Genomic DNA, 125,141 nt, shown 5'->3' on the forward strand with positions numbered 1-125,141 from the left:
TTTTTTAACCAATTTTTTTGTCGTATAAAATAAACCTTTTGAGACCAAATTATTTTGTCTCTAAAAGTGTATTTATTAGTGATTTAAAATTGTGGCTAAAAGCTTTGTTTTTTATTTTTCAAAATGATCTTTTAGCGACTATTCTTACGACGATAAAAATTAGCTCATAAATGTTTTTTGCAACAAAATTTTTGCTTTTAGGAATCAAAAAATTTAATCTCCAAAACTCTTATATATTGTTGTGAATAAAAATGACAAACTACCATCTTTAGTTCCAAAAAACCAAAAAAAAAACTATTAAAGAAGGAAACAATCAAGAGTATTTCATTCATTAGTATGATTCAATAGACAATCGGATCTAACTCGGTATGGTTCGTATGATGAGTTCAATTGTTTTTACCAACTCAATTAAAACCAATAAGAAATTTGGGTAGGTTTAGTTTGGTTTTAAATGAGTTTAATTTTTTTCAGTTCTACTTTATAAAGAATAGTTTTTTAGTTTAATGTTAAAATGCTTAAATCATCAAAACTCAAAGTAAGTTTTCACTTCATGTAGTCATCAACCTTTTTAGGTCATGTTTGTTTGGGTAGACATGAGTTTGGGATTGGACTAATAGTTCAATAAAATTATTAATCCGATGTTTGGTTAAACAATTGAAGTAGGGACTAATTATTTTAAACTTGACTATTAGTTAAAATAGGATACATAATCCAACGGATTCGTAATCCTAGGACTATTAGTCATGAGAATGTTAATCCAGTCCGCCCAAACAAACATGGCCTTAGTGTAAGACCACGATTATCCTAGTCATTAAGGTGCTTTTCATATTAAATGTGACATTTGAGTTCAAATTTTCACAATATAGTTTCTCTTTCTAGGACTTCACTATGCAATCACATGAATGATAGAAAGTACCAAGACCCTAAAACAAGTGTTTGATTATCGAAAAGTTTATATACACAAAATTATTAAATTTTAAAAGAAAATTTAAAATGTAGATATCAGAAAGTAGGACCACTTTCGACGAAAATAATTAGCAGACTAGCAAATGAAAATACCTCTAAAAAAACTTGATCATACTGATATATACCTTCTTCATATTATTCTGTACGCCTCTTGTTGAAAACAATTCTATAAATTAGCCAAGAACATATTGTGCTATATAATAATAAATATTAACCTTACTACTTTGATTAACATAAAGCTCAAATCAAATCCATGGCAACCATGACCAAATAAATAAGAATCATCATCAAAACAATGAACAACCTTCATAATTAAAAAGCCAATAAATAAATAAAATTTATTTACGTCTGTATCATTTGTTTCAGACAATCCATTTTTCTTACAAACAAGTGCTGCCTATTCTAATTTACAGTGAGCGATAAAGTCCTTTGTGTAACTTGAAGGAATAAATGACAGAGATTAAAACAGTGACACAGTGCATGAGTCTCTAGCTAAATAATTTGGCATCCAAAGGTTCTTCAAGATTGTTGTGGGATCCTCACATCCTTCACGATTGAGGTTTCTATCCACTATTCCCATGTGATTTGTGGATTACAATGTACCTTCATGTCCATAAAGTAACCTCACTGTGCAAATCATAGACATTTTTCGATATTTTTTTGGGAGGTAAAATTCACTTTAACCCCGTGTTTTACTCAATTTGTGGTTTACCTTTGTGACATTTGAAAGTGAACACATAACATAACTTATTGTTAGCATGTTAACTTGGATAGACTATACGACGGTACACTTTAACCTACAAACCACATGAAAGTTATGCGGCTATTTCTAAATGACAGGGGACAAACAACACGGGGAGAGTAAACCACAGGTAAAGTGAAGTTTTCCCAAACTAATAAATCAATTGGTTGAGGTCTCTATTGCTTTCACATTACAAATTATGTACACTAATGGATTGTCTGGTTTGCAGGTTTTGGATAAGGATCAACCCAACATTTATCCTCCTCAACTGCATTATTCCATCTACTCTTGAAAGTCTGCATTTCAAATACAGACTGTTTCCTCACCTGCACACAAATCATCAATCACTACATGTTCCCCAAAGATGAGATGAGACACAGATGAATTAAAAGGGATGAAGTAAATCATCTATAGTAAAGATAATAGAATTTGTTGATCTTTGGAAATGTTAATAATTGATGTGAGCAAAATTATCAGTTTTTTTAGTATAGTCAGTCATTGTATTAGAGTCTAACGAAGAAGCACGGACAAGCGAAATCATTTGTCTTTAAAAAAAAAGTCCGGTCTATTATAAAAATCACATTTGTCAAATGTGATCAATTATGTGGCTACCAATATCTGATAAATCTAAGTTTCTGCATGGATGATCTGCTTGGCAGATTTTACAAAATGGACGGCTATGATCATTTCAGTGGGGCACAACAGGGCATGCTGTGCTAGGCCACAACTCATCCCAAATCCCAGAAATGGGCCCGGGGGATTCTCAGTTGATACAAAAATAATTAGAGAATGTGAATAATGAGCCACCGACAATAAACCTTGTTTTATGTTTTAAAAAAAAGAGTCGTGACAATGTTTGGGATGTTCTAAAAAGTCAGCTTTTTGGCTAAACAAGCCAAAAAGTCAAAAAACATGTTTGTCATCATGTGGAAAAGCCAAAAAGCCACAAAACTTATAGAACACGTGGGCTTTTTAGATTCTATATAAAAAAGTCAAAAAAGCAAAAAAACTAAAATAAAATAAACCACTGAAAAAAAGCCAAACCCAAACGAGCATCAACTACTTCACATTAGTGATTTAGTGTAGTGAGGGCATGCAAGTTAAAAGAACCAACAGAATCTACAAATTACTCTTGACAGCAGAGACACTTCATTATAGTAATACCAAGAAACTTACTTCAGTTCTAGCATCAACTCTGTGCAAATCCTGCAATTTCAAAGATAATAGGTTCTCAGTTATGGTCTGACAAGAAAAATAGTAAAAGAAAACATGTGTTTAAATCAGATGATAGTGAGTTTAAATCACATGTGTTTAAACTAACATGTGTTCAAATCCAGGAAAATTTATCGAATTTTTTTGACAAATAAGCCCAATTTCAAAAAGTTCACTTGTCTCAACTCAATTAGTTTAAACAATGATATACACAGTCTGCTTGAAACTCACTAACATGTCAAGTACTCAATGGTCAATGCTAGAGTGGGCACATAACAATGACCAATCAATATTCGACGCATCAGTCAGTTTAAATCAGTTTAACAATCATAAATCATGGCATATTTATTGATTGCTTTTGGGACAAATCTTGCCATGAAACTAACAGTATTCTGTCAACTCAATATCCATCCATGGCATTCTATAGGAAAATATCCACGAATTGGACAATTTGTACCTTTTGAAAAATCACTCCTTTTCAATACGTTTTCATTTCTGTTTTCTGTTTTCAGTTTTTGGAAATTTTGTTTTCGAAAACTGGTTTCAAAAAAAAAAAATTATTGAAAAAAAGTTATTAAGAAACACCAAAAATTTGTTTGCACAAAAATGAAAATATGTTGTTTTCGAGCTTTTTCATTGTTTTATTTCTGGAAACACGCAAACAAAAAAAAAAACCACAAAGAAAATGAAAACAAAACCAAACACGCATAACACTGCATCTAATCTGACGATTTTTTTGGTTTGAGATGAATGATTAGGTGCTTTATTAGTTTATTACTCAACCACATGAACAAGAACAAATAGTAGAAAAAAGACAATCCAAAAGTCAATGGTAGAGAGATGCACATGAAAGCAACCTGGTTAGGTGAAATCAATATTAGTTTGAACTAAAATAACAGAAAACTTCCCACCCTTAACAGCAAAATATAATGTTCTTCTTCAGCAGATAAACTATATTAAAAAACAGATTGATTGCTGGTTTTATTTCAGAACCAATAATACATATAGTTGGTTCAGAAAAAATGACAACGCAAAGTGGTTGGGAAGACAGTAAAACTTGTCCAATCAATGGCAAGATGGTGAGATCTACTTCCTTTGATGCTGAAAATGCAAGAAATTCAATGCTCTCTTGAATGGTGGCTAGTAAAAGGTCTCAAGATTAATCTTTTTGATCTTAATGAAATATAAGGAAAAAAACTCAAACCATTACGTGCCTCCAAAAAAGCCTAAATCTTGAAAACCGAACCAAGCCTTAAATCCTATCAAATGGGGTCGGTTACATTAATCTTTCTTTCCCACGCGGCTCTATCAAAAGCCATTTTGTTAGTCAAATTAAGTAGATTCATATCTCTATTTACAACGCTAGCCAACGTTAATCTAAGCCTACCCGGTCTCCTAACACTTTCATCTACCATCACTGCATCTCATCTCTTCATTACTGCCTCTGTTGGTCTCCGTTGAATATGACCAAACCATCTCAATCGATTCTCTCTCAATTTATCTTCTATCGGTGCTACTCTTACCCATTCCCGAATATACTCATTCCTAATTTTGTCTTGTCTAGTCTTGCCACATATATACCTTAGCATCTTTATCTTAGCAACACTCATCTTGTCTACATGTTGTTTCTTGGTTGCCCACCACTCTGTCCCAAACAACATCGATGGTCTAATAGCCGTTCTATAGAACTTACCTTTTAATCTAGTGGATATTCGTTTATCTCATAGTACCTCAGACGCACTTCTCCACTTACACCATCCGGCCTTAATCCTATGGACCACATCCGTATCGATCTCCCCCGCTGTTGTGATAATCGGCCACAAATAACGAAAATGTTCACTCTTAGGCAATTCTTGGTTCTCAATCTTCACTTATCCTCACTTATCCTCTGCTTTCATTGTTAATGTTACTAAATTTACACTTCATGTACTCTGTCTTAGTTCTGTTTATCTGGAATCCTTTAGATTCAAGTGCTTTTCTCCAAATATTCAACTTTGTGTTAACTCCTTTTCTAGTCCCATCCACTAGCACGATATCGTTTACAAAAAGCATACACCATGCACGTCATCTTGAATATTTCTCGTCAACTCATCCATAACTAAAACAAAAAGATAAGAACTTAAGGTAGAGCTTGGTGTAACCCTGCATTGATAGAAAATTCATTTGTCTCTCTAGCAGGTGATCTAATGGTGGTCACCACCCATTTATATATGTCCCTAATCACATCAATGTAACATTTTGTCACCCATTTCTTCTCTAACACCCACCATATTATATCATGAGGCACTCTATCATATGCTTTCTCAAGATCAATAAACACCATATGAATGTCACTTTTCTTTCCTCTGTATTTTTCTATTATTTTTCTCAAAAAATATATCGCTTTCATTGTTGACCTGTCAGGCATAAACTCAAATTGATTCTTTGATATCACTGTTATATCTCACAATCGGCATTCTATCACCCTCTCCCACACTTTCATTATATGACACATTAGCTTGATTCCTTTATAGTTGTTACAATTCTGGACATCTCCTTTATTCTTATAGATTGACACTAAAATACTCTTCCCCCACTCATCTGGCATGTTCCTAGTCAACAAAATTTTGCTAAACCTAATCAACCAAGCAATCCCTTTTTATCCAAACACTTCCAAGCTTCAATAGAGATATCATTAGGTCCTAAAGCCTTATTTGATTTCATCTTCTAGAGTGCAACCTTTACTTCAAAGTTCCTAATCCTGCGATAAAACCTATAATCTTGGTTTATCGTATTACTGGCTATTTCTTCCCCTATTGACGTACCTCCATGTTCCTCATTTAATAGTTTATCAAAACAGTTCTTCCATCTTTTCTTAATCTCTTCATCCTTCACCAATACCTTAGAATACTTACTCTTGATACACTTAACTTGATTAAAATCTCTAATTTTCCTCTCACGTATCTTAGCAAGTTTGTATACTCTCTTTTCTCCCTCCTTACTATCTGGTCTAGTGTATAGGTCATCATAAGCTTTCAACTTAGCCTCTCTCACTACTTTCTTGACCTCCTTATTAGCTAATCTATAGCTCTTAACGTTTTTCTCAGTTCTATCATTCTGTCGCTTTTTAAAGCACTCTTTTTTTGCCTTAACTACTGCTTGAACCTCTTCCCTCCACCACCAAGTTTCCCTAGAGCTGGGTCCCGTTCCTTTCGACTCTCCAAGCACTTTCCTTGAGACTCTCCTCATACAATTGGCCATCTAGCATCATCTTCCAAGTCCGAAGTACCTTCCTTATCCATTCTATTATTAAATATTTCTAGTTTATCCCCTTTTAAGTCCCACCATCTCGTCCTACAACGCCCACCATCATTCCTAGTTTGATATTGCCTTTCAAAACAAAAATCTAGTATCAAAATTCTATGTTGAGAGGCCAGACTCTCTCCAAGAATCACCGTATAATCATTGCATTTTAGGCAGTCCACTTTTCTCACTAAGAAGTAATGTATTTAGCTCTTCACTGACCCATTCTTAAAGGTTATCAAATGCTCTTCCCTCTTCTTATACATAGCATTGGCCACCACCAGGTCAAAAGCCAACACAAAATCTAAGATACTCTCTCTAGCCTCATTTCTATCACCAAAACCGTATCTACTATGCACCCTTTCATAGCCTCGTTTATCTATGCCTACATGGCCATTAAAATCTCCACCTATAACCAAGTTCTCTCCTACGGGTATCTCCTATAAGATCTCATCCATTTGCTCCCAAAAATCCCTCTTAGTCTGATCATCTAATCCTACTTGAGGGGAATAACGTTCACTATATTCCCTCCAATAACTAGTTTAACTAACATAATCCTATCCCATTTCCTAATGACCGCCACTACATTCTCCACAAGACCCTTGGCAATTATGATTCCTACCACATTCCCGCGTCTATCCTTACCATTATAATACAGTTTTAAATCGATATCCTCAATTTCCCTAGCTTTCTCACCCGTCCACTTAGTTTCTTGTACGCAAGCTATACTAACTCTCCTCGTAATCATAACATCTACCAATTTCATCGTCTTACCAGCAAGGTTGTTAAGATCGGGATCCTACTCAGGATTGTTTTGGGGGTCTGTCGGATCGGATCGTAGGATCGGATCGAGGATCGTAAAATCCTACTACAATGATAAAAAAATACAACAATTTTTATATGACTAAGTAATACTATCAATATATATATAGAATTAGTCTCAAAAAATTTGAATTGAAATCCAAATGTTCAAGTGATCAACACATCATTTATACAAAAATATATATATATATATCATATACAATTTACAGAAACAAAAAAAGAAAAGAAAAAAAAATAATAATAAGAGTATATATAATAATAATAATAATAATAATAATAATAATAATAATAATAATAATAAGAGCAAAAAAAAAAACAAAAAAAAAAAACAAAAACAAGCAACGAATTCTGTAACCAACCGTTCTCTGAAACACTCAGCAACCTATAACATGGCCTCGTCTTCCCGTTCAGCTACCCAGAATATGGCCTCTTCGTCCCGTGGTCTGCTCACTCTTTTTCCCGACCTCAACGAGTCAACAAGAGAGATAACTGGTGCGGTGGCCAGTGAACCTCAACCAAGCGCCTCTAGTTTTGCTCCGTTGAACTTTCCGATGCGGTCTGTGGAGCAAAAAATGGCGGTGCAAACTGATATTGAGGCCAATCAGTATACTTTGAAGTCATGCGTGGAAACCATGACTGCGGTCACAAATTTGTCGCACCGGCTGCAGAGCAGGACAAATGAGGTGCAACAGTTAAACTCCCAGCTGGCTCTGCTCCAACGCATGTATAAGGATGCGCGAGCAGAGATAAGTGTGCTAAAGGCAGAAAACAAGGAGCTGAAGCGAAAGGCCACCGTGATGTTCCGATTTGGAGGGCCGCCATATGCTGCAGTGGAGGAGCAGGGAGTAGTGATCATGCCCAGTGGAGTGGGAAACACGGAGGCAACACCGGCAAGGGCCGCCCAAGACGGAGGCAAAAAGAAAAGACTGGCGGCAGAGTAGAGAAGAAAAATCCCGCCTGTGGATGAAGTTGTTGGGGTTTTTTTTTTTTTTTTTTTTTTTTTTTTGGTGTGTAAAAGTGTGATCGGGGTTGTTCCCTGAGATGAATAAAATATGATTGGTTGGTGTTTGGTATTTTTTTTTATTTTTTTTTTTTTTGTAATTATCTTTCTTTTTTGTTTTATCAATGTTTCATTATTATACAATAAAATAAAATAAAATAAAATAAAAGTAGGAATAGAGAAAATATATTATAAGAAAATATATATATATAGATATATATATTAAAATAAAAGAAAAGTGTGAAATAGCGTGGATAGAACCAGCACATGGTTTTGGTTTTAGGATTCATTATTTTAAGATATATATAGATATTAAAATAAAAGAAAAGATGGGTGGTCAATAATAAAATAAAAGAAAGGAAAAGAGGGGGACAAAAGTTGATGGTTAGTTGGATGAAGAGAAAGTTGTCTTCTTCCTTTTTTTTTTTTTTTTGTTTGCCATCTTTTCTGTCTCACGAGGAACATCAGCTTTTGCAGAAAATGAAGAAGCTAATGACCCAGCAGGTCTTGTTATGAACTTCGAAAAAGATTCAAGTCCTCAAGCTGAAGACATCATCAAAGAACAAGGTAAGCTTCTCTACAAGCGCCACAAGAGCACGGCTGTCTCTTGGCTCAGAAACATCTTCCATGACTGTGCTGTTCAGTCATGTGATGCTTTACTACTGCTGGACTCAACAAGAAGGAGCTTATCTGAGAAGGAGACTGACAGGAGCTTTGGACTAAGGAACTTGAGGTACCTTGACACCATCAAAGAAGCTGTGGATAGAGAGTGCGAAGATGGTGATGTTGTGGGTGTTTACTGTGGCTTCGAGGGTTGGTAAGAGGAGGAGGGCGACCGACAATACTAGGGAATACAGCCCTTGGAGCAGCATCTCCGGCAAATCCAGCCTTAACCATTCCAGTTCCATTATTACAGACGAGTTCGACTTCGCCGCCGTTGTTGGTGGAGAGAGATAGACCCATCAAGAAGAGGACTGGCATCGCCACCAACACTACCACCTTTAACAGTGATGGCATGGCCGAAAGTTATATGGGTTGTTGGAAGAGGAGGACTACTAACGTGGGCTACAAAGCAAGACACAGAGAGAGATGAAGCTGGGTGGGTATGTAGAGGTCCGGCGGGCGGCCAAGGCGAGGCTGCCGCCCGCCGGTGAAGCAGAATTACTAACTTCTTAACCTCGCTCTGATACCATGTAAAAATTTATGTATTATTGATTGATTTATGTTGTTATAATCTGTCTATTACAAATGGTTCCTTATATAGATGTAGGTGTAGTGGAGTAGGTGAGGAGTAGGTGAGTGTAGTAGGTGAGTGTGAATTTATGTATTATTGATTGATTTATGTTGTTATAATCTGTCTATTACAAATGGTTCCTTATATAGATGTAGGTGTAGTGGAGTAGGTGAGGAGTAGGTGAGTGTAGTAGGTGAGTGTGTGGTAGGTGATGGTAAGTGTGTGGTAGGTGATGGTAAATTTTAACATTTATACAAATATATATATATATATATATATATCATATACAATTTACAGAAACAAAAAAAGAAAAGAAAAAAAAAATAATAATAAAGAGTATATATAATAATAATAATAATAATAAGAGCAAAAAAAAAAACAAAAACAAGCAACGAATTCAGTATATATATAATATAATAATAATAATAATAATAATAATAATAAGAGCAAAAAAAAACAAAACAAAAAAAACAAAAAAATAAAAACAAACAACGAATTCAGTATATATATATATATATATAATATACAAAATAACGTACCTGGTTCGTGAGAGGAAGATGCGAGGAAGATACAAAATAGAGCTGCGCAGTGAAGAAAGAAAAAGAAGAGAAGATCGAAAAGAGAGGAAGATTCGAAGACGAAGAAGAACAGCGAAGTGAGAGGAAGATGCGAAGAAGAAGAATAGCGTACCTGGTTTGTGGCTGCAAAATCTAAAATTTGATGTTGAATTTCTCTTTCCCCAAGTTGTATTGCCCTAATCGCAGGTCTGCTTCCTTTGTTTCTCTGCCTCTCTCTTTTTTTTGCTTATGATTTTGCTTTCAAGTTGATAAAAAACCCTTCAAATCTGGATCGCATGGAGTCGCGATCCAGATACGATCCCAACGATCCTTTCACGATCCCACCACAATCCTGATCTAGGGTCGATCCAAAGCACGAGTCGAATCGAATGATGTATATTGGATCATAGGATCGTACGATCCTACGATCCGGATCGCAATCTTAACAACCTTGCTTACCAGTTAAGGTTCCTATATTCCAAGCAAGGTTCTGGAAAGCAGTTGCGGTCGCCGTAACGGTGGCGGTGGCGGTGGCGGTGGCGCGGTTGTGGTTGCGGAGTGTAAAGGCCGTAGCGTAACGGTTGCGGTAACCGGAACCATGAATATTTTTATTTTTCGCACAATTTGAAAAAAACTTACCTATATGCATTTTTTTTTCCATGATCATATTTATTGGGTTTAAAATAAATATTGATAATTTTTGTAAATTTTTAGGTATGATCCAATATATTTCATATTTTTAAATCACTATAAACTGAGTTTTTACATTTTATTTTAATAATTAATGACTTCATATTATACAAAAAAAATCAATCAATTACTAACTATTATATATAAAAAAAACAATGACAAAAGTAAAAGAATAAATAAGAGCCTAAATATATATATACATATTTTAACCAAGCCAAATAGATAATGACCACAATTATTATTATTATTATTATTTTCAAACAATATATAGATAGACACACACAAACAAAATGGTTGAGTGATAGCAGCTAAATAGAATAGCATAGGTCTTACAGCTTCAACAAATCAATAACATGTTCTTCATCTTCCCTCATCTCTCTCTCTCTCTCTCTCTCTCTCTCTCTCTATCACTTGCTCCACCGTCTTCTCTTTTTATCTTCCTTTCTCTCTATCCCTCTTCCTCCATTTTTAGCTCTTTTTTTTGTGTGTTTTTTCAAAAGAAGCAGTTCGGAACCGTTACGTAACGGTACGTAACAGGCCGTTACAGCTGTTACAGCACCGTTACGACCGTTACGGCAACCGCTACAACCGACACACTTGTGAATCTCAATCACACTGCAAAAGCGGCCGTAACGGGTGGCGGTAACTACCACAACCGTTACGTAACGGCGTTACGTAACAGTTGCGGCCGCTTTTTAAAACCTTGATTCCAAGTGACTACCTATAGTCTTGGACTAACTTCTTTACCCGCGATCATCCAGAAAAACGCGAAAACCTTTGTCTATTTTTCACCTCACCCAGACGTCGATGCGGCGCCCCTTGCTCACTTTTTGAAACACCAGAAGGCAGGTGCAACGCATCACTTGAGGGGAACGACCTTGCATTTAAACGATTCAAAGAAGGATTCATTGTCATAAGGGATCCGAGCGGCTTTTTTTCATGTTGGCTGTCAGCTACCTAACACACAACCCTCCTCCTTTACCCAGGCTGGGGACCAGCGGAGTTGTTAATAATCCCGGCAGAGTTAGCCTAAATCTTGAAGAACGGAGATTTAAAACACTCACTAGGATGGGACAACTACTGATGCTGGATGAAACAGCCTCAAGATTAGTTAATTGTTTACATTGACTAATGTGATCGACACACAAAACAAAGCCTTATCATGTATGAGGGGTTGGTATTGGTGTCAACCTAAGAAGCACAAACAATTTTGGTGTTCCACTAATGTTTCATTTTGATATCTTAGGAAACAGAAACATTTCGGTCATTTCCTTTCTCATACATAGTTTTCAAGCTGTTAGTCTATCCCAACCCTAGAAATGAGTGCTCATAAAAATATAAGAATTGCATACCTTGTTACCATCTGAAACACCCAGTGTAGGAAGACCCAAATGAACTATAAACTCAGAGTCAACCACACCAATGTTTTTTGTCCGATCACCCTGTAAAAAAATGGTCCAAATGTCATTAGCATCCACAAGAAGATAGTCATACAAAGAAGTTTTAGGATTAGAAAAATTGCCTGTGCACAGTAACCAAGCTGCATATCCAGGCCCCATGCATGGATCAAGTCATTCTGTTGAGGTTCAAAACTCATTAGAAAACAATTACAACAGAGTCAAACAACAGCCATAGCTTGCGAAATAGAAAGTCTAGGAACATAGAAAACACATAGATGGATAGCATTTTACAAGATTTGTTAATGGGGCTCATTTTTGGAAAATCATGTCCATCAATCTATTTTCTATATTTGATCCTGTGTCTAACAAAATCAATCGGGGCACCACAACTCTCCTCATTATTGGCAAAAGGTTTACGTATTTAAGTTATAACAGGAGAGTATTTAAGTTATAACAGGAGAGTAACGTTGTACATAAACATATTTTTTGCCAGATTTTCTTACCACCGACACAAAAGAAGTGAGGACTACATTAATAAATACACATGGGACCATTGCCCTTGTGTCTACTAATAAGAAAATCTAGTAACAAATCCGATTATACATACCAAAAAAGAAATCCCATGTTACCATAATAAGCAAAGTAAGTGAAACTGAAACCTCATGGAAATCCTAAATCATTCTTAGTATTTTAGCTCACTCATTGTCCCAGACAAATATTAACAATTCACACATTATGATCTTGTTATGCACTCACTTCGAAAAAAATACCCTATACCTGGATCATATACCAAGTGCATCGCCAAGCTGCTCTAGAGAATACCGGTGCCATAATTTCCACCCAACTGCAGAAGAAGTTTTGTTAAATTGCATAAGTACATAACTTCTCTTTTCTGGGTGGGTACAATCGATGAGTTTTGTTTCTAAATTTTTTTTTTTTTTTTTTTTTTTTCCTGAAAACAATTAACTTTTTAGGAAACAACAAAAAGTTGTTTTCGCACAATAATGAAAAAGATGAGTGTTTTTGAAAACATTAAAAATGAAAATAAAAAACAAAAATAAAGAAAGCAAAAACACAACCAAACAAAGACAGGGGTTGTGATACTCTACCCCACACATGGAGGAGCTGTGCTGTTATCATCGCACCTTCCACCGCCATTTTTATAGAACCTTCTGTTCAAGACATAGATAAGAAAAGCTAAGATGAATTGAAGTTTCTAAATTTGTAAGTATAATAGCATATTGTTATCTAAATAGAGAATCTCCAATCCCAGTAATATGGGATCCAGTAACCACACAAGACAAAGTAGTAGAACAAGTAATGTCTGCGGGAAGATAAAAAGCAGCAATGAACTCCAGCAGCAGGTGAAAGCCTTGACCAATTTGTTGGACTCTAGAATGTTAGTTAGCTCATAAGAAGCACGGTCCCGGACACGTCACACGTCACGTGGGGACACACTCTGAGTGGCGGTTGGTCACCATGCTTCTGTACCTAGGAAATCTCTTCCAATAACTGATTTCAAAAAAGTGGTCATTGACGATTTGATCTCCAAAATTGTTTATGTTCCATGAACCAGCATTTGCAATGATCAAACATAATATGGTCTGGTATTCTTGAACTGTGACATCTATAGGGTTCTATAGATAACTTGATCCTTTTGGAAAGACAAACTAAGTTTGGTGAAAGAGAATTCCAGAAAAGAGGAGAACAAGCAAAAGGTTGCTGGAAAGTTCTAGAGAGAAGAGGAAGCCAAAATGAAGAAGAAGAAGAAAAAGCTTCAAGGAAGCTCCATTGTTGAAGCATAAGGATGAAGAAACAATGTGCACACACGGTTTGTACACAGATTGAAAATCTATAAATAGATAGGTTGTATGTTTGTTTGAGATAGAGTGGGAGAAAAATATAATCTCCAGGGAGAAACACAACATCTCCAGATAAGGAGATTTCTAAGAGAGTAGAGAGTATAAGAATTAATAGAGAGTTTGCTCTGTTTTGTATAATTTGCTTGTGATTGAATAAAATGAGTGTTTATTCAATTTTATTCCTCTCTTTGTATACCATCACAACCGGTATACACCCCTCTCCTACTACTCAATAGTGGTATCAGAGCTAAAAGAGCCAATTTGGGCCAAAATTTCAAAGAAACCGAGAGTTTTCAAATTTGCCCAGATTTCAAAGGTGTCGAAATCAATATCTGAATATACCAGAGGTTTCGTGTCGACTAGAGGAGTCCAGAACCATTAACCAGAAGAGTCAAGTAGTAGCCGAAGTTCGCTGATAAATGCAACATCCGAAAATGGAAATTTTTCAAAGTTATCAAAATTCAATTTTGAGTATATCGGATTAAAGTACTTGTCGAGGGGATTCCGACGGTATAAAGAACAGCTCAAATGAACTCCGAATGAACCTATACAGCTGTCGAGAAGTTGAGTGCGTACATAGCACTCACCTTCCCCAAAATTCTGAAGCTGCAGAACATTCAAGAGAGGATTCCAACGGTATAAAGAACAGCTCAAATGAACTCCAAATGAACCTATACAGCTGCCGAGAAGTTGAGCACGTACATAGCACTCATCTTCCCCAAAATTCTAAAGTTGCCGAACATTCAAGAGAAATTATTTAGTGCTTCGCGATTGAGTTGCAACCGTTAATCTAAACTGTCCAATCTATTTTGGCTAAATCTAAGCCATCCGAAATCCAATCGCAACGATCCAATAGTGTTTTTCAACTATTTAGAATATTCCGGACACATTTGTATGGTCAGATTTTACAAATTCCATACCTGTAATTTACAAATTTTATTTAAAGATATGAAGTGAAAAAATATTCTTCGAAGCAGGAGTTGAAGAATACAACAAAGAAAATATCACAGATAAGGTGATAGAAGATGTTCCAGATATTGTGGACGAAATAAACAACAAATGGTTGTTTCCAACAACAAAAGACAACAGTTGATTGTTCTACACAATAGAGAACAACATGTGATTATTTCACAAGCACCGAACAACAAGTGGTTGTTCCAAGAGACATACGTCAACAGTTGGTTGACAGTACCGAACAATAGGAGGTTATTCCGAAAGAGAGATAGAAGTCAATAGAGGATTGACTACAAAGACCAGACAAGGAGGTCATCCACAAGCAGATATAAAGTATCGTGTAGAAAATCCAACAAATTGAGTTTGAGGCGAAGTTGGGAAGACAAACTCAATTTGAGTTTGGTGAAGGAGAATTCCAGAGAAGATGAGAATAAGCAAGAGACTACTGGAAAGTTCTAGAGAGAAGAAGAGGAAACCAAAATGAAGAAGAAGATGAAGCTTTAAGGAAGCTCTATTGTTGAAGCTTAAGGATGAAGTAACACTGTGCACACACGGTTTGTGCACGGATTGAAAATCTATAAATAGATAGGTTGTATGTTTGTTTGAGATAGAGTGGGAGAAAAATGTTCTAACAAAGTAGAGAGTACGAGAGTTAACAGAGAATTTGCTCTGTTTTGTATAATTTGTTTGTGATTGAATAAAAAGAGTGTTTATACGATTTTATTCCTCTCTTTGTATACCATCACAACCGGTATACACCCCTCTCCCACTTCTATCAGATCCTTGAAGTGAGTCAAGTATTCTTTCAGTACACTTACAGCTAATTGTCATTATTATTTATAATTCAGATTCCGCCTAATACATCCAGAAACTGTTTTACCCTTGGAGAGTACTATACTGACCTGTGCACTTTGGAATTCATCAACCGTACAGTAATTTGATGATGCACCCTTACTTTTCCAGGACCAAGTGCTGGCTGTGATATTTCAAGTCCTTCCTCTTTGACAATAGAAAGATACCTGCAGAGATATAATATATTTAACATTATGATTCTGAGGTCAAAGAAATTATGTTTATGCTGTTTCAACTGCATTGTGTATAAATATTTCTGTGAACTTAAAAATAAAAAATAAAACCTGTATGACAATTTGCACAAGTTTAGAGAGGACAAAGCTTCATGCTACAAAGTTACACTTGCATAGTATTCTTCATAAAACTGAAAGAGTTTGACATGCATTACTTAAAGTAAATATAAAAAGGGCACTTCGAGTAATTGATAGCCTTGGAAACCCATGTGTAAAATCGTATAAGGCACAAGTTAGGTGAAGGTTTTGCAAGAAATAAAAATTGCAAGGGATACCTTCCTTTATTACATTAATGAATGGTTCTGCACTGTTTTGTGCTTGCTTGATTTAAAAAGAAATATTGAAAAATAGATTTTTTTGTTTCGTCATATACGTCACTTTCTTAGAATTTTAATTTTAGAAACAAACACTATGACATCAAAGCCTAGAAAGTCAGTTCTCAGCTTCTCTTGCTGAATGCTATTTGCACAATGATGATCATTCTTTGCCATTCTTTGACACCAATCTTTGGGCTCTAAATCTTAGCAGAAATTTCTTCTTCTTTTTTTTCAATTTTTCTACTGGCTTTCTTGATGGGAGCAATAAAACAAACCTGAAATCCTGCCCGTAAAGTGAACTTTCAGCTCATAAAAAAGGCCATCAAGAAAGGTAGAAACTGGCAGCAAGCTTCCTAGAAGGATTTCTCCTAAGCACTGCAATGCCCATTTAAGTTATTTCGGACAATTACAATTTACAACACAATAGATGTTCCGATCTTCCATGTACCAATGGCCACCTATGTTACAACTTACATGGACTTAGGTATGAGTATCAAGTGGGAGTGCATGTCCAAGCATTGGGCATTCATAAACCTAAATATTAGGATATTGAGATATATATCTAAAAGTTGGATATGAGAATGGGGACTCATCACAGACACTATATGTATTACACATTGTATAATATTCTTATATATATATAGTCTGTTTCTAGAATCAAGTACTAACCAAGAGGGTTATAGCATTAATATTGTGCAGTTATTGAAAAGTAAGAAGCAAACAGGTACCCATCTCTTACGGGCAAGAAATACACCCCAAGAACTCCTAGCTCTAAGGAGCAAACAGTGATGCCTACAGGCCCCAGGTTTCAAGTCAATATCAATAATTAACTTGATTACATACCCAACTTCATTATTTCATAATATGAATTACTAGATACGAGAACAACCATATTCCAGAGGTCCATTTAACATTTTACAGTTATTTTAAAATTTAATTCTAAAACTAGGGTCTTTTTAAACTTATATTTCCAATCTACGTGAAAGTGTGTTGCAAAACATGTTTTCTAAAAGTGTATGCTTTTAATTCCTTGTTTTGAAGTTACATTTAGAGTAGAAGTCTGTTAATAGTCGAAGTGCAGAGCAAACATGGTTGATAACCATGCTTTATATTAAGACCTTACCAATAACATTTTCCCCTGAATTTGAATAAAATAGGAACCCAAGAGGCGTGGTTAACAAACACCCTTTCAAGAAAACATGTTTTCTAATCATGCTTTCACATAGTTTGAGAAACAAGTTTAAACTGTCTTAATTTTGAAATTTTTCAAAAAGGTAAATAGGCATATTCCATATAAACTGGGTTAATTTCACTTTTATACCTCAAACTATAATCATTTTTTTCTATTTCATCTTTAAATTATGCATTTCATAATTTTAGCTAACATGATCTAGTTGAAGACGGTTCTCCAAATCAATAACCATCAAAACTTAATTTAATGGGCAATTCAAAATTTGAACAACATAAACCATACAATCAAACATTCATTTCTTTTATTCATCATTTGGAAATAAGGGGCAGAGAAGAATATTAGTGTTTGGTTGTAGGGTATAAGTCGTTTAATACAATGTGATTAAGATGATGGGTGTTTATGATTTAAGTCACTATCCAATTTGTAAAATTACTTTTTTGCCCATTAGGTAAGGTTTGGTTTGGACCAACTGTCTCCAAATGGACCATGTGAATTGAACTAAACTAAATAGATCAAATTGATAGTTTAGGGATGAAATAGAAAAAGATGACAAATAGTTTAGGGGATAAAAAATGAAATTAACCCGGGCAAATATTGTCATGTTAGTTTTCATTGGAGTAACAAAGCAGCCAGGGCATCTGTAATTTAACAATAATCACTAAAGAATATAGGGGCCGTTTGTTTCATAGGATTGAGGCATGGGATTGGACTCCCTATTCAATAAATTTACTACTCTATCTTCTGGTTAGAAAATTGAATGCCGGACTAATAGTCAGATAAACATCATTTTCAGAACCATCAGTTTATTGCATTGCAATCCTCTAATCCATAACAAACACCCATAAAGTAATGCTATACAAACAGAATCTATATACAAAAAACTCATACAGAATGCCCTTGGAAGTCAAAATGCCTATCAAATTGGTTCATAATTACAAGAATACAATTGTCGCATCATTCTTTTATCTTAAATTTTGTATAAGAATAAGGGGAAATTACATGAAAGTGGAACTGTCAGAAAATAATTATATATTCATGGAAAAATTAATAATTTTAATCATTAAAATTTGGGATAAATTACAAATACATTCTTGACTTTTGTTTAAAATATGGATTACCCTGTGGTTTGAAAAACTATAAATATCCCTTTATCAGATTTTTTTTTTTTTTTTAAGAGAAACTGCTCTCCTATATAAAATTGCCTGAATTATTAATTAAAATAAATTTCTAACATCATTACAAAAACTGTGAATTGACTTGATTAATAAAAGAGATCATTTGTTATGAAATTAGAAATTTCGAAAGGCGGAATGTAATTTCAGAAGCACATAAGCAAATCTCATAATTTGTAATTTGCGTTAAAATGTATAAAGTTTACCATGTCTTTTTTGGAAAAAGACAACCGACTTGTTATTTTCCCTAAAAATAAATAATGCATGAATATCATTTTCCAAGAATATATATAAAAAAAAAAATAGAAAACTATAAAAATGGAAACTAATTAAATCAGACAAACCTTCCAGGGTCAAAATCATGAACATCAAGGTCCTCATCCCAGAGAAATATATAATCATACTCTGCTACTATATCTGGATGCAAGAATCGCTTGGCAAACCACCTATTAAAAATAAAAATAAAAATAAAAATAAAAATAAAAATAAAAATATCCCATTTAAACATCCACAGATTATTACAGATTATGTATAAACACTCTTGAATTTAATTGCAGAGGAATTAAATAGAATTGAAAGTCTGAATGAGAAATGATTGAGTAGTAGTACGAACCATTTAGTTTGATTGATGGCGGAGACATGTATGACGCGGCTGCTCCACTCTATATCTCGCCATTCATCAACCACACCATCGTAGTGGAATACCATCACACTAAAACCATTTTCCATAAACTGCCAATAAATTCGTTTATTTTAGTAAATTATTTATATTTAAAAACTTTGAAAAAGAAGCAAAAATAATTATGGCTTTGTTTGGGTATAGTTTTCATAAATTATTTTTAGATGAGTTTTTGTTATCAGTAATGCTAGGTATCATGAAAATTTTGTCATGAAAATAATCATGAAAGTTTTGTGACCCTTAGATTACAGTTAGAATAAAACACCACGCACTAATCAAGGTAATCTAAGGATCATAAATTTTTCATGATCATTTTCATGACAAAATTTTCATGATCCCTAATTTTTCCCTTTTGTTATTTTTATTGGATTATTTTTTATTTTTTAAATAAATTAAAATTAGATGTATCAAAAAATATTATAAAAATTTACTAAAATAAACGAAAATTTATCTAAAATATTTTTTCCTTTTTAATGCATCTGTCCAAAGCAAACTTGAAAAGTTTAAAAAAAAAAAAAAAAAAAATGGCTTAATTTAAAATAATAAAAAAATTAAAAAATCACTAAAGATATGACTGTATGTCTAGCTCAGCTACTAACATCCTCCATTATATGGCCCCCCCCAAAAAAAAAACTAACAAATTGACTTTTAAAAAATTTCTAAAGAAAAATTTTGGGAGAATTACCATTCAGGGGTGATTGTGAAAAATGGCAAATTGCACTAACGGTCTTTGTAGTTTGGAATTTGTATCACTTTAGTTTTTAACCTTTTAATTTTGATACATTTAATTTTAGATTTTAAATCTCGTTTCAAATAAAGACAATTGAAGACATTGTTGTTCTATTTTAAGGGCAAAATTATCAATTTAATAAAATATAAATTAGTTTGACAAAAATAAACGTCAAAAAATTATTTTTGAATTTTTAAAAATTAATTCTACCTACCAAAGATAAAATTATATAAAAATGATAAATCTTGTACTTTTTTATTTATTTTTATTTTTTTACTAAATTAATTTTTAGTATATGTTTGGATGATGATTATGTAATTTTTGGTTATTTTTATTGATATTTTTTTTATAGTTATCATATAATAGATAGTTGGTTGTTTTTGTTATTAACAAATATTTTTTTTATAGTTATCATGTAATAAATTGTTATTAGATTTTTAATGTGTAATCGATATGTTTAATATATGAAATATTTTTAGTTTTGAATTTTTTGTTTTAATGAATTGATTTAATAATGACACCATGGTTGTAGTTATGTTTGACTTTTAAAAAAATAGATACTAATTTAACGAAAATAAATATCAAAAAAATTTATTTATATCCTCCTAAAATATAAGATTATATAAAAATGATGTGTTCTTAATTTTTTTTTTCATCAATTCAATTTTTAGTTTTCTTAGAAATTTTTTCTAAAAATAGAATATGAAAACTACTCGTTTGGCAACTGGCTTTTTTAGTCAAAAAGTCAAAAAAAAACTAAAAAAATCAAAAAGTCAACAACTTATACCAAAAATCAAAATTCTCTTTTCTTTCTACTTTTTACACATCTTTTCGTAAAAAATTAAAAAATCATCCCAAACATACTACTTTTTTTAATATCATATTTTAGTCAAAAATCTAAAAAGTTACTAAAAATTCTCAAATGAGTAGAACTTTATAACCAAGAAAGTTATAACATTATTCATTAAACAAAAGGTATTACATTTCGAATAACATACAAGTTAATCAATACTAAATAAGTTGTATAAAGACTTTGCCTTTGAAATAGACTATTTGCAAAGGAAATATCTTTAATTGTTTTTATTTGGAACAAAATTTAAATTTTAAGATCAAATGTATCACAATTTAAAAGTCAGAAATCAAAATGAAACAAATTTCAAACTAGAGACACTGTTAATATAATTAGTCCTTTGAAAAATTATTACATATTCATGATAAAATTTTATCATCTTTCTTTGAGAGGTAATTTGTGGACTAAAAATAAACTAATAAAAAAGTTAATTGTAAAGTAAGTTAGTTCTTTTGGCACATTTTTAACCCTTTTTTGTTTTATTTTTTTAAAGACTTGTGGTTAAAATCAGTTTATCATCTTTCTTTGAGAGTTAATTTATTGACTAAAAATAAAATAATAAAAAAGTTAATTATAAAATAAGTTCGTTCTTTTTGGCATATTTTTAACCGTTTTTTTTTTTCTTGGTTAAAATTAGTTTTTTGACCAAATATATGAAGACCCGTTTGATGTAGTTTCTTGTACTTGAAAGTCCTTTATGTGAAAAGAGTATGTCTAAATGAATTCAACACTTTTTTTATTTTTTATTTTTTATTTTTTTAATAATAAATTCAACACTTTTTTATTTTTTATTTTTTTAATAAAATTAGGTTTAGTGGCCCATCTAACTATCAGGATAGTGAGAAAGTCAAAATCAACATTTAGGATTTGAGACAACTGCGACTTTTTTGTTATAATCAAACTTACTAACTCTTAATAACGTAGCCCTTAAAAAAAGAAACTAACAAATCTACTTTTAAAATATTGTTAAAGAAAATTTTGGGAGAATTACCAGGCAGGGGTAATTTTGAAAAATTATTGCATATTTATGATAAAATTTGTAATTTTAATTATAAATATTTACAATTTTTTGTAATTATTTTTTCTCAATATCACTGTCATAATTTTTAAAAAAATTTAAATTTTTTTGAACTAGACTTGGATTATTCGGAGAACCTAGTTTTATAGAGACATACTGGTTACCTTTTTAACAATTTTGTTCGCTGTTTCTTTCTGCTTTATTCCAGCTGCAATGGCCAATAAATTTGCTGAAGTTGAATTGTTCTGATTGAAAAACATTTCAGAAAAATATGTAAAAAAAAATATTTTTTAAAAAAAAATACAGAATATAAGGTAACAGTAATATAATTGAACTGCATAACATTTGGTCAGTAAGTTACAATCATGCTAGTAAATGATCAATAAACGAAAGAAAGGGAAAAAAAAATCCTCAAATAAACAAAACAATTGTCAATAATTTGTAAAATAAATTTTCTTAAAGTATAAACTTCAAATTACCATAACATCACATGTAGAACATTTAAAAAAAAAATAAAAAACAATTTCAGTATACAAGACTTTAGTCACTATGAAATTTAGGAGCGTGCACAGTTTTTTATATGCGAAGAGGTTATTTCCACATTTTGAACTGATCAACCTTAATATTGTACCAAAGTAAGGGCAACCGTGTCATTTAAGGTGAAACCTCGATAAGAGATATCTTTTTATATTAATATAATATTTTCTATCCATAGTCTTTAAAAAAGAGAATTTTTAACGAGGGAAATGTTTGGCATCTTTTTTTTGGGAGGTTTTATGATTTTTAATTTGATCTTAATTCTTGATATGTGTGTGAGGTCCACTCATATATGTGTAGACCCCATATTATGAGTGGTTGGAATAAGAGTAAGGGTTGGTTTGGGTTGTTCTAAAAAAGTACACTTTTTGACTTATTGACTTATATGGGTTGGATTTGGATTGGATTTGATGTGATGTGTTAGAGAGATAATGTGATTTAAATAAGATGATGTGACTTAAATAAGATAATGACTTTTTGACTTTTTGTATTATTTAGATCATGCCAAACTTGGCCTAAGTGTTGTAGGGAGTCATGTATATACGAGGGTCTCTACCACAATTGTTTTAACAAAGAGTTTGATTTTCCTTCCATATATTAAGGTTATTTTAGGGATAGCCTTCGTTTCCCATGCCAAATTTTTTGAATTTTTGGTTATTTTAGTCAAAAAAATACAAAATAGACTTTTAGTCTAATAAGACAAAATATCACATCCAAAGCATAATTATTTTATTTTTTTCTCTCATAAAACTTTAAAAAGTCAAAAAAAAAACTTATCACAAACGAGACTTTTTAACCCCCAAGTTAAAAAAATTAAAAAGTCAACTCACATCTCAAATGAATCATTTTCTTGCAATGATTTTGGTGTACTTCTATCACAATAAGACATGATGAGTAATATATAATTTAATGATTTGAGTTAAAGAAAAATGATAATAAAACCATTGCAAAGAATCATATTATTATTATCTCTCAATAAGAGAATATTGTTTTGGTTATGCCATTTGACTAAACTTTTATTTTTTATTTTAAATTAGGTTTTGTACCAGATTGGAAGTTGGAAGTTAAAACTTGTACGCTTTTCAAAAAAATGAGACCTTAAGGAATGAGTTGAATTGTCTAATGCTCAGGTGGAAGTTAAAACTTGTACGCTTTTCAAAAAAATAAGACAGTGAAATGGGCTAATGCTCAGGTGGATACTAATGTATTGTTTGGTTGTTGGGAAGAGATTTGAAAAGAAAAAATAAAAAAGTATATGAAATTAGAAAAAATATAAGTATATTTATTCATATTTTATTTATATTTTTTTTTCTTTTTCAAATGAAAAGGTATGTGAAATTATGGTTGTTTTGAGAAGTAGGTTAGTTGACTTTTTGATTTTTTTTATCTTTTCTTTTTTTTGAAAAAATGTATAAAAAAAATATAAAGAGGTAATGTGACTATAAATAGATAAAAATTCAAAAAATAACTTTTTACCTACTTGCCAAAACAAGCCTAAACCCACCCTAGTAGAACATCTAATTAGTATATAATTAACAAAATGGCCATTCCTCAAATTGTCTTTCAAACACCAATAAAAATATATGATATATTCTACCATATAAACGAGGGCAAAGTTTATTTTACCTCCTTGTAGTATGGTCGAATTCCACTTTAACCCCTTGTCTTTTAAAAGTAGTCGCATACCCCCATGTAGTTTTAAATTAAATTACAATATTAACTCTATTAACTTTGGCAATAATAAAAAAGACAATTATACCTCTTGTTTTCTTGCTCTTACTTTTTGTTATTTTTGTGAAAATAAAAAAAAAAATAAAACTTGCTTCAATTAAGGAACTTGATTTTCTCTAATTACTAATTTAATGGCAACTTAAGTTATAATATATTGGTGGATAATATATATATATATATATATATATATTACCATTACTAGGCAAAACATAGTTTGAAAAATGAAATTTGAAAATGAAAAAAAAAAAAAAAAAACGTAATAAACAAATGGTTAAACAATAGAAGAACTCTACAAGCATGGGAGGCAGAGGGTTGGTGAATGAATCTCAAACAAATGCCAAGATTTTTCATTGCGATTTAAAAAAAAAAAAAAAAAAAGGATCGAAATACTCGTTATCATATTATTTTTTCATCACAAAAATAAGATTACATATTACCCAACTTTGTGCATATATAGTGTGTATATCTATGAACTATTTAATAAGTTAAGAATGAGTTTTCTCTTTGAATTTGCAGGAATCACAGATCTGTCGCTTGCGTTGCAGTGGCTAGTATGATGGAGGAGGTGATGGTAGGTCTAGATTTATTATTTTCTTCCGGAGAAATGAAAAAAGGGGTGATTTTGTCTTTTTACCTTGGAAAGTCGACTTTAATTAATTATTTTTCTTCCAAAACTCTCTCCAAATGCGCATGTATGCACATGTAGCACAATTTTTGTTAGTTTGGACAGAAAATGTAACATAAACAATTTAGTCCAAAATCATATGAGGATTAATTGATTATTTTTAAAAGATAGAGGATAAAGTGCAATCGAATTATACCACATGGAAATAAAATGAATTTTGCCCTAAAAGCTAATCACAAGAGAAGAGGATACTACTGTGACAAAACCTTTTTAGTATGCTGAAATTGCTCAATATTTAGACTTTGGTTGTGAGATTTATTGAGATACCCAATCTAAGAAAAAAAATAAAAAAAATAAAAAAATGAGTTGACATACATTCTTTGCAACAGGACCACATAAAGGGCGCATTTCCAAGTTTGAAGTTTGGGCAATAATTCCTTCTGGCAATGCTTCACTTCCAACAGCCCTGCATTGTTTCTAAAATTAAAGCAAAATTAAATTTAAACAAAAAATAGAAAAACATAATATATATGAAAGAGCTTTATTAGCCAGAATACCTTGCATTCACTATTAGATTGTGTATTCTTCTGCCTTGTGTGATTCATTTTTCCTCCAAGTGACATCATTATCTACACAAGCAATTGTCACACACATTCATTTATTTAAATTTTTTTTTATAGATAGGTTCATTTGTTTAATTAAAATGATACATGTTCACGTAGCTATAAAGTTTCCCTCAAATAAGGGATTTTCAAAACATAATATTCTCCCTCACATGCAACTTTATATGTATAGATACAAACAAATATATATATATATAAAGAGAAGCATAATGTAAAGGAGAATACTAGTCTTTCTTAAGGCTACTCTTTAGATTTAGGCTCGGCAATTATATGGTATATGTGTAACATAAAAAATCATTACATACTCTTGAAGAATCATGTGGTATTATCTATGTGATACTTTCGGCTAATAGAAAATCAACCGTAAAGTTTTTGCTACATGATTGGGTTAAATAGTGTCACATATTATCGTGGCATTACTAAATAACTACTCGTGCAACGAGGGACTATATGTACCCAAAAAAGTAATTTTATCAGGATATATCGTGACAATACAACTCCAAACTCCTATTCTAAACTCTAATTTCAATCTTATTTTATTTTATATTATTGTTTAATCTATTTAGTTAACATATTATGTTTAGTTTATGTTTATAGTTTCTGAATTGCATGCCAGTAAGTTTAATTTTTTGGAGTCAATTTTATCATATTATTTGTACTTAATATTTTGTTTCTATTTTGCTAGATTGACATTGAAAACTAAAACAATGAAAAGTTGAAAACTTCCAGTTTTTATTTTTGTGCTAAAATAGTTTTTAGAAATTAAAAAATAACTTCTCATCGTTTACTAAAAAGTGGGTATTCTTGGAAATTTTCTCCAAAAGAATTAGTTCCCCTATGCTTTCTGAAAAATAAAAAGCATAAAACAGAAATTAAAAATACAACCAAACTTGTAGTAGCACCATGTAACCCCATGTGACTTAGACACATAAATCATGGAATCTCTTGTGTGAAGTAAATAATTATAAATAAATAAAAAGTAATTAACCATTCAAGCAACAATTAATAATATTTACTCCGAAATCTTTTGAAAGGATTGCATTGCTAATGAAGTAAGAGCCACAAATCAACAAAGCAATCATCAAGATACTGCAGTGCCCGGATTTACTCTTTAAATCCAACAGTAGAGAAACCTAACAAAGAAAAACAAAATGAGAAACAATAATCATAAATCTTTTATAATAAAATGCGGTCATATTAATTAGCACAAAATGATAATGTCTAATCCTTTTTTTCTATCTTTAATGGGCAAATATTCATGAGAGGCACCCTTTTTCACCGAGTCGGGGAGGGTGCTATGAGTTTTTATTATTATTTTTGAGCATTTCTTACTGCTAAGAATATACTTTTATTGCTAAGAATACTAACTTATTCTTTTATTTTTGAGTATTTCTTATTGCTAAGAATATACTTTTATTGCTAAGATTACTAACCTATTCAGTGAAAAAGTCACAGCATGGGTGTGGTTAGAGCACTGTCTCAAATTCCTTTCTCACATTGTTGTTATTATGGAAACATATCCCTTAGACCATCTCCAACGGTTCATCAAACTTGATATCAAATTCAAAATTTGATGAAAAAGTCACTTTTTTGAGCTCCAACGGTTTCACCAAATCGATATCAAATCGAGAATTCAGCAAATCTTTTACCAAAACGAGAACAGGCGAAGCATTTCACCAAATCACTGTTCCTAACCGTTGGGAGAGACCAACCGGTCAACCAGCCGGTTGCCCGGCCGGTTGACCAACCGGTCGACCGCCTAAAGGTTCAGACGGTTCCAAGAAAAGGTTCAAACAGTAAAAAAAAATAAATAAATAAATTTTTGCCTAACCAGTCGACCAGCCGGTTGACCAGCCGATCGACCAGTCGGTCGACCACTAAAAGGTTCAAAAAGTTCAAAAAAAAAATCAAAAAAAAAAAAAAAAAATCGCTTAACCGGTCGACCAACCGGTTGTCCCCGGCACAAATTTGATGAAAGTGCACCGTTGGAGCGAGTGGTATCAAATTTGGTAAAATGAGTCATTTTTTATTCAAATTTGGTGAAAAATCTGATTCACCGTTGGAGATGCTCTTATTGAGATGTAAAGAAGAATGTTACAATAATATTAAAAAAAATGGCAACTATGTTTTGGTTTAATATTTAAAAATTATTTTCTGACAGTTATTCGTATTTTTTTTGGCTGTAGTGAATTTTTTTTCATACTTAGTTATTATTATTTTATTTTTATTTTTTATTTTTTTACATTTGAGATGCACTAAAAAGAGAAATATATGTGAAAAAATTCATTAAACACAAAAGTTTCTCAAAAATTAGTACATTTCCATTTTGCTCTCTGGGAACTTTTTTCAAAATTCTTTTTACTTTTTAGATGTATTTAGATATGTGCATATAAAAGTAAAATAATTGATAAAAATATGATAAAGTTAACTAAAGAGAAAAAAAAAAAAGGACAAAAAATTAAATTTGAAAACTAAACCAAACAAAATGAATACTTTTTGATGCTTTGAAAACAAATTGCAAATATGATTTAGACCTCTTAAAAACAAAACTTTAATCAATTCCACAATAATCCCAAAAAAAAAAAAATTGTTTAAAAAAAATGGAGGCACCGGATTTTTATTATTTCAATAGTAGAAAGTAATATAGAAATGTCATGAGAAAGTCTAACACTAGGATGTAATACAACAACGTTGTTAACAACCATATAATAATTCCAACAACACAAAGTTTGACAACACAACAATCATATAATAAATCTAACAACTCAACAATCATTAAAAAAAAGATTTTCAAACAAATACATATTGACCAACGACCATTGGGACACATGGTTATTGACCAACGACCTCGCTCTTAAAAACTCAACCATTGGTTCAAAATAATAGGAGAGTCTACATCCACAGAATTGATTAGATCATCACAACAAATTAAGATTTTAAAGGCAAAAAATTAAGAATAAAATCAATTTTTAGAGACGAACTATGTTAGTTGCTAAAATTGTTATATTTTTAGCAACAGTGAAATAGTAAAATTTGACGTTTATTGTTGAATTACTATTCATTTGGAATCAAATTTTTTATCCCCCAAAAGTAAAATTATTTGGCACCAAATTATTTTGTTCTTAAAAGTGCATTTATCAGTAATATTTTTAAAATTTTGTAGCTAAAAATTATTTTTTATTGACATTTTGAGATGGGTTTTTCGTAACGATATTAATTAATTGTCAAATATTTTTTGTAACTAAATTTTTATTTTTGGGAACAAAAAAATTTAATTTCTAAAACTCTTATATATTATCATAGAATAGTATTAAGAATATACACCTCATGAGATTCACCAGATGCTCAATTAAAATGAGTTTTATTATGCCGACATGAACAATATTGTTTAGAGTTTTTAGTGGCTGAATTTTGTGTAGGTTGATTAACTCAAATCATAATGCTCAGTTCAGTGCAATAATTTTAAAATTTTCAGGTATCAAATGATTTGCCTTAAACTTGCACTTTTCATTGGTTTTCTCAGCATCCAAACACAACATATTTTTTTTGATCGGCATCCAAACACAACATATGAAGTAAACATAAACATATATATACATATAAACACATAATATTGAGAAACAGATAAACAAGTCTAACTTATAATAATTAAAACAATTTGATTGAGTATAACTAAACTGCTCAAAAGCTTAAATCTAAGTATGGGTCAATACTTATATCATACATATATATATATATATATGTATTTTAAAAATATGTAGGGAAGAAGAACTTACAAATTTGAATGGCTTCATGTTGCATGAACCTCCAAAACATCCACAGATATGTATATGTATATGTACCAAAAGCAAACAAATAAAGGTGGCGTTCGAAACAGTTAAAACGGTGCCGTTAGGGATAGGCAAAGAAAAATTAAGATTTGAGACTTGAAAGTTTCAAAACCCATCATCACCATAAGTAAAGCAGAGCTGAGATTTTGAGTTACATACATAAACATGATATACATGAAGAAAAAGAGATAGAGAGAGAAATAGATATATAAGTAAGAGTAGGTGCAATTTGTGTTGGTGTTGTGTGTGTGAAGTGGAATGATAGAGAAAGAGAGAAGCATGAATTATGTAAGGATCGTGCGAGCGAGTGCGGGAGTTGACTTTCCGGGCGATGAAACAAAACTTGGTGTACGCTGCCTAATCCTGATGCCACGTGTATTTAATGGGTCCCACTCTTTTTGAATTTGTTTACTGGGTAAATTACAATTTGCATCTTTAATATTTATCCATAAAATTGTAATAGTTAACCCGTTACACTTCTAGTCAAATATCAATATCTTCATTCTGTTATTCTATTGTTTAAGTCTTTAATAGATATCCAATCATTTAATAAGTATGTGACTGCAAAATGAAAATACAGGAAGAAAATCATTCTTATTTTTCACTAATACACATTCTCTGTCCCACATGATACGCATGTGAGAGTTGTAATATATATATATATATATATATGCTGCAAATAGGGATGAAAATGTAAGAAAACAGAGTTTTTTTTTATATAAAAAAAAAGATAATGGAGAAATTGCAGAGAAAAAAGATGAATATACATAAAATTGTTTGACTGTGAAAAATAGAGTTTCGTGATTTCAATTTCTACAAAATCTTAGTTTATTTTTTTAATTGTTCACAATTTGTATTTTGTTTTAGTCAAATACAATCATAATTTTATGTAAATTTTGAGACTGATGTGTGTAGGCGGAAAATGAAGGTAATTTTCTACATTTGCTCTCATTTTATAGTTATATACTTGTCACATTGCTGACATATATTAAAGACTTATATGATGAAGTAACAAAAGGGAGCTATTGACACTTGACCAGAAGTGCATAAGGTTAACTGTCACAATTTTATTTGTAGAGATCAAAGTGAAATTTGGTGCAAAGTGCAAGTTGAAAAGTATATTTTATCCATATTTATTTATTTATTTTTAATTAATTACACCAAAACCTCTAACATATCATTTCCTACTCACCTATAAACTCATATACATTGACCCTTCAAGGACGAAAATAATAAAAATACCTCTTTTAAAGGTAATTTGAAAGTTTTATAGTTGAGAGGTCAATATATATGAATTCATAAATTAGAGAATAAAATGATATTTGTTAATAGTTGAGGAGATCTTGATATAATTAACGATTATATATAAATAAAATAAAAAATCACTAAATATATTATTTTATATTGTTGTATTGAATCTCAACAATAGACCTCCCAAAAAATGTATAAATTTAATAGTATCTCATTATTGTTTATTGTGGATTTTTTTTTTCAATAATGTGAGTAATATATGCCCCTCTATCTTAAATTTCCGGCTCCACCATTGGTATTGAGGGTGGCCATTGAATGTGTATAAAGAAATCTCATGCTTTAAGAGCAACAGTATCAAGCTCAACAAATTTTGAGTTAAATTAACCGCAAAAAATTACTTTTTGTATTTTATCTAATTTTTTTGTATGTACACCACATCAGGCTCTCTATTCTAAAATTAAATTTTATAAAATATTCATTTTGTATTGTTAAAAACCAGTAGGAGAAGTTGTTAATTTTGTATTATTTATCTATACATATATTCCTAAAAATAATAACAGTAATAATTGTGCCAAGCAGCAGTTGTCCGCTGGACAACCACTTGTTGCTTATCTCATCTTAACATTGCTCAAAATAAAATAAAATAAGAGTATTTAATCTAGAGTGATAGTATTTGTATTGTATATATATCAGTTTCATATTCCAAAAAAATAAAAAAATTTGTTGTCGATTGGCTGGATGACCAGGTGGTCAATTATTTGGTGAAAATTGTCAGTTTGGTCGACCACTTGGTGAAAAAATAGTAAGGTAGTGTATTATTTGTAAACAATATATCGCTACATCAAGCGATATATTGTAGTAATCACAAATTTTGTAAATATGTAGCGAGGCTAATGGAAGCTCTTTTAAGTTAATTTTCTTACTTTTGCTCTATATTTTGGTCTAGAAATGAGTTTGATGGGGCTGGTGTGACGCTGGATGTAAGGCATCTGCAGTGGTGGTAACGCTGTGTAGAGAAATAGAGGGAAAGATTGTGCAATGCTAGAGTGCCAGCGGTTGGGCTTACATGGGCTTGCACAATTTTTTGGGCTTCACGAAGGGTTCCCGAGGTTGGGCCCAAGTCTTTCGATTCTATTTGGGCCATCCAATATCCTAGATTTTCGCTCCTTCCACGGGACAAAAATGAGATTTTCTTATAAGATAAAATTATATAATTTTATTTATTTATTTATTGGAATGTTGGACTGCGAAAAACTTATATGGGGTATTTAGCAACTTCCCTAATAAAAACTTGATTCAGTTTTTAAATTACAGTTTAACTCTTCAATTATAGATAATTATATATGATTTAATATTTGACTTTATTTTAAAATTAATTTCACACAACATTGTGTCATATCATTTGATTTGACTTCTCTTTTCTTTTCTTTTTTGAATAGCCTCCGGTTGTTCTAGGTTTTCTCTTATTCTTAATTTTTTTCTTTTATATGAAGTATTTAATTCTGATTGGTAGCTCGAAAACAAAACGGCTCGAATGGCCTGAGTCCTAAACCACATCGTTTTGGATTTTTTTTTTTTTTTTTCTTTTCTCTTTGAAGATGAAGAACACAGAAAGAGAAGAGGAAGCTAGGGAACACATCATCTTCATCAACAACAACATCTTCATCAATACATCATCATCATCAACAACATTTTCATCATCATCATCATCATCATCATCATCATCTTCAAACACATCATCATCATTAATAACAACATCTTCATCAACATCATCATCACATCTTCATCAACAACATTATTATCATTAACATCCATCGATTTTGTGAAATTCATATCCATTGATTTCAATGAAATCGATCGGTTTCAAACCCTGAAAAAAGAAGAAGAAGAAGAAGAAGAAGAAACTCAGTAGAGTCTCTAGTGGAGCTCTCTCTCTCTTCTCTCTCTTTGTTCTCTCTTCCTCTCTCTTGTCTCTCTCTCTCTTCCTTTTCCTCTCTCTTTCTCTTCCTCTCTCTTCGTCCCTCTGTTTGTCTCTCTGTCATTCAGAGATCTAATAGGAAAAAAAAAAAACTGTCCAAAACGACGTCGTTTTTGGCAATCAGGTCATTCGAGTCGAAAGATTTTCGAGTTACGAATCTTTTTTTATGAAGTATTACATATTGGACTCTAGTAATAGAGGATGTAATTAATCACATGAATATATATATATATATATATACATGCTTGTATATACGCCCCCACAAACATACTTAGGATCTAATTGTTTTATTTTTCTGTATTACCTATGTTCTATTGATTTTTCAAGTCTTTATGCTGTATCCCATCAACTGTGTGATGATTTGCTTGACTACAATTATGGGTTGTTTTGAAAATTAATTATTTTAATTAATTTTTAAATTTTTATGAAAAAATATATTAAAAAAATAAAAAATAAAATTGACATTTTTATAGTAACTTTTTTAGCATAGGGTAAATTATGTAAATAGTCCTTGTAATTTACATGATGTATCAATTTGGTTCTTATTTATTTCAATTTGCTCAATTTTGCCCCTTAATTTAACGGATTGTGTCATTTTAGTCCAATAAATAACGGTTGCTAAGTAAATTTAACAGAAAGTCAAACAATGTGTCAATTTGGTCCATGTACTTTACACGATATGTCAATTTGATCCCTGTTGTTATAATTTTCTCGATTTTGACAGAGACCAAATTGACGCATTGTTTGACTTTTTGTTAAATTAACTTAACAACCGTTATTTATTGGACTAAAATGACACAATCCATTAAATTAAAGGACAAAATCGAACAAATTAAAATAACAAAGACCAAATTGACACATCGTATAAACTATAAGGACTATTTACATAATCTTTCCATTAGCCTATTATCAAAACACACCTCTGTTTTCAAAAACAATTACTTCACACGTAAAAGATTTTACAATGAAAATATTCTGCACAGTAAATTATTTTAGTTCAAACCAAACGAAGCTTTAGTGTCGGACAATTTGATATTCCAATTCCTATTTCTTACTCTGATTGCTTCCATTTCATCAGCTTTTGCTTTTGATTATTCTTCTGCCACTAGATCTATTTTGGCATATCTATTCTTTTGTTTCTATTATATAAAATACATTACTTGGAACATGGTTTGAAATTATATTAGGCATTTTTTCATATTCAAATCACCCCTATGCAACTGTTTAGATTTTTTATTTCAAAATTTGATTTTGATTTTGATTTTTTTTTCCCAATTTTGAGTGCAACCCTATCATTTATAATAGACTCCATCAGGGACGGAATTATGAAAAGAATATGGGAGGCTATGGCCCCATATTTCTGTAAACGTTATTATTTGTCATTGAACTTTAACAATATATATATATATATATATCATTTTATATATAAAATGACCTCCCAATATAAAAAAATATATATGTCATTCTTCTTCTATCTTGAATTCTCTTTTTATTTTACATTAAAAAAAAAAAAAACGTATTCATCCTATTAAAAATTGCTTTTATGGTATTTAATTTTTTTTATGTATATATAATTTATATATCATATATACATACATGTGTGTGTTATGCATATGGTGAAAGCAAATTATTTTTCTTTTAACCTTTCTGGTAACTAAATCCTGCTTCCGACCCTAGACTCCATCTATATGATTAAGATTGTTTTATGTAATTGGTTATGTGTTGTGCTCTGTGCGTATTTACTTGCGAAATTTGGTAGTTATGAATTGATAGTCCTTCAAATTCTCTCTCTTTCAATACACATACCATTTGAGTTTGGAGTGAGTAGCGAATATTTCGATTCGTCCAAACTGATCGAACTGAACTATTCCGTCATAATTTGGACGGATGTGGGATGACGAGCAGACAGTTATGAATTAATTTTTTTCAATCCGCTTAGTTTTGGACGAATAGCGGATTTAATATTCCTTTGAAAATTATACCTTAGTCACACTAAATTCAACTTGTGGGCAAGGCCGGCTCTGGGCTAAGGCCGCAAAGGCCTGTGCCTAAAGTCTCCAAATTATGTCTCAAAATAAGGCCCCAATTTATTAGTTTTATATTATATTAATAAAAGTTCAAAGTATAATTTTTTTTTTTTTCCGATTGTTTGAGATCCAGTCTAAAAGGCCTCTCAAAAAAATTTGTTGGGCCAAATTAAAAAAATATATATATATATATATATAATCATTTTTAGGACCAATTAAAAATTTATATAATTAGTCCAACAAATCTATATGATATAATGAGTTCAACTAGGGTCTAATGTCAAGATTTTAATAGAATAAATAACTTTATCTTAATTTTTTTGCCCTCTCTTTATCATATTTTAATTGAATAATTTTATCTTCCTTAATTTTGTTTACCCTTATTTTTTTTTTTTGCTCCCTCCTTATCATTATTTAATTGAACAATTTTGTCTTAATTTTTTCTCTCAATTTTTTTTCCAATAATTTTTGTTTTATTATTAAATAATTAATGGATCATGATTTGTGTGGATTATGATTATGTTTTTAGATATGATATTATAATAATATAATTATTTTGTTATTAAACATCAGCGAGCTACATTGTTTGTGTTAATTATTGCTAAACTATAAAACAATAAGACCTATTTTATCTTTTTTGAGTCTTTATAATGATTTTTTCATATCTTAATATATGAAAATAAATTTAATGATTATATGCGTAAGGAAACTTTTTATGACTACTAAATAATAATAATAAAAAAATTAGGGTAAATTACAAACACCCCTGAGTTTTGCGTAAAATACGAATTACCCCTGTGATTTGAAAAATTATAAATACCTCCCTGTTAGAAATTTTTATTTAACAAAATTAATTGAAAAAGTAAAATTTCTAACAATTCACTTATACAATAATAAAATTATCTGAATTATTAATTGAAATAAAATTTTAACATTATTAAAAACTGTTAATTAACCTGATGATTTATTAATAAAAGAACCTATTTGTTATGAAATTAAAAACCTTAGGAGGCATAATGTAATTTCTAGAACCACATGGGGTAATTTATAATTTAAGTAAACCTCAAGAGGTGTGTTTGTAATTTACCCCAAAAAATTATTCATAACTTATTATTTTATCTATAATTTTTTTTATAAAAAAAAATATATATAAAAGAGCCCCACTTTCAAAGCCCGCTTAAGATCTCATAAATCTTAAGATCGGCCTGTGAGTGCATAACAAGAAGCACTTGTAACATAGAAATTTGTACCAACATATAAGAGAATTACGAGAAACACACAAAAAATTGTGCCAACATATAAGAGAATTACGAGAAACACACAAGATTTACATCTACTTGCATCTAAAGGAGAGATTTTATTCCTCACTATATGAGAAAATTTCCTCCCTATATGAAAAAAAAATCATCAGTACAAAGTTAAATCACATAACCCAAACTTGAAACGAAACCCTTGTGTACACATTACACTAAACCCAAGTCCCAAAACAAACTCGTTTCTTGCTCCATTGTATCAACAACCTTTTCACCTTCACATTCCTATGAACCATGTGTAAACCTAAGACTCTTGTGCATAACACATAGGTGCCCAAGAACCACACCCATGTAACCCATACCAACACCATCTTCTTAAACTCTAATCTTTCATATTTCTATTCAACTTTTGCACAAAATGAAGAAAAAAGGAATATTGAAAGTCAAGATACAATTTATTCAGAGTAGCCATAGTGCATGAATAAGTAATAATTAGGGCACAAATTTCTAACAACCTTACTTGAGAAGTCAAAGCAAACTCTTGTAAATCAAAAATAATATGAAACAACTACTTTTGAACTAATCCCAACAAGACATTTTTCCACTCTCTAATTCCTGTCAATAGCCAATCCCACTTGATTTACTCTTTCTTATTTCTCTTCTACTTTTGCACAAAATGAACTAAGGAATATGAAGGTCAAGATACAATGTATTTAACCATGGTGTACATGAATAAGTAATAAATAGGGCACAAATATGTAACACCCTCACTTGAGAACTCAAAGCAAACTCTTGGAAATCAAAAAAAAAATATGAACCAACTACATTAGGATTCGAACTAATCCGAACAAGATATTTGTTCCTCTGATTCCTGTCAATAGCTAACTGCATTTGATTAGGACATAAAACTTAATTTGATTTGGTTAGAGGAGTTAATCCATGTAGCAACAATATTTCAACCAAAATTATTGTTAGTGCTGTCTAAATAAAAGATAGTACCCATCAAATGATATGGGTAGTGTCAAGTAAATGGCCATATCAGATGGTGTCCTAGCATCCCCCTTTTTCTCATTCTGATTTACATATATCTTGTATGCCTCTAACAAAAATTAAAGTGCATGTTTTTAAAAAACACTCAAGATAATATTTCAATAACAATATATGCAGTATATTAATAATAACTGAATTATTAATCTGATCTTTCTCCTTTTCAAGGAAAAAATTCAAAACTGTGGTTAAGGAAAAAAGATAATATCAGAAGCAATATTATATAAAACAGCTTAGTTCTCTATTAAGCAACTACCAATTCAACATAATACATCTCATTACAACCCCCAATTTTGACAAAACAAAACCACCTCCGATGTCTTTGGCAACCTGTGAGGTATTCTTTAGTTAAAGCAATTATGCTTTACAAAAACAGAACCAAAAGTCATTTAGACAAGAAATTTAACGGGAAAGTTTTCCAATTTTTGTCTATATTTTTAGGGAAGTTCTTGTAGAAAGTAACCAAAAAGATCACAATCCTTTTTCTTTTTTTTTTTTTGATAAATAAGATCACAAACCTTCACTTTGACCATCTTCCAAACTTTGATTTGTAATTGCGAAACAAATGATTTCAAATCGCTCCAACATTTCAAAATTGACAGTGCATGAGACCTCTTTCTTTCTCCATTTGTTTTCGAATTTCTGCTTTTCGATAGCAAAGCTTAGATCATCTTGCCATCATCATCTCCACCTGACTCAATTTTCTGTTTCGAATCTTTTGGTTGGCTTTGCTTTTGTCCATCAATATGAGAACTCGATTGATGTGGCTCACTTTGGAGGATGACATTAGATTGATCTTCAGGAGCATTAGGCTGTTCTGGTAGTTTTTCAATAACAGATACCTCGGAATGGTCTTCCTTCTCTTTTGCAACTAAGCATAAAACAAATAAAACAAATACACGTTAGCCTTTCTATCAACCAGATCAAAAGAATATAATTAATCAGTACTAAACAGAAACTACAGAGAGGCAAGGAACTAAGTGTTGGAAAAAATGGATTTTTGGTGACTTTAATTAAATATTAAAGTGGGTCCCAACCGTCTATTGTGTTGGGTCTAAGTAGGTCTAGATACTTTGCAATGAGATCTTTACCCCACAAATAGAATGGCCAAAAACCATTGAGAATTGAATGAGAAATTGCCCCATGAAGTTAGCTTCATGAAAGAGTTAATGGGGTTTGTAACTTCTGCCTTTATTGCAGAGTTTAATAGTGCATTAATGGGGTTTGTAACTCCTACCTTTATTGCAGAGGTTAATGGTACATTAGTGACCAATAAAGGCTGGAAGCTTCTCCTTTCTCCCCTATATATGTATAAATTGAGACCCTCCTGTCAAGTCTCAAACACAGAAATTTTTGCTTCCTTTTTACAAGTCAATTTGCTAGAAAGTTTCTACAGTGAGAGAGTGTTGCCATGGTTTTGTTCGCTAAGCTAGACAGAAAGTGCTTCTGCCGTAGTTGGTTTTTGACCGTCGTATCCTGAGAGACAGACGCCGGAATTCTTCAAGCACTCGACCCGTGAAGCAGCAAAATCTGTTTTAAGGAAACTGCTACCGTACAGGCTTCGGTTTGCTTTCTTTACCATTTTATTGTATTGTATATTTCTGTGGTAATTTAGTTGTAATTCTTAGCATGTGTTCTTGGTATATATATATATTTTTTATAATTTATTCGTGAATCTATTTATTTAATTTCACAATTTGAACAACACTAAGTAACCGATTCACCATCCGGAAGGGGGAGCAAGAACTTTTATAAAAATACCTTAAAAGTGGGACTGCCTTCAGAGTGTGTATATGTACAATTTAACATACAATTATATTTATATAAATAAACATATTATTTTATTTTTTATGTATTTATAACATATAGCTAGCAAATGTAACACAATACTCAAATGCTAAAGAATAACACTAGGGGTACGTTCATTGGAAGTTATGACAGCCCTACAGGGAGAGTTCATGTACCATCCTACTGGTGACAGGTTCAAGTCTTCTTGAGCTTCATTTTGCCCATGGTTGTTAAAATCGGGTTCCAACATAGGATCGGTGAGAGGGTCTCGTATAAGATCAGATGGAGGATTGAAAGATTCTACTTTCTATTAAAAGTAAGGTAAAACTACAAATAAAAATAATGCATATTAAAAATAAAGGTAAAAAAATCACAAACCAAGTGATCCTACTTACAATCCTACCTACAACCCTACCTGCAATCCTGCTACAACAATGATTTTGATCATTTCGGAAAATTTAGGACTGTAGGATGATCCAGATGGAGATTTTGCCCCTTGCTGCTCTTTAAACATTGACATAGCAGTCCTTTAGTGGTTAAAAAAAGAATTCACTTAAGTGCGCAAATTTGATCACATCAGTCTGCGGAATTGACAGGAATTGCCAGAAAATCAATGAATTCAAGCTCCAGAGCACGGTCTGCCTACTACTTCACATAGTTTAGGTGACTTTGCATGGAATTCTAAACCACAAGGGCCCAAATATAGGCCAAAGAGAGGCATAATAATGGGGACAAGCCATGTTAGTCTGTGATTGAAGTTTGAAGACTATGGATTTTGGTGACAAGGCTCTATTTTAAAGTTGGTGGTGAACTGATACAAAACAACTGATAACTAGTGCAGTGAAGTCCTACTAAACTTAGGGGAAGCCATAGGGTAGGGTAACTGTAAAAATATATAAAAATAAATATTCCAAAGGGAAGTGATGCAGCACCAAGAAGAAGAATGAAGAAGAACAAAGAAGAATAAATCGGGAATCACAATCCCAAAACAAATTTCAACATCAATTATTCAATCCTCAATCATATCATAGTCCATTCTCTTCAAACTACTATAAAAGACCATATATATAGGCATACTAGGAAACCCTAATTAAATTAAAGTTACCAAAAATTAAACACCACAATAATAAAATCCTGATAAGATAAAATACAAATATAAAACAATGCCAAAATAAGTCACTAAATCTTTATCTAATGCCTTTGTGATCCCCATCATGAAGTTAAAGGATGGCAAAAACATAGTGGAGAATAGTTCAGATAAGCAAACAGCATAGAATGAAATATATCAAACTCAGATCAATGAGCCTTAATGTGAGGATGATGACATTGAACTTTTTCTTCTTCCTCTCTCTCTCTCTCTCTCTCTCTCTCTCCCCTTTGGGTGCCAACTAAGTAATGAAGCAAAGGTACTTCATACAGCAAATGAATAAAATTTTTGGAGGGCATAGTTGTTTCCAAAGAAATAAGGTAAGCCAGAGAAAATTATAAATCAGTGGGACTGCATTGTTATTTCCAAAGTAATAGGGAAAGCCAGAAAAGTTACAAATCACAAACAATTACCAGGGTTAGGAAGACGGATAATCTTACGAGATGAGTAACAAAGTACGTTTGTAGTCCAAACTCACAATATGGAGATCAAGTCGGGCAATTCTGTTCACACACCACAAATATTCTCAGTTCAGATCATTTTTCCGTTCAGATCAACTTCCAAACAAAAACTAATTGTTCAGATAGCAACTTTTGAACAAAAATCAATTGTTAGAGCAAAAACCCTGTTCAAGTTAAAACCCTGTTTGAGTTGATATCCGAACAATTAATTTTTGTTAATTGTTTGGAAGTCGAAATCCAAATGAAAAAAAATGAGACAAAGTGTGGTGTGCAAATAGAAGCTCCCAATCAAAGCCATGTGAACAATTCACAACACAAATAACAAAAGGGTTATAAGAGAAGAAGAGCAGTACATAATATCTTTGGAGAGACAGAAAATAGAGATTAGGTGCCTAAAATGATAATGTAGTGGGTTCTTGAGAATGGGAAAACAACTAATGTATTGACATAATAGATATGCATATTAGGGCTTTAACTAGCATGAATCGATTGTTATAGCTACCAACCTAATTGTTGAAGATGCTTATGTCAAGAGTCTGTAACAAAACACAAACATTAACTTTTCTTATGGATAAATTAAGATATCTAAAATGAAATTCATTGGTGAATTTATTTGCTAAGGATACAATCTCTCTCTCTCTCTCACACACACACGCACACACACACACACAAAATTTAAGAGACAATGTTGAATTGGAAGCTAATTTAGATTTAAGTTGTGATATTTTATGGTTCTACAACTATTGTGATTCTGTAGAAGGAAGACTCTGAAAATATGTGTAATATGATGAAAACTACGAGTAGTAATGACAAAGAGTAAATGCAATGGCCAACAAATACTCTAGGATTACCATCTTCAATAATTTCAATTAGGTAAGACACAAGGAGTGGAAATTAAGATAATATTAAAATATGGACAAACATGGGAAATAGTTGTAATGAGGGAGAGTAAATGTAATAACCAACAAATACTCCAGAGTTACCATCTTCAATAATTTCAATTTGATAAGACACAAGGAGTGGAAATTAATATAAAATTAAAATATGGACAAACATGGGAAATACTTTTGAAATGTCAGGTAAGTGCAAACAATTCGAGAAAGGCAAGATCTTAGTAGAAAGATTTGGAAGGCCATAAAGAAATTCTTGTTCTCTTCACATCATTAAAGATACTTTTTAATCCAAAATAACGAATTTATTGTTGTCCCCAATTAATACTTAATTTTACAATAACCATCTCAGATCAACTTGGTCAAATAAAGAAAGCAAATAAAGAGATATCTCGTAGCAGATAATTATGGATTCAATTGAAATATGAGCACCTATGTGGAATAACTACCACAAAGTGGTTCAAAAGGGATAACTGATTCGGCATTATTGTATAGATAGCAACTAATTGTCAAATAAGCATTGAAAAACAGAGATAGATATGCTCCTCCAGTGAAGGACAATAAAAATATGGCAGTTGTGTTGGGCACTCAACTTCACTACTGAAAGCTATGCATCCCTAGTTGCTATTTCTTAGAAAAATAAAAAGGGACCAATGTTTTGAAACCCGAACTATTGACCAAACCGGAAAAGTGACTGGATCAAGAGTCACTGGTTCAATTGTCAGGTCAATAGGAATTGAACCATGATGTCATAATTACCTAAATTTATTAAAAATTATACTTAAATAAAAATAATAATTATTAAAATACATTCATTAAAAATATTTTAAGATATATATTTTTTACAGAAATAATTATACTAAATATATATGTTCATACATATGTTTTTATATTGATATTGTTTGTGAAAATGTAAATAAAATTTGTGTTTGAGATAAAATACGTTGATATAATAAATAACATATATGTACATGTACTATATATTGATAAGAAATATAATAAATAACATATATGTACATGTACTATATATTAATAAGAAGCTGAGTTGCTGTTTGTGCCTAATTTTGTAAAATTCTTGTCGACAGGTGTATCAGTCAGATGATGACACATGGCAAAGTCAAAGTGAGAGTCTTTCATTAATCAGAGGGACAGGTGGCATGAAAAAAGGTGAACATGTGCAGAAAGTGATAGGAATGTTCTGGGGCCAGTTACCAGCCAGTTTGTGATATAGTGGGCTGATTTATAGGAGATGATGCTCGCAAATTGAGGCTTGTTCTTTGTCGAGGTATCGCTCAGAATAATGAGGGGCATGTGGCAGCATGGAGGAAAGATGGTTCGATAGGTGGAGTTGAGTATTTGGCAGATTTTGAAGGCTTGGAAGTGAAGAGGCAGTTACCATGACAGTTATGCAGTTGCAGGTTTGAAGGAATATGCGATCATGGGCCAACGAAAGAGGAGAAAGTATAAAAGCCAAAGATTTGTAAAGAGGAGGACATCATCAACACAACAACAACTTAGTTTTTACCTTAGGAGTAGATTATCAATTTAGGAGTAGTTTATTCTATAACTTGTAACCTTTGTAAACTTTGGTGGTTTCATCTTGAAATCATCTCTTGTTTGCTTTGTTTACTTAGTTTGATCTTGTTGATTGTAACTTTTTTCCCAAAGAAGTCCTTGTACTTTCAAGGCATTTGAATCAAAAAACACAGTCGCTTGATCTCTCTGTTTGGTTGTTTGTTTAAATTATTGCCTAGCTTCTGTCAATTTAGGCCAAGCATAATTTTTACTTACAATTTTTGGCACGCCCAATGAGACAACATCTTAATTTGGAACAGTTAAGAATACTTGTCTAAACCTCCAATCTTGATGCCACCAATCAAAGGAAAACCCTTAAAATTGTATATTTCAACAGGGGGCAATCGACTGGTTTTTTATTGGCACAAGATAATGAGGAGTGTGAATAAGCTGTGTATTACCTTAGGAAGCTAAATGAAGCAGAAATTAGGTATAGCTCTGTGGAGAAGTTATGTTTGGCCTTATATTTTGCAGCAATCAAGTTAAGGCATTACATATTACCTTCAGAGGTTGATGTGATTGCTCAAACAGATGTTATAAAATACATGTTATCAAGGCTAGTTTTGAGAGGGAGATAGGGAAAATGGATACTTGCATTGATTGAATATTGTTTTAAGTATGTTCCTCAAAAAGCTGTGAAAGGCCAGGCATTGGCAGACTTTTTGGCTGAACATCCTTGTAACCCTATCGAACCAAACTTGTATGAAGTTTTTTCAGTAGAAATGAAGCCATAGAAGTTGATGTTTGATGGTTCAAAAACTGAAGAAGGTGTAGATGCTAGGGTGGTTTCACCACAAGGACAAGTGTTTCAGTCTTCTTACCAATTGGATGAGCTCCAAGTGCAATCAAATAACCAGGCTGAGTACGAGGCCTTGATTATTGGCTTGGAATTGGCAAGAAGCCTCAAAATCCCACACTCAAAGGTGTTTGGAGATTCACAATTAGTGATAAGACAGGTCATTGGTCAATACAAGTGTAATAGTGCAGTACTTGGGGAATACCTAGATCAAGTTTTAAAATTGGTCAAAGGTTTTGAATCAGTGGAGTTTGAACATATGTTTAGACTTGAAAATAAAGAGGCCAACAAGATGGCTCAAGTTACATTTGGTTTAAGAATTCCATATGGTTTTCAAGAAAGGATTATAAAAATTCAAAAAAGAGTAATGCCTTGTGTCAAGTGTCGACAACAACAAAGTTTGTCAATCTTGGTTTTATATGTGGCAGAAGATGATTGGAGATCATCCTTGATTAAATACTTAAGCAATCCAGAAGCAAGAGTGGATAGAAAAACAAGATATCAAGCTATGAACTATCAACTACGTCATTTTAGGAGATGACTTGAAGTGCATGAGGGCATTTGTGGTGCTCACCAAGCTGGTGAGAAAATGAGGTGGCTTATTAAGAGACATGGTTATTTTTGGCCTTCAATGAGAAAGGATTATATTAGTTATGTCGGGCGATGTCAACGATGTCAAAAGCATGGCAATATACAAAAGGTGTTAGCTGTAGATTTGCATTCAATTGTAAAGCCTTGACCATTTAGCATGGTTGTTAAAATCGCGATCCGGATCGTAGGATCGTACGATCCTACGATCCTACTTTGCCAAAACGATCCAGATCGTTGTAGGATCGATGTTATAACAGTATCGCAAGTAGGATCGTGTAGGATCGCATGGGATCGTGTAGGATCGTATGGGATCGTATAGGATTGTAAGTAGGATCGCAAGTAGGATCGTAGATTTTATGATTTTTCACCTTATTTTTAATATGTATCATTTTAATTTTAATTTTTTTCTTTTTTTTTAAATAAAAAGTAGGATCTTACGATCCTCAATCCGATCCTACGATCCGATCCACCAAACCCTCTCACCGATCCTACTTAGGATTCCGATTTTAACAACCTTGCCATTTAGAGGATGGGCAATGGATTTGATTGGTCAAATCTTCTCACTTTCATCAAAACAACACTCATTTATTTTGGTTGTAATTGATTATTTTACTAAATGGGTTGAGGCAATTCCTTTGAAAGTGGTGAATTAATCCCATGTTATTGATGTCATCAAGAAACATGTGGTTCATAGGTTTGGATTGCCACAAACAATTACTGTCGACCAAGGGACAATTTTTAGTGGTGATGAAGTTAAAAGAGTTTGCCAGAATATATGGCGTTCAAGTGCTCAATTCATCCCCATATTATGTCCAAGCAGAGTCATCAAATAAGACTATTAAGGCAACCTTGAGTAGGGTGATAGAGGATAACCCAACAGAATGGCATGAATTGTTATTTGAGGTGTTGTGGGCATATAGAAATTCTAAGAGGGATAGTACTCAGGCTTCCCCTTATGAGTTGGTTTATAGTCATGCTGCAATATTACCCTTAGAGATAACAGTAAGGTCTAACAGGGTGGCTAGGCACTATGACATCCCTGTCGATGAATATAATGAGGCCATGTTCATGGAGTTGCAAGATGTAGAAGGGAAAAGAGTGGATGCTTTCAATTGTATGATAGCACAAAAGAAGAAAATTGAAAGAATTTATAATAAGAAAGTTAAAGTGAAGGCTTTTGGTGAAGGTGATTTAGGCCTCGTTTGGCAAGAGGCTATTTTAGCCAATTAGCCAAAAAGTTACTAAATTAGCCAAAAAGCCAACAACCCATACCAAAAAGTCAAAGATTCTCTTTTCTCTCTACTTTTTGCACATCTTTTCGTAATTAGCCAAAAAGTCATCCCAAACATACAAGTTTTTTTTACCTACCTTTTTAGCCAAATAGCCAAAAAATTACTAAATTAGCCTGTTCCCAAACGAGGCTTAATTTGGAAAACTATCTTGCCATTGGGAACAAAGGGTCCTGAGTTTGGCAAGTGGTTACCAAATTGGGAAGGACATTTTAGAGTCCATAAAGTCCTCAAAAGAGGGGCATACCAATTAGCGTCCTTAGAAGAACAACCACATAGAAGAAACATAAATGGAAAATATTTAAAGAAGTACTATCCAACAGCCATGTGGGAAAATCTTAAAGGAAAATGAAATGACAAGCATTGATATTCACTGAAATTTCAAGATATTCACAAAAGCAAAACATGACTAAGACATTTACAAGAGAAAAAACAAACAATTGTGTCTAGTCTCTTGAGAAAGTAAGTGCAAGAGTGCCCCATCTTGATTGAGTGGCTGCCAACATAGCTTGAGCTTGATCAAGTTCTTCCATGGTGGCTTGTATGGATGATGGGCCACTCCCAATTTGAGCTAGTAGGGTTTTGGCTTCATCGCCATGCTTTTCTCTTTGTTGTTGAAGATCAAGCCTTTTTTGTTTAACAAGAGCTAGTTCTGCTTCAAGTCTAGCTTCTTCAAGGGCTAATGCTTTGTCTTGGTCAGAAAGATTGGAGGAGGTCTGACAGGTGATCATTAGCAAGTTGGAAATGTTTTGGGCAGTTCCCAAGAAGTCTTTCTTGGCTTGTATCTTTTCTTTGCAACTTTGAGCAGTTGCCAAAAGAGTTGGCCATTCAGTAATGATTTTGGCCAGATGGGTGAGTTGATTCTGACTAAAAGGGTTAGGAGATAGCCTTTGGATAGCAGTCAGGTAGCTCAAAGCTTCGATGGGTTGCTTTGAAGCTATTTCTTCAAATGGAGTGTTGATAAGGCTTAGGAAAGAAGTCATGATTTGTTGATCCTCAGGGCTATAATGATGAAGCCTTTGTGGAAGTGGAGATATATGCTCAAGGCTTTTCTGAAAGGCTGCAATTTCATCCCATATGCTCAAAGTTGTTCCAATTGGAGTTGAAACCTGTCGACAGTCAGGGTTAAGTAAGGATTGATAAGTTCTAGCTAAGAAAAGAAAAATATGGTGAAGAGTTACTACCTGCACATCAGTGGATGTTGGAATGCTGACTAAGGTGTCTTTTGAAGTATCAGCAAGGGGCTCACTTGTTGCTGGGAGGATAGTGTCCCCAATGTTTCCACTCATTGATGGAGTTTCCTCCATGGTTACAACTTTAGGAGATTGGATGTTTTTAGGTTCAACTCTTGTGGGATTACGATCATTGGGTGGATTTTCTTCAATTGGTTTTCCTGCCCCTGTGATGAGAAATAAGGCCCTGTTTGTTTTCAGAGATAGAATGGAGGGGATTCATAGTGAGGGGATTAATAGTGAGGGGATTGTTAGGGAGGGGATTGTTAGGAAGGATTAAGTAAAATTGTGTTTGTTTTGATGATAGTTGTTAGTGTAGGAATTGTTAAATTATTTTTATATAAAATAATAAAAAAAATAAAAAAAATACAAAAACATTAAACATTAATGTTTTAAAAAAAATGCCAAACATGTAACAAATTTCCAGAAAAAATAAAATAAATAAAATAATGATTTTTACTTAACAAAAAATACGAAAAATTAAACATTAAAGTTCAAAAAAAATGCCCAACATGTAAAAAATAAAAATAAAAAAATAAAAAATTTCTAGTCCGGCGGACTATTTTTCTAATATTAAGTCTTGGAGGCCCATCCGAATCCCTTCCCCAAGGGGATTCATAATCCGAAGCTCACTATCAATCCCCTCCCCATCTCTCAAAACAAACACAATGTTAGTGGGTCCCACTTCACTACCAATCCCAATCCCCCTTCTAACTCTCCAAACAAATGGGGCCTAAGGAGTTAGTTAGTAAATTTAATTGAAAGGAATTAACAATAAAGAGGGAATTAGGAAGCTTGCTTACCATGAGTGACTTGGAGGTTAGGTTGAGGAAGTTCAATGGGTTCATTGAATGATGGGTGAGAACTCTTAGGAGTCTCCCTTTCAAAGGGCTCACCAATAGGAGATGATTGACCATTTGGAGATGAATCAATGTCAATCCTTTCTTCTTGCAAATTGGAAGGTTGTTCAATTGGAGAGCTGGTAGATTCAGACACATGATTTGAGGAGATGACTGACGGAAATTTGATGGCCCAGTTGCCCCTAGGTAAAGAACCTTCATTGGAAAGACTCCAAGAGCCACATCCTAAGGTTGATAGGGGGTGGATTAGAACTGATGTGTGGAGCTGGTTGGTTTGGGATTGCAGTGCTTGGCTCATTCTTAGAGGAGCGGGGATGTGTTTGAGAAGCTGCTTTGGGAGATGACTTGGGTTCTCTTCATTTTCAACATAAGTTGAAATGAGAATTCTTCTCCTTTTTCTCTGTAGAAGATAAAAATTTGAGGTGAGTTACATGATGATGCTAAGAGATGTGTGAGCATAAAGGTGAGGGATTATACCTGATGTGTTTGGTCTGAAGGATTGAGGGTTGTTGGTTCAAGTACTTGGTTGAATGGAATATCCCACTCCCTAAATGTGGGATTAAAATCTTCTTGAGCCAGAGTTGTAACAAGGGGCTCTTGCCTTTTCTTTGCCCTCATTTCTCTTGAGGATGATTGAGTTGCCCTTGTCCTCCTTTGTTCTTGTGCTTAAAGAGCTGTAATGGAGTCTCCCATAAGCTTAGGCACAGAAGGAGGAGCATTTTGGTTGGCATTTGGATTCATTGGTGTTTTGCCTTTGCTTTTGTCTTTGATTGGGACTTCAATGGCAGGAGGAGGTACCATGAGAGTGGATTTGACTGCAAGAAGTCAAAGAGATTGAGAATGAGAGAGAATTCAAAAGATGGAAGTAAGTTGATTGTTTAAAAGCTAAGGTGGGTTTACTTGTAGTCTTGAGGCTTGAGGTTGGTGGCTCAGAGCCCTGGTTATCGATGGATACTTCCTTAAGACAAGTCTTAAGAGGTTCGGGGAAGATCACTGCAGCCATAAGTGTCCATCAGTGTTCAAAGCCTTTGGTGAGATCAGAGATAGGCTTGAAGAAGTGCTAAAATTCTTGAGAAGATTTTCATTTTCTTTTTGCATCAGCTTTGCTTGAGAAGGGTCTTTGATGCTGATCCTTGTTCCTACTTCTTCGTGGATGATGGAATGAAAGTAGGGGTATGGTGTGCATTGAGTAAGCCCAAATTGTCTTGACCATTGTTTGGGGCAGTAGCTTTCAAAGCTGCAGCTAGACATTCTTGTAGAAGAGATAGAACAACTAACTAGAATGTGGTTGCAGGTGAGAACATGCTTCCATGTCTCAACTTGAGACCTTATTTCGTCATCCGTCAAGTTGGAAGCATTCATGGAGAGATGTTCTAGTCTGAAGGAGGAGAATCGACAGTCATGAAATGGCCTAAAGAGAAGGGGGTTTGTACCAAATGGAAAATTGAAGAATGTGGTGAGGTATTGGGTTTATCAACAAAGGTTAGGTAGTAATATGTGTAAGAGTGGTGGTTTGGGATCATGGTGTTTGGCTTGGGAGGTTGTACCTCAAGGAAGTAGGCATACAAGCAAGCTTGGAAAAGCCAGAATAGTCCGCCACAGTTAGAGAATATCTTTTTATCAACAAAACAAAACATGCCTTTATAGAGGGTGGCAAGTAAGAAGCAAAAGCCATGGCTTGGCCATCTTGAAGGTATAAGGCCAATGGAAGGTATTCTTTAGTAATTTTGAAACCAAGAACACAAAAAATTAATTGACAAAGCCAAACTAGGTAAAAGACAACTCTTTCTTGGTCATCGACAGGGGTGTTTCTCTTACCTTTGTATTTTTTAATGAATTCAGTGTAACTCACTTTTGTATTGAGAGTGAAAGGCATTGGTGGAGTTTCTAGTAAGGCAATGATTTCTAACCCTAGGATGGGAAGTCCAGTTAAGTGGGCTACATCTAGAATGGTAGGGGATATCATGCCAAATCCTAGAAGCATTGAGGCGCAAGATTGTGGCCAAAAACTAGTAGCTGTAGTAGCAATTAACCACTTGTTCATATCAAATTTAAGGGTCGACAGTCAAATTATCTCACTAATGCCTAGATGTTTCCACACATCTAAGTCACAAGCTTCAATTCGTTTGACCCAACTTTGTCAAGTAGAATCTGGTTGCCTCCATGATTGGAAAGGGTTTTTGCCATTGTCCCAATTTACCCAATTGAGTTTGGTTGGTTAAGAAGCAGGGTTTCGCCATTGGCAAGTGGGTAATATGGAGCTATTTCATCTGGAAAGTAGGCTATGAATGTAGGTCCTAGGGTTGCTCTGGCTGGTGGTGGTACTTGGGATCAAGGTTAGGTCCAACTTCAAAGGATTGGTGATGTCCCTAATGGTTTTGCGGAATCGAAGGTGTTCATCACTAGTTTCATCCTCTTTCTGAGATTTCGACTTCTTGGGAGCCATGGTTCAAGGTTTTGAGTTGTTTGGTGTTTTGGTATGAGAGTTTCGAAGGAAGGAGGATGAAGTTGAAAAGTTTGAACTTTTATAACTTATGTTGTGCCCAGTGCTTGGGTTTATTTGAATTAAGTATGTTATTTATCAGGGTCCAGAAAATGGACTTGTTTAAGTTAAAATCATTATTATTTATTTAACTTAAACAAGGGGGGCATTGTTTGTGTCTATTTTTTGTAAAATTCCTATCGACAGGTGTATCAGTTAGATGATGACACATGGCAAAGTCAAAGTGAGAGTCTTTCATTAATCAGAGGGATAGGTGGCATGAAAAAAGGTGAACATGTGCAGAAAGTGGTAGGAATGTTCTGGGGGTAGTTACCAGCCAATTTGTGACTTAGTGGGCTGATTTATAGGAGATGATGCTCACAAATTGAGGCTTGTTCTTTGTCGAGGTATCGCTCAGAATAATGAGGGGCACATGGCACCATGGACGAAAAATGGTTCGACAAGTGGAGTTGAGGATTTGGCAGATTTTGAAGGCTTTCAAGTGAAGAGGCAGTTACCATGACAGTTATGCAGTTGCAGGTTAGAAGGAATATGCGATCATGGGCCAAGGAAAGAGGAGGAAGTATAAAAGCCAAAGATTTGTAAAGAGGAGGACATCATCAACACAACAACAACTTAGTTTTTACCTTCGGAGTAGATTATCAATTTGGGAGTGGTTTATTCTGTAACTTGTAACCTTTGTAAACTTTGGTGGTTTCATCTTGAAATCATCTCTTGTTTGCTTTGTTTACTTAGTTTGATCTTGTTGATTGTAACTTTTTTCCCAAGGAAGTCCCTGTACTTTCAAGGCATTTGAATCAAAAAATACAGTTGCTTGATCTCTCCGTTTGGTTGTTTGTTTAAATTATTGCTTGGCTTCTGTCGATTTAGACCAAGCATAGTTTTTACTAACAGATGCCCTAGTGGAAATGAGTCAGCCTTTGGAGCAAGAGGTGCCATGTTCGATTCCCGAGGGCTAACTTTTTCAAGGCTTGAACCATGTGCGTTGGAGGGGTCACAGGTTCGGCCAGTTGTCTCCAACCCTCATTAGTTCATCCAGTTTAACCATCGGTTTGGCCGGTTTAACTGAAAAATGCCAATTTTCAAGTTAGGCCGGGTTTGAGGGTGTATTCGGACCAAAACCTAGACCGGTCAACCGGTCAAATTGGCTGGTCCGGTCTGGTTTTAAAAACATTGAAGGGTGCCACAAAAAAGTGTTGCCACACCAATCAAGTAGCATGATTTGAGAAAATTTTGCACCCCATACGAATTATATGGAACCAATCTAATATTTGTTTGAATAGGAATGATTTTGTATAAAGTTGAGGCTAATGAAATTATGTGCTTCAACCACTTTTCTAAACAGAAATAGAATATACAACCAATATGTTCATCAAGATATTGTATGAAAATCAGGTTTAAGTGTTATATCACACTACTAATAAGTGCTTAATGAGACAACTAGGCATGTGAAAGTGGTTTGCCACTTCATTAGCGATATGGTGATGTAGAAATAGATTCCCAGTGTGCGAATCAAAAGCAAATCATTGTAAAGAACACTAAAAATAATTAAAAAAAATAAAAAGGAAAAAGAAAATTGATAGTTTCAAACATATATATGATAATTGTAAATAGATTATTTACAAGATTTTGGTGTTAAAGGGATGTTTGGGTGTAGTTTGTTATCATTTTGATGCATTTTATGCTATTTGAAAAAAAAAAAAATGGAGTTGAAGCTCAGTTCGGGTCTATTATTCGAACATTTTAAGGTTGTTCAGACTACTAAGCTCAAACGTGATTAATTTTACCAATTTTTCCTGTTCGGCTGGCTATAACTGAACAAATTGGACTTGCTTGGTCTTTTCCAACTAAGTTGTTTGTTCAGTTGTGTTGAACAACCAAGTTCATTCGTCACTGGTTATCTAAACTAAATTCAAGTGCAGGGAGAAAAAAAAAAAGTTCCAAAAAGATTTGTTCAGATGGGTGAGGGTTGTTATTGTGCGGCAGTGGAGGTAAGAAGGGGAGCTAGGGAGGTGATGGGGTGACAGAGAAGGGCTGCAGGAGGTGGGGGTTGGCGGGAGAAGGGGTTTGCCGGAGTAAACGACTCATATATAAAAAGGAAGCAACAAACCAAGTCTAGGTTTTGCTCTTGCTCGTTCTTTCTTTCTTCATTTCTCTTCATTATACTCAAATGTACTCCCTTGTTGAGAAATTATTTACATATTGCTCAAGGCATTCCTTACTATAACACTGAGAGACATCATTGTTAAAATTTACCATCACCTACCACCAATTTACCATCACCTACCACCACCTACTCCTCACCTACTACACTCACCCTCTCCTATATAATGAGCCACTCACCATTTGTAATATACACAACAACAGATCAATTCATCAATCAATAATACATATATTTTTACATGGTATCAGAGCGAGATTAAGAACCTGATCATTCTGCTTCATCGGCGGGCAGCAGCCTCGCCTTGGCCGTCCGCCGGACCTCTACACATACCCTGACTTCGCTGTAACTTCATCTTCCTCTCCTCACTATTGAAGAACTCTGCTATTAGCCTTCTTCTTTCTTTCTTCATCACACCGAAGAAATCTGCTTCTTTCTTTAGCTCCACATTGACTTCTATTCGCGCATGCAGAGCTACAAAGAAACGAACAACTACATTAGAGCACTTGATAAGCCTATGTTGACAGTACCGGCTACGAAGAAACCGACCAAGAATGGCCAGTTCCGACTCCATTCTCGCCGGAAGAAAACGGGCCACGGATCGAACTTCCTCATCTCTCTCATGTTCAGCAGCAAACTCATTTGCCCATCCATCTGGTCCATGAGAAAGCTTCTCATGCACGAACTGGTCAGCCCACGCATGACCTCCATCATGCTGCTGTTGATATTCACAGAGCAAAGTTTCGCTGATTGCGATAATGGCGGTGGTTGTAACTATCGTCTCTCTCATAGAAGGATCTCTCGCAGCCGAAGCTCCGGCGCCGAGCCCTGTCGCCGCCGCGGGCGCGGTCTCTCCTTCGCTCGCCGTCGGTTGCATCGTCACCTTCGCGGATGGAACTTGATATTCAGAAGTTCTTACATAATTCTGAGCAGCATCAGTTTGAGTTCCAGCATTTCCCTACTTCCTACCTTCGTCTTGCAGCACACCGTGTTGCTCAACACTATGGTCTGCAGACTATGGTTCAGGATAATGTCTTGGATGGTCTTGGTACTAGAATTGTGGTTAAAAAATTGGCAGAAAGCAGACCTATGCACATGGCCATCACACTTTCCACACACTCCTGTTCCCACTCAACTTTCTTTTCTTTTTTTTATGTTTTTTTTATTTCTTTTCTTCCATCTTTTGAAAAGCAAAAGAGACACAACCTGATTTGCACTTTATTTTTTTTTATTTCTTTTCTTCCATCTTTTGAAAAGCAAAAGAGACACAACCTGATTTGCACCTCAATATTCTTACTTTTCCTCGTGGGCTTGTTCCCACCACACTATTATACTATATTCTATTATTATTATTATTATTTACACAAAAAAAAAAAAAAAAAAAAACATTGCAGGTTTTCACAAAACCGTGGGTCACGAAACCTTGTTTTCATTATTCTCTCTTTGCACACAAAAAAAAAAAAAAAAAAAAAAAAAAAAACCCACAAACCGCAGAAGAAGAAGAACTGCACACCACACTCATTTTATTCATGTTGGGGCTCACCCCGATCACCATTTTACACCAAAAAAAAAAAAAAAAAAAAACACAACACCCACACCCACAGTGGGATTTTTCTTCTCTACTCTGCTGCAGGTCTCTTCTTCTTGCCTCCGTCCTGGACGGCCCTTGCCGTTGTTGCCTCCGTGTTTCCCACTCCACTGGGCCTGATCACTCCCCCCTGCTCCTCCACTGCAGCATATGGCGGACCTCCAAATCGGAACATAACGGTGGCCTTCCGCTTCAGCTCCTTGTTTTCTGTCTTTAGCACACTTATCTCTGCTCGCGCATCCTTATACATGCGTTGGAGCAGAGCCAGCTGGGAGTTTAACTGTTGCACCTCATTTGTCCTGCTCTGCAGCCGGTGCGACAAGTTTGTGACCGCAGTCATGGTTTCCACACATGACTTCAGAGTATACTGATTGTTAAAATCCACCTACTCTCCACCTACTTCACCCACTTAAACCTACTCCACTAAACCTAACCCACTACACCACTACCACCTCACCTACTCCACTAAACCTTCACCCACTTAAACCTACTCCACTAAACCTAACCCACTACACCACTACCACCTCACCTACTCCACTAAACCTAACCCACTACACCACTACCACCTCCACTTCACCTACTCCTTACCTACTACACACTCACCCTCTTCTATATATAGGAATCATGAATCATTGTAATAGATATCAACATTATATCAATCAATAATACATACAATTTATTCTCTCTCTATTTCTCTTTATACATTAAATTTTACATGGTATCAGAGCAAGGTTAACAACCTAGTCATTCTGCTTCACCGGCGGGCGGCAGTCTCGCCTTGGCCGCCCGCCGGACCTCAACACATACCTCCTCTCCTTTCACCTTAGTCTCACCTTTCCGATGCTCTAGTCTATACCATTGAGGTGCCAAAGGGCTATCTGGTGGAACCCTTGTAGGCACTTCATTCATGTCGAAAGTCACTTTCGCTATAATATCATCACCACCTTCATCGGCGTCATCCAAGTCAGCAACGGCAGCTTCGAAAGCGTCCTCTTCACAATCATCCCTCTCTACTACCCTTTACTGGGTACACTCTGGGCACAGTACCATGCCTGACCAGTTCAGGCCCTTGACCAAGGAAGCCCCAAGCCCACTTGTTAGGTGGCCTTGGTTCATAGCTCTTGCTTTCCTTTTGTATGCCTGGAGAACAGTCTTGTGGGAGTTGTCCAACTGGAAAAAGGTTTTATCAAGTATTACCCAGTTCGTGGGATACCTCTTAAAACTTGCACTGGCCCTTATTTTCCATTTCATTGGTGATCCGGTAACTTCTCTGATCAGAGGAATAGAAACTACACTTTACACCATTCGAGCTTTCTACTCAGCAGTGATAGCATATACTCCTATTCCAGAGCTGACTCTGATCATCGTGCTGGTGTCTTCCGTAATTGCCATTGCTGAAGCTTCTGTTCCAGACTCTGTAGACAGCCAACCATACCTTCTTACAGTAGCTGGCTTAATCGGTTTTGCAGCCGTGAGAGACTTCATCTCCGAGCTGTCCTTCTGGACGCTCCTATTGGGATTGTTTGGTTTTGCTCGGTTTGTTAAGAAGAGGGATTATGTTTCTCCTGTGACAGCTACTCCGAATCCAGATGTTCTCATCTGTACACTGATGTTTTCCATCGCTGAAACAAAGTTTGGGACGTAGATTTTGCTGTACCACTTGGCATATACCACTCCACTTCCTTTTCCTCTCATCTTCTCCGATGCTCAGATTCTCCAACCCATATTTTTTCTTTTTTCTTTCCACACACTCCTGTTCCCCACTCAACTTTCTTTTTCTTTTTCTTTTTTTATTATTTTACTCCATCTTTTGAAAAGAAAACGAAACACAAATTGATTCTTTTTCTTATATATATATATATATTCATTCCCTCTCATTTTTTCTGCTGAGTCTTGTAGCTTCCAGCCATTCGGATTTGCACAATACACCCATATTTTATTCATCTCAGGGATCAACCCCGATCACAATTTTACACACACACACACACAAAAAAAAAAAAAAAAACAAAAAACAAAAAACAAAACAAAACAAACAAACAAACAAACACCCACCCACAGTGGGATTTTTCTTCTCTACTCTGTCGCCGGTCTTTTCTTCTTGCCTCCGTCCTGGGCGGCCCTTGCCGGTGTTGCCTCCGTATTTCCCACTCCACTGGGCATGATCACTACTCCCTGCTCCTCCACTGCAGCATATGGCGGACCTCCAAAACGGAACATCACGGTGGCCTTCCGCTTCAGCTCCTTGTTTTCTGCCTTTAGCACACTTATCTCTGCTCGCGCATCCTTATACATGCGTTGGAGCAGAGCCAGCTGGGAGTTTAACTGTTGCACCTCATTTGTCCTGCTCTGCAGCCGGTGCGACAAGTTTGTGACCGCAGTCATGGTTTCCACACATGACTTCAGAGTATACTGATTGGCCTCAATATCAGTTTGCACCGCCATTTTTTGCTCCACCGACCGCATCGGAAAGTTCAACGGAGCAAACACAGAGGTGTTTGGTTGAGGTTCACTGGCCACCGCACCAGTTATTTCTCTTGTGGACTCGTTCAGTTTTGGAAAGAGCGTGAGCAGACCACGGGACGAGGAGGCCATGTTCTGGGTAGCTGGACCGGAAGAAGAGGCCATGTTGCTGAGTGTTTCAGAGACGGGTTGGTTACCGAGTATTACAGAGTTTCTCTCTCAGCAAAGGAAGAGTTTTTTTCAGAGGATTTTCAGAAGTTTTTTGTCTGCCTCAGCCTCAGCATCAACCTTGGTTAAATAGCCAAGGCAGCCACGCGCATCATGCGCCGCTCGACGCTCGACGCCAACCTGGACACACCTTTTTATGGCACGCCTTTTGATGGCACGCCTTTTGATGAATTGAGCACGCCTTTTGATGGCACGCCTTTTGATAGATTGGGCACACCTTTTGAGGGTGCGACTTTTTAAGGGTCCGACAAGACTCTGTAAACTGTCCCGACATTGATTCCGGTTAGCTCCTTTATGGGTCCGACAAGACTCTGTAAACTGTCCCGACATTGATTCCGGTTAGCTCCTTTATGGGTCCGCCAAGACTCTGTAAACTGTCCCGACATTGATTCCAATTAGCTCCTTTATGGGTCCGACAAGACTCTGTAAACTGTCCCGACATTGATTCCGGTTAGTTTCTACAAGGGTCCAGCAAGACTCCGTAAACTGTCACAACAACTGTCACAACATTGTCTGCTACAACGGTCCGACATGACCCCATAAACTGTCTTCTACATCGGTCTGCCATAACCATACAGTCTTCTACAACGGTCTGACACGACCATACAGTGTCTCCTATCCATTTTTATTTTATTTTATTTTTCTTGTTTTGTTACTCTCCAAACTCAAGTTGGTTAGTTCATATCCCCCTTGAGTTTGCGGGGGGCTGTTAAAATCCACCTACTCTCCACCTACTTCACCCACTTAAACCTACTCCACTAAACCTAACCCACTACACCACTACCACCTCACCTACTCCACTAAACCTTCACCCACTTAAACCTACTCCACTAAACCTAACCCACTACACCACTACCACCTCACCTACTCCACTAAACCTAACCCACTACACCACTACCACCTCCACTTCACCTACTCCTTACCTACTACACACTCACCCTCTTCTATATATAGGAATCATGAATCATTGTAATAGATATCAACATTATATCAATCAATAATACATACAATTTATTCTCTCTCTATTTCTCTTTATACATTAAATTTTACACTGATTGGCCTCAATATCAATTTGCACCGCCATTTTTTGCTCCACCGACCGCATCGGAAAGTTCAACGGAGCAAAACCAGAGGTGTTTGGTTGAGGTTCACTGGCCACCGCACCAGTTATTTCTCTTGTGGACTCGTTTAGTTCTGGAAAGAGCGTGAGCAGACCACGGGACGAGGAGGCCATGTTCTGGGTAGCTGGACGGGAAGAAGAGGCCATGTTGCTGAGTGTTTCAGAGACGGGTTGGTTACAGAGTATTACAGAGTTTCTCTCTCAGCAAAGGAAGAGTTTTTTTCAGAGGATTTTCAGAAGTTTTTTGTCTGCCTCAGCCTCAGCATCAACCTTAGCCAAGGCAGCCACGCGCATCATGCGCCGCTCGGCGCTCGACGCCAACCTGGACACACCTTTTGATGGCACGCCTTTTGATGAATTGGGCACGCCTTTTAATGGCACGCCTTTTGATAGATTGGGCACACCTTTTGAGGGTGCGACTTTTTAAGGGTCCGACAAGACTCTGTAAACTGTCCCGACATTGATTCCGGTTAGCTCCTTCATGGGTCCGACAAGACTCTGTAAACTGTCCCGACATTGATTCCGGTTAGTTTCTACAAGGGTCCAGCAAGACTCTGTAAACTGTCACAACAACTGTCACCACATTGTCTGCTACAACGGTCCGACATGACCCCATAAACTGTCTTCTACATCGGTCTGACACCGCCATCCAGTGTCCTCTACACCGTTATGACACCACCATACAGTGTCCTCTACAACGTTATGACACCACCATACAGTGTCCTCTACAACGTTATGACACCACCATCCAGTATCTTCACCAATGGTCTGACACGACCATACAGTGTCTCCTATCCTCTTTTATTTTTATGTATTTTATTGTTTTGTTACTCTCTCCAAACTCAAGTTGGTTAGTTTCTATCCTCCTTGAGTTTGCGGGGGGCTGTTAAAATTTACCATCACCTACCACCAATTTACCATCACCTACCGCCACCTACTCCTCACCTACTACACTCACCCTCTCCTATATAATGAGCCACTCACCATTTGTAATATACACAACAACATATCAATTCATCAATCAATAATACATATATTTTTACAATCATTTCACTTTCTAATAGCTTGAAGCGTGTATTGTTTGTCATGGCTCTAACACCAAATAATGTCCCTAAAGAATCTTATGGAGAACATAGTAGAGAGAGATCAACTGCTATTGTGGATGATTGTTTGCCTAATCAATTTTGTGTCCTAGAGATCATTCACCAAAATTAAATTCTTGTGAACCTTGAATATCATATGAAATTCACCTAGTCAAATATATTAGAAGTGCAATCTAACCTAATAAAATCTTTTCCCTTATTATGTCTTAAATAAAATGAAGAATCTATTACTATATATTAGATGGAGAGTTTATTATTACCCTAGGGACCACGTGGTAGCCTCGCGTTCAGATCCTCTGCAGTGGATTTTTCTGCGATGTATCAAAACAGCGTCGTTTTGGTAATAACGACATCGTTTTGTTTAAGCCAAAAAAAAAAAGTTGAGAGAGGAGACCTGAGAATGAAACAGAGATCCTGCCGAAACCCAACCCTCGTCCCCAACGCCAGCACCTCATCCCCATCTCTGTCTGTTGGAGCCCACCAATCCCTTCCCTACCCAACCCCTCCAACTGCCACCGCCGCCACCATCCTCAACCCCCTTCGCCTCCCTACCCCTTCCCTCTCCACCCCACCATCCCAACCTTGCCGGTCCCCTCCCTCCTCCAACCCCTCATTCCCCCCTCGTTTCCAGCGACCTCTAACTTGCGACCGCCCAACCTAGATCTCGCAAAACTTTAAGAGAGATAGAGAGAGAAAAAAAAAAAAAAAAAGGTCGTGCTAAGAGAGAAATGTGGAGTTCATCGATCGCGATTTGGTGGCTGTGAATGTGACGGTGGTGGTCGTGAATGTGGAGATCCTCTCGCAGATGGTGGTGGCAGATTGGAGGGCACATGGCTCCGGTACCGGCTGGAATGGATTGGGTCTCTCTCCGTGAATCTTCTTCTGCATTTTTTTTTTCCCTCCCTAAGCTGCAAAAGGCACCATACCTCTAGAGGAAAGAAAAGGAAAATTAGGAGGAAGAGAGGGGCAGTGTGGGTGGCCAATAGCAGGGAAGAAGTAGGAGGATGATAGGGGTGTCGGCGTTGGGGACGAGGATTGGGCTCCAGCAAGATCTCTGTTTCATTCTCTGGTCTCCTTTCTCAATGTTTTCTTTTCCTTTTTTTTTTTTTTTTTTTTTGTCAGATTAAACAAAACAATGTCGTTTTGACCAAAATGGCGTCATTTTGACACACTGCAGAAAAATCCCTCTGGTGGACTGCAGAGGATCCGAGCATGGCAGCCTCAACTCTTTCTTTTTCCTTTTTTCATTTCCAACTACTGCAGGTACAATCCTCTGAGCTTCAAGTAATGACATTAGACTTAACATTTCTTCTATAACCATCGCATTACAATTTCCATGCCACACTTTCAAACAAAACTGTCAATTTATTGACGATGCGACCAACTTCTATATATTTATCAACTATTGTCAAATTTATTTTATTTTATATTGCTTATGCTATTATGATAAGGTAATACCAAACCTTGTATTGTAAAATGAAGGTCCAAACATATTTATGAAGCACTTCACACACACTTCACCACGCAAGGTGGGACAAAGGACATGGACTTTGTACCTTCACCTCCCCTCATTCACTTGGCCCCAAGCCACGGGAGCTTTAGCTTGTGAATCTAGGTCGCCAGTACCACAATAAACCTCTATTGGGGCTGCAAGTCTTCGTGTGGGACCTACACTACGTTTTTGATTGGTGCTAGCTAGGTTTGTTACCTTTTGTATCGCGTTGCCTGTGCAATTCTGCACATCTTTAAAACACATTGTACAATTAAGGTCCAAGACTCACACTCACAAGGCACTTCACAGTTCACATACACTTCACCAAATAATGTGGGGCAAACAAGGATAAAATTTATCTTTAGTATGTTGTTTCAGTTAGCTTGGAAACGGAAACGTTTTGGAATCGTAAGGAAATAACAAAAGAATTTGGAAACTATGAAAATGCTCGGAAATAAAAACTAAAGCCTATACAAATGTTAATATATTCTTAATGGTTAAATAATTAAACATGTTGATGTAGCTCCTCTTCTTGCCCTAAAAATTTAAAAAGAGATATATGAATATTAGAAACTCATAACACAAAAGGTTTAAAAGCCTAGTTGGGGAAAGGGGTTTTCCATTATAAGAAAAATAAAAAAATAAAAATAAAAGTGGCAAAATTATAATAGTATTATGGATGAACAAAAAAGAGGTGACGATTTTTTTTATGGTAATAAAGAAATAAAATAAGTGACTTAATCTTGCTTGTTTTATCTTAGAAACTACTCATTATTTGGGTATGTTTTGTAGTACTCTGGCGCATTTCTAAGCAATTCGGTGGAAACATTAGAGTTTTGATATTCCACTAATGTTTCATTTCGGGATCTCAAGGGAAAAACTTTTTGGCCGTTTCAATGGAAAAAAAAAAAAAAGAAGATAAAGATAAAGAAAAAAGAAAAAAGAAAATTAACAAAATTATGTTCCTTGAGGACAAAGTACATGGATTTGGTATTTTACCTCACCTCAACCTTAGAGTTTTGGCTCTTGGATCGAGGTGACCACAAATAAAGTGACCATATCACTAGAGAAATTCTAACTGCTTTTAGGGAAGGTAAGATGTATTAATGCATAAAATAGCTGTATCAATTGTAAATTCGAACTTTTTATTTTATTTTTACTCTTTAGATATTTTAATGCTTTACAATTACAATTCCTTTTAAAACATATCAAGTGATATGTTTTAGGTTTAAATAAAGACTAGAATAGATAATAATGTGCATTGATAACTTAGTACTGTTAGAATATAATAGAATATTATAAATTTGTGTTTTATACAAATTAGAGTCCTATTAGAGGCATGATTGTGTTATTGAGTTAGAGTCCTGTTAGAGACATAATTGTATTTGTATTTTCCTTTTTTGTTTAGGATTTAGGGCTATATAATCTACGATCTGATTGTAATCTTTGAGACATTGAATTTTGCATATACAGAAAAGTTTTCAGGATTCTTACATGGTATCAGAGCTTGGTTCGAAACCATAATCTGAAGGATTCGAAACCCTAGCAACCATCTCTGTTCGTTTTCGTCTGGTTCGAAATCAACCCATCCATCGTGATTCGTCTGTTCGTCGCAATCCATCTGGGTTCAGGTCAAGACCCATCGTCACAACCTGCTGGTTGTCTGTTTCTGCCTCTTTCGTGCCTTGCGCGATGGTCTGGTCTGCTTCTCTCCTCACAAAGGTCTGCTTACTGGTTCTTATATAATTTTGGGTTGATTCGTCTCGCTCTGTCTGTGGTTTATCACTACTTTGCTGGTTGCTTTGTCGCATCTGCTGGTTGCTTTGAAGTGATCTCAGTGCTTCTCTTTCTCTACATGGGATTTCTAGCTATTAGTTCTTGACTTCTAGAAACTTTTTGTTTGAGTTACTGAATTTTGGAAAATCTGGTTCTTGGTTTATTATATCTTGACTCATCTGATACTAGCTTTGGTATCTCTAAACTGGTTGTCAACAAGTCTGGTTATTCTGTTCAAAAAAAAAAAAAAAAAAGAAAGAAGTAGTCTTGTTATTACTCTTTTACCCAAGGTTCTCAGAAATTATAATTTGATCCCAAAGTTTCAAGTTTCTTGGTTCTTTAGTATCATCATGTCGAATGATAAAATTCAGGCTATCAGCTGTAGGCTCACTGGTGCCAATTATGGTTATTGGTCCACTGTTATGAAGAATTTTCTTACGGGTCGAAAAAAATGGGGTTATGTGTCTGGGTCTATACCACGTCCTTTGGATCCAAAACAGGACAATTATCTAGCTGCTTGTGACACATGGGATTGTGACAATGCTCAAATTCTGACTTGGTTTCATAATTCTGTAGAAGATCGCATTGGAATGATGTTCTCCAAATATCCTACTGCCAAAGAGGTGTGGGAATACTTATTTGGTGTCTATCAACAGTCTAACTTTGCCAAACGGTATGAGTTAGAGTCCGCTATTCAGCATGCTCGTCAGCGGGATAAATCTATTCAGGATTTTTATGTTGAGATGACGGGTCTCTGGGATCAGCTTGCTCTTATGGAACCTCCTCGTCTTACAGCCCTCGATGCTTATGTGCAGTTTAGGGAAGAGGGTCGTTTGGTGCAATTTTTAACGGCTCTCTCTCCTCAGTACGAGGCTATCCGCGGTGGCATCCTTCACCGTTCTCCTCTCCCTTCTGTGGATGCTATTGTTCGTGAGCTTCTTTCCGAAGAAACACGTCTCAAAACAACCAATCAGACTGTGTCTCCTTCAGTCTTCTTAACACAGCCACCCCTATTGGCACCTCCATCTGCGTCTCCGCACCAGTCTTCTGTCAAACCCACAAAGGGGCCCTTAGCATCAGATGAGTGTGCTTTCTGCCATCAAAAGGGTCACTGGAAGTACAAATGTCCTAAGAAGAACCGTCAGTCTGCTCAATCATCTCAGCCACAATTCCGAGGTCCTGCTCCGAGTACTTTTCACCCTCCTGCTGCTTATACTTCATCTGCTCCGGCTTCTGATCCTGACTTGGCTTCCCTGAGTGCTCAGGTTGCACAACTTCAGCATATCTTGTCCACCTCTCAGTCATCCCCATCTGCCTCCGCTCTCACCTCTTCTCATTCAGGTTTGCTTGGGTCCTCTTCAGGATCGGGTATCCAAGAAGCAGATTGGGACCGCCCGTAGAGTTGGAGATCTCTATGTGGTGGAACGCCTGCATCTTCCTCAGTCTACCTCCCCCGTTGCACTTTCATCTTTTCAGTTAGATTCTCAGTCGAGTCAGTTATATCTGTTGGGTCTGTTATACTGTCTGCTGTGTCTGCAGTCTCTATTCCGTCCGTTTTATATGTTCCTCAGTTATCTGTCAGTTTATTATTTATTAGTCAACTGGATGCCTTCTGAGATTGAATCTGAATCTGAATCTGTCTCTGACTCTGAAACTGATGTTCTGGATGCCTTCTGAGATCGAATCTGCATCTGAATCTGTATCTGAATCTCACACTACCGCTCGGTTTCAGTTTCTTCTTAGCAAACTCTCAGTGTTTTCTGCTAAAACACCTTGAGTTTGAGGGGGGGTGTTAGAATATAATAGAATATTATAAATTTGTGTTTTATACAAATTAGAGTCCTATTAGAGGCATGATTGTGTTATTGAGTTAGAGTCCTGTTAGAGACATAATTGTATTTGTATTTTCCTTTTTTGTTTAGGATTTAGGGCTATATAATCTACGATCTGATTGTAATCTTTGAGACATTGAATTTTGCATATACAGAAAAGTTTTCAGGATTCTTACAAGTACCACCCTTCACTTTGCTAATTTGTTTATAATACATTCAACATTTAAAAAACTTCATTGTTAGCTCAAATATTTTCTTTTTAACTCTTGCGGGACCCTATTATTTCTCTCTTTTTCTTTCTACAACAATGCACTCTCTCTCTCTCTCTCTCTCTCTCTCTCTCTCTCTCTCTCTCTCTCTCTCTTGTGGGTTTCACATGAATTAATTAATAACTATTTACATTTTTGTTATACTATAAATAACATTTACCCTTAGATCTCCTTCTTTTGTTCACTTGTCCTTTTAAGACACCTTTGTGTCTTTGGTTGTTCTGTATGGCCCAAATTTCTCAATCTTTTGTTAAATTGAAAGTTATATACAGCCCCTAAATTCTCATTTTCTTTAGTCCCTCAGTCCCAAAATATTAGTTCATTTTCAAAAATCAATGACTAAAATAATATGAATTTCTTATTTTGCCCTTCTTTTAAATTCATTAACAACACAAAAAGTACAATTATGAGAATTGATGTTTCCCAAAAAATGTACTATCAAAGGGTAAATTCGGAAAGTTAATATTTTTAAAGTATAATAATTGTACTACAAAAAAGAGTTGAATTCCCCAAAAGGGACTAATATTTTGGGATGGAGGGAGCATTTGATTTGATGTCAAATAAATCAGTGCGTCAAACAAGAGCTCATATAACTCGAAATAAGAATAGGTTTATGACCAAATACAATTTTAGACATGTGATAATTAAACTGTTTAAAATAATTAAGAATAAATCAAAGTCAAAGGAGTTTCAAGGTTTGAGGATGTCCTTTCATAAAAACAAAAAGAAAAAATAAATATGGGTGATAATAAGCAAACACATTTATAGGGTTGTGCTAAGGATTTAGGAAGGGTTTATGGGTTGCCATTGTAAGTGAAAATGTAAGAAAAGCTAGATTCTAGTAGTGTAGGAAAGGGAAACAAAAGAAAGTACATGCAATAACAATGAAAAAATATTAACTCACTCATCATGTCCTCTCTCTCTCTCTCTCTCTCCCCCCCCCCTCCCCCCTCCCTTCCTCCCTCCCTTCCTTTCCTTTCTACTTTCCTTGATTCTCAAACAAATTTCAAATATTTTCTCTATCAATACGAACAAGAACAACTTTTGATAATATTTTAAGTGCCATAGCAATTTATTGTTTTCGTATACTTATTAGTGGTACGGTGACTTCAGAAACACTAGAACTTTGGTTTTCCACTAGCATTTCTTGCAACGAATAATTTTTGTCCATTTTTTCCAATCCAAAACCAATTTGGAGAAAAAAAAAATTTCACTTAGTGTACATCTAATGTCTAATGTTTCTCTACAAATTAGTACACAACAATTAGATTCTTTTTCACAAAATTACCTAGCACAAAACAAGTAGTAGTATTACATATCTAGTATTGCATTCATGTTAATGACATGAGCTTTTCAATAATCATCATTTCACGTGACATCATTTTGTTCAATTTAGCTTGAGAGAAACCCATGCTACTCCATTAAATTTATGGTGTAGGTATTTGGATGTGAGGTGGTCGGTCGTGGATCTCTGAAAAGATGGTGGACACGTTAATGGCCAGGAGTTGCCGAAAGCAAAAGAAGAGTGAACCAAGACAAACTTTAGGATATAGGATGGCAGTAAGTACCTCTAGGCCCTAGAAAAAGGAGGAGGATGATTTGTTACATAGGGTCCAAGACCATTGGAGACTAGCTCACCTATGGACAGATGGTCAGCTTCTCTTGCCTCGACAGAGAGGGGATATTAGGTCTACCTCCGTGTCTCATTAAGACCTCGGAGGCTATATTATGCAAGTGCAGAGATAGGTATAATACCCCAGAGAATGTATCATGTAACGAAAAAAGGTGGTAGGTATGATACCTCTCTTGAGGTGTCCGACATTAGGTAAACAACCCTCTCTCTTTAAGGCCAGATAAGAAGGGGCTTGACGTGCCAATGGCCTAGGCTTGAAACCACAATCCTCCAATGAGCTCAAGTAGTGGATGCCTAGGCCCTACTCCTACCTTAGGATGCCAAGATGGTGACAATGACAGTAGTGATTACTAGGGCTATGCAAAATATCTCTCAATCCGCACCGATCTACCCACTAAATGCTAGTTAGTTTGATCTGCAGTTTGAAATTTATAATCTACCTTTGAAACCGCCTCACTCTACTATAGTTAATACATATATATATATATATATATGTTTACCTCTAATGAAATATTAAAGTAACATCAATGAGAAAGAGATTTAAGATGTGGAATTTATTGCACATTAGTGTTATATATATGAAAAATATTATGTAAATTAGTGTTAGATATTATGCAAATGCTTGATAATTATTTAAGATTATTCTTCAATCAATTAACAAATTGAAACCGCGTAAACCGCAGTTTGTTTAGTTTTCAATCCACCATTCACAGTGTGGTTATAGTATTACCCTCAAACCACATTGAACCACACCATGACTGCTGATATGTATAATATAAGTCCTAGATAGGGGATAAAGACATAGGGGAGACATTGCCGAGTTGATAACAAGGCTAATGTTGTTGCTTAGTGAGAGTAGCTGAGCAGAGGAACATTGATCAAGCCAAGTGGTACTCCTAGCCTCTCTTCGACATACCCTATAGGCATAGAACTTGTCTAGCCGAGCCATAGGGTGCCGACCAGGCAAGCTTGGCTTAGTCAAGTGGTGCTATGGGCCTTGCCTACCTTAGGGCTCGTCATACTTCAACTTATTCACAAGGTCTATAGGTGCTTTGGCTTGCGACTAAGGTACCAAGCGCGTTAGTAGGCCAAGCTACCATACCTAGTGGTTGATGCACTCCCATTTAGGCTGGGCACAAAACCTGCTCATAAGACGTCATGGCACCTAGCGGTGTTCACGGGTCGGTTTGAGTCGGGTTTACCCTTGAATCGGCCAGCAAACCGAATACATCGGGTTGGAAAAATAGTCACCCATTCTCAACCGACTTGCTATTCAAAATCGACCACGTGAAACTGTGGGTGATTTTCCGACCACACTGCCCGCTTAGTAACCAGCTGGAGAGCACTGGCAGAATAGATGGCACCTGACTGACCTGCAACAGAAATATAAGAATCCCGCGGTGGTTTCGACCACCCGGGGGCACTCCGACGATCAAGTTAGTATATCTCTCAAAGATAAATCAAGTACTAAACTCACAAGCTTGAGTATCAAAAGCATACCTTAGACCCATGGGGGTGCCTCTCTTTTATAGCCAATACAATCCTAGTCCCAATAGGAGCCTGGCCCTAATGAACTTAGGATTACTGCTAATCTGGGATTCCCAGTAGGATTAGGATAACCTCTCTAAGAGTCTTATCTTTACCCAAACTGAAGTCTTCTCCCAATCTAGGACTCTTGTCCATATCCAAGTTGAGTTCCCTCTTCATTCTAGGACTCTTGTCCCTTATCCGCTTATCTCGGATTCCGATTTCTTCGGAGGCAACCTCAGCCTAGCCGAGATGACCTCGGCACAACGACCACGACACGTGGCACCTCAGCTGACGCGTCGGCGTCACCTTGCCACGTGTTGGTACTCAGAAAATATATCCCCACAACTGCCCCCTAGGTTCTATTACCTCGGCATTCTGAGGTGATGGAACCTACATTGTTCGTTCACCTGTGCCCCTCTGTCCGAGATCAAACTCGCCGACCTCAAAGTTCCCTGGACTTTACTGTCCACTGGTGTCAAGAATCAAGTTTCTTGCTTTCCAAGCTGCTTGAAATCGCACCTCCTAGCCGAGGTTCTGGTTCCATTAATTCGTAAACTCCAAGAGCTTTGCAACTGCTCCACTCACACTCTCTGGTGAGTTCCCGATTTCCAGTCATCTATTTGACTCCGGCGATTTTCATATCGGCGTTCATTTGGTAGGTTCATAAATTCTTACTTTTTATTAAGCTCAATCTTTCATAACTCTTCTGAATCTGTTTACTTGCCATCTGTTGCCTTCTATTTTCGTCTGTCTTCAAGTTTTGAATTGTTTGAATGCCTGGCACTGTTCTTGTCATATCCGCTTTCTGTTGCTAGCATCGTGTCTGGGTCATTACTTTCTTGTTCTTCACATACTTACTTAGTGCCTGTGCACTTGACTTTATTCTTGAACTTTGTCGTCTTCTTGACTATTTTTCTCTTTTTTCATTTAATCCTTTGGCTTCTTCTCTTTCTAGCTCTTTTGCTTAAATCCGTCATTTGTTCCAAGCTTTCAAGCTTCTGCAACTGTCTTCGTTTCTCTCCTCCGGTGAAGCTTTACGTCATTCTGTCATTGTCGTCAGACTTCGGTGATTCTCATTTCGGCTTCCCTCTTTCTGTTAAACCACTGTTCCTCCTGTTTTTATTTCTTGTTGCTTTCCAAGAAGCTCTGCTTCATTGTTAATCACCATTGCTTGTTTTATCCGTTATTTCCAAATCATCTTCTTGAATACACACTGTTCACACATCTGTTGATTTCTACCACTGTTCTTGGCTTGACACACTTGTGCAATCTTTTTGTCTTGATTTCTTGATAGCTTCATCATCATTCTTAATTACGAATTACATTCTTGTTTCTGTTTTCTGTGTCTTTTTCCAGATTCTTGCTTTCAATCTTTGCCTTCAAACTCCGAGGTGCCAATCTCCGAGAAGACCCTTGATCAAACTCTTCGGGAGATCGATGCTGAGCTCGAGGCCGAGAAGACTGCTGAGAAGTCTTCCCAACTGTCTTCTATATCCTGTCATTGATGCCGAGTAGTTTTGTTTTCAATTCTCTTTCTTCTTCTTCGGCTAAGCCTGAGCCGAGAAGAAAGAAGCGCTCTTCGTTGCCCTCCTGGACGAGGATTTTCTTTAGTGTCTCTTCACTCTTTTCGGCAGGCTCCTTGCCGACATCATCTAGGACCTCTATGTCCTCGTCTTCAATCTCTGCCTTCCCTGGTTCCCGAATGTTGCAGGTAGTTTTCATTGCTGCCATTGAGCAATTCTTTGCCTGCAGTTGGTCTCCTCTGACTTCTTCAATCCCATGTTCTGTGGGGAACCGCAATAGTTGATGCAACGTTGAGGGAACTGCCCCCATTGCATGCAACCATGGCCTTCCCGAGATGATGTTGTAAGGTGAAGACGTGTCAATCACGACAAATTCTGTTTTGATCTTCTTCTAACTGCTCTTACATGATTCTATACTTAGAATATTTTGTATGCCTTTCATACTTTGCCTCCTTTGTGCAATCTTCTCGGGGTTACATACCTCGGGTATAATAGCTACAAAACTTTTACTTCGGCAAGATACTGACCTGCAAACTTTTCATAAATTCTAACAAGTGTGAAACATATACTACTCAATGTTAACTTTGCAAACTTTTTCTCAAGTTTCAACAAGTGTTTAAACGGTGATCTCGGTCTAGCCTTCTTGTAAATTGCTACAAATGTTTAGCAAGGATTAACATATACTGTAACAGGGATCAACAAGGATTAACATAACAAGTGTTAAACAATAAGCTATTTGTAAATTGCTACGAATTTCAACAAGTGTTTAAACAACATACTTAGCTTTTTCCTCAATCTGTAAATTGCTGCAATTCAACACATGGTCATATGTCGGCTTAACGTTATCTTGTAAATTGCTACAAATTTCAACAAGTGTTAAGCATCTTCTTTGGTTTAACCAACCTGTAGATTGCTACAAGTGTTTAGCAATAACCTCGGCTTTGCTTCAACTCGTAAATTGCTACGAATTTAAACAAGTGAAGAGAAACAGTAATCTTGGCTTAACTTCAACTTGTAAATTGCTACAAATTTCAACAAGTGAAGATAAGAAACCATCTCATCTTAACTTCAACTTGTAAATTACTACAAATTTCAACAAGTGAAGGTAAGGAACCATCTTAGCTTAACTTCAACTTGTAAATTGCTACAAATTTCAACAAGTGAAGATAAGGAACCATCTCAGCTTAACTTCAACTTGTAAATTGCTACAAATTTCAACAAGTGAAGGTAAGGAACCATCTCAGCTTAACTTCAACTTGTAAATTGCTACAAATTTCAACAAGTGAAGGTAAGGAATCATCTCAGCTTAATTTCAACTAAGCATCATCTCGGCTTAACTTCGGTTAAGCATCGTCTCGGTTTCACTTCGGTTAAACATCATCTGGGCTTAACTTCGGTTAAGCATTATTTCGGCTTAACTTCGGTTAAGTATCATCTCGGCTTAACTTCGGTTAAGCATCATATTGGTTTAACCAACTTGTAAATTGCTACAAATTTCAACAAGTGGTAAACGCATTCTTCTTCTCTCTGCCCCCCCAGTGTGAACTTAAAATCCACTTGGGTTCTCATCATACATGTAGCTTCGACCTTGTCGCCGAGGTTTAATTCAAGCCGAGGTTGTCGGCCTTGGTTTCTCTATTGATCTTACTTGGCTCCAACCTGAGTTTGATTTTCGGCCTCGCATCGGCGAGCCGTTTCTCTTTTCTTGTTCCGATGCCTTTGTTCCTGGCATGTCCTCCTCGGCCCCAGCATACTTCTCAATTCTGGCCAACTTTAGTCTGATCTTGTGTGTTTCCTTTTTATCTTCTGGGATCTGAGATCTGCTCATTGTGCTCTTCTCTTCTCGGACTCAGGTGCCGAGATCTTATCTTCTGGAATCTTGGATCTGCTCACTCAGGTTGAGCTCTTCTTTTCTCGGACCTACTCATCTAGGCCGAGATCATGTCTTCTGGGATCCGGGATCCGGGATTTGCTCACTCAGGTTGAGCTCTTCTATACTTGAATGTTATCTCCTTGGGAGCGCTCATGCCCCCTGTCTTTGCATCCCTTCTGGAAGGGTGCCGAGGTTTAATTCAAGCCGCGGTTGTCGGTCTTGGTTTCTCTATTGATCTTACTTGGCTCCAACCTGAGTTTGATTTTCGGCCTCGCATTGGCGAGCCGTTTCTCTTTTCTTGTTCCGATGCCTTTGTTCCTGGCATGTCCTCCTCGGCCCCAGCATACTTCTCAATTCTGGCCAACTTTAGTCTGATCTTGTGTGTTTCCTTTTTATCTTCTGGGATCTGAGATCTGCTCATTGTGCTCTTCTCTTCTCGGACTCAGGCGCCGAGATCTTATCTTCTGGAATCTTGGATCTGCTCACTCAGGTTGAGCTCTTCTTTTCTCGGACCTACTCATCTAGGCCGAGATCATGTCTTCTGGGATCCGGGATCCGGGATTTGCTCACTCAGGTTGAGCTCTTCTATACTTGAATGTTATCTCCTCGGGAGCGCTCATGCCCCCTGTCTTTGCATCCCTTCTGGAAGGGTCTTCGTTCCTCCGCAGGTATCTATCCTTCCATACCTGGAGGTCATCTTCGTTGTAGTATCTGCTTCGATCTGTTGTCTTTGATGCGTCACCTTCCTGGCCGGCGTCTTTCACTCCGTGACTCTGGTCACGAGTTTCTGTGTTGCGGTCGTCCCCTACAACGTCGAGATCGATAGGTCTCCCACTCCCAGCAGGAGCGTTGTCTCTAATCTGATCCTTTTGTCCGTCATTGGCCATCTATTCTTCTTTCTTTCCCACAGACGACGCCAAATTGTGTGGGTGATTTTCCGACCACACTGCCCGCTTAGTAACCAGCTGGAGAGCACTGGCAGAATAAATGGCACCTGACTGACCTGCAACAAAAATATAAGAATCCCGCGGTGGTTTCGACCACCCGGGGGCACTCCGACGATCAAGTTAGTATATCTCTCAAAGATAAATCAAGTACTAAACTCACAAGCTTGAGTATCAAAAGCATACCTTAGACCCATGGGGGTGCCTCTCTTTTATAGCCAATACAATCCTAGTCCCAATAGGAGCCTGTCCCTAATGGACTTAGGATTACTGCTAATCTGGGATTCCCAGTAGGATTAGGATAAACTCTCTAAGAGTCTTATCTTTACCCAAACTAAAGTCTTCTCCAAATCTAGGACTCTTGTCCATATCCAAGTTGAGTTCCCTCTTCATTCTAGGACTCTTGTCCCTTATCCGCTTATCTCGGATTCCGATTTCTTCGGAGGCAACCTCGGCCTAGCCGAGATGACCTCGGCACAACGACCAAGACACGCGGCACCTCGGCTGACGCGTCGGCGTCACCTTGCCACGTGTTGGTACTCAGAAAATATATCCCCACAACGTAATTTGAAATTTGAAATGTCATGGCAAGACCTTGAAATTTCAAATTACAAGTGTTCCAACCTGCTCATAAGACGTCATGGCACCTAGGGGTGTTCACGAGTCGGTTTGAGTCGGGTTTACCCTTGAATCGGCCAGCAAACCGAATACATCGGGTTGGAAAAATAGTCACCCATTCTTAACCGACTTGCTATTCGAAATCGACCACGTGAAACCATTCAGTTTTGCGGTCGGTTCAGTCAGTGTCATACACAACTCAAACTATGATTTTGGTTCAAACCAATTCCCACATTCAAACATATTTACAACTCAAAGAGAAGTACCAGACAAATCTGAGAGAAAAAATGTGTGAGGAATGAGAGAGAGAGAGAGAGAGAGAGAGAGAGAGAGAGAGAGAAGAATCATTGGTGTTCAATGCTATCACCATTGATAAACACCACCGACACCATGGGTCAACACCAACACCATTATCTACGAAGAAGGATCAACACCATAGCCTATGCCCTTGTCTACTACGAACGATTAACATCATCGATTTGTGCTGCAACCGTTAAAGTTTCTGGGGGATAGAGATCGAAGAGTTAGGAAAGGGATGAAGAGGAAAGGGGTTTCCTAGGGAGAGAGATGGTGGAAGATGTGAAACAAACAATAATAATGTTGTAGAAAAGTGAGACTTTTGTGGTGGGTAGATGAAAACAGGAGAGAGATCAGTCGCTTTAACTGATAGAGAGAAATATGGGTAGATGAAAAGAGGAGAGAGAGAGTGAGCACTTTAATAAAGAGAGAGAGAGAGAGAGAGAGAGACTCTTCGTTAATGGGAAAGGCTGTCAAAGTTGTGCAAAACCCTATGAATAGAGAGATAAGTGTGCATATGGGACCACTAATAAAAATGAGACACATGCAGATGAGTACTAAATAGATTAGATCGGTCGGTTCAGGTGACACGGGTTTGCGTGCATTAAACCCGCAGTCTAACCAATCCGTGAAAATTGACATTCTCTATCTGCAACTAACCCAGTTTAAGTTCAAAATCAACTGTTAGTGGTTGGGTCGGGTTTGTCAGGCCGGGCGGGTTTTTGAACGCCCCTAGTGGCACCCTTGAGGGCTTGCCACGAGGAGGAAGATGGGCATGTGATGGAGATGACGTGGTGCCTACAAAGCTTGCCACATAGGAAGGGTGATTCAAATATAGCCACAATGGTCAAATTGCAACTTGTAAAAAACGTATCATTGGGATCAAGACTGAACTAAGGTTCATCATTTCATCGATTATAACTATAAGAAACAAAAAATTATATAGCAATAGGTAATCACTAAAGATGAATATGTGCACAACACAAGAATACAATTTCAAAAGGCAAATATGTCAACTAACTGGCCTCGTTTGGGAATCGTCCCGTTTAGCCAAAAAGCCAAAAAGTCACTAAAAAAACCAAAAAGCCAACAACCCATACCAAAAAGTTAAAGATTCTCTTTTCTCTCTACTTTTTGCACATATTTTCGTAAAAAGCCAAAAAGTCATCCCAAACATACTAGTTTTTTTTTAGCTCATATTTTAGCCAAATAGCCAAAAAGTTACTAAATTAGCCTGTTCCCAAACGAGGCCAAAATGGAGCCTTTGCCTCTGATATTCAAACATATCACTCGATAAACCCAAACAAAGAAAATAAGAGATCATTTAAACCTTGTATATTGCATCCAGCATTATTCCCATGTGTTGCTTGCACATTTCCATTTCCATTTCCATCATTAGCTGAACTAGATCCAATATTTCCAAAAGAGGAGTTTCCATTGGTGACAGCTCCATCACCTGCATACATTATATAAATTGTCAAAAATTTGAAACAAAATATAATCTTATTGAACTATGCAAAGACTAGAGGGCTACTCCTATAGTTAATATTTAACTGCTAAAGAGAATTTTATATTTAACAACTACGAACTGGAGATTGCTGAAGAGAACACCATGTTTCCTATTTTCTCAAACCACTATTTTCACATGCCGTTTGAAATGTTCTATTGATTTTCATACAATACAAGGAATCCCATCTTGTTTCACTTGGAAGCTACATGTTGGAGTAGGATTTTATGAAATAGTGTCATATTACATTTCCCCTAAATAGATATATATATATATATATATAAATGCATTCAATAATTTGAATAATAAAATGGAACAATTCCATTTAATAAAATGTTAAAACTTAGTGTATGATAGAACATTACAAGTAATACTCCACTTCCATGACAAGATGAGGAGATATTGCATATTTTTAAGAAATACAAGTCTTACCTAGGGTTAGTCACAGTAAGGGTAAGAAAATATAATTCCCAAATATAACTTTCAATTTCAGATCAGAATTTGTATTTTAGGCTTGTCATTGATCCTTCTACAGATTGATTTCATTACATAATTTCTTGATTTCAAGAAACTTTGTTGAGCAATGAAAGTTATACAAAAGAAAAATCGAAACTACATTGTCTGAAATTTGGAATTTGAAGTGGCTTGAAATCAAAACTAAATTTAAATATTACAGTTAGATTTAGAAATCTGTTCCAGAACATCCCAAAGATTTTTAATGGAAATGCAGGCATAATAGTAGAAACTTAACCAACCTCCAGCATCTATTATACCTAAAGAAATTCCATTGCCACCGTTGTTATCACCAGGAGTTTCCGAACTCCCCTTGAGCATTGATTTTTGCAACGTAGGTTCAAAATCTGATATATCTGCAAGCGCCCTGGGAACCTTTTGTAGCAATCGTAACTGTTCTGATGGTTTCTGAAGCAACTGTCTTCTCTCCAAGTATTCAAAGAGCGTAGAACACCATGTAGGTTAAGGGTCACATTAACCTTTTACAGCAAATGTTGTCACCTTGTAAAAACTAAAGAACTTACATATATACATGTATGAGCATTTACATTATTGTGTGTGGATGCCCACCAAAGGCAAATGAACAAAAGTAATGTGGTGAGTGACCATGACAATTATTAATAAGGTTCATGTTAACGTGTGCCATTAGGATACATGTTAAGAAGGTTTAAAAAGATTGTACATTCTTTATTACACGCACTTCCATACAAAATGTACAATCTTTCTAATCATCATAACAAGTGCCCTAAGGGCACACGTTAACAAAATCCAATTAGTAAATATCCTTTTACATCTTAAGTCTGAAATAATAAATCAAAGAAAGTATTTTAGATGGACAATTCAAATTGGATATTGCGGTCCACAAATCAAACAATTTTAACTTCTTTTGCTTCTGCATATTACTTTTGTTGATCAAATGAAGATTTTGGTTGTTGGTATTTATGAAAGAATAGTTTTAGATTCTTCATAGTAATTCACTTAATCTAGTGATGTGTGTGACAAGCTATCATAGGTTCTCAGCAAATTCACTATGTGACTCTGCATTTCAAAACTATATCACAAAAGGATATTCAGCTCTCCATCCTTTCTCATTTGCTCGATCAATGAGGTTTTGTAATAAAGCCAGCTCTTTGGCAATCCACTGAAATTGTTCAAATACAAAGAAAAAATAAGCAGAAACATAATAGCAAAGCAACAGATAACATATAAACAGAAAGATTACAGGCTCTGTTTGGAAGAGTTTTTGAAATGTATTTCTACCACTTGATTTTCACGTGGTGTTTGGTTACAGTTTTCAAAAATTAATTCCACATCCATTTTTGAAAACTCTTTCCAAGGCGGGAAAATTTAGACTAACCGGTCGTCCTCCCAGATGTCCGGCCAGTTAACCGGAACAATGCAATATTTATTTTTTTATTTTTATAATTGGCACCTGTTATTTTTTATATTTTAAATAAAAAAAAATCGGAAATTTTAAAAAAAATTTATAAGTTTTGAATAGAATTTTGAGTTGTGTGTTTGATTATGAGTTGTAAGTTTTTGTATCAAATATCATATGTTACATCAAAAATTCCCCACTCAATTCAAAACTCTTTTCAAAACTCATTCACCAAACAAATTTTCTACGCTCAAATCATAATTTCAAAACTCAAACTCAAAACACAACTCATATCCTCAAATCATATTTAGTACAACTACCAAGGTAGCATTCAGATGTTCTTAACTGAAATTCTAGGATAGTTTAGTCAAGTAAATAGTCTGCATTATCAATGGAATGATAATAAAATAACAGAAATGATATATTTATAGTAATCTATGTTACATGGACTCGGGTACCTGTGCCAAGTGTGGGTACGCATCTAGAGGTTGGATGCATCAAACCCTAACTTTAAGTGTACGTTGACTTGGTCAAAAAAAACAAATAATCATATTTTTAATGTATTATGTTAGATAAAATGGTGTTATATGTAACATACAATATCAAAAAGACATTTTACTCATTTTATAGCCTAATTATACAACAATATATTCATTAATGATAGAATTAAATACAAATATCTAAGAAGTGTCATGAAAAATATCAAACACATCCCACACCCTTGTCTAAGTGTTCGGTGTCTAATATGGGTATTAAATTTATTTTCAAGAACCCATGTAACAAAGACAGTAATCATATTAATATCAATTCATAAATAAATGGTAAGACAAATAGGCACATTTAAGTGAGATAAAACAATAGGACCTACTTCAAATGCTATGCATAACAAAACAAGAAGATTACTATTTTATGACACAATTTGGCATCCTAAGGGTAGAATTTGATTATCACTAATTAATTAGCGAAAGGAATGGTAGGATACATTGGCCAAGTGGAAGCACAAAACCACCAGTTTATGATGGCCCATTGCAATAAATATCAGAACAAAAAACATAATAACACAAATTCTAGAAGTATGACCTTATGGGAAACACTCTCTCCAATGCATACACACTAACAAATAAACACAAGCATGGATGAAAATTGTTAGATAGCTTGATATACATTGTCGGGCCCATTTCCTAACAACAATCTATATCAAGCTATCTAACAAACATAAAATAATTTGGTACGATATAAAGAGCGAAATCTTGAACCTCTAATCAAGGCCTCCTATGAAACAGATTTTAACACAGCAGAAAGCTGGAAGTTGTCACAACAAGTTCAAAGGGCATATTGGCCTTTCGTTTCATTTTATTTGTCTTTTGTTTTTCCCACTCACATGGTTCATTCTGAGGATTGATGGAAGAAATTCTAGTACAACACTCGGATTCTTCTATGGAAGCACAGAATAGATGACATGAAAATAGATGACATAATGCACTTGTGAACAATACTGAAGTGGAAATTCATACATGCTTTGTTATATCTTCATGCAGAGTTTTGGCCTTCTGTTCAAGCTCCACCTGTCAGATAAAATATTTTAATCAAAGTTTATAATCAGAATACATAACACTAATGTGCAACAGAGATGGTGAGAATATTAAAATCCATACAGTAGCAGCAAAGTTTGTATGCATAATTGTAGATTGAGACACAAACTGATTTCTAATTGTTTGATGTTGTGACAAAGTGAAGCCATTAACTGTAAGATACAATTTATTAAACAATTTAAAGTACTTGGTGAAAGGGAAAAAATAATGTTTTTAAATGTTAAATTTACTGATAAAATAAACAAAGCTCATGTTTTCTTGAGTTCCACTTATGCTTACAGTATGTACCTAGGGTTTTATGGAATGGAATGATTTGAGGATGGATATTCCCATGTAGGCTAGTATACAATTTACCATAAAGTGCTACTTATTTCCTCCTAAATGGGTTTATCAAACACAAACACGATTGCAGATTGCTTTCTTCTTGAGGGAAATTACTAGTTACAGGATTCAGATATTGGGTATGCTTCAGTTGCAACGATATTCAATAGAATTCAACCCAAAAAAAAAAACGATATTCAATAGTCATATAAACAACTAATAAAGCCAACCACAAAAGGCTGGGTTACAATGAGAAGTCATCCCACTGAGGCACAAAGATATAACCAATGCCCATGTGACATGTGGCAGGAGCACAAATCAATCTTCATCTGCTACAGGTAAAAATGTTCTGTAGATGGGTAGAGAAAGACCCAGCTTAAGAAAACCTGAATTGTAGAGGAATGGCAATTCACAAGTTGCACAGACTTAGGGCTAGAGAAAGATAATAATTAATCAGTCTTGCTTGCAACAGTTTGCTGGATTTTTACAACATCAAATAGGTGCGATTTCCAGGAACACACACTGCATTTTCTAAAGGTTATGGAGTAGTCAAAAAGTAGGAGATGGTTCAAATTCTGAAGATACATCCTAAATCTGTTGAAGCCCACAAACTAAAATATCCAAAGAAGAATGAGCAGTTCCTGGGAGAATAGAACAGAACTGCAGCATGCATTGTTTTACCAAACTAATTAACCACAACCATGGTTGTTATTCAATTCATATGGTTAGATACAATTTTCAAGCAAAATGATTCGATTCTTGCAGTTGAATCTTAATTGAGTGAATCTTACGATTCAATTGCAATTCACTGTGATTCAAGCGATCCAGTTCTGTTTGCATAGAATGGCATCGTTTTCACAAAAATCAAAAAATAATAATAATAAAATGTGATCAATTAATTATATTGATGTATATGATTTTATATGTATATACATGCATACAATTTTGCCATATTGTATTTATTCTATTTTAAACATTATATGCATATCATATATAAAATTATATATTATGCTAAATAAAATGAATTTTACGATTCATGAGTCACTATTTTTGCAAAACAATTCACAATACCATTCGTGATTTGAAAACAATGACCACTACATTTTGCAAAATAGCAGAGCAAGTTGGAACATGCATGCATCATGGATTCCTTCTTTTCCAGTTCAATCAAAGTTGACAGGAATTACAAGGATCCCAGAAGGAAAAGAGACATTCAGTGTCAGAGCAATCATATTATAGAGACACAATAGTTCTGATGTTTTATTTGACTCGATCCTCAGAAAATTCAAATGCAAACTACATTTCTTTCCAAAGGAGTTTTTCAGATGGTTAAAAAAATACAGAAAAAGAAGACACCAGTTCTTCCAATCAGATTCAATTCAATAGAAATATGCAATATTTACGAAACTGATTCCCTTATAGATATAATTAAAGAAGTATAACTTTTCCAGTGGATAAGTAAAGAACAACTGAACAAAACAAAACAACAAAGTACGAGGGAACTTACCATAGTAGGCCTTTTAAGTAGACCAGCTTTCACTTTTTGTTTTAAATCTTCGCATTCTTCCTGCAAAAGAGTTTAACTTCTAAGCCACAACTATCATGGTTGAAATGATAAACAGCTGCTGCCTTTTATGTTAAACTATTCAAAGAATTTAACTTCTGATTACATATTATTATTTAAATTAAAGTATAACTTAGGGATAAGTAGTACCAGAATAATAAGAATTTACTGGCGAGAAGTATAACATTAGAGTAAGGAGTGACAATTTCAAGACCAAATTGTGGAGGTAGGAAAAAAGCTATCATGTTCGAGAAATAGATGCATTATGCCACCACTTAAAAGATTATTTGGGAATATTTTTCCGTGCCCTAAAAATCCATTAAAAGTAGATGATACCGATTAAATGCAACAATAACATTCTTTGCACTGACTAGGGAGAACTTTGTCACAACACCTCATATCTTGGAGTCCACATTTGATTTACTGCAAGTTAAATTGGTGAAAAGGACAGTTCTGATCACAGATAAACACTGGAGCTTTGGGTCTACTCTATGCAGAGAATTGTGGCAGGAACACCCCAGTGATTAGCATGAGGCTGCATGTACATTAACAGAGGCCCCAGTTTCCTCTGAAGGAGATCATGTTCAGTAAACATTCAGAGAGAGAGACATTTTCAAAGAAAGCAGCACCAACAGTCCAACACAGTCACCAAAAAAAAAAAAAAAAATTGCACTCATATACTTTCTTATGATAATTATGTTAAAAAATAACTCACTAGAATCAGACTTGGACCAAAAATGCAATAAACATTAAAAACTACTACAGGCAAGGCCACTTAGAGCTCGTTTGAGAAGAAAAAGCTTGGGGCTTTTTGGCTAAAATAACCATAAAAAAACAAAATAGACTAAAAAGTCAATAAGACAAAATGTCACATCCAAATCATAATCATTTCATTTTTTCTCTTACAAAAGCCAAAAAACTCATCCCAAACGAGGCTTTTTAGCCCCAGGCAAAAATAGCCAAAAAGCCAACCCACATCCCAAACGAACCCTCAGTGATTATCTTAAGCAAGACTATGTAAGGGGAATAGCCATATATAATGTCAAATTGTAAACAACCAACCATCTAAAAGCTTTAGCTATTAGAGAGAGGTGTAACTTAATTACTTATATTTTCAACATGCCCCCTCGCATGTGACCAAACTCTCCACCATAAGCAAGCCACAAATACAAATATTACAATTAGTAAGTAAATTGAAAGATTCAAACATGGAATCTTTTGCATGTTCTGATGCCATATTATTAACATAACAACCGCTGCCTTTATAAGCCATAGCTACAAGAAACAAAGGCGCAACATAATTATTCATATTCTCAACATAAAATAGATAATGGCCTATGATTAAGTCATAAGCATAACACAATTCTCTCATGACATTTCATAAGTATTCCTAAGGTACGTTCTGTTTGTTTAAGGGAAACACAAACTTAGGAAATGATTAGGTTGTCATTTCCTTTTATATTAATAATAGGAAACTTACAATGGAAGCCTCAAGGCACAAATAAGGAAACCTACAGCTAATGACAGCTAAATAGAATAATAACAAATAATAACAAAGATATTTTGCAAACACTTCGCCTCAAGCTGGTGCAAAATATCTCTCATGCCCAGATTACTAAGAACATCATGAAATGGTTTACTCCCACCTCCTTTGGTGAGAATATCCGCAAGTTGTTCACCAAACTTCACAAAAGGAGTGCATATAGTGCCACTAGTAAGTTTCTCCTTGATAAAATGACAATTAATTTCAACGTGTTTCGTCCGGTCATGTTGAACTGAAGTGATAACAACCTCATTCTCACAATATAGTCGAATGAAGCCTGTCTGATCAATTCCCAGATCACTCAACATCAACTTGATCCACAAGAGTTCACACACACCTTGTGCCAGCCCTAAACTCTGCTTTTGCACTAGACCTTGCTACCACATTCAGTTTCTTACTTCTCCAGGTAAACTGACTCACTATCTTGACCGCATAGGCAATATCTGGACGAGTATAGGATAGATATATAAGTCTTCCCGCAAGTCTCTTAGACCTTTCCTTCTCCACAAGATCACCAACGCCACTGCAAATATAATAATTAGTCTCAATCAGTGAATCAACTGGTCTGCAACCCAAAAAGCCAGTTTCCTCAAGAAGATCTAGAATGTACTTCTTTTGAGGAATAAATATGCCTTTTTCAGACCTGGCAACTTCAATCCCAAGAAAGTACCTCAACAATCCAAGGTCTTTGATCTCAAATTCCTTGGCTAACTGCATTTTGAGATGTGTCACTTCCTCCTCATCAGTACCTGTCACAACTATGTCATCCACATATACAATAAGCACTATTATCTTATTTGCATCGCGTTTGACAAACTTGGTGGATCTGCATTTCTTTGCTTATATCCAAACTCTAACATAGCTTTTAGAAATCTGCCAAATTAGGCTCGAGGAGACTATTTCAAACCATATAAAGCCTTCTTCAACCTACGAACTTTTCCAACTGTAGCCTATGATGACTTATACACTAGACTAGATAGTAAAGAGGGAGAGAAGATGATATACAAACTTGTTAAGATAAGAGAGAGAAAAATAAGAGATTTTAATCAAATTAAGCACATCAAGGGTGAGAACTTTAGGGTGTTAGTGAAGGATGTAGAGATTAAGGAGAGGTGGAAGAACTATTTTGAGAAATTGTTAAATGAGGAACATGGAGATAGGTCAAAAGGGAAGAAAGTAGGCAGTAATAAGGAAAGCTAGGACTATAGGTTCTATCGTAGGATTAAAGACTTTGAAGTAGAGTTTGCACTTAAGAAGATGAAATCGAATATGGCTTTAGGACCCGATGATATACCTATTGAAGAGTGGAAATGTTTAGGTAAGGAAGGGATTGTTTGGTTGACTAGGTTATTTAGCAAGATTTTGTTAAATAGGAAAATGTCAAAGAAGAGTATTTTAGTGCCAATATATAAGAATAAAAGAGATGTCCAGAATTACAACAATTATAGAGGAATCAAGTTAATGTGTCACACAATGAAAATGTGGGAGAGAGTGATGGAACGTCGATTGCGGGATATAACAAAGGTGCCAGATAATCAATTTGGGTTTATACTTGGTAGGTCAACAATGGAAGCGATCTATCTTTTAAGGAGAGTAATAAAAAAGTACAGAGAAAAGAAAAGAGAAATTCATATGGTTTTTATCGATCTTGAGAAAGCATATGATAGAGTGTCTCAGGATATAATCAGGTGGGTGTTAGAGAAGAAAGGGGTGACAAAAGCTTACATTGATGTGATTAGGGATATGTATGAAGGTGTGGTAACCACTATTAGATCGCCTCCTAGAGAGACGAGTGAATTTCCAATTATTGTAGGGTTACACCAAGGATCAACCTTAAGCCCTTATCTTTTCGCTTTAGTGTTTTTTTTTTTTTTTTTGATAAACATCTCTTCGCTTTAGTTATAGATGAGTTGACGCGCAAAATTCAAGATGATGTGATTAGGGATATGTATGAAGGTGTGGTAACCACTATTAGATCGCCTCCTAGAGAGACGAGTGAATTTCCAATTATTGTAGGGTTACACCAAGGATCAACCTTAAGCCCTTATCTTTTCGCTTTAGTGTTTTTTTTTTTTTTTTTGATAAACATCTCTTCGCTTTAGTTATAGATGAGTTGACGCGCAAAATTCAAGATGATGTGCCATAGTGTATGCTTTTAGCAAATGATATCGTGTTAGTGGATGAGACTAAAAGGATTTAGGATAAGCAGAACTAAGACAGAGTATATATAGAGTAATTTTAGTAACAGTCACAACAGAAGTAGAGGAGAAGTGAAGATTGATAACCAAGAATTACCTAAGAGTGAACATTTTCGTTATTTAGGATCGATTATCACAATGACTGGAAAGATTGGAGCGGAAATGGTCCATAGAATTAAGGCAGGATGGCTTAAGTGGAGGAGTGCGTCTAGAATACTGTGCGATAAACGAGTACTCATTAGACTAAACAGGAAAGTTCTATAAAATGGCTATTAGACTAGCGATATTGTATGGGACAGAATGTTGGGCAACTAAGAAACAACATGTAAATAAGATGAGGATACTTATGTGTGGCAAGACCAGAAAAGACAGAGTTAGGAATGAGTATATTCAAGAATGGGTAAGAGTATTACCGATAGAAGATAAGTTAAGAGAGAATAAATTGAGATGGTTTGGTCATATATACAAAGGCAGTAGTTAAGAGAAGGATACAGTAATAGTAGATGGTAATGTTAGGGGAAGGGGTATGCCTAGATTGACGTGGACTACTGTAGTAAATAGAGATATGAATCTCCTTAATCTGACTAACGAAATGGCCTTGGATAGAGTCGAATGGAGAAGAATGATTCATACAGCCGACCCCATTTGATGAGACTTAAGGTTTAGTTTGGTTTGGTTTGGTTTGGTTTAGACCGAGACGAGAATCCTGGAGGTACATCCATATGTACTTCCTCCTCCAAATCACCATAAAGAAAGGCATTCTTCACATTTGATTGTTGTAAAGGTGTAACAAATAATGTATAGAGAAAGAGAGAGAATAAATTGTATGTATTATTATTGATTGATATATTGATATCTATTACAATGATTCATGATTCCTATATATAGAAGAGGGTGAGTGTGTAGTAGGTAAGGAGTAGGTGAAGTGGAGGTGGTAGTGGTGTAGTGGGTTAGGTTTAGTGGAGTAGGTGAGGTGGTAGTGGTGTAGTGGGTTAGGTTTAGTGGAGTAGGTGAGGTGGTAGTGGTGTAGTGGGTTAGGTTTAGTGGAGTAGGTTTAAGTGGGTGAAGTAGGTGGAGAGTAGGTGGATTTTAACAGCCCCCCGCAAACTCAAGGGGGATAGGAACTAACCAACTTGAGTTTGGAGAGAGTAACAAAACAAGAAAATACATAAAAATAAAAGAGGATAAGAGACACTGTATGGTCGTGTCAGACCATTGGTGAAGACACTGGATGGTGGTGTCATAACATTGTAGAGGACACTGTATGGGGGTGTCATAACCATGTAGAGGACACTGTATGGTGGTGTCATAACGGTGTAGAGGACACTGGATGGCGGTGTCAGACCGATGTAGAAGACAGTTTATGGGGTCATGTCGGACCGTTGTAGCAGACAATGTGGTGACAGTTGTTGTGACAGTTTACGGAGTCTTGCTGGACCCTTGTAGAAACTAACCGGAATCAATGTCGGGACAGTTTACAGAGTCTTGTCGGACCCATGTAGAAACTAACCGGAATCAATGTCGGGACAGTTTACAGAGTCTTGTCGGACCCCTAAAAAGTCGCACCCTCAAAAGGTGTTGTGACAGTTGTTGTGACAGTTTACGGAGTCTTGCTGGACCCTTGTAGAAACTAACCGGAATCAATGTCGGGACAGTTTACAGAGTCTTGTCGGACCCTTAAAAAGTCGCACCCTCAAAAGGTGTGCCCAATCTTTCAAAAGGCGTGCCATCAAAAGGCGTGCCCAATCCATAAAAAGGCGTGCCATCAAAAGGCGTGCCATCAAAAGGCGTGCCCAATCCATAAAAAGGCGTGCCATCAAAAGTTGTCATTCTCAAAAGCCGCGTCGTCTGTGTCAATATAAACCAATGCGGAGGCGGAGGAAACCAAACCAGACTGAAACCTCTGAACTTGTCATTCTGAAGCAATCTGTAAATACTCTGTATCCAACCCTTCTCGGAAACACTCAGCAACCCAAAAAAACATGGCCTCTTCTTCCCGTTCAGCTACCCAGAACATGGCCTCATCTTCCCGTGGTCTGCTCACTCTCTTTCCCGACCTCAACGAGTCAACAGGAGAGATAACAGGTGCGGTGGCCCGTGAACCTCAACCAAACACCTCTGGTTTTGCTCCGTTGAACTTTCCGATGCGGTCGGTGGAGCAAAAAATGGCGGTGCAGTCGGATGTGGAGGCCAATCAGTATACCTTGAAGTCATGTGTGGAAACCATGACTGCGGTTACAAATTTGTCGAACCGGCTGCAGAGTAGGACAAATGAGGTGCAGCAGTTAAACGCCCAACTGGCTCTGCTCCAACGCATGTATAAGGATGCGCGAGCAGAGATAAGTGTGCTAAAGGCGGAAAACAAGGAGCTGAAACGGAAGGCCAGTTTTATGTTCCGATTTGGAGGGCCGCCATATGCTGCAGTGGAGGAGCAGAGAGTAGTGATCATGCCCAGTGGAGTGGGAAACACGGAGGCAACACCGGCAAGGGCCGCCCAAGACGGTGGCAAGAAGAAAAGACCGGCAGAATAGGCGAGAAGAAAAATCCCACTGTTCCGATTTGTGTTGGTTGTGTTTTGTTTTGTTTTGTGTTTTTTTTTTTTTTTTTTTTTATTATTATTATTATTTTTTTTTATGGTGTAAAATGCTGATCGGGGTTGATCCCCGGCATGAAGAAATGACAAGTTTGTAAAATGTTGTTTTTTTTTTTTTTTTTTTTTTTGTTTTTGTTTTTGTTTTTGTTTTGGGAGTGTTTTGTTGAAAAAATAAAAATAAAATGAAAGAAAACAAGGGAGAAAGAAAATAGATAAAAAATATTTATAGATGAATTATATGAAAAACATCAGTGCGATTGTTTCAAAATAAAGTGGGGTATTTAAAAAAGAGGAAAAGTGACTTGGAAAAAATAAATAAAAATAAGTGATTTTTGAAATCAAATGGAGGAGAGAGAGGGACAAACCCATGTGATAAAGTGGAGAGAGAGTCGGTGAGTGGGGTGCAAAAGGTGAAGGAGAAATGATGGATTGAAAATGGTTTGGGTCAAAAGTGGATACTGTTAGTAGGGAACATGAGTGCATTGATTATTTGATATAATAATAATAATAATAAAAATAAAAAGTTAGAACAGTTGGAGAGAATGAGTGGAGTATGGTAAGGGTTTCATCCAAAGCCAAAATTCCTGCAGCGAATCACTTCGCAAATCTTAGCATGAGCTTTTTCTCTTTCCAGGCTTATTCATGAATTTCCTGGTGATTTCAAGAGCCTCTGGTGGCATTGTGGCAGAGAACACCCCAACCTGGATTTTGGGTGGCAGCAACTGAGAACACCCCAACCTGGATTTTGGGTGGCAGCAACTGGAAAATATCATAGATCTGATTTTTAAAAACCTCGTGACAGCATTTCATCAGCTTCATCCAAGACAAACATTTTGATGTAAACAGGGCGAAGTGATTGTCTCCGCAACATGTCAAACACACGACCAGGAGTACCAACAATAACATGAACCCCACTGGAGAGAATGCGCTGATCTTCGCGCACACTAGTCCCTCCAACACAAGCATGAACCTTCACACTTTGCTGGGCAAGTTCAAGAGTGGGTGGAAGAACCAAAGCTTGGCACTCAACCAAGCTATAATCTAGCTGCTGCAGAATTTCAGTTCCAGACTGTCTCGTCATATGAGGTGAAGAATTCTTCTCCATCAGCCTCACACATGACTACAGTTGCACAAATCTTTGTTGATTTTATCAGCGGAATAGGTTGAGGTCCGGCGGGCGGCTAAGGTGAGGTTGCCGCCCGCCGGGGAAGCGAAAATACTAGGTTTTAAACCAGCTCTGATACCATGTAAGAAATAATGTATAGAGAAAGAGAGAGAATAAATTGTATGTATTATTATTGATTGATATATTGATATCTATTACAATGATTCATGATTCCTATATATAGAAGAGGGTGAGTGTGTAGTAGGTAAGGAGTAGGTGAAGTGGAGGTGGTAGTGGTGTAGTGGGTTAGGTTTAGTGGAGTAGGTGAGGTGGTAGTGGTGTAGTGGGTTAGGTTTAGTGGAGTAGGTGAGGTGGTAGTGGTGTAGTGGGTTAGGTTTAGTGGAGTAGGTTTAAGTGGGTGAAGTAGGTGGAGAGTAGGTGGATTTTAACAAAAGGCCATCCCAAGTTAGCAGCACATGAAAGAATAGCTCAAATGGAATTTAGCTTCGCTATAGGGGCAAAAGTTTCTTAATAGTCAATTCCATGTCTTGGTAAATCCCTTAACCACTAGTCTTACTTTGTACCGTTCAATCATCCCATCTATTTTTTGTTTAATGGTGAACACCCACTTACACCCTACTGATTTTTTTTCCATTAAGAAGAGAAACCAACTCCCAAGTGTTATTTTTGCTCAGAGCTTGTGTCTCTTCTACCATAGTTATTTTTCACTTAGGATCATTGATAGCTTCTTTCCAACCCTATGGGATACACACAGAAGACAGAGACGAAACAAAGGTACGATATGTAGAAGAAAATGAATTATATGACACAAATTTAGAAATGGGGTGCTTTTTTTTTTTGGGTGAGCAAGTCATAAAAAAAACAAAGAATTAGGCTAAAAACAAAGAAATGGGGTGTTGAGTACATGCTCTAACCCCCTTTCTAAGAGCAATAAGGAGACTCAAATCATCAACAATAAGACTACCAACAACTGGTGAAGAATTAGGCTAAGGATCATTACCTGTAGATTCAGCGGAAGCTGGATATAGAACTGCCATGAGGGATGATGATTGACTTGGTAGCACGGGAGAAATCTACTTTTTCTGACGCCAAAAATAAGTCTTAACATCAACCCGGTCCAAACGACCACCGATGCAGGCTCCTCATCAACAGAACTCTTAGGTTACCTCTCACCACAAATAACAGCCCGCTGACTGGGAAGGAAAAAGGATAACTCATGTTGATATGACATCGCCTCATCTACAATCTCATCTGCAACACTCTCCCCCTGAGGAGTTAAAGGAGGACAAGTTATTCACCTAAAAAAATAGAGGGCAAGTAAAAAAAAACTTAACATACACCTTACAAGTGTGAGGGTTATAGCATTTGTAGCCCTTTTGAGTAGCAGAATAGCTAATAAAGACACAACAGACAGCCTTAGGATCAAGCTTCCCACGAGTATGAGGTTGCAGATGAACAAAACTGGCACTCCCAAAAACCCAAGGACAAAGAGAAGTAGTGAGATAAGTCTCAAGAAGAAGTTCAAGAGGAATTTTGAAGTGGAGAATACTAGAGGGGATACGGTTAATAAGGTGGTAAGTAGCAGTAAGAACAGCATCCCCCTAAAAAGACTTAGGAATTTTCATAGTAAACAAAAGGGAGTGAGCAACTTCAAAGAGATGGTCATTCTTGCGTTCAACAACTCCATTATGCTCAGGAGTGCCAACACAACTAGCCTGATAAAGAATACCATGCTCCTCAAGGTATGCTTGGAAAGCTCCATCAACATACTCAATCCCATTATCACTCCAACAAATTTTGATGGTAACATTAAAGAGATTGGACAACGTTTTATGAAAAAATTGGAAGCACAAGAAAATCTCATTTTTAATCCGAAGTAAATAAACCCAAGTCACACGGGAATAACAATCAATAAAAGTCACAAACCACCGATGACCAAAAGTAGAAACCACAGGGGAAGGGCCCCACACAGTAGTATGAATAAATATAAAAGGAAAAGTACTTTTATTAATTACGGGATAACAAGTACGTTTATACTTAGCAAGCTCACAAGCATCACAAATTATTCTTAGGACAATCTTGAACTAATGAAGGAAAAAGCTTCTCTAAAATACTAAAGGAATGACAACCCAAACGACGATGCCACTGATGAAGGAGATGAAGAGAGGAGCTAGTAGTGCATTAAAGAGCCTAGACGGACAAAGGTAATGTAGGAGGAACGACATCCAGAAAGTATAGTTCATCTTGTGCTCTACCACTGCCAATCATTTTCCCCGTAGCCAGTTCTTTAAAGACATAATGAGTAGGAAAAAAGGTTACAAAGCAATTGATAGAAGTAGTAAGGCTACTAACAGAAAGTATTTGTTTGGGGTGAACTACAATAGCACACTTTTTATCTTTTTGGGATCACATCACCTCTCTACTTTTCTGCACATCCTTTCGTAAAAAGTCAAAAAGTGTACTTATTTAGATCATCTCAAATAAAAAGTTAGGGAAATGAAGAAACAGATGGAAGAGAAAGTAAAGAGGAACAATGAACTGAACCCTGGCCAGAGATAGAGGATAAAGTGCCATCGGCCACCCAAACCTTATCTCGCTAAAAACATGGAGAATAAGAATAGAAAAGACTAGAGGCACCTATCATGTGATCGGTAGCACCGAAATCAATACGACGAAGATGTACTAAGGGCACTAGCAGAAATACCTGTGTGGGCAAAGTTGAAAAAAGCAGAGGAAGAAAGAGCTAAAGTAGATGAAGAATCAAGCTGGGCCATCAAACGTATGAGAGTGTGAAGCTCATCTTGGGAAATAGGACCAGTATCACTGGGGGCACTAGCAGGAATCTCGGAAACATGAGCTTGAGGACAAACACTACTACCATGACCACGGCCTTGAGTAAGACGACCATGCAACTTCCAACAGTGCTCCCTATCATGTTTGTCTTTCCCACAATAATCACACTTCAACCGATCCTGATCAAACAAGGGACCCTTACTACCAACCTGTGGCTAACTAAGCTGAGTATCACATGACTTAGGAGCTGCAACCAACGTAGACTGATCCTGAATAGAGGTTTGCACCATAGCTCTACGCCGACTCTCCTCCTACTGAACAAGAGCATAAGCCTTGCACAAGGTGGGAAACGGAGAGCAGCCCAACAATTGAACACAAATCTGATCATACTCCAAATTCAGGCCAGCAAGAAAGTCATAAACACGCTCATTCTCCACAGACTGCTGAAACATAGTGGCATCCTTGAAACAAACAACCAGGAAACTCTGGTAGTAATCAACTTTCTGCCACAAGCCACTCAACACAGCATAGTATACTGCAAGAGAACGATCCCTCTGATCCAAGCCCCTAATCTTCTTTCTCAACTCATAGACCTGTGCATCATTACCCTTTTGAGAATACATCTGAGCGGCAGTTGTCCAAATCTTGTGAGCAATATCCAATAAGAGAAAGTCCGACTAATGGTAGGCTCTATAGAGTTGATCAGCCAAGTCATAACCAAAGCATTCTCAAAAATCCATTGAGTGGACAAAGCTTCATCCGCATCAGGTTGCTTGATGCTACCGGTAATATAGCCAATCAAACGGCGAGCAACAATAGCAAGACTGCAAGAACAGGACCAAATCAAGTAATTGGTACCATTAAGCTTGACAAGGCTAATTTGGAGAAAAGGACTATCACCAAGAGTCATACCACGACTCAGCCCACTCTCTTCTTTGGCCTTAGATGCTTGACCCTTGCTTTCAGCCATGTGATGAGAGAAACAAGATGCAAAAACACAAGTAAGATATCAATCAAATCCAGAAAACACCCAACCAACACGGCAACTCACCTTCAAAGGCTGAAACAGTGCAAGATTACCCCAGAACAAAGCAACCAGATCAACTTGAAGCAAGAAAACCGAAGCAGACCATCCAAAACTCACAAAAACTCAAAGGAAGTATCAAAAAACCTCAAAACATGGACAACAAACCCCTTTAAGGTTCCAATCGACTCCAAAGGAAGAGAGGGGGAGGAAAAAATTCCAGCCAAAAGGGGCTCAAGCAAAGACTTTTGAAAAATCACCCAGTTTTGATGAAAAACCGAAAAAATTGAAAAACCAATCAAACAATGAGCAAAAAATTAAAAGAAAATTATAGGGTATAAACCTATTAAATTAAAAGCACACAGGAATTTTTTTTTTTTTTTTTTTACACAACTGATAAAGGGAAAAAAATGAGAGAAACGAAAGGAACAATCTTCAAGGAGGAAGATGTTGCTCCAATACCAAGTTGAATGTATAGAAGAAGTTGAAGAATGAAAGAGAGAGAGAGGGGCGGCTGAAAAATAATATTAAACTAAAACTTAGGGTTCACCCCTTCCACACAACTATTTATAATAATAATAGGTTAACACAAATTACATAATTACCCTAACACTTAACAAGATGCAAGGTACCAACGTGACTTGAATCGTAGGCTGCAACACACTTGGAGGTTCAATACAATTAGATGGCTTGACTTGGCTAGACAACAAGGCATGATTGGCACTTGGCTGGAAAACAAGGCGCATTAGGCTTGACCAAGACAAACAACAGCCACTCAAGGCTGCGTTTGGCTTGGACATGGGCGGTTCAAATTGTCTAGAGGCAAGACAAAGGCAAGCCTAAAATATAGGGGTGGTTATGCAGACCAAAGACATGCTGGCAAGGATAAGGGAAGGTTGAAATGTGGCAGTTACACATGTTGGCTTACTTCAAATTTGTCCTAAACCCTTTGGCAGTTGGGGTGTCAACTATCATGCCATGTGGCATGTTTTCCTTATGTTTTGGTTGCCTATTCGAATTCAAATGTTCTGATTGTAAGCCTTTAAATAGGCATGGCTATGGCACTCGAAATTCATCAAGTGTTGTAGAGTTGCCTTGACTTTCCTTTGTATTATTGGTGCAATAATAAAGGTTGGGTTTCCCATAATTGCTGCTGTGTGTGTGAACTCTATATTACTTGTCAAACCTTGTTGTGTAGGTGAGTGTTGCATTGTTTGGCTGAGACTAAGTACTGTGACTTAGTACCATTGCAAGCAAAAATTTGTGGCTGAAAATTGACCCTATGACAACAGCCATGGTGAATTCCCATCCTTTAATAAATGTGTGTTCTTTAATCCTATTCTGCATCACATTTTGTTTCATTAGCGGGAAAAACAAAACATTATGGGGTCGTCCAAGAAATGAAAAACAAAAACAAAGATAAATCTTGCACAATATATAACACACACTGCCCTCATATAAAATAAAAAATGAAAAATATATAGGGGAATCTTTTGGGTGCACAGGAAAGACTTGCACCCTATACAAGAAAGGACTTGCACCCCACACATGATAGACTTGCACCACAGAGAAAATGAGATTTGCTTCCCACTGTCCAACTGATTTTGAGATTTCCCCAATAATAATAATAATAATAAAAGGAATTCCTCTAAAGGGGGAGGAGACTGAAACCCAAAAGGATGATGGATAACAAATTTTATCCATCAAGAGGCCGCCTCTTCAATCTTATTCTCAAAGATCCTAGCATTTACATTTACTGTCCAAAGAAATAACCAAAACAAAGTTGCATAAAAAGCACAATCCCAAAAAATGGTCATACATGCTTATTGAGTATTAAGAAAAGTAATCCACAATATATTAGTGGCACCCAGGAAAGAACTTTCATTTAAAACCATGGAAGATTATTGCTATGCCTCAGTTTGATGGAAGTGTTTGCATTTTCATTTAATTGGATGTAACCAAAAGGGTCAACCGAACATCAAAAAATACTTGCCATTACAATCCATATTCCATACTATACAAAAATATTCAGTTCCAAATATCACAAACTATAAAACATTAACATTCTTCACATGAGAGTATGCACCATGATTATTTATTTGTGCTAAAGCTGAAAGCACAACTGCATTATGAAATATGCTCCACTTGAATCAACAATAAAACTTTAGTTAAGTTAACGGATGAATAGAGAAAAGGATGCAAGCATGCTTCTTGAATGAATCAATCATTGAAACTGTGTTGCAGTGAAGAAAAGAAAGAAAGGAGGAGTAGTAAGAAACAAAAAGGGAAGAATAAAGAACAAGAAAAAAGAGCAACTGAAAATACTTCCGCACAATATTGTTACCTCGGAGAAGTTATCCTCTGAAAGCATGTTGATGTGAATGTCTTTTGACATATTTGAAACTTGAAGGAGAATTTCTGAATTGCTTTCCCCTGGTGATGGCTTCTTCATGCCTGAGTCCATACACATGATAACAATAGGTAAAACATTAACATAGCTTACACTGGAAACAAAAAATCATCCAAATATCCACAAATAATTGGTTAGGTTTCTGCAAACTCTAGGATAAAGTAATGCAGATAAACAAATTAAAGAAAAATCAAACAATTCAAAACACCGAATATTAAACATTTAAGTTTGACACATTCAAGCACTATCTACCAAATCATTCTGAAAGTTATTCCATAGAGTTGTAGACTCTATACCAACCAAATTCTGGACATAGCATATTCTTGCTGCTACCTACTTCATTGCCCTTTGGTTGTTCTTTCAAAATACATAAAACGAACACGAGGGAGTACCTGGATACATCTATATTGGTCATGAATCTACGAGTACGATTTATGATATCAAAATGTATTCCATTACATTTAGGTTCCGGCAAAATCAGTACTTTCTTATTCTGATTTCACTAAACTTCTGTTCACTTGCAACTCAAAAACTTCGACTTCTTCTCACTTGCCACACATCAAATTCATCGAAGAACTTCTAGATATAGGTTCATACAGAATTCATTCCTCAAAGTTGTTTTCACACACAAACTAGTTAAAATAGTATACAACATCTCTTCCAGGTTTAGTGCTTCAAGGCACGGTATTGATGTTATTTTTAGAAGAGAAAAAGTTAGGGTATGATTGGTTTATCATACCCTTTTATATTAAATCATAAACATAAGTTAAGGCCTAAATAAAGGCCCATTACAGCAAATAAAGAGACTGAATGAGAATAAAATAGGAAATATCCTAACACATTCTAACAATTGAAACTTGCCACAACAAACACTTACAATGATACAAGTCTCAGGACTTGCAGATTTCATACAAAACCAACTCCTCAAATTAGATGTGGATATTTTATGTGTTTGAAATCAAGTCTTAAAACCACAAATGGCCTGCTATTATGTTTGACATTTGTGATAATTTTAAGAAAGTGAAATATGAAACTAATACATTGCAGATGATCTTCATTCTTCATATATCAAACAAAAAATCATTGCAATAAGAAAATATCACTAGTTCGAGAACTGGATAAAAAACCAACACAACTACTATGAAGGACATGACTCCACCGATAAGAGGGAAATAACACAACTTTTCTTCAAAATTATTACTCTATGGTGATGCACAGTTTTTGATTCTTAATAAGTCAGTGGAGCCCAACTACTAGAAAGAAATAGTTCAGTTAAATCATCGAATAATCAAATATCTAATCAGACAAACCTGCGACTTGCACAAGCTGATGAGAAAATCCCTGCATAGAGTCACTGGGCTCTGATTTGACTCTCACAAAGCTTCCTATTACCTTGTCTTCAAAGGTTTCAGGTTTCTTCAATAGCTCCTGCACTAGGCTCCTCTTCAGGAAGACAAGTTTAATGTTTTCAGCGACAATGGCAGCAAACCAGCTCAGTGGAGCATCAAAAACCACCCCCTTTTCCTGGGATTTTCTACATGAACTCAACTTTCTCTGTTTTTTACTAGCCACCAAAACACTTTCCTCCTCGTCTTCTGAACTGTTCCCCACTTCATCCTCCTCTGATAGGTCTAGGTTCTCAAGTAAATGAGGTTCCAGGAGGTCATATATTTTGTTTCTGTTGATTGATTTCCTCCCCAAAACAGACTTTAATCTTTCATCACATAAAATCTTATTCTTTTTCTCTGGGCGAAAAAGCTTGTTTTCATTGATGTATCCATTAATGATAGAAGAAATATCATATTGGGATAACCGTTTCCTTGCATCTTTACCAATTGATGAAAGAAAATCTATAAGAGATTTTGATCCCCAACCAATGAACTCTCTTTTGTTTGACTTTACCTCCCTTTTCTTATGGCTCTTGGATCTCTTGACTTTTTGAACTAGCTTGGGCTCTTCTATCTCATCATCATCCTCATCATCATAATCGGACTGATTTTCTTCATCCTTGTTAGATTCTACTCGACGGGAGCCAGACTTATAGTTTTCACCCTTTTTAAGTTGAGCATCAGCAGCATGGAGATGTTCCAAAGTCAAGCCTTCTTCCTCCTTGATTATCTCCCAATATTCCATGAATAGGCCCTCATATGTCTCCCGATCTTTAAAATCCACCTTCTCCTGCAATGCAATAAGCATACAATCAGTGAAGTGAATGGGAAACAAAGCTATAATAATAATAAATAAATAAAACTTTGCAACTGGAAAAATAAAAAAGTAACTCCTTATAAAAACAAGAAAAAATTATCAAATTAACATGATCAAAAAAAGGAGAAGTGCTAATAATCTAATATTTGGGTAAATTACACTGGCCCCCTACTTGAGGTTTCTAAATAATACATCCCCTCTTGCAAATGACAATGACCTCTCTTGGCAGATTCTGTCAAGCGACGGGATTAACAAAAAGTTAGAAGTTGCCATGTTACCCATTCTTTAAAAGCTTATTTAATTAAATATCTTTAAAAATAAAATAAAATAACACTACTAAACTCAACCATCATTTCCCATTATCAAGGACCAGTTCTCTTCTTCCCGTCCCTCTACCCACGCAACCACCATTTCCCATCACCATCAACGTCAACACTTCACCAAAAATAAAATCTACCATCACTGGCTGTTCCTCCTTAACCACTGTTGCTCCAACAAAAGGGTAGGGATATGGCACCAATCATCTCCTCCTCTCTCTCTGTCTCTCTATTAGATCAATTAATTTCATTCATCCAAACTCTAAATCTCGAGCTCAAAATTATTATTGTCTTCCCTCAATCTCAAGCTTAACATATTACATCTTTGCCAAGACAAACCCCCAACAACCATGGCACTCATCACCTTCACATAAGTGACCAACACCTCTACCTAAATTATCAATACTTTCAAATCTGGAATTTCAAACTTCTGGTTTTGAACCCAATTCAACACCAGCAACCATAATACAAGAGTAGAGTACTTGTTAGATTAAAAACCATCTGAATAAGTGCTAACCATGGTTTCTGAGTGTTCCTTATTAAAAGCTGCGGCATGAGGCCCCACGAGTATCACTACCTTAGGCCAATCCCTTCGAGAGAGGCTGTACCACTTGGATTACGTATGGCATGTTGAACATTAAACTGCATCCCAACTTAATGATACACACATTCCTGACATGTTATAACAAAATTCTGGAATATTTGACTAGTTTGTACATGACCTATATAAGGCAGTGCCCTCCTTACATCACATTCCTTTAGAGGTCACCCCTGTGCACAGGATTTGAGCCATGTACTTACAGAGCTCCACTGACACTCTCTCTCTCTCTCTCTCTCTCTCTCTCTCTCTACTGGGCTACACTATCTCACGCGGACATCCTTTTAGTCTCTTGTGCCATTAACGTGTTTTGCCCGTCTCCGATGAACCCCTGACCTCCGTGCAGTTTTCACTACTTCATACAATACTCTTTTGATTCATAATAAATTTAATTTGTTTGGGTGTCTGTAGTTTTTTCCTTGAGGAGAGATTCTTCAAGGTTTACCACATTAAATTACTTGTCTCTCTCTTATAGTCAGTCTCATGTGATTTATGTGTGATTACCAACTAGCAAGTTTACTCTGCAATAAGCAAAGTAAAAGGAACTAACATTAGATTTTTAATTTGGTAATCATCCTTGGTAATTTGGTCCATTTATCCCAATGCAAGCACAAACAGGTCCATCTCCACTATTTCAAATTTATATTAGATAATTTAAAACATAAATATTTTTTAATGTTACTCAAGAGCACTTCAAATAAAGAAACTGTATTTTCATACCAACAATGTAAGAATCCAAACCACCTAAAGACTAGAAGACACTAACACTAGGAATCCCATTACTTAATCCATTCCTAATGATGTAATTTCATCCCTGAACTTCCATTTTTATCATTGTAATGGGGCCTAAAAGTATATTAAACATTTATTATGTTAAACAAAGTTGCATGCTCTGTCTAATGTGACATGAATGGAGCCAAACAGCTAACTTGTTGAAGGAGCATCCAACACAGATTTCTATCAACGGACTTCTTTCTTCACACCAAGGAGATGATTTTCCAAACCAAATTAAAGAACTTACTAATCACAAGAGAATTCATTTTGCAACTTAAAGGAATGCCAACAGAAATTTCAAAAATATAATTTGCAGCTCTTCTTATATTGTATCATACCCCATCAGAATCAACATCCATGTTCTCTTCTCCAAGTAGTGCCAGCTTTAAGCAGTTATTGCAGAATCCTTTGTGCCCTTTAACACGTGTAAACTCCGCACCAGTGATGCAGCGTTGGCACACGCCAGTTGGGCAGCAATAGCAATGGAACTTCGAATCCTTTTCGCAAATGAAGCAAGAATGCAAACCTGAAATAGAAAATGGGTATGGATTTGCATGCTGTTATAGTAAACACAACAGAAATATGACAAGGAAATAAGAACATATGTTTCAACAACAACAGCAGAGTTGCAAAGAGTATGAACTCTCTTGTCCGCAGAGACTTGCAAAACTCATAATGAAGGTGATGCTTGAATTGAATCAGGGCCATAAATTAAGCATGTTTAGGATGATGTTAAAAACAAGTATTATAAACTCTTGCCAATCTCAATAAAGACAAATTCCATAAAAAAGTTGATCATGGATAAAAGGAAAACAGTGTTTCCATAAACATTCAACATTGTTATTTTTTTGTGAGTCATTTGGAGGGCATGAAACATAAGATCATTCAAAATTTGGAAAAAATACATCTTGGCATCATATATTAAATGATGAGTCTTTTGACTTCATGCATGCCGCATGTGACAATTGGTGTGATGCTTTTACTAGAGAAGTGTAGATTCCATTAGAAAAGTACAAAATGGTATACAAGAAAAAAAAAAAAGAAAGTAAACTGCAGATAATTAAGAGTGACTTACCACAAGTCCAGCGGTTTCCAGTATCAAAAACTGATTCATCCAGCCCCACACAATCGGCGTGATAAGATTTTAGACACTGCCTGAATCAGGACATTTGACAATTACAAGTGATAAATTGCTCCAACTCAAGAATGAGAAGAACTCATTACAATAAAAATGTTTCTAAGAAAGACATACGTCATAAATAAATAAGTAATAATGTAAAGTTAAACACAATCAAAAACTTAAAGAAGCCTCACAGCTTGGGTCAGATAAATAAATATGACAGCATACAAGCGCATGTAACAGCCAAGCTTATTGCTCAAATCTGGTTATAAAAAATACCTTACCAAGTGTTTCTTGATTTTCGTAATTCATGGTAACTTGGTAAGCTACCAACTTATGCAACAAAAACAATAAATTATTAAGAAAAGACCCCTGGAGGTGTGCTCAATTATAAGGCATTGAAAGCTCACCTGCTTCATTAGGAATTACTTATTCTTGGAAACATCAGTCAGCTAACTCATAGCAAAATTTTAAGCAAAAAGAAATGTCTCAATGATTCAATATTTTAGACACTGTTATACATCTTGACAATTTCTTTCGTTGTTTTCTTATTGTTTTCATTTGTATTGTCCTTAAATTCATCAATTTTTTTAGCTGAATAACTGTTGATCTGTGCAAGTTATTAATGGTATTCTCTTAAATTTATCACATTACTAATTATAAAAACAAAAATAAAAAGAAGAAGAAGAAAAACCATGGTAGTCAACAATAGAGGCTAAGCATAAGTAAGTAGATGAAAAAGCATATCTGATATATCACAACTTCTAGCAAGGATGTTTCTAGGCATCAAAGGAAGAATTCCCTTCCACTTCCAATCATTAATGAAATGAGAGAAAATGAATAAGGGATTCTCACAACATGGGAGACGAGTCAAGCAAAGCCATGAGTTAAAAGGAACCAACCAAAAATGTTACTCCCTCCGTCCTATTTTGATGTCTCCAAATTTTCACTTTTGAAAAGCTAATTGCAAAAAATTTAAACATTACTGTTTCCTTGCATCTATTTTGAATGCAATTTCAATTCTTGAGATAAAAATTTATATAAACAAGACAAATGGCATTTTTGTAAATTTGTTATTCATTAATGTTTTATTTAAGTTAGCTGCAAGTCAATTAAGAGCATCTCCAATCCTTTCTTTTGAGTGAAATTTTGGTTAAAACTTGATCTGACATAGAACATTCCAATCCTCCTTTTTTTTTTCTTTTTTTTTTCAATCAAATCTATCTGAAAAATTCTAAACTTATCCTAAAACCTGTTTTAAACATTTTTTATTACAAATACACACACACACACACATATATATACAATCCTTAGAGCATCTCTAATCCTTCACCATTTCTTTAATCAAATTTAAATTTGATGAAAAAATGCTCAAAAACCATCTCTAATCCTTTCATCAAATGTTCATCAGATCAAGGGAGAGTCATTTTTTTCATCAAATTTGAATTTGATGAAAAATTAAAAAGATGAAGCATTGGAAATGATTTTTTTCATCAAATTTGATGAAAAGGGTAATTTGGAATAAAAGGGGAATTTTTAAAAAGATTTTGATGATAATTTGATGAAAAGATTGGAGTAGTTCATATCCAAATAAGCTTTTTACTCAAATTTGAAATCAAATTAGGTGAAAATTTTGGTGAATGGTTGGAGATGCTCTTAATCTTTTTAAAAATTCATCAAATTTAAGTAAAAATATGACTATTGAGAATTTAGTGAAGAAGTTGATTAATCCTTGATGTGGTAAAAAAATTGTTTGATACAGATTTAATGACATTTTTAGAACATACTTCTAGCCTCTTTTTTTTTTTTAAATCAAATTTGAATTTGATGAAAATTTTGACAAAGCATTGGAAATGAAAAAAAAAAAAGAACCAAAGAATGTAAAAATTCTAGGTGATCAAAAATAAAATAAAATAAAATTATGTGTGATAGGCCATTGATATTGATACCCCATTTTCTCAACCACCTTGGCCCTTGTGTAAAGACGAGAATACCCTTTATTCAAAGGAAGAAAGAAGTAATTAGAGGGGGCAATTTTGTCAATGTATTGGGAAAACTGTCCTCCAGTCCTGAACATGGAGTGCCCAAATCACTGTCCCTCCTCTCACTCTTCCATCTAAAAACACTGAAACAGCAAAGAAATCATTTTTAGAAACTCACTTGTATTCACAAACAAGAAGCTTTCCACCATCTTTGCATACAAAGCACCAATCCTCTGCAACTTCTTCCTTCTTTCGAATATTTTGAATCTTTTTCCCTTTCTTCTTCATCACTCTCCAACTACTTTTGATCCTGCTGCAAGCAAATTTCTGGAATTTAACAACTCTTCAAACCCCAAAAATTCAATTAAATCGGAAAATCAACCATTGATAAACAATAGATAGCTCTATGTGTAAAATAAACACAAACCCTCTTGGCGAAGAAGCAGAGAAACAGGGGTTATGGCAGAGAAAATGAAAATCTACAATGCAGAATGAGCGATTAATGAAAGACCCACTTGAGAAAATGAGCAAAAAGCAGAGCTTAAAAACCAGAAACAAGAACAAAAACTACAATGCTGCAAAGCCCGTGGTTTTAGGGTATCTGGGTTTTTGATAGAGAGAGAGAGAGTAAAGATTGCAATGCATGTTGGTGAGTGAGTGATGAGTTTTTTGGGGAATCTGAAATTAATGCTATGCATAATCTGAAAGAGGAGTCAAATACAGTCAGGATTCTAACGGATTATGTCATTTATTTGCTTAGTTGGATGCTAATAATCCAAGGTTTATGAAATTACTAAAGTTAGGAATTTGTTTAACAATTTGTGTTGTAGCGCCGGATTAGTTTTTCTTGTCCCGAAAAGAAAATAAGAAAGAAATAAGAATTGCTTTTTTTCATTTTATTTTTTTATTCTATTTTTATAATATCAATTAAATATTTTCTGAAAAAATAAAAGTAACAGATGTTTTCATAATGGAAATTAAATGGCCTAAATTAATTGCAATATCATGGAATATTTATTCTAATTTAAATGAAAAGACCAAAAAACATTGCGGGATTTGGTGGCAGATCACTCACTGTCTAATTTGTCTTTCAAAAGGATAAAAATTATATAAGTACTGTCAAAATGAAAAATTCTATTTCCACCCACATGATAAACTCAGGGCACACATTTAATGAAAAATTAACTTAATGACAATTATATCCTAATTAAAAATTACTATAATAGACATCTATCAACACCTTTAATATTATATACATAAATTCTCTATACACATCTTTTAGGAATAAAAATATCTCAATATACACATTTTGAATGAAAACAATTAAACCCTAATTTTTCTATTGTGGTCATTTTGCTTGTTACACACTTTGTGCAATACTCTCAAAACATCTCTTATGTCGCTTTAATTTCTAGGTTTATACTCTACTATTTACATCGTTTAATTATTAGTTTCACAATTTTTACTTTATTTTAATATGGAAGAGTTGCAAACCTATGGAAGTTCAAACTCAAGCAAAAATATATCTAATGACACCAAAATCAGTGCTGAAAAGGTTAGTTTTTTCGTGCATTAATTTTTATTTTTTTTTTGCGTTTTTTAATCGGATAGCCAATGTGGAATTTTATCAAATTATTCAAAAATCAACTTCTGAAATAATAGTGATGTTTCGATCTATAAGTTTCGAATTTTTGATAAATTTCGATAGTTAAATTCTGAAACTTGAGACTTATTTCGGTTGTTCAGTGCTGAATTTTATAATTTTGTTCGGCTATAGAGTGCAGAATTATTTCATTTTTGTTGGGTTCTGTAGTACCGAATTATTCTATTATTTTCAGATTTTTAGTGCCGAATTATTATATTATTTTCAGCTCTATACAACCAAATGAAAATTGTTTTCTTCATATCACATCCACTGAAGAAACTGAGGTTCGATCGGATATTATGGTGGATTGTACTAGTCATTTTACTGTTAAACAGGTAACCTTTAACATGAAATTCATAAGTTCATAATTTTTATTAATTAGTTTGTTCTTATGAAAGTTGTGTGACATTATATATAGGTTTTCGACAGCAAAGATGAATTGCTCACTTAGGTACGTGATATTGGAAGGGCAAATGGCTTTGTTATTGTTATAAGGACGTCGGACTATGGTGGCGGTATCAAGAGACCAAGAATTTATCTTGCTTGTGAGCGGAGTGGAAAGTATAGATCACGTAAAAAGTTGAAAGATGGCTCAAAAGACTTATTGAAACAAACTGGTACGAAGAAGTGCGAATGTCCATTTGATTTGAAGGCATACAAGTTGAAAACAAACGATGAATGGATATTGAATGTAGTTTGTAGATTGCATAATCATCCAGCTGCGGAGCATCTCCAAGGACATTCATATGTAGGGAGATTGTCAGCTAATGAAAAGTCGTTGTTAGTAGATATGTCAAAGAGCCTAGTAAGACCAAAAGAGATACTCATTACACTCAAACAGGGGGATGTCCTTAATATGTGCACAATGAAGACAGTTTACAATGTACGACATCAATATAGGATTCTATAGAAAGCTGATAGATCCCAGATGCAACAACTACTGGGTGAATTAGCGAAACATAAATACATTGAGCATCATCCATGTGAGGAAGGCTCTATGACTGTCACAGACTTGTTTTGGGCACATCTAGTGAGTTTGGATTTACTTCGTACATTCCCTCATCTGTTGATTATGGATTGTACATATAAGACAAATAGATATCGACTTCCTCTTCTTGAAATTGTGGGAGTGACATTAACTCATATGACATTCTCCGAGGCTATCGCATACTTGCAAACTGAGCGTGTTGATAATTATGCATGGGCATTACAAACATTGCGTGATCTTATGGACAACAGTGTTTTACCTGAAGTCATTGTCATAGATAGAGAGCTTACTGTGATGAATGCCATTGACAACACTTTTCCGAATGCTCAACATTTGTTATGTCGTTGGCATATTAATAAGAATGTATTGACGAAATGCAAGAAAATGTTTGAGACAAAAGAAAAATAAGACATGTTTAACACTGCATGGAACTATGTGGTATTGTCATCGACTGAAGAGGAATACAATGATCACCTCGCAACGCTGCATAAGGATTTCAGTAACTATTCGGAGGCAATCAAGTATGTTACAGTGAGTTGGTTGAATCCGTATCAAGAAAAATTCATTGCGGTACATACAAATATGTGTATGTATTTTGGCAATGTTACAACCAATTGGTAATATTTGTTTTTTTTATTTTATTTCTTATAAATCATATTGTTATTTTTAATTATTATGCTTGACTATTTTTGTTTACATCCATATGAACAGGGTTGAGAGTGCTCATGCTAGATTGAAGAGGCAATTAGGTTCAAGTCAAACGACATTTGAGATTTCATTTAAAAAAATACATTGTCTACTTGAGTTGCAGCACATTCAAGTTAAAGCATCATTCGAGAAGAGTTTGACAACTATGCAACATCAATTCAAACCTTCTCAATTCGGAGAGCTTCGGGGTAATGTATCTATTTGTGCATTAGAGTACGCGTTGGTAGAGAGTAAGAGAGCAAATTTAGTTAGAATTGATGTTGCAGCATGTGGGTGTGTTCTTAGGCGCACACATGGTTTACCTTGTGCTCACAAGATTGCAGATTAAATGAGACAAGGCCGTCCTATTCCACTCAGTAGCATACATGTACATTGGACGCGACTTACTATATGTGTACATAATCTGAAGGTTGAGAAATTGGAATTGACTTGTATCCCAGAACTTGAGATGATTTTGAAGCGGTTCAATGAGTCTGATATTTCCATGAAATTAGATATGTTGAAGAAGTTGAGGGAAATTGCAAATCCAGCGAGCACTTTTCTTATTGAGCCTGATGTGAAACCTAATCCACGTCGAGGACATAAGAAAACTAATATATCTTGTCGTCGTGACCCGTGTGCATTTGAGTTGGTTGACAATGGCCATGATAGCCAGAGCACATTAGCTTCCAGTCAGTCAAAGAAAAAGAAAGCTTCGAAAGTGCTTGATAAGAAGCGGAATGTGAAGACAAAGACATATCGTACAAGAACAAGTTTACCGAGTGCATATGCTGGTGACTTCCCACCTATGTTAATACCATTCATAAAGTTGATGAAGGATGTAGATGGTGATGGGAATTGTGGTTTTAAAGCTATTGCGGGTTTACTTGGTCTTGGAGAGAATGACTGGGTGCAAGTTAGGCGTGATCTGTTACTTGAATTGAATAACTACAGAGATGAATACGTCGTACTATATAGATTGCATGAGAGGGTTGAGGAGCTGACATACATCCTTTCATATTTTGAAGATAGCGCAGGCTTTGATCGTTGGATGACTATGCCTGACATGGGACATCTTATTGCATCATTTTATAATGTAGTTTTGTACCACTTGTCATTGCAACAATGTCTGACTTTCTTACCTTTGAGATCACCGCCAGTAACCCTAGCTGATCGTCGTGAGATTACCATTGGATTTGTCAATGGAAATCATTTTGTGCAGGTATAAGTTATGAAAATAACGGTACATTGTTGTTTAATATTTTTGTAATTGCAAATTTGATGCATTTGGTAAAGATGTGTAAAATTTTTGGATGTACGTGCAGGTATTTTTGAAGGCCGGTCATCCAGTTCCTCCCATTGCTGTGCTTTGGCGAGTTCACCATCACACTTGTGCATCAGAATGGGAGAATGCATATGTTAGCCGCATTCAAAAATTCAAAGACAGCAGAGGACCTAATGTAGCTACTCGAGAGACATTTGATGTAGTTAACATAGATTGATGTTTTAAAGAGCAGTCATGAGAGGTTTAAGAGATTAGAGAGCAGTCATTAGTTTTTATTATTTACTAGTTCATATAGATTGATGTAATGGTCATTTTTTTTAAATACAATATCATATGAGTTATAGTTCTCTTATTTATGGAATAGATGTCATATTATTTTTACATTGTTTGAACACAAAACGTAATGAAAACAATATTAACCAAGTGCAACTACTGTTAAAGATTTTTCATATTAAATAACAAGTATGTAAGAAGAACTAGTAATATTAGCTAGTAGTTCAATCCATCCACATCATCACAAAATACATGTCTCGTTATACATAATCCAAAGATGATAATAATATTTGTCTTCTTATACATCCACTAACACCATCAGAAACTACCTGTGCTAAAATTACGAACTACTATAAACTATGTGACCGGCGAGTGTAATGTGCTCCAAAACGATGTGTAGTAGAAGAGCTGGGTGCAGACCGACCCTGAACGGATGTGTTGGGCACAGCTTCACTAATGTGCTGATCTTGAAGAAGCTGTTCAATCGCATCAATTGTGTAGTAAAGTCTATCAGGATGTTGAACATTGTCCTCATAGCCAGTCTTAACGAAAGGATAAGTAATCTGATATATCTGTGACATACGCTACATTACGAGAACAAATACAACATTATACACAAACCTATAATAGTTCACATAAATAATTTGTAATTGTGCTCCTAAAAAAAAAAGTACCTGTGTATCTTGGCTAGGATACTGATAATGATGAATATTTGGGTCCACCTGAGAACAACGCGCCGGGTTTTGAACATACATATGGGTAATGGTTTGGTACCAATCCATGTAACCAGGAACACAATCCCAAGGCTGTCGTACCGGTGTACTCCTCCTCCGATCAAATAACACATGGTTGTCCCATGCCTCCCAAATGATGTCGAAGTATGCATACATAACATTGTAGCGTGGAGCTGTGGCTCCTCAAGAGGCACGCATAAGGCCAAGTGGTGGATTAGGGATTGTTTGCACTCTGCCAAACTGTCTCAAAACTCTATCAGGGTGATATGGTTCAATTACTTCCAAACACTTTAGGCAACCGTGGTAGAACGTAACTGGGTGACACAGATGGACATCTCTGCAACTCTAGTACGGGTCCCAAGTAACCTACAAACAATAACAACTGTAAGATATGACAACTGTAAATTTTGTATGATATAGAGTTTCAAATTTTGAAGGACTTTCTAACTTACATCATGTACACCCAACCTATCCAGCTCCTCTCGAAAAGCCTACAACTGTGTCTCTTCACCAGACTCTCTCCAAGAAGTCTAACGGTAAACATGTGGCATGTCTCGAGTGTAATTCATATTCAAGTGTGATCGGAATCCACGAAAGTACTCATAAATCCATCCCTCAAGAAGTGTCATGTAACCGGCTATTGGTTTCACGTCAGACCTGCTAGTGTACCCCATCTGTCTATACAAGTATGCCAATGTAGCAGCACCCCAAGCATATGAAGATACAGTCGTCAAATCGGACAACAACTCAAATAAAACAACAGGGACACTAGTACCAGTCTTGTCACTGAAAAGTGTACAACCCAAGAAAAATAGCAAGTATGCTCTACCTGCACATGCAATTCTTTCCATTGAATCATTGTCTGTGACATTATGAAAGTTTGCCCTCAACCACTCAAGCCTCACTGAATTGCCTCTAGCACTAGACATCTCATGTCAGACCTCTTGCTCATCAATTTCCAAGGTATTAACTACTAGTGCAATGGCCCGCGTTTTTGACAACTTACGCACACTAATAGATTTGCCTACAATGGGAAGCCCTAGGATAGTGGCGACATCGTTCAATGTGATAGTCATCTCTCCAACAGTCAAATGGAAGGTGTTTGTCTCCGGTTGCCATCTCTTAACAAAACTAGACACTACAATTTTGTTAACAAAGCGGTACGTGCAATGAGCTAATTGTACAAGTCCTGACATCTCCACAATGTTTACAAATGTAGCGTTGTTTCCTTGTTCCCACCACAGCCACGAATGAATCGTAGACGATTGATTATGACACTTCAAGGGCCCCCTTTCATCAGCACCATTCCAAATAGCTGCAGCAACATGACTTTTAAAACTTTTAAGGATTGATGGATCAGTTGGCCCTCTCGAAAATGGCTAAGTAAGGATATCTTCATCAACAATGTCAGCATCATCACCAGTAGGATCATCATCCATAGCAATATCATCCACAACTGGTGCATCATGTATAAGATCATCATCCATGGCAATGTGCGTGTCATCATCATGCACTCGAGCACGTCTACGTGCACGTCCACATCCACGTCTACGTCTCTCTAATTCACGGAGTCTTCTGTTCGAAGCTGTTACTGACTGACGTTAATTGGGACCGCCATCCATCTGTATAAGGAAAAATTTTCTCATCAACCCAATATAACGAAACAGTATAAACACACCCAGAAAAAGGATCACATCAATGCGACTAATAAGTAGCCTAACCATGCCATCTTAATGAAATCTAATATGCAGTTATAGACCATTAAATTGACAATTTTGATGATGTGAAATTAACAAAATAAGCTAAGGACATAACCCTACTACTGATGAAAGAGTGAGACTAAGATTTGTTGAAAAATTACAATGTAAACATCGATATAGCAAAACTATTTGTATTCTGTACAGACCATTCATCAATTAGTTTGGTAATGTTCACAACATGCCAAAAACATATTAACTTCACTTCGGCCAATTTGCCAAGGCAGCAGGGTCATTAATCAATACCAACATCATTTTTCAAACAATCAAAGGATTGCCCATCACTTGTCTTTGTACATTCTATTTGATTGTAAATTTGTTATAACTATAAGTATAGAACCAAACACCAAATTTGAACCCAATTTCAATGTTTTGAAAGGACAAACCGCTAATGTTCTATGTAATGCAATTGTTTTGTTCAGCTATTTAGCTAACAGCATTTTTGAAGACCTATGTTTAACTACTTAAGCTAACAATATAATGTGAAAATACTAATACTGCACAGATTTTTGTTTCTATTGTTATGCATTGAATTTCGCAAAAAATAAATAAATAAATAAATACATAAACATACCCATAAAATAAAATTGTTGGAAAAACCTACAGCAAAACCAATCTTGGTAGCCTATGTAACTTATGTAACTTGGTGTAAAAAAAAAAAACCATTCAGAAGTTCAGTGCCGAATAAACAAAAAAATTTCAGAAACCAATTGTCGAAATTAAACAATTAATTCAGAACTATTGGACCAAACAAATATACCAAATTCAGCAGAATAACTTCGAAATTTTGTATTTTTTTCGGTTTTAATAAGTCAAAAATGTACCCAATACCCGGTTATTAAGTTCCGAATTAAATAACAAAATTCGGAAACCCAGTCCCGAAAGCTCCAACCCGTTCAGCCATGGAAAAATCGATGTTTTATATGCCAATGGAATGCAGATATATCCGAAAATGGTAAATGTAATATGAAAATGGAAAGATTTCTTACCTTACACAAAAGATTCAATAGTTTTGAGTGGAAATTCAATGGATGTCTTCAAGTTCTTCAATGGAGGTGAAGAAAGTTCAGAACTTTTTTTTTTCCCTCTGTTTCAATGAAGTCAATGTCTTCAGAAAAGTGGGTGGACTATAAATTTCAATTAAGGTCAATTAAAGTGTGTGCATTTTAAGATAAAGTGTGTGTACCATTTATGAAACATGGATCTAATTGTAATTTTAAGAGTGTGGATTGAGAAAATTAGTTCATAATCAAATTAATAGGGATGTGTAGTGAGAAAAGATTTGCCTTAAGTTTATTAGGTGGGTGGAAATAGAATTTCCCTTTCAAAACCCCGTAATATTTTAAAACTTGTTTATTTTACTAAATTACCCTCATATTTATCAGCTATTAAGCCATCCTCACAGTGTATTTCAGAGTAAAGTTTATTATGATTCAAAATAAAATTTTATATTGCTAAGTAAATCAACATGTTTGTAACTAGAATAAAATTTCAGAGTAAAATTTTACTTTGAATCAGAGTAAAATTTCCTATGATTCACAGTAAAATTTTATATTGCTTTGTTGTATCTTGTTTCTAACTGCTTTGTTATTTCCACTTAATCCTTTCTGTTGTTTATTTAATTAATCTCGTTTTCAGTTCATCTTACTCATCCAAAAGATCGGTCTGTGTTTATCCACCTGGTTTAAGTCACCCACTTTCGTTCCCTGTCCAGAGTAAGTCCTTCGGGTTAGGCAGTGTAGGACATAGGGGTTCTTTCGAATAGGGTCTGTACTCAAACCATTTTGGTCTGTGATAACATGACAAGAATAGGGTATGTATTAAAATATCTATAAAACTGATTAATTAAACAAAATAATGAATCGATTATTTAGAAGTAACTCGTCAGCCAGTTCTAGGTCAACAACTTTGCCCTTAATACCAAATCAAGGATTAGTAATAAATGAAGAAGATGTTGAAATATAAAATGATAAAATTGATGCAGGATGGAATATACCAAAATTACCAATCAAAAAAATTTATAAAACTACTTTCATACAGAATGTTTTCAAAATTACTTTGCATGTTAAAACTATTGAACAAGTTTATGCTTTGGAAAAACCCCGAGAAACTTGTCAATTATTTGATACCAAATTAATTAAAAGACATTAAATAATGGCTACAATTTTATGCATATTGGTCTAATTCAAGTCGGTGTTAATCCATTAACTATAGTTGGTAAAAATACCTTTGTTTTGTTATGTTTACGAGATGCTCGATTTCTTGATTACAATGATAGTCTAATGGGTATGATGGAAACTGGTCTGCATAGAGGTCCAGTACATTTTAACTGTTTTCCTGATTTTACACTTAGTTTACGAGATTCGCATATTTTAGATGCATTAACATTAAATATTCAATTACATGGTTCATTTACTAACATGAAAGAAAAAGTTCATAATATTGCTTTAATATATCGTGTTCATTACAAATGTATGCAAACCAATTTAAATGTCCATGCTTTACATAAGAGTCCCAAAGATAAAACTTTATTAATTCAAAGTAGTAGTAATGATGGAGAATCACACATTAATGTTCCCCAAATGATTGAATGGAAAAATGTAGATTTACCTGATCAATGGATTACTGTTAATGAAAATTACAAACATAATCAACAACAATCCTCAATTCAGGATATCCAAGACATTCATCAATTTAATGATGGTTCTGTTTGAATAAAATTTAATCATAGTCAATCCTCTCGACATAGTACATCCAGTGTTCCAACTGAAATTGAAACTGAAGATGAAATATTTAATACTCCCTTATTTCGCAAAAATAGTAAACTCTATCTTGGTCAAACTGGTCAACCTTCTTTAAACAAATTAAAAGGAATAGATAATACTACTTCCTCTCAAATTAGTAAACCTGTTTATTCTACACATACTCATTTACCTGAAGAAGAAATTGCTTCTAATCATTCTCCAACTCAAACTGATTTCGAAGAATTTATACCACCTGTTAATCCTCAATTAATGACAATCAAAAAGGAATTCAAACATGATCTAGATAAATTACTTATTGAGTTCAAATCCTCTAAAAATAAAACACACAGACATGCTTATTATGCTAAATATACTTCTGCTCAAATGTCCAAAATTACTCGACAATGGTATGATTTTATGGTTAAATATGGTTCTGAATTACCTCTATTAGAATATGTTGACAAATATTACAAAAAGATTAATACAATCACCAAACATAAATGGAAAACTTCTGACACTACTTCTGTTAGTTCTAGTCATCCTCCTTTAGAGAAAATAATTCTTAATCAACAAGGTTCTGAAATCCCTGCTTCTCCTTTCAAACTACCTGGTAATGATAATGAGATTAAAAAGGTTATTGAACAAAATAATTACACTAATCAATGTTTAAACACAATTGGTAAACAATTAGACAAAATAGAAACCAATTTAGAATCTGTTCAAACCACATCTACTAAACAACCTTTAGATCCACCTGTACTTAATCTACCCAGTAATCGTTCCAAACGCACTAGTTTAGTCACAAATGATCAATCTACTGTCAAAGCTATTGAAAAATTATTTACTAAATTATCTACCTCTGATAATGCTTCACCCTCTAAAGATAAAGGTTTTACTGTTTTAAATCAACAACCTACTATTGAACCTGTTTCTACCCAATCTGACACTGAAACTACTGATAATGAACTAAATTAATTAACTCAACAATTTCAATCTTCTACTCTAAATAAAATTCATTATCCCAAAGTTAATCCACATACTACAAAAAATTGGTATTCTCGACCTACTCCTGTTGATCTTTAATTTGAAGAAACTAATCTTAATAATCAATTTTCTGTCTCTGCCAAAAAGTTATACGAATGGAATATTGATGGTCTTAGTGAAGATCAAATCCTCCAAAAATTAAATCATCTCTCTATGGTCGCTAATAGCTATCTTAGTAATTATCCCCATTATACTCAACCCGAAATTGTTACATTAATTACTTTTGGTTTCACTAGTATGCTCAAATCTTGGTGGGAGAAATATTTAACCGAAGAACAAAGAGAATCTGTTATTTATGCTAATCAAACTGACGATAATGGTCTACCTATCTTTGGTGAATCAATTGGATGCTGTCATCCTGATGGTATTAATGCATTAATATATACAATTGTTCGACATTTTATTGGTACTCCAACTAATATCTATTTTTGCATACATGATCAGCTTAGTAATCTTACATGTCCTACCTTAAGTGATTTTAAATGGTATAAAGATGTACTTACCTCTAGAGTTATGTTAAGAGAAGACTGTACTAAATCATTTTGGAAAGAAAAATTTATTAATGGATTACCTAGTTTATTTGCTCACAAAATTAGAGATGTTCTTAGTCAACCTACTGGTGTTATTGAATATGATAATTTAACCTATGGAGATATAATTAGCACTATTCAAAAAGAATGATTAAAAATGTGTATTGATCTTAAACTTAGCCAAAAAGCCACTAAAGATGAACACAAAACTAAATATGAATTAGGAAATTTCTGTGAACAATATGGTTTACCTCCTGTAACACCCTCTCGTAGGAAATCACATATATATTCTAAGCATTAATATAAATCCAAATATTCTAATAAATACAAAAAGAATTATTCACCTTCCAAATCCAATGATAAATTTTATACTAAACCCAAAAAAAAATATTACAAAAAATCACATTCCAAATCTAAGTCTAATAAAGATATAACATGTTATAACTGTGGTAAAAAAAGGTCATTATTCTAATAAATGCAAAGAGAAACAAAAATTAAAAGATAAGATTCATCAATTACAAATAAATGATGAATCTAAAGTCAAATATTTGAAATCTTTCAATTAAATCAATCTGTTAGTACTTCTTCCTCTGATAATCCTGAAACTTCCTCTACTACTTATTCAACTAATACTGATTCTGATAATAATAATATAACATTAGGATGCAATGATCTTTGCTGTAAACCAGTTAAACAAATTACTGTTTTGACAAAATCAAACCAAGAAGAATCTGCATTAATAGAATTAATTAGTAAATTAGATGATCCTAGTTTAAAACAAAAGTATATGGAAAAATTAAAATCTTTATTAATCCATTCCGATAATAAACCTAAGTTTAACAAACCTATTATTAGTTTATCTAAAACTTTAGAATGATTTAAAAATAAAACTAAAGAAATCACACTTCAAGATTTACAATCTGAAATCAACCAAATTAAACAAACCATCCGAGATTTACAAACTAAAGACAAAAAATTAGAAGACGAAATTATTTCTCTCAAACTTAATCAAAGTTTTGATAATTTCCAACCTAATCCAAATACCTCTCCGCATGAATCCGACAATAATTCCGAACATGATTCTGATCACACTAATCCCGATAAACTCCTATTTGATAATCGATCTCAACCCAGCAACCTTGAAGATAAACGATTAAATCTAATTAATAAAATTTATATGAAAAAATGGTATTCACAAATTAAAATTGTTATCGATGATTTTGAATTAGAATTAGTTGCTCTAATTGATAATGATGCTGATTTAAATTGTATTCAAGAAGGTTTGCTCCCTACTAAATATTATGAAAAATGCCATGAGAAATTAACTTCTGCTAATGGTAGTCAAATGTATATTAAATATAAATTACCTAAAGTACATGTTTGTCAAGATAATGTATGTTTCAAAACCTCATTTGTTTTAGTAAAAAACATGACTGATAAAATTATTTTATGAACTCCATTTATACATTTACTTTATCCATTTACTACATCCGCTACAGGAATTACTACTTATGTTTTAGGACAACCTGTTACTTTTAAATTTTTATTTCCACCAGAAATGCTAGAGTTAAAATTATTAAAAGACTATTCTATATCTCATACTATTAATCACTTAACCAGACAAATTAATTTTCTTAAAGAAGAAATTAATTACAAACGAATTGATCAAAAATTAACTAATCTAATTATTATTTCTCAGATTAATGAATTTAAATTAAAATTAGAGTCAACTGTTTGCTCAACTTTACCTACTGCATTTTGGCATAGGAAAAAGCATGTAGTTACTTTACCATATATTAAAAATTTTGATGAATGACAAATTCCTACTAAATCTAGGCCTATTCAAATGAATCATGAATTACTTGAAATGTGCAAAAAAGAAATTAATGAACTATTAAGAAATCGAATTATTAGTCCTAGTAAATCTCCATGGTCTTGCCCTGCTTTTTATGTCAATAAAAACGCTGAATTAGAACGAGGTCCCTCGATTAGTTATCAATTATAAACCACTAAATGCTGTTTTAAAATGGATTCGATATCCTATTCCCAATAAAAAAGATTTAATCAAACGACTTAGCCAAGTCGTTATTTTCAGTAAATTTGATTTAAAAAGTGGTTTTTGGCAAATTCAAATCCACCCCAAAGATAGATATAAAACTGCTTTTAATACACCCTTTGGTCAATATGAATGGAATGTCATGCCATTTGGATTAAAAAATGCTCCTAGTGAATTTCAAAATATCATGAATGATATATTCAACCCATTTAGTCATTTTTCAATCGTTTACATTGATGACATAATAATTTTTTCCAACTCAATTCATGACCATTGGAAACATTTAACTGCTTTCTTCTATACAATTAAAAGTCATGGTTTGGTCATATCTGCCCCTAAGATTAAATTATTTCAAACCAAGGTTCGATTTTTAGGTTACGATATTCATCATAATACTATTCTCCCCATTAGTCGCTCCATTGAGTTTGCGTATAAATTTCCTGATGATATTCTTGATAAGACCCAATTACAAAGGTTTTTAGGTTCCCTCAATTACATTGCTGAGTTCTACAAAGACCTTAGGAAAGTCTGTCAACCCCTGTTTGATAGGTTAAAGGATAATCCTCCTCCTTGGTCTTCTGTTCATACTGCTATAGTACAACAAGTCAAACAATATGTTAAAACTCTTCGTTGTCTTGGTATTCCTATTGAGAATTCATTCAAAATTATTCAAACTGATGCTTCTGATATTGGTTATGGTGGTATTCTTCTTCAGAAGGTCACTCCTCAATCATCTGAGCAAATTGTTCGTTACCATTCTGATGTCTGGAATAAAGCACAATTAAATTATAGTACTATTAAAAAAGAAATTTTATCTACTGTTTTATGTATTCAAAAATTTCAGGATGATATTTTAAATCAAAAATTTTTACTTCGTGTTGATTGCAAATCTGCTAAATATGTTCTTGAAAAAGATGTTCAAAATCTTGCTAGTAAACAAATTTTTGCCCGTTGGCAATCTATTTTAAGTGTTTTTGATTTTGATATTACTTATATCCCTGGTTGTCAAAATTCCCTTCCTGATTTTCTTACCCGGGAATTTTTACAGGGGGGTAAGGGATGAGTGCTACTCCACAAATTGCCTATATTAAAACCCAAATTACCCATTACCAAACCCTAATACACCAAGTTACTTTCCGGATCCAACGTCTCCAATTAGCCAAAAAACCTACTAAACGAGCCCAATACATCAATTACCATCAAATTCAAGCTCGTCGTAATTTACTTGCTGATTACACTAACTGTTTGAACTATTACCAGAATTATTTAGATCTTCTTTCTGGTTGCTAATCATTGTTTCCTGATTCCACAGATGTCTCACCCAAGGCCTCCTTCCAAGGCTTTGGTCCCATCTTCCAGTAAACCTAATCAACTTCTTGTTCCTCCTCCTTTGGAGTCAATCACCCAATCTCCCTCTCTTGAGATGGTTAATCGTTACCAAGTCCTTGGTAGCATTTACCGACCTAATTACTCATCTGCTTTGGCTACAGATCCCTTTGCTTCTAGCCAATCAGTTTCAGTTACTCCACTTTCGGTTAACCCAGTCAAATCATCCCGATCTGAGTACACCAAATCACATATTACTAACCTGTTCTACAAAGAACCAAGTCACCCCAAGAGTCAAACCATTCATGAAATTGCTCAATCCTATTTTGGCTATGGACGCCATTTCATCCTTTCACATCCAGAGAAAACACTCTCTTACTACAAAGATATTTTGATTCATCATCAATCAATTCTGATTAAACCAATTCAGGATCGAACTTATTCCTATAAGATCCTGTATCATTCAATCTACATTCACAACATTGTTTCCTTAGCTGAATGAGGTCCTCCTTATCAGCTTCGAGATTTACCTGGTCACTCCATTCAGTATAATTACCATGATTATGTTGATGCTTGGTTCAAGATTTTCTTGTACCAAAATGAAACCTTCAGTCATTCTTGGTTTATTTCATTTGATCAAAAATTCAAATCTGAGTTACCTTTCTGGTTTCTGAGATGGTGGACTCATTATGGCGCCATTTCAGATATTCTCCCTGATGGTCTTAATGAGCTAATTCACTATTTTGCCTCTGTTTATCCATTCACCACTCTCCAAAGACAATTTCCATTATTGTTAATTTTTATATCCAAATATAAAATCCCTTGGATATTCAAATGGCATTATGGACTTGATGATAAAATAGTCATCCGCCAACATTCAGTCAAATGGTGGGCTAAGTTCAATTTGCCCCGCATATTTGAAATTGTTCAAGAAAAATTCCCTTCTGATCAATGTGCTCCTACTCCTGCACTTGCTAAAGCCCAGCAGATCCCAACTGCTGCACTCAGTCAAGGAAGTCAGCCCAGTCTTCCTCCAATCAACCTTGGAAGCCCCTCATCTAGTGGTTCCAAGCCCATTAAATCAAAGATCCAGTCCACATCTGAAAAATCAAAGTCCAAGGCTAAGTCCAAAGGCCCTGCAATGCCGGCTCAGCCCAAGACTCAATCAAAGCCCAAGTCAAAATCCAAATCCAAGGCTCAGTCAAAGCCCATTTCACCTCCTGATCAGCCCAAAGTCAAAGCTAAAAGCAAGTCCAAATTATCTAAAGATGAAATGCTCCAGCTCGTCTAACAAATTATGGATCAAAATGAAGCCCATTCATCCAGTTCAGACAGTTCAGAAGAAGGATCAAAACATTCCCACTCTTCTGAAGGATCCACCAATCAATATTCTGGTCCAGAGTTTCAAGATGCTCAGGATCCGTTTAATTAATCAACATAGGATTCCCTATAAATACAAATTAGTTTCAATCAATACTCTTTTGAGAAAAGCTGCCAATTTGTATTTATATTGATTCCTTTATTCACATGATCACCGAAAGTGATGAATAGTAAAAGTTACTGTTCACAGTCACTATTTACCCAATCAACTTTTGATAAAGCTGCTCAACTGTTCAATCAATCAGCCGAAAGCAACCGACAGCTCTGCTCAGTCTCCAATGCTGCCAGCTGCCTTCCGCCAATTCACATGTTGTATAGTTAATTTATTTTCTATAAATTGTAATCAATTGTATTCACTCAGGCAGTCTTCAATTTTCTTTCCATTTCTGTGTTGTAAGAAAAACCAGAGTGCTCTGAGTGACAATTATGCCTTCCCATTCTGTACCCTAGTTAAGATCCTTGCAGTTGCTACGATTGTAATTGTAAGTTATTTTCTTGAAATATTATAATTTCAATTTAATGGTATTAAAATGATTTTGTGTAATTAGTGCTTTCCAATTCCTTTGTTCAATTTAATCATATTTGATTTCGTAATCCATGTTCTTCATGTTCTTGCTTTCCAATTCCTTTGTTCAATTTAATCATATTTGATTTCGTAATCCATGTTCTTTATGTTCTTTTGCTGCTTCCGCCCTTTTACTATGATTCGAAGTAAAATTTTATATTGTTAAGCAAATCAACATGTTTTAACCAGAGTAAAATTTTACTGTTACAAAAAAATAAAATACATACTAAATGAATAAACCAGAGTCAAATTTTACTCTAAGATCTATTAACAAATAAAAATAAAAATAAAATAAAAAAGCCAATTGGAAACAACAAGTTGACATCTACAGCTCAGATTCATGTTCTCCATATCTATTACAATCTGTCTTATTTTCATCAACATCAACACAAGAAAAAAAAAAAAATTTATCTGTTGCAATATGTTTCTTCATCTACATCATCATCAGCATCAACAACAATATAACAACAACAAATAAAATGAAAAAAAGGGGGGAAAAAAATCATATTATCATCCACATCCAGTGAAGGCTAACAACAACTTAGATATATGTTATTGATCTAAGAGATTTCAAGAGAGAAAAACGAAGTCTATGTAGCGGTCGAGCAAAAGTTCAAAGAATCTGAAGTAAATTATGTGGAAAAGCCCAAAATCATAAAATCAAATGAACATATATTTACATATATACATAATTTTGTTGTATAATGTGTATGAGCTTTAATGAAATCGGTGCTAAAGCTTTATCTGGTCCTAATAGAGAAAGAGAGAGAGAGAGAGAGAGAGAGAGAGAGAGAGAGAGCTGTGAATCAAAGGAGACCATCAATGGAGTTTGAGACTTGGATCCCGCTGAAAAAAGGAGTGTAGACACCCCATTTTTGACTGACCTTAAGACTCAGACGTCACTGATTGAGCACTCGGTGATGACGCATATTGTGCTCGTTCTGAGGTTGCGGAGTCTCCGCTGAGAGCCTTGCCTCCGGACTTCGGGGCTCTTTTGTGCTTTGCCTCGGTTTGCAAACCAGGTCCTGTTTTCTTTGTTTTTCTCTTCCCGAAGGGAGGGAGAGGTCTCGTAGACCATCTCTCAGTGGTCGTAGACCACTTTTCCCGTTTCGAGACCAGTTTTCGGTTTTCGAAGCCGTCGGCCGCACGCCTCGGTTTGAGACCGCTTAACTACCTCCGTTTGCTCCGGTTTTTGGCACACACCTTGTTTCCTCTCCCTAGAGGGACACTGTGGCCCAGGAGACCACCTTCGGGGTCGCACCCCACTTTCGGCGCTTAACAGTCAGTTTTCGGGGCCTCCGGCTGCACGTTTTGGCCCCCGAATGCTCGTTTTGCATCGGTTAGGGTTCATTTTTGGCATGGACCCTAGTTTCATTGTTAGAAAGGTGGTAGTATGGTGGGAGACCACCTTTTCTTCTTGGAGACCATTTTTCTTTTCGCCGCCCGATTTTCTTGTTAGAGAGGTGGTCTCCCTCACTTTTGAGCCATATTTTTTGGTCTCCCATACCACCACTGTGTTGCATTCACCTAGGAGGCCACCTTTTTGGCATGGCCGACCACCTTTTCTTGTTGACCCTTTTGACCCCTGGTCGGCTGACCAGGGGAAGTGGTCGGCCGACTACTTGAACTGGTCGGCCGGCCATCTCCTTTTTGGCCTTCCTGAATTGCATACAACTATGCCAGCTGGGAGGCATTTGCCCCATCCTCCGAGATTTAACCCTTTTGTTTGTCTTCTTAAGGAAGCTTTGGCCCTTTTTGCTTAGCTTTTAAGAGAAGCTTGACCTTTTGTCAAGCTTCTTGAGGAAGCTTAACCCCTTTGGTCTAGCTTCCTCAAGAAGCTTGACCCTTCTGGTTTAGCTTCTTTTAGAAGCTTGGTCCCTTTGCTTGAGGCTTCTTCAAGAAGCCTTAGACCTCTTCTTCTATAAGAGAGGCTCTCCTCTCCATTTTCAAGAGTTGAACATTTTTGGCTGAGGCATACATATACTCTCCCTCTATATCTCTACATCCAAGCTCCATAGCCCATGGTTCTTGGCCATTTGTGCTACACCTCCAAGCACAACACCTCCACTACCATCCTAAGTACCTTGGAGCTGTTTTTCAAAGGTTGAGGGCTCACTTTCTTGGTCCAGAGCTTGCTGCATTGCTATGCTACAAGGGTAAGTCACCATTTCCCTCTTTGTAGCTTTATGTTGCTTCATTCTTTAGCCTTATTTGCAAGCATTTCTGGGTTTTGTCATAAACTGAAAAAAATTTTGTTTTGAGCTTATAAACATGTTTTTTTAAGACATTTTTTATGTTTGGAGTCATCTTCCCCTTTGCATGCTTCATTTCCTCATGTTTAGGGCTATGCATTAGAGCATTTGTGTTGGCCTTGGTTTGGCCTTTTAGCCACTGAAATCCAACGGATTTTCAGTGGCTAACATGTATTTTTGAGCCCTAAAATCAGAGAGGGGTGACCCTCTCACCCCTTGATTTGTTTACTAGCTTTGTTGGCCTTCCAAAGGGGCTCCTACTTGCCTGTTTCAAAGCCATATTTCAGGCCCTATTTGGTGAGTTTTAAGGTCTTCATAGGCTCTTTCCAGAGCCCATTTTTCCATATAAAGTGTCTATTATGCATGTGTAGAACAATCCTATTCAAGGCCTTTCAAAAGGGCTTTTTCTTGCATGTTTCCTAGACTAATTTCAGGACCTTTTTGGTGGGCTTTAAGACCCTCGTAACCTCTTTCCAGAGGTGGTTTTGCCATTTTGTGTGTCCATCATACATGTGTAAAATAACCCCTTGCATGGCCTTCCAAAGGAGCCTATCATTCTTGCATGCATTGATTGAGTTTCAGTGGGTTTTGGGGCATATTTTGGCATGGCATACTTCTATTTTTTGTTGGTTTGGTGAGCTCTCATATGCTTCATATAGTTGTAGTACAACTCATGGTTCACTAGCTTTCTTTGCATGCTTTGTTGACCATTGATTTTAGCACTTTTTGGCTATGCCTTAAACTGATTTTGTGCATATTTTGGACTGCCTTAGCTCTGTTTTTGGGTCTCATGGTCGAATGATGCCTTGTTTGCATGCTTGTAGTTCAATGTCCATGCTTAGCTTTGAGTTTTGAGGTCCACTACATGCATATACTGAGATGTTTTCTTGTTTTGGGGCCATTATACATCATATTTCAGAGCTTATGTAAATGCCATACTCCCATGTTTAGTACTCTTTAAATGCGTTTGAGAGTCGGGCTTGTATGCCTCATTTACTAACGACAACAGCCGCATTGGAAGTGGAATATCTTCCTGCGTTGGGTCTTCTTCTTGGCATTACGATGCCTCTTCTTGATTGGTTTTGGCGAACAGGGGCTGATCGACTGTATAGAATTATACGTTTCTGATCATCCACGCTTTGAGCCCGTTGTGTTCATTTTTTTCCAAAAACTCTTTGTAACTTGAATCGGCTCCGGGGTTGCATAATATAATACTTGGAATCCCGCCCTTTATTTTCTTTGGGCGGGCATATTTACAATTCGAAAAAAATTCCCGTTGCGCTCCAATAAACTCGCGCCAATGTTTCAAAAATTGTGGGGCCACATCATCGATTATGTTGTAGAAAGCGTCGTCCTTGTGGTCCCTCAAGTCGATATGGCCAGAATAATAATTATGTGGTCCCAAAGGCCGGGCCCAACATGTTTTCCCAATTCTAGATGGGCCTTCAATTATAATGCTCTTGGGCCTGTGCGGTCTTTGGGTTTCGTCTCTTATATTGTCTGCAACCCATTGCTGTATGGTTGTTGGAACGATCCATACTGTGTCTGTAAATGGATGAACATACGTCAATGGTGGATTGAATGAAACCCGGTCATAATTTGATGACAATTTGTCATAATTTAACCAGAAACATTTTAGATCGCCATTTCGCACCACTGTTAGTGCTTCGTCCTTGGTGCCGGCGGTAAGTGCATCGCGATATATATTTTCTTTATTACTCTAGTTAGCGCAGCGGCTCCTCTCACGGAATTCACCCCATTCCGTGTAATCCCCATGTTTGGAGATGTATTCCAGCACATTCTGTTGGTTGTATGCCCTTTGTACATTCGGATGGAAATGGCGACTAGTTCGATCGTGGGTAACGTCGAAGAACCGTTCATTCTACGTCTGAAAACAGTATGGAAATTGGACAAGGGCATGGAGATGTGGTTGCCCGTCCTCGTGTAATTCATGTGCAACCCTCACGTAATTTGGTGGCTTGGTTGTGAACAGCTCTCTAATTTTCTCTAACAATCTCTCTTTAGGTATAGAACATTGGGCATATGTGAGGAAGATGTTCTTGTTTTGGACTCTAAAACGACGTCGCATTGATGTCATAACTCACTCTCAAATGACGTCACTTACTCTCTCGGATGACGCAAGTCACTCTCTGAAAAACTTTACCACTGGAAGAGAGTTAGGCAGTGAGTTATATAGGTACCCAGGAGCGTCCCACTAATATTACCTGGGACGCTCCCCCCGCGCCACGTGTTGTCCCCCGATTGGTGCTCCCTTCCGCAATTCGCGGCGTGTTATCGTCTAAGGGCTCCGCTCCGCGCCCAGATCTGTGGCCAGGATTAAAAATCTAAAAAGGCAAGCGCCGCTCCCAGATCTGCGGCCAGGATTAAAAATCTAAAAAGGCAAGCGCAGGCGGGAATTTATATAAGCCAAAATAATGGGGGAGTTTGAATTATTTTGGGAATGGATCGGGGAGATCTAGGCCAATTTAGGCGGCTGGTTTTAAAATATGAGTCGGATCTATTGCTGGTGCACTAGTCCTTGTTGGTCATCGGCGAAAACAACGCCGAAAAGTTAATCCGGCTCATCAACGCCTGTCAGCGGCAACAAGATGCTCTATTCGCCGGTATGAAAGTGGTTTCCGAACTAGAAACCTAAGCGATGTCAGACACATATTCCGTCGCTGATTATTACTACGTCACGGCGCCTGAACCAGATGTGCCTGTGTGGTCTAGAACTGGATTTGGGTGTAATAAAAAATAATTGTAAATTATTATTTTGTAACTGTTTTATGCGTAATAAAATTTGGGCCTTATCTTTAGTGTCCACTTCTTTCATAGTTTGGATGGGTCGCTTACTGATGAGCCTAGCTCTAATGGGCTGCTGTGCCAAATGTCTGGGCCTATCTCTAATGGGCTGCTGTGCCATATGTCTGGGCCTATTTTAATTCTTCCTAATAAACATTAAATGGGCCTCATTGTTGTAATTGGTCTGTTGGTTTGTTTATCAATTACAGCCCATTTATCCAGCTTAAACCTGCTCAGAAATCGAATTTATTAAGACACATAAATTCGATAAAATTGTATTTTTATTTAATCATAAAAATTTACATAAATATTTTCCCATCGCCAATCTTTTACATAATATGAAAGCTCGTCGAGTACAATGGTCAGTGCGAGACAATAATTTACAGGGCTAATAATCCCAAAGCTGGATAATTTGTTCGTCATCCTGCGTGCAATAAGCTAGGTAAATACAGTCTCCGACAGGCTTTTGTGACCACTGGATGTTAGCCATGTATACATTGTCGCGGTAAACGTCCGGATTCCCAATGCTTTCCGGAGGTTGTAGTTGAAGAGGCATTCTATCTTGTACACCCCCTGATTGGCCGGTTTGGACATGTCCACTGCTTTGAACCACATCGCGTTCTTCAAAGTATCGTAAAAGGCCCCTGACAGCGTCCTCTCTCTCTAATGTATGTGGTTCGACACATCTGTTCGTATGGAATATCGAACAGCCGCATTGGAAGTGGAATATCTTCCTGCGTTGGGTCTTCTTCTTGGCATTACGATGCCTCTTCTTGGTTGGTTCTGGCGAACAGGGGCTGATCGACTGTATAGAATTCTGCGTTTCTGATCGTCCACGCTTTGAGCCCGGTGTGTTCATTTTTTTCCAAAAAATCTTTGTAACTAGAATCGGCTCCGGGGTTGCATAATATAATACTTGGCTTCCTAACTCTCTTCCAATAACTCAGAATCATCAAGACTCACGACAGACGAGGTGTCTAAATTAATAAGAGAGTTAGGGAGTGAGTTATATAACTCTCAAATGACGTCACTTACTCTCTCGGATGATGCAAGTCACTCTCCGAAAAACTTTACCACTGGAAGAGAGTTAGGGAGTGAGTTATATAGGTGCCCAGGAGCGTCCCACTAATATTACCTGGGACGCTCCCCCCGCGCCACGTGTCGTCCCCCAATTGGTGCTCCCTTCCGCAATTCGTGGCGTGTTGTCGTCTAGGGGTTCCGTTCCGCGCCCAGATCTGCGGCCAGGATTAAAAATCTAAAAAGGCAAGCGCAAGCGAGAAATTTAAATTTAAAGGGAAGTGCAGACTGAAGGTTTCAACAGTTAACCTACGTATGGCCCACGACTTGGTTTTTCTGCATCGTTTGTGATATGTTATTATTCTGTGCCATACGTTATACAGGAACCTGATTTAAAAAAATTAACTGTTTACGTTGACCCATGTCACGGTCAACATATTACGTCTATAAAATAAAATCGATGTGATGCATTTAATGGTAGGTTCCTGACCATCGATTATGGCGACTACTTTCCGATTTTCGCAACAGCGTCCATATACCGCCAGAACTAAATTAAATTTTAGTCGCTGTTGGACAACTTCCAGCAGATCTGGTGTTTCCGGTCGAAGTTATTTTAAACTACGGAAACATAGTTATTACAAAAAAAAATGATTCACGCCTAAATCGTTGTGTGATTCCATCTGGAGGATTGACGATTTTCTCCCGTATGATGAGCCTCATTTTTTTTATTTCGATTTGCCGGAGGTTGGTACTGAAAGGGATGAACGACTATCCTGAAAATTGAAGCTGTTAGGACTCTATATACAGGGTGTAGTTTTGTGTTAAACTGGTGGTCTCTCCGAAGTTGCTGCTGATACGCCTGGCCTCGAAAGCGATATGCGTGATGCCCCTACTCAGGCTGCGGAACAAACTGTGGACATTGATCCATCTGGTATACTTGACAATGGCCAATGTGAATTTGTTGTTATGTTAGACCGGTTTCCTAATCCTGTGTATACGCCAAAGTTTGAAGATGTTTTCCTGTGGTCCAGTGGTGACCCACGAACTGGTTGTATGGTCAGGGGCACGAAAATTGACCGTTTTGTTGTATTGCGGCGTGTCCCTGTTCTAATGTCGCCGCAATCAAATGATGAATATCCAGTGTTTAGCCGTCAAGGCGTTAAAACATTTATCAACATTGGAAAAAAAATGTTGTATCCGAATTCCGCGATAGTTTAGGTCAATTTAGCGGTGCGTACAATAATATTGTAAAAAACACAATTATTTGTTATTTTGTGTGGGAATGTCGCACAAAATCGATTGTAAGAGCGCATCTGAATTGTAGATTGAAATATTGTTACTAGTAAAATAATTTCTTATTATTACAAATATTGGTTACGAATTATTTTACAATTGCCTCCGTTGTACATTTGCTTTCTGGGCTGATGTGGATCCTTCCACTGCAGCTTTTACAGCTTCTCCTATTAATTTAGACACCTCGTCTGTCGTGAGTCTTTATGATTCTGAGTTATTGGATCCGGCCTCGCTTACTGATGGGCCTATGTCAACTGGGCCGCTAGGCTGATTGTTGAATACCTTGGACAAAACAGTTATTAATGGCGGCCGATAAGTAATTTTATCTAGGAACGATGATGTTTGGAAAGCCAATGTGGCTTTCATTTTGCAATATTTTACATCATCGTTGATGTTTGTTTGTAGCAATTTGTAGGACCCTCTCCTTGGGCATCCTTTCTTGTCTGCGGCAGCATAGGCGTTACCAAAATATGTGATGTCTACTGGGCATGTAACTAGAAACGTAAAGCGGACCTGTAATTGATCATCTGCTCGTAACCGTGTGTCTCGTATTTCGACTTCGACGCGACCGGTAGAATTCAATGGACATTGTGGCCTGTAGCTTAGCTTGCATTTGCCAATTATCATGGACTTGAACGTCAGTTTTTACCACATTGCATCGCCTATCTTTGGATTTGTTATTGGTATATTGGATACCGGTACGTTTGACGTCGCGTCTATGATTTGGGTTTCCAAATCACCCTCTTTATTTTTGTAGAGATTATCTGTAAGATCGGCTTGTTGTATTTCTTCAGACATTATGATAGCGTAGCGATCTGTTAGAATTGTTAGACACACAATTCTCATATGGGGCATCAATGGCAAATGCATGTTCTTATATATCCCATTTCATAGAGTTGGGAGAATAATTAATTTAAAACGACGTCTCTAAAACGACGTCGCATTGATGCCATAACT

The 125,141-nt window shown here is 35.8% G+C and overlaps 4 protein-coding genes and 1 long non-coding RNA gene across 16 annotated transcripts; 3 read left to right on the forward strand and 2 right to left on the reverse strand.

Moving 5' to 3' along the window:
• Nucleotides 1–1,275: 1,275 nt before the first annotated feature.
• On the reverse strand, nt 1,276–29,370 carry LOC114287267 (uncharacterized). Of its 3 annotated transcripts, none has more exons than XM_082868725.1 (14): nt 29,057–29,370; nt 26,297–26,413; nt 25,215–25,286; nt 25,033–25,134; nt 21,929–22,009; nt 19,101–19,219; nt 18,832–18,933; nt 15,624–15,740; nt 13,015–13,077; nt 12,683–12,749; nt 12,028–12,081; nt 11,858–11,947; nt 2,885–2,914; nt 1,276–2,034 (listed from the first exon to the last, which is right to left on the reverse strand). In XM_082868725.1, exons 1-14 carry the CDS (start codon nt 29,072–29,074, stop codon nt 1,915–1,917), a joined length of 1,152 nt encoding a protein of 383 aa, XP_082724851.1. In that variant the 5' UTR covers nt 29,075–29,370; the 3' UTR covers nt 1,276–1,914. The 3 variants fall into 3 exon arrangements, with proteins under 3 accessions (XP_082724851.1, XP_082724853.1, XP_082724852.1); XM_082868727.1 differs by having other exon boundaries at nt 25,033–25,123; nt 29,057–29,265; XM_082868726.1 differs by lacking the exon at nt 13,015–13,077.
• Nucleotides 29,371–36,885: 7,515 nt separating this feature from the next.
• Nucleotides 36,886–100,632, reverse strand: LOC114287269 (zinc finger CCCH domain-containing protein 19). Of its 10 annotated transcripts, none has more exons than XR_014329449.1 (14): nt 100,375–100,626; nt 100,231–100,282; nt 99,982–100,116; nt 97,777–97,856; nt 97,040–97,227; nt 94,118–94,985; nt 92,742–92,851; nt 79,064–79,123; nt 77,158–77,208; nt 75,336–75,406; nt 74,508–74,710; nt 73,576–73,701; nt 40,015–40,104; nt 36,886–37,537 (listed from the first exon to the last, which is right to left on the reverse strand). XR_014329449.1 is itself a non-coding variant. In XM_082868731.1 (14 exons), exons 1-14 carry the CDS (start codon nt 100,499–100,501, stop codon nt 45,650–45,652), a joined length of 2,928 nt encoding a protein of 975 aa, XP_082724857.1. In that variant the 5' UTR covers nt 100,502–100,632; the 3' UTR covers nt 45,480–45,649. The 10 variants fall into 10 exon arrangements, 8 of the variants coding, with proteins under 8 accessions (XP_082724859.1, XP_082724861.1, XP_082724860.1 ...); XR_014329450.1 differs by having other exon boundaries at nt 74,526–74,710; nt 100,375–100,625; XM_082868731.1 differs by lacking the exons at nt 36,886–37,537; nt 40,015–40,104 and adding exons at nt 45,480–46,312; nt 46,388–46,602 and having other exon boundaries at nt 74,526–74,710; nt 99,982–100,113; nt 100,375–100,632.
• On the forward strand, nt 53,927–55,290 carry LOC145790592 (uncharacterized). Its single transcript, XM_082868736.1, has one exon. It carries the CDS (start codon nt 54,455–54,457, stop codon nt 55,190–55,192), a length of 738 nt encoding a protein of 245 aa, XP_082724862.1. The 5' UTR covers nt 53,927–54,454; the 3' UTR covers nt 55,193–55,290.
• On the forward strand, nt 83,650–86,933 carry LOC145790593 (uncharacterized). The gene is made up of 2 exons (XR_014329451.1): nt 83,650–86,846; nt 86,889–86,933. It is a non-coding gene; the product is annotated as an uncharacterized LOC145790593 (long non-coding RNA).
• A 2,215-nt stretch (nt 100,633–102,847) lies between the features above and the next one.
• Nucleotides 102,848–104,625, forward strand: LOC114287276 (uncharacterized). Its single transcript, XM_082871726.1, has 4 exons — nt 102,848–102,957; nt 103,148–103,337; nt 103,554–104,345; nt 104,449–104,625. The coding sequence occupies exons 1-4, from the start codon at nt 102,848–102,850 to the stop codon at nt 104,623–104,625; spliced, it is 1,269 nt and encodes a 422-aa protein (XP_082727852.1).
• Nucleotides 104,626–125,141: the final 20,516 nt, after the last annotated feature.

This window comes from Camellia sinensis, chromosome 5, assembly GCF_055761805.1.
Source record: "Camellia sinensis isolate YWXY chromosome 5, ASM5576180v1, whole genome shotgun sequence".
Classification (NCBI taxonomy): domain Eukaryota; kingdom Viridiplantae; phylum Streptophyta; class Magnoliopsida; order Ericales; family Theaceae; genus Camellia; species Camellia sinensis.

Excerpts from the sequence above, each read along its gene's own strand:
- LOC114287267 (XM_082868725.1), bottom strand. Across the intron at positions 12,750-13,014 it reads ACAGCTCCTCCATGTGTGGG|TTGGGTGGAAATTATGGCAC; the intron begins GTAGAGTATCAC and ends CTTCTTCTGCAG. Across the intron at positions 11,948-12,027 it reads AGCTTGGTTACTGTGCACAG|GGTGATCGGACAAAAAACAT; the intron begins GCAATTTTTCTA and ends ATTTTTTTACAG.
- LOC145790592 (XM_082868736.1), top strand. The coding sequence starts at position 54,455 with ATGTCGAAAGTCACTTTCGCTATAATATCATCACCACCTTCATCGGCG.
- LOC114287269 (XM_082868728.1), bottom strand. The coding sequence starts at position 100,501 with ATGCATAGCATTAATTTCAGATTCCCCAAAAAACTCATCACTCACTCA. Across the intron at positions 100,117-100,230 it reads TCTGCTTCTTCGCCAAGAGG|CAGGATCAAAAGTAGTTGGA; the intron begins GTTTGTGTTTAT and ends ATTTGCTTGCAG. Across the intron at positions 92,852-94,117 it reads TCAGCTTGTGCAAGTCGCAG|GCATGAAGAAGCCATCACCA; the intron begins GTTTGTCTGATT and ends GTATGGACTCAG.
- LOC114287276 (XM_082871726.1), top strand. The coding sequence starts at position 102,848 with ATGTTTAACACTGCATGGAACTATGTGGTATTGTCATCGACTGAAGAG. Across the intron at positions 102,958-103,147 it reads AACTATTCGGAGGCAATCAA|GGTTGAGAGTGCTCATGCTA; the intron begins GTATGTTACAGT and ends CCATATGAACAG. Across the intron at positions 104,346-104,448 it reads ATGGAAATCATTTTGTGCAG|GTATTTTTGAAGGCCGGTCA; the intron begins GTATAAGTTATG and ends ATGTACGTGCAG.